Source organism: Hetaerina americana, unplaced genomic scaffold (genome assembly GCF_022747635.1).
Source record: "Hetaerina americana unplaced genomic scaffold, ioHetAmer1.1.p SCAF_7, whole genome shotgun sequence".
NCBI lineage: Eukaryota > Metazoa > Arthropoda > Insecta > Odonata > Calopterygidae > Hetaerina > Hetaerina americana.
In genome coordinates this window covers 42,965,140-43,109,318 of record NW_027287316.1, presented here as the reverse complement: position 1 = coordinate 43,109,318, position 144,179 = coordinate 42,965,140, and the positions used below count along the sequence as shown (strand labels likewise).

General features: G+C 38.7%; 1 protein-coding gene across 1 annotated transcript; it reads left to right on the top strand.

Annotated features, from left to right (window-relative positions):
• The first annotated feature begins 37,453 nt into the window (after positions 1-37,453).
• On the top strand, positions 37,454-104,647 carry LOC139696657 (zygotic gap protein knirps-like). Its single transcript, XM_071595472.1, has 5 exons — positions 37,454-37,554; positions 65,708-65,785; positions 99,641-99,994; positions 103,478-104,250; positions 104,335-104,647. The coding sequence occupies exons 2-5, from the start codon at positions 65,708-65,710 to the stop codon at positions 104,645-104,647; spliced, it is 1,518 nt and encodes a 505-aa protein (XP_071451573.1). The 5' UTR covers positions 37,454-37,554.
• Positions 104,648-144,179: the final 39,532 nt, after the last annotated feature.

Genomic DNA, 144,179 nt, shown 5'->3' with positions numbered 1-144,179 from the left:
GCAAACGCGGCGAACAAGGCCGGAGAGTGGGGCGCGCGAGGCCTGTTGAACAATCAGTGAATAAAAAATGAACATGCCCGCCGGCGCCTTGCCACAAAAACACTTCGTCATGAGGGAAAGAGGATGAGTAATAGTTGAGGGAGGGGAAGGAAGGAGCGGGCAGAAAGGGGGGGAGGGTTGAATGTGGATGGGGTTCGAGGGGAAGAAACAATAGAAGTGCGTGGCCGGCATTTGTCATGCGTCGCTCCTTCCTTTTGATTTGGTGTTCCTGGTTGCCTCCCTCCCGACACTAACACCGCCGTTCTCCCTCCCCCGGAAACCTTCCTCCCATCCTCTCTTGCTCTCTGCAATCGCTCACAACCCTGCCCCTTCTCCCATCCTCGCTTTTAGCCCGTCACCCCTCTGTCCCCCTCTCCATCCCTCTTTCAAACCTCCCACAAATCCAATTCTCCCTCCTCCCTCCAGCTGGCATCCCCGCTTCAATTACCGCTCTAATATACCTTTTCCCCGTGCCTTATAATTTGCCGAGAGGGGCGGGAGTAACTTAGCAGGATAATTAGACTGGAGGATCCTCTTCCAGCCTTATAATCGCCAAGCGTTCGAATCTCCGCGACGGCAAAATTTTTCGTCGTGTGTCCCGTTCCTCAGTCTCGGCTGGGGGCATTACCGGCGAGTTCCGGGTGGCGTGAAAAATCACGGAGTAGAGGGCAGTCTCTGCGGGCGCGAGAGTAACGAGTCCGGAAACTTGCCCTTCAAAGCTCAGAGTGACGTACTTTACGGGAGTCTGGAAAATTATGGCAATTGTTTTTTCCTAGCGTGTGAGTTATTGTGTATTTTTTCGTAGTGAACTAGGCGGGCACAGCTGGCGTAATGAAAAGAGGAACAGGCGGTGTGAAAAAGGTACCTATCGTCACATTTCTACATGGGAACGCGCAAAACCATTTTCTTCCTTCGCCAATGTCCCCACATTGATTTTCTTGCATATTAAAACTATTATACCAATGGATTTTATTAACTAATATTTACCCTCTGTAAAATGTAGATCAGGGAGGGAAATCTTAACTGGATAAAAGGCTCACGTAGTAGCGACAAATTACCGCATATACCTCGGTACGTCCCGTTTTGAATATACAATTTCTCTTCTTTATCAAAGAGTTGTCTTCGCCACTCTAAATTTTAAACCAAAGTTCTCTCATTTTCCAAATCGGGCCACTTTTTTCATACAGTTGCCACTTCTTCCTTCGGATTTGTTAACCCAGTCAGATATTGTCTTCATTTATAATTGATTTAGACATGGGTATTTTACGAATAAGAAAATCAAGTGTTATATTTTTTATTCCTCAATCACCCTACAGTAGATAAAGTCAAGGATAGTGATCTCCAAACATTACTGTTTGGAGATCACTATCCTTGGGTTGCTGCGGAATTCAGCAATTAATTTTCTAGTTCTACTTAGACGCAGTTCGGAGTTGAGTTCCACCTTCGTCAAATGAACACTATGACGGACTTAGTATAAGTTCTGGACGATGAGCCTGGGTGATGCTTGCTTAATTCATTTCCTAATTACCTAATGGTTTACCCTAGACTGTGGAAATAACCTCAGCAGTCACTCATTTCTCAAATAGTAATGCTTTCCTTTTAGTGATACTGTTCCTTGCAAAATTTCACTAGAAAAAAGAAACGTCTACGATCCAGAAATTAATGGCAAATAGAGCAGGTATTTTGGTTAAAAATGTTTCCATAATTCATGTTTCTGTAGGGGCTAAAGAAGGAAACATACGAAACAAAGAAAAGCCTATGTAATTATGGAAAATGACATTAAAGACACTTAACTGTGAACCACTGAATGCGTTATTACATTGTAAGGCGATATTTGGTAAAGAACCGTCGGGTTTAGAGACATCCGTAATTGAGAGAAGGATTGGAAAAAGAAAGGAGAGCGAAATTCGTACAGGAGACAAAGGAGATGTAGCTGAGTTGAAGGAAAAAGGGAAGTTGATTTATTAAAAGCGGAGAATTCACACTAATAAAGAGAACATTAGCAAAAAAGGTAAAATACAATGTAGAATTTCATGAAAGTGCAGGAAAAAGAGAGCGGTGTACGTAATAATGACTATATGAAGGAATGCAGGAAATATCAGAATTTGAACTGGGCGGTCGCAAAGAGAAAAAGATGTCCCTGCTGCTGTGTGAGATGTTCTTCAAATTTTGTATTCGTTTTTAAAGCACGGACAATACCTATCACTCAAGAAAAGTTAGCAATCTGAACACAGAAAGCATCTAAATTGGACGTACTTTCTTCGTAAGAGCGGCAACCCAGCAAAAATTCTTGCTGAACCCGAACATAAATTTTTGAATGGTTCAGAGATTGCAATAATTGTACAAGTCACTCATTTTTCAATATTCGTTTCTACATTTTAGTTTTCTTCTCAAATAAAAAATTGATTATTCAAGAAGTATATTCGCATTTGCACGTGATTATTTCAACTGTAATAAATCAGCCTATTTAAAGAAGGTTATCGCCTTGAGTTATTGGAAGGGCTCTGAATAAACCTCATGCCCTCAACGCTTGATCACGGCTTACCATACATGGTATAATCTTTTAACCGTATCCTTTACACTAGAAGTTCACCAACTCCTTTCTCAATCAAGAAGGAAGAAGGTCTGCTCAAATCGACTGTAAGTTCAGTTGGTGGTTTGCTATCATTATTTCCCTGCGAAAATTACAACGATAAATTGAATCTCGTTTATGAACGACCGTTACAACCAGCCGATTTCAAAATCCAAAAGGATAAAAAAATTAAAGATTACTCCGAGCGTCAACATTTGAGGTATATCCGGTGCCTTAGACCGCTTATCGGCAACATCATCGTCCATAAATGCGAGTAAACCGTGAAATCACTGCGGACCATTAATTTTTCGAGGTGGTATCCGAACCCACGACCTCGTAACTAAGGGTCATCTCGCAGACACGCCGCGCCGCCCTGACAGGCCCCCGGCCGGCGAAGAAATGAAATAAGAGCAGAACTCCCTTTTAACGAGCGACCGGAATGATAACCGAGCCCGTGTCCATTTCCGCGGAAACGCGCGGATCCCGCAAAAAAAAGCGTTTCCCCCGCCGAGAGGAGGAGGCGTGAGGGAGATGAGGAACGGCCGAAAGCAAACATACGTCTCTTTCCCCATCACTTCGGAGCACGTGGGCGCGTGGAGCGCTTCTCCGTGCGCCGTTTTCCGTGCCGCCCGACGTCCGTTGTTCCCTACCCATTGAGCAGCAAAGAAGGGACAAGCTCACATCTCTCCTCCTCCTCCCCAGCGCCACTCCACCTCCACTATCACCTCCTCCCCTGCCACACACACACACACACACACACATACTGTCTTAAAGGGACCCCATCGTCGTCGCCACTACGAAATCTCCCGACACGACCAAACCCTTCCTTCCACCTGATGCACATCCATCCATCCGTTCGCTCTCCTGAATCCTCTCCACGGGCGATTCCTGTTTTCTCACGGTCGCCAACGACACCTCCCTCTCGTGATCCTTTGAATTCCTCCGCAGCCCTCCCCCGCCGCCCATCCCCTACCCTCATCACTCTCGCAGCAGTGAGGAAGGTAGAGCGGCAGGGTGTGGGGAAGGGGGGCGAGGGGGTCGTGAGGGGGAGAGCGGGGAGGGGAGGAGCTGGAGGCGGCGGGGGCCGAAGGGTGTCGAGTCGGCAACCTCAAAGGGAGCAGTCATTAAACCTAACACTTCCTCCGCTTTAGTTTCCCCATGACCCACCGGAGGTCACGCCGGGCGTATCCTTATAAGCATCGTGAAGGGTCACACCACGAACTCATAAAGATCTCTCTCTCTCTCTCTCTCTCTCCCATCTCACTCACTTCCATTTCTTCTGCCATCTCTTCCCTCACTCCTTCCCTTCAAAAAACCACCTAGCTCACTTCTCCGTCCCTTCCCTTCGCGGCTTTATTCCTCCTTTCCATCTCTCTCACGCACACCACTCCACATTGCCACACCTCCCCCATCTCCTTACTTCCTTTTCCGTCTCTCTCGCTCCTTCGTCTCATTAATGTTGCCCGTTTTCTTGGTAAAAAAAATATAAATAAACATAATCTCATCCTCAAAACCCTCCCCTCCCCCCTCTGCCCTCCTTTTACGAGCCTATTTTCCACGCAAGGGGTTGCGGAGAGAGAGAGAGAAATCGGCAACATTTTCTCCTCTTTCTCTACGAGAACTCCCTGGGAATAAAAAAGCATTTAAATGCGAATATTGAAAAAAAAAGTGTTGTCTCGCTCCACCATGAAGCCTTCAAGGTCGCGACTTCCATTTTTGAGCGATTAAAAATGCTATTTATAAATTCAAATATCTTTTCTCGAGCCCGTATTCAACGTAGCGCCTTCCCTTCATGTTTTTCTGATCAAGAGGTTTAAACTTTTTTGGCTCGTGTCAAACTTCCTCGGGTAACCTAACATCATTTCGTGGAATTTTGGCATGATATATTTGATGTAAAATTTTACTGACGGCGCAGATTAAAGTTTCTATAGATTCTGTAGTGCAGCATTGAATAATTCTTGCGAAATGATTCCTGCATTAGAAATATTAACTGCGATAGAAACGAATGATAACTGGCCAAAAAAGATTTTTTTTAATATTCAGTAATATAAGCAGTTGATAAGAGCCCAATCGTATTTTCCCTAGTCATTAGTAAAAATATGAGCCCGGGTTATATGGCTCGGCTATTATAGCTTGGGTTTCGGCCAGGAGGTTTGCAAACATATCCAAGATTTATACCAGGAATCCTTCGTTCACAGCATGCCACTCCCGTTCGGCCATTACGTCTCAAAGGTGTATCTTACTCTAATAGTTCATATGATGCACGAAATATATACGCCAAGTCAAATTAGCTCCTCATTGGATACGTCTTCACCTTCTCGTCATGAAATACACGCTCTTTTCATTGCAGCAGATATTCTTTTTATTGCAACGGAGGCTTATTATAGAAATAGGGCTTCCGTTCGTTTGTTTTCCGCTAGCTTGTTATTTTCATTCACTATACACACCGATAAAACTTATTTTCGAGAGCCATACTAACGTAAAAGTCCTCTTGAGTCGAATACTAACATGCAGAAAATACAATCATGTCACATATGTTAGAATGACTAGAGATAGTGCGCGTAGTGTTTGTTCCTTAGTAAGATGGCTGTAAAGGCGTTTTGATCAAGGGGTCGGCCGATTTAGTGAAGTTGTAAAGATAAAAACACTATTGTGGAAGGCAATGGGAAATCAATTCCTCAACCTACTGAAACCCTAAACCATCTCAAACCCAAAGGTGTTATGATGGACACTATAATGCATTTTTTAAATTTTATTTATTTATTAATTTAATATATTTGCATAAAAATGAGTCCTTAATGAAGTGAGAGTGGAATTGGTGCTCGATGCAGAAAGGTGAAAGCACAGCCAAGAAATAAGAATTGAAACCTGAAGGAAATTGACACCTGTATCTCGGAAGTGTTTTTGAGCAAAATCGTCAAAGCAGTAGAGACTAGAAGAATTGCGTTAGGCAAAGAAGCTTTCACAAGGAGTAGGAAGTTGCCGAAAGAAAATTTGGGTAAGGATATTAAACTATGGCTCGTCAAAACTTGGTGTGGAAAAGGAGGGAAAAGGTGATGTGGACAGGGAGGAAAACTAACGAGGACGTACTAGGCATGGTTGGGGAAGAGAGAAGATTGTTGTGTAAAATCTGGCGGAGGCAGGAAAGATGGATTCAGAGCATTTTTATTGGAAACGGATTGTTTAAAACTGTGATCGAGGAGAGAACGTTATGCGAACGAGAAAGGGGAGAAATAGGATAGAGATTTGGGACCAAATAAAGAGAGGAGGGGAGTATGCTGAAAGAAAGAAGTGCTAAATGTAATGTCAGATTTTAGGTTGCGCTACGTAAGGAAAGGTAAAGATATGTATCGTTGTGTTGTCTGTGTCCATCCTAAACCTACTTTGAGTGGTATAATACCTGTAAGAATAATGCTAGAAGTAAAATGATTAATTCAGTGTTAAATTTGTGTATTCGTTGAGTTCAGGGCTGACCATGAGTTTTAAAATGAAAATTATTGACCAGATATTGAATATCCCCGGAATTATTAAAAAAACAATAGGTATATTTTCTTCTTCAATGCAAAAAAAATGCCAATTATTTTACTGGGCTGATTTTATTGAAATCGGATACATAGAAAATATATTTTTTCGCTTTGAAATGCAAAAAGGTCTATAAGCTCCATATCTTAAAAGCATCCGAAATCTGAAGCTTCAGTGCTGATATAGCGTGGCAAGGATCATTTATTCGCAATAACAGTACAATTGATAAGTAGTAGTTTCCTGTTAAAAAACCTTCATAAATCACGAAAAATCTGTATTCCAGTAAAATAGTTTTACGAAGAGAGAGTTACTATCTTACGCTTGCTTCATGTAACTAAAAATATACGAAATTTGAGGGTGCTAGTCGTCAAATTTAACATTATAAAAAATTAGGATTTAGCAACTCGTCGAAGGTCGCATTCCCAAGTTCCGCGGTTGTTACTGCTAAATTTTTAGTCCCAGGATGAAGAAAAGTTAACTTTGATGCTTTGCTAGATTAAGCTATGGCTACTTTTCCATAAAACATAGGTAGAAACTACAGGTTTCACCATGATACCTGTAAAATGTTATGTTTACCTCATGCATGTGATTATCCAATCAAAATTGTAAAACTCATAATATCAAATAGTTTTATAATAATAGATTGTTCATTCATTTTTCAATAGAAACCCGAATCAAATAATTATATATTTTAATAGATTTTACATGATATTCAACTTCACATTGAAAAGTATTAACTCTCCAAAAACCACGACTAGACAGCTTTCATTTCATTCACTCTTACGGCAAACATCTGAATAATGAATTACGCTGCAGAAACCACCATTTAAAATATGTGAAAAACATTCCAAATTGATACGAATCGAAAATAACACCCCATTAGATGAAAACTGGTTACGACAGAACTCTCCTTTCCTACCGAGACCCGAACTCAATTCCTTAAGAGGTCCCTACAAAGCCTCCGAGGATTCCCAACGAGGGTGCCACAGAACTCTCAAGTCGTACCATACAAGGGCTCTGAGTTTCACATGCTGAAGACAAAAACGATGGAGGGGCGGACGGGCGAACGCAAAGGGGAAGCGATACATCCCCATTTTTTACGAGTCGTTCCCCAAGCGTCACATTCGCGACTCGGAGCGAAAACCTGCACATCCATGTGACGAGCTGCTTGGTTCTTTATTTTTTTTTTTTTGTTTCGTAAAAACGCCGACCGCTCCAGGAACCCTGAGTACTTCGCCGCGGCGCTCATTGACGTCACGTTGATAAGACGCGGGAGGCACCGGCGAGGTCATGGACGAGTCATGTCGACCTCCCAGCCCCTCCCCCTCCCATTTCGAGAAGCTGGGTCGAAATGAAGGCGCCCAGCAGGGCGGCACACACCCACCTACATCCCCCAACTCACTTGCCACCACCCCTTCTCTTAAGAGAATCACGGAGGGGAGAAAGAGTCGGTGTAAGACCATCAAAACTCCGCCTGCGAAATAGAGGGAGAGTCGAGCTGGACGGGAAGATAGGCCATCGCAGGCATTACCTATGTAGACTGAAGAAGGAATAATGGGGCCATTTTTGTCCATGGGGAATCTCAACCAGTGGAATAAGGGTCACAGAAAATTTCAATGTTTTGCTGCCGTCCAGCAAGGTTAATTTTTGTGGTGGTGTAACGGGAAATGGGGGAAGGTCGTGTTACATGAAATGACCACCACCTGTGCTCGTCTAGACGCGTCTCGCATCCGAGGTCTGGGTAAATAAATATTTTGTAATGTGCCGAAGTTTTCCGACCGCAGCCTACAGATTGTTAACTTAGAGATTAGGTGACCTGTAGGCCGCACCTTTGAATCCTACCTGGGTGTGTGTTGTACGTCCAGGAATCAGTTACAGTTAGAAAGTACAACATAACTTAAGTACCATTGCCGGCAAAACCAAAATCCCCTCTCCTAGAGACAGATACTGAGGTTAAAAAGTGGCATTGATATTCTTGCCGAAAAGCAAAGAATGGGTTTACGGTACTCGCACGCGTATTTTAAGGTACATATTTTGATTCAATCCAACCGCTTTACCCCTAGTAAAAAAAAGTAAGAAAAAGCCAATCACATGGTGTAAAGGAAGTCATAACAAAAAACAGTACTTGGGGTGAATTCCAATTTTAAATACTTGCGCTTAGCTGTAACGTGCCCTAAAGTGCGAATTATAAAGATTCTACGAGATCGTAGAATATTTTTTAAATTATTCTGCTTGACATATGTGTAGCATTCCTTGGTCCCACAAATAAGAAGAAATACATGGATCATGAGTATTAGAAAATAATATGAAACAAAATATTTACTCTTATAGGTTTTCCAGATTGGCTAAAAACCAGGCATTATAATTTATATTGCTTCACCATTTCAATCATCTACATCTACTTAAAACTCAACAGGACAGGGGATGGTAGGTCACCAGCATTTCTACGTACATTCACTATATTTCCTCATGCACCTGGCACCCCGCAATCCACCAAAAACCGCGTGGAAAGGGGGCGACCGAATATTAATCATGCAGCATACCTACAAATATTACATGTATAAATTGGTTTGAAGCTACAGGTAGCAGCCTGTATTTTTGTGCCTACACAAAAAGGACAAGATAATACTTGAAAAGAGGGCAGGCACACATGCAATTCAGACATTTATTACCGGTTGGTATTCTACGCATTCCCGACGAACAATTCACTAATACAATATACCTTATATATATTCATCCACACTCCACCTGGCTCAAAGGCGCACGACGGAGGGCGTTAGTACGCCAGACTTGGATAGTGTTTTGTGGAAATTTAATCTTGTAAACCACTTTTTTCGACAGCGAGTACCTAATATTTTCATATTTATTACCCCTTTTATTCTTGTCACGAATATTGCGCGGGAAAAACCAATATTTGAATCAGTTCGACAAATCAACTCTAATTTTGTGGAAAGTATCAGCCCTGCCTCATTATATCTCCAGTGTCGGATGCAAAACCGCACGCTTCATACCTTTGTAATAAGTTTAATCTATCCCCAATTCTTCGCACATCCTAAGGTTCCCACCCCAATTACTCTATTAAATATGTGACGCTTTGTGTCCTTTGGTCCGAGTTTTTCACAAACCAAGCGGCCTTTCTCTGTACCCTATTCAACTCTGTAATTAATGTTTTTCGAAAAGGAAGCCAAACGCTTGCCGCATTCTCAATGTGAGGCCTAACTAAATAATTAAAGCACGTTTCCTTCACCTTTGCGTCACTGCACCTTCCGGTCATACGTTTGACGAATGCCAGCTCTTTCAGCGCCCCTCCACAAATTGTGAGTAAATGTTTTTTCCCCAAGAAAGATCCGATGCAATGGTGACCCCCAAGTATTTTACATCACCCACGACGCTCATTCGAACACCTCCGAGTGTGTAAGTTGGTAATGTTTGGTTGTGTTCCCTATTATTTTTTAAATGCATGACGGTACATATTTTCGTATTTAATTCCAGCACCCATTCTTCACTCCATTTTTGAATGTTATTTAAATCAGTTTGTAGTGATTCACGTTCTGCGTCATTCGCTATTTCCCTGTAGATTACAGTGTTATCGGAAAAGAGTTTTTGTTTTACATGCTGCATGATAAATAAAAAGGCATATGCAAATATTATCAATTACATATTTCCGTAAGTTTTGTGAATGCCATAACTTTCGAATAATCATTTTTTTCTTCAGTGGGATTGCAAATTCAGAAATATTCCTGATGGGTCTGATTTACCTAGGCTGTGCCCTACTTAATAAGGAAATTTAAAATTCCAACTCCGTTGGTATAAAGTAAATGCCCAGAATTAATAAATGTATTCTTTAACAAAGTATGGTAATTTCAATGCAACAACAGTTGCGGCATCTCCCGCAGTTTCTTTGGAATTTGTCAAAGTATGGTAATGCAAAGTTTTTACGGTAGCTTGAATGAAAGTTTGAAAATCGAATACTCTAACTCGAACTTAAAAGATAGATTTCCTACGCGTGCTTCACATTCAGGACGAAAGAACACATGGAAAAAATAAACCATTTCACGTATTTTTTTAACATTATTGTCTGTCACCATCACCACACCATTATGTCTCACGATCAATGAAGGTAAAGTATTAAGAATTACATTTATAAACCTAGGAGAACCAATTTAAGGTGCTATTGAACGAATTATATACGTACATCTCTTTAAACCAAAACCAGGGCCGGTCACTTCTTGTTAAAGAGATGAAACTTCAACACTTTATTACCCATCGTTGTTTTTCGAGAGAAAACTTAAACAATAGTTGAAACCATTACCAAATTCACCAATCAAGTTGCATACACTTTATGAAGGGAGAAGGGAGGAGTGCAGCTGTCAAAATAGCTAGTACGTATAAGCCGGTGATATTCAGAAAACTGATTGAAAAGCAAACGTGGCAAATCATTTGATTTTATGGGGGTAATCTTCCCACGCTCTGTTTGTCATCATATAAAATCACCTTCGCCGTTCATCGTCTCTATTTTCAAGAAAATCTAGCAGAAAATCTTGGATGGCAAAGATAGCATGATGAATTTGTAATCACTAAATGAATTCGAACGCTGCACCAAAGAATACGAGGGTGGTCTGAAAGGTTTCCAACCTAACAAAGATACAAGACATTTTTTCTGAAATTTTCTGAGGTTGGAAACTTTTCAGACCACCCTCGTAGAAGATAGGTTTAGATTTACGCCTCGAACAGTGTAGGTAAAAGTATACGTCACGATGCTAATTACTCGGAGAAATTTCGCTTTATATTCATGACCAAGGCACCATAATATAACTGTAATAGTCTCAAATTCCTAGTGCTATGATATATTAATTTATCAGCACAAATCAATAGTATAGATGCTCTCAATGCTTGTGCACGTTCATAACATTTACATTATAGTACACGGTATAATATATAAGGTATTGGCAATATAAAGTCTATCGTAAAAAGGTAGATTACCTTACTTTGATTGAAGTCTTTAAACTTCACGTCCTAATCTGTAGGAATGCTTGATAAAAAAGTAATAATCTAAATACTAAATTAAATAAATTTAATTCTACAGGCCGTTTACTTCAATAATCAGAAAAATAAAATGATTAATTTGTATTCCGTCTATCATATTACTTAAAAAGTATTTATAATATCCATAAACCATTGAATAGAGTTTATATGCATATCTTGCGCATTCAAAAAAATATATTAATGAAATATACACAGCGTTTTACTCATATAAAAGGATAAAAGAAGATACATTGATAGTTATACATATGAAGTGGCTGTTTCAGAAAATCCTTGGACAATGCAAATTTAAATTATTGATAATCTGTTATACATCTCTAAACCATTAAAATGAGTAATTCCATGAATAAGAAATATAACGAGATTGACTATGCAACTGGTGCTTGCTTCTCGTTGGAGTAGCAGGGAAAAATCAAAGTAAAATATTCTAGAATATGGGAGTAATATCAGAAACACTACAACTTATCTTAATTTTGTACATGTCTCCGACTACACAGGTAGGGGCATAGAATGTAGATTCATGATTTTTTGCGAAATCAGATAATTTTCTCTCCTTCAACGCCTTGGTTATGAAAAAATACGAAACTCAAGGCCGTAATATGTATCGGAAAGAAATGCATACTTTCACGTATTTGCCATTATATGATCATCCATTTCAGAAGGGTTCAATGGCTGGATGAAATAGACTCTAAAAAAACATTTCGAGGGTTTAAGGAGAAAAATTTACTCAAGGATTTAAAAAATTATGGTTCTATCCGCTCTCATACATTTAAAATAACATGGAAATAAATATGGTTAATTCATAAGTTATGTCATTATTCCTTTCATCACAGGAATGCCGGGACCGATATTCAGAATTAAAAAAAAAGAAATATAAAATTCAGATATAATACGGTTAAGAAAATCAAAGATATCCCATTTATAGAAAAATGCGCATTGAATCATTTGATATTCGACGGAGCGTATTTGACCCCTTTCAGTGGTAGGCAGTTACATTTAGGGCAAGCGGAGCGTTTCATATATGTCATTTGGAAGATCACGAAAAAGCAATAGAGAGCTAGCAATGGAGTGAATAATCTATTACAGATCATAGCAGCTCCATCTCGAGCCATTAGATCTCATTCCAATGTAAAAAAGTTTGAAAACTAATGCACTGCGGAGACTTAAATGATAGTATGGGAAGAGTCGGAGATAGAAACGGTGAACAGGGTGCTCAATTCAGTGTGACTTAGTTAAATTTAGTTGCATTATGATACGGAATGAGGGGAAGGCTATTGAAAACGTTTGAAATACCGTTGGAGAAGAAAGGAAGTTGCAGGCTGAAATTAGGAGAAGGCAGAAAATGTGGGTGGATGTGATTACGTGAGGTTTTAAAGGTCGTGACAGGAGGGAAAATGTTTGGCAAGAGGAAAAAAGTAATATAGAGACTGAATGTCAATATAATACCCAGAGGAAAGTATAAAAACCTGAAGGAGAAAATAATACGGGAACATAAGTTTGATCCTATGCCTGCTGATGTTGAACCTGGCACAATTGTTTTGAAGACGAAGTCCAAAAGTTATAGCGATCGTACACTGCCTACATTTATACGTTGGTTACATACGAAGGTCATGAAGTACCAACATAATTGAGATGTATGTCCGCTAATCCTGACGGAAATTGCTAATTAAAATATATTTCAGGCCATCACTACCATTTGGTTTATGTGTTATGTTTCCTATTCATATACTTGGTGAGAAGTAAAAAGTGGACAAACCAACTGGGAGTGCTAGGAATCTATTAAAACGAAAGCATAATTACCCATTATCTCCACAAGAATCAGGAAACAACCTTGCAAATGAAATGAGAAACAGGAGGAAAATAAAAGCCAAAATAGCCAAGGGGTTTGAAAAGAATGCAACCTACCGCCAAAAATATTCAAAGTAGCTCTAAAAGAGACAACGAATGAAGCACAGGAATAGGGCATAACAAATCAAGGGCAATAGCGAAAATATTAATATCTCCGGCTCGAAAATGACATCGCCGTAGTAGCTAACCCGTAGTAGAGAACCTGCAAACAACTCTGAATGCTATGAATCTGGAACTCCATAAATATAATATGAACATCAACAAGAAGAAAACTAAAATCCTTTCGGAGAAGAGAGAAGTCAAAGGGACACATCACCATTCGAGGAGTGAAACTAGAACGAATGGGATCCTTCATCTACCTGGGCAACAGTATAACTTGGGGTGGAAGAAGTTCGACTGACATCAGGCGAAACAAAGCTCAAGCCAAGAAGATGTTGATGAAGAAGAGGCAACAACCACCATATTCAAAGAACCTATGAATGAAAACAAGGTAGAAGTTCGCCAAGATATTTGCCAGGAGCATGGCGCTCCACAGATCCGTGACAAGAAACTTGGGAAAAGTGGACCAGCGAAGAATAAAACCCTTGAAACATGGTACTGGATGAGAATGGAGAACTATGGCAAAGAAGAACTAGATAGATTGGGCACACCTAAAGGCACGATGTTTAGCAACATAATGGAAGGTAAAACGGATCGAAATCCTATAAGGAAAACCAAGAGACAAGGATATTAAGAAGGACGTAAAACAGAAAAATTATCAGAGGGTGAGGGAATTAGCACCGAATAGAGAAGAATGAGGGTTGCAATAAACCAATCTTAGGATTGAAATACTGATGGCAAGATTGAGGTGAATGATGTATATTCGAGGAATCGCCTCTGTGAAACTATACTGAAGGTTAAAAAGAAAAGCCCATAAATCTGTCTGCCATTTACACCATCGTGACTCATAAAGTTCAGATGCAAATGAATTCACGAACTTTTTTTTTGTTCACCTTCTAACCCATTTCTGTTAGTGTTGAGCTATTGACACACGTTCGCTGATTTCGAATGCCCAAATAAATTAGTGCAAGAACGTCAAATGAAGAAAAAGAAACGTCGGATTTCCACATACTTCACTTGAATTTCGACACAATTCGTCTCCTAGCACACGGGGAAGTAAAAAAAAATAAACCCGACCAAATAATTACCAATGTTAAACAGATTCAGTGATGAAATCAATCTGGAGACGCTTCGAAAATAAAAACTCGTTGGTATGACTCGAAGACAATCGTGTGTCGCGATCGTGTCGTTGCCCTGAACTGCATTCTGAAAAATAAAGCGTATCACGAGCATCGCATTCGCTGCCGTGCGGCTATCGGTATGTCTCCATCCTCCGCTTGTGAGCTGGGCTCATGCGTAATTCATCGCGTCGCGCGCACCGCGAAGGATCTCCCATCTACACAGACTAAGGGTTAACTCTTACAACGAAGATATCGAAAAACAGAATAAACGCAGGTCCAACCGGCTAACTTTTATTTCCGTCAACGTGATAACTGCCAATGAATTTCAAGCAAAAAATATTCAAGGCAGTATACTCAACATCATGTTACCCGGCAGTTAAAACGCCGACGGAGATGTTATTGTTCAATAAAAAGGACCGTTATTTTTTAACATAAAAGACTATCAGTAGTTTTCACAGAAAATATATGCTTCAGATATTTACAGGTGATAGAACTGTGATGTACGGATAAGTTCTAATTACTTACCAGCAATTTTATTTAGGATGTATCAGTTGTGCGACTTTACTATGCAAGGAAGACAATTAATCTATTAAGCAAAATGCATCAATTACAAGTTGAACGTAATAGCCCATAAGTTCAATGATAAATTTTGTCAGTGTTAAGTTACCTACGTTAAGAAAACTATGAAAAACGCATAAAACGTCAATCTATGGAAATGGCGCAGGTTTCCATTCCACTACTACAGGGTAGACAAAACGTTTTGATGAAAGAATCATTGACAGTATGCATCTTAGAAGGCGGGATTTAATGTAGTACGCATGAACTTTTATGCATGCATTAGAATGCAATTTTTGTGTACACATGGTCTCTTTCGTAAAGCTGATCCATTTCATGCAGCCACCGGACCAACTGAAGTACTCGGTGGGCAGTATCCGCATCGCGGGTCGTCCCGACATAAAATTATGCTGAAACTTGAAATGAATCTTTCTTGTGCATTTTTCAACTTTTACTCAAAGTCTGGCGATTACATAAGAACTGGTCACATGTGAAACGGCAGATGGAACCTCGGGGTTGTCGGCAGAAATTTGTTGAGAATGATGGAGTTTTTAAAAACACTTGAATTTAGTGGCAAATTTAAACTAAGAACGGATAAAAGGGTATTTGTAGGAAAATTATGCAAAAAGCTCACACATTTTTTCCTTTTAAATCTCCCTGGTGAATGAATTTCAATTATTATACCTACAAAAAAATGAATTTGTCGACAAATCTGGGTATTTAAACCTGGAGATAACACGTAATACCCCGAATCTTTCCTGCTTAAATAGACGCATTACATAAAGTGATTAGAGACAGTTTTGGTGGATAAAATGCATTAAATGTACCACATATTTCTGGAGTCATTCCAACGAAATACAGAGAAATATCACAAACATTATAGTTAACCCTTAACAGTTACCCAACATATACCTCTGCTATTAAATTCCATTTCTTTCGTTCTATTATTTTGTTGCATTTGCAATAAATCCTTTCCCCAACTCTACTTATGGAAAATATTCTGAGTCGAGTTAAGAATTTATATTTTAAAAGTCACGCAATTCCATCTGGATTCTCCTTCATCGAAATTCCACCTTAAAAGAATCGACGGAATCTGTAATTCACTTATTTTAAGCCATAACACACGCCATAGGCTATGAATATTTTCAATTCAACAATTTAAGAGCGTAAAAACCATTCCTCTTGACCGAGATTCGAACCTGGATCTCCCGTTGAACGGCCGAGTGCTTTGTACTGTTGAGCTACCGCTTCTTACACTTCGGGATTTGAGGGAGGGATTCAGGTTCGAATCCCGGTCAAGGCAAATGATGTTTACACCCTGAAATTGTTGCATTGTGATGCAAATTTAGGGGATGATTCCGTTAAAAAATACTGCCGCGGCATCTCCCGCAGTTTCCAGGAATTTATGAATCATTTGCCTGAGCGTACGTCCTGCATATAGGAAAGATTTTTACCTACTTTCCTAATGGGCCCATCAGATGTTTAGAGTTAGGTACATCATGTATCTCTCATTACAGTGAGATGATGTCCTTTCCGCTCCTCTCCAATACGGGGTTATTATTCAATCATAAGACAGATGTTCTAAAAATGACGTCGAGATTTGAAATGGTGAGTGGTTGCCTCGGGTCAGCGAGATCCTTCTTTTCGATCCGGATGTTGGAAAATTGACTAACGTATACGGTTCAAGCCTGACGGGGAAGATAATACGAATTATAAGCTCAGAAGCGTCATTTCAATCTAATACCTCTTCTTTCGTTTCTTTCCTCGTTCTTGGCGCCTTCGAAATGGTAGTCTCTACAGCAGTAGCATAAAATTACAGATAAATCAAATCTGAATATTACCACTACTAAAAGCGTATATGTGTCTCTGGAGTATTATTTTTCTGATGAAGAGTTTAATCTCAATAAAGTAAGTTCAAAATTCTGATTTATTATAGTTTGGAACCCCTCTTTTGGAAACTTAGAAGCTTCGTTAGTTAAAATATTACCAACTGATTTCAATTACTGACTTGTTCTGAAAGGATTCGTCAACCTTAAACTTCAATGATATTATCAATAAAGACATTTTTGGTGAAATATTTCTGTCTTCATCATTTCAAGCTTGATTCCAGTCGTATTAAATGAGTTTAGATCTGGGGGCTGCATTATGGCATGAGCAGAAAAGGTATGTAGATTATGCAAACGAAATAAAAACTTGTATTCTTGAATCTTGAATAAGCTACAAGATGCGGGGGCTATTTTTCGATAGGCTTAGCCATATTTAATTCTCTTATTGATTTATTAATGAGTATTTGCTTTGCTCGCAAATATTTTTAAAATGTGTCACAATGGTAATTTTTATTTATACTGATTAAAACTTCAGGTGCGCCGCTACCTTTTGCAGATGTACTTTATCATACACACAAAGTGGAAGGTATATGTGACTGTATGCGGTTCAAATCCATAGATTGTTCTTCCCTCATACAAGTCACTGTCAATTTTTTTTAATAGAGTTCAATTCCATCGAGACACCTATCTGAAAAGAATCAATATCCCGTTCGAAATGCAGAACTTCTCAGGTGATCTAACTTAAAGTATATATTTGATACTGTAAAAATAGCTACTGCAATCCATTAATGTAAACGTAAATTAAGGCAAACAAAATAATGGACTTCAAAGTATACGTTTGTTTAATAGGTTAAGAGTTTTCTGTATCTCCTTACAGAAGCCATTTAACTTAGAAGTAGAAAAATTGAAAGACAAATTAAAAATCAATGAATATAAAACGGATAGTGTATTCCATCATACTTATCGCTACCATAATTTCAAGACAAAACAGATAAAAAGCGTTCCGATGGCCTCATGTTAACAATGGTCCTTAGAAAGAACATTCCGCACACTTGCAATGGTTGAACAAAAATTTCATGCTAATCACCAAGATGAAGCGCATGATTTCCGTCCTCTTTCCTGGCCGGCACTTCTTTTCCCGACGATTATGCGCATTTATCAATCGTCAATCAGACCTCCCTCGATCACCCTCCCCCCTCAAGTGTTCTCTGAAATATCCCCCAAGGCACTGAGAGAAACTGAACAGCTGACGTGTATACCAACAGTGAATACGTACACTGGAATGAAAAAAAAAACAAAAAGAAAGAACGCATTCCCAGACACAAAGGTCTAAAAATTCGGCGCCTTATCATCAGGGGTTCACAGGCGATACCAATACGTTATTGCGAACTCATTTTAAGCAATTTCAACACGCATCGCCACCGTAACGACGTGAATTCGAGCTTAGCCTTTAGGGTGAAATGAATACATTGCCCGGCATAAGAGTCAAAAAGAGCGTCGCATTTACAATTTCCCTCGTGGAAAAAGAACGGTGGAATGGCGAGGAGCGAGTGGATAGGCTTTCATGCTCCGAGCGCCAAAATCCTCCGGGGTTGCCCCGAAATGAGGGACGGTATGCCGCCGTGGGATGCGGCGGTGAAAGAAATATAATTGCGAGGGAAAGAGGGAGAGGAGGAAGAGAAATAGAGTCGGGAGTACAAATAAAAAAAAAGTGGGATATAATAAGCGAGTAAGTTGGTGGCCGAATGCGGAGCTCTCTGTCATTTACGAAGCCGAAGCTACAAGGCCACCGTGCTACGCGGTGAGGAAAAATTAATGGTGAGGGAGGAGAGGAAAGGAGCGGATTGAATAGAGCCAGAAAGAAAAGGCCAGAGAGGCAAGTACAGGAAGAAAGAGTTCGGATATGGCAAAGGAAGTCGGGAGGAAAAGAATATTTGACCACCGGGACAATAGCTTCCTCACTCGCGACTACTTTTTTTTCAATCCAAGAGTGAAGTCACCTGTTCTGTGCAGAGGTTCATTTCAGAACCAATTCCAGCTTATTCGAGCTAATAATAATTATTTTCGCTATGGGTTCGTTAACTTAAGCTTAAGCGGTGAATGAATTTTGTTGCATTTCAAATAAGAAAAAGCCTCTGGGGGAATACCTGAAGCCGTGTGTCTATACTTAAAACATCGCCGAGGTCTCGTCACGTTCTAGTTAGGCCAGTGGGCACATACTCACCGTCCAGCCAAAAGAACGCGAGAAAAACCTCTCCTCAATCAGGAAGGCTGATCTATTGTCCAATGTTCCGCATGTGGCGTGTGATACTAGCAAGCCTTAGACACAGAAGATAAGTAACCTCCGGCAAATTATCTGAGAAAATGGGTAATAAGTCAGTGTGTAAACTTCTCGAACCTCTTTATCTCTTCTAATGCCCAGTATAATCGGCTTCTTCGGAAGTTTGAAGGAAGAATCGGGAAGAAAAGAGTAGAAAGAAACGGGAGCAGATTTAACAGGAAGTCTAACAGGTTTAACAGGTACTCTCAAGAGTACCATCATGTAACTTTTCTACATACTGATGTAATCATATGGATAGAATTTTTTCGGATACTGTTGTGTAGTCGAATAATATTAATTGCTTTGGAAACATTACATATATTTCAAACTTTCATAACCGTGATATATCTCTGATTACTTCGATTTAATGGCCAAATTATAAAACCATTTACCATACGTTTTTGTGACGTAACGTAAGGTGAGTCAATGCGGTATAGCATGCTACAAGAATTTATATAACGCTAATGGAATTTTGCTTTAGGTTTCAAAACATTTTAAAAGTTTCCATCTGCATTCCTTGCGTAGGTATTTATTATATGACACGCAAGGGAGTCAACGGGGAATTTCAGTGAAAATAGTGAATACAAGTCCCACTTTTAACCAGGAGGGAACAGGCAAGGGAAAGAACAAGGAAAGCCGAAAAGAAGCTCATAATTTCATTATTTTAAAATTAAAAATAAAATTGCATCCTCAAGCTTGATAGTTGAATTAATGTACGCAACACTTGGTGGTTTTATAACGAGTAGGAAATCCAGTTACAGCAATCATCTGAATGATAATGATGACAATATTCTTCCTACAAATACGTATGTTTCCAATGTTCATAAATTTTTGCCAAAACTGCGATTTACCTGAATTTCACCAATTTTTCTTACTTTCTTCAGCATTAAAAATATTCAGGGATTTTAGCCATTATTCTTATTCAATCCAATTATCACACAGAGATTCATAGTGCCCTTTCTCATGCTATATCCAGTGCCCCTGGCTTTATACGACTTCATTTCAGCCTTGCACAAATTTTACAGTTGAAGACTAAACAAACCATTTAATCCAACCAATCATCAGTAGCGAGGAATCGTAGTATATTACAATGCATTTTCATGATACCCAATGCTGCATTCTAATTATTTAATATTTTCTAAACTTTGAGCAATAAAAGTTTACTGTAGTATTGAAGAGTAATTTCTTTCACATTAAACATAATTAATTATTAAAAAAGGCGGGGGTCTATTTTATCGAAATATGATTCGAATATTATATTGACTATAGATTTTTTTATAATGGATCGCTCCACTATGGTGAACATGCAACCTTTGTGGAAAAATACCTTACCGTGTGAGAGCGGATTTGGCCTTCTCTCAGAGGTGAGCTGTGAGATGCATGCTTCGAAATTCTACCAAAAGTTATGGGCGGAGATGACGCCATAGCGACGAAATGCGGGTCGCAAAATAAATCATGGTGGCAAACCTTTGTTATTTGGTTTCCTTCGCCCGCTCAAACCTTCAGTGGCAACGCCCTTTCAAGAAACTTCCATTTTCCGTGAAAACGGGGATGGAGACGATAGGGAGGATGATGCGTGTTTGCGTGCGACCGAGTGTGATGTGTCCTTCTCCCGTAAGGAGGAGGACACCTGCTATTGCCTCCTATTCGCTTCATCAAACAGTCGTAAAAACGGAGACGAAAAAGAAGTTTGTACGCATGTTTAGCAGTATCGATGGATATATGACGAAATACAAAGTCCCGAAATGAGAATATAAAAGTGGTTTGTTGGCTCGGGCTCTCAACAGTTGGGAGATCTGAGATGGGTGGTAGGGGTTTGGAGGAGATACAGGGAATTCGTCCGGAGGCATTAAACTTTCACGACCTGAGCGCATTATTTGACCAACCGTTGGTGTTATGACTTAAATATACAAGGCAAAAAGTGAAAATTTTAGCACCTCAGATAGGTGTCTCAGTAAAACCCGAGATGACATTCTGTATTAATTTACAGAATTTTGTAAACGGTGATGCAATCCTTTATGAAAAAAAACACCAAGGACGGGGAAAATTTCAATAGGAAGAACTATTCGGAGAAGCCTGACTAAAAATGTGAGTCAATACCTCCCAAGTATAAAAATAATGGAGGGTAACGTCGATGATCCTCCACGCTTAACTTATTCGGTCAACTACAAAAGACGACCGGGAAAAAAAGCAAAATTCCGACCTCTCGGGAATTTATTTGCGTAGGATCACTGAAGCATTCATCTTGTTTTTTTTTGTCATTTTAAATCTTGGAGAGCATAAATCTATCCCATTTCCCTTGTCTCATTGCCACGTGTCTAACCGCTCCCACTCCTCCTCCATCTTCTCGCTACCCCTCTTTCTTTGCCCAAGCTAATAGAGAAATAAAACACTACCTATACTAAAAGCATATCTCAGGCATCCTCCTAAGCAGTTCGTACTGATTTGGAAATTTACAGGCTTAAATGCTTACAATTAGAAAGTAAAAGGCAGAATGTTTGCAGTTAGAAAGTAAAAGGTTACGTAACCGTGGTGTTTCATGTGAAATATGGAATTCATATTCTTTATGAAAGATGAATTTCCTTGAAGTCGGTTCATCCAGCAATTAAGCGGATTCCATTAGTCCACTTTGAATATCGCGGTAGTGTTGAACAAGGTACAATACTATTGATACAATACTACTGTTTTAGTTTTAAGCCTCACCTAAAACGACACAAAGTGACGCACTACAATGCAATAAACTATTCTTCATTTACACATACTCTGTCTCCTTTAATTCCTCTCAATATGCCTTTTCTCTGCCTTTCCTCATTACCTCTATCTCGCCTGCTCAACATAATCCTCTCTTATACAGTCGTCAGTATCCCATCGCCAATAAAACTCCCATGCATCCTACTCTTTTGCCTACTTTAGAATTTCTCCCAACGACCCTCTCTTCTCCCCTACCTTGCCAAGTACTTCCTCGCTTATTTTCCTACCTGACCATTTTACTTTTTACATTCTATTTCACACACAATTCTAAAAGGAGCTCATTAAGACAAGAGAATAATCTACGTTCATTCTCTTGCTTTGACGACCAAGTTTCCGCATCGTGGAAAACAGCACTCCAAATCAGAATTTTACCATATAATTTCTCTACTTTCTTACTCAAGGTAACTGAGTTACCTCTCCTTTGCATAATATACTTTGTCTCAAGCAATTTCTCTTCTGATTGAGCCTCTACTACATAAACTATTCTCATTCAAAACCCTTCGTTCTATACTGGGCACAATTTGAAAGTAAGGAGTAGAAAAATAAAAACCAAGGAAAAATTATGCGTCCAGTAATGATATTTTCGCAATAAGAAGGAAGCCATCTTCTGCATGATATAATTCGCGTGATTACGCACGGAATAAAACTTTCACTGCCAAGCATTAGCAACATTACTACCTACCACAGAGTTTACTATTTAATCACTGGCTGTAATCAATCTAAGGTGATTTATATCCTTAATTTTCTAATCGTGCCATAATTCAAAAGCCTTTGCTTTGTATTTTAGCGTCCGGTATATCTCCATCTTTCCTCCTCTTAGTCCAGATCCTTACCTACCTCCTGCTGACTCGACATCTACCCTCTGCATTTGTGTTCTCATCAAGTGTCACATCATTTCCACCAATTGTTATCGTAGAACTCATTACGCCGACCGAGTCTCGCAGTCCTCTCGCTCCCTCTCCGAATACTCGCACAAAAAAGCAATTATATCCGAGTAAGCATCATGCATTTATCACCTGGATTTCCCGCTTCTTCATTACTGAATGCCTCTATCATCTACACGTGACTCTGGCTCGACCCCTGGAACTGGATAATCTGTAATGCTTCTCGTACAACTCTCGGAGATACAAAAAAGTGCATACCGTGTAAAACCTCCCAGTGGGATAACTTTATAAACGAATTTCAAAGAAACTTGCCACAAATGTCACTACCACCAAGTGAAATGTTCATTAATGAGAAATATCGTTTCAGAGATTATACATATCCGAATTAGGACGGGAAATAAAATAGCAAATTAATAGAAAAAATGGCGAACATGGCAGGTGGAACAGATAATTCTCGCTGAATTACTATTCCTAGGAACAAATATGTGGAATTTTTTGAGGCCCTCGATAGAATTTCAATTCGAAAAATGGTAGCCTCCATTGGACAAAAATTGCCATGGTAAGTAAGATATTATTGGAATTACTGGGTCAGTGAAATAAGAACTTCAAAAGAAAGGACAAATCGTGGAATGGACTCTTGACAAGTGAGGATGAAAATAAAACGTTATTAAAGATGATAGAACAGCATTGTGTGATATTAAAAACAGGTCTTCTAAGAAAAAGGATGACTAAAGTTTAGAGCATTGTCAATTTTGGCTATGATGAAGGATATAGGAAATGAACTTGAGCGAGAAAGAGAGGAAAACAGGGGAGAAAATTGTCGTCTATTGTAGGGGTAAGGAGGTTGTTGGAGTAAATTGGGTGAAGGCAGAAAAATCCTTCTCAGGAGATTTTATTAAACAGTGGAATGTTTAACTTTGACAGAAGGGAGAAAATTGCGAAAGAGAGGAAGATGAACAAAAAGAAAGGTATTTTGTAAGACGTGAAAAGAAGTACTTAGATATTATGAGAAGAAGAGTCAAGCTTAAGGTTTTTAAGTTTATGAAAAATGATTTAGAAGTCGACCGTCTTGTAAAACACTTGTCTAAGTCCGCCCAAAACATGCCTCTTCAACACCACACCTTCTTCAGTAGCTACAGGATTACGATAATCGAATTCAACCATTGATGTCTCCAAAGTTCGTGGCTTACGTATACATTTTTATCTTGTAATTGACCGCGTGACTCATAGGAGACGTGCCGTTACTTTCTCCAATTCAGACATCCATTGCCCACCAAACGCAAATTCCATTCGCGATATTCGATTAACTCCGAGGTCCTCTTGGGTTTTTGGTCCAAAAACATTCGTACTGTCATAGAAGTTTCGGCACATGAATGTTGGACGCCAAATATAATCTCAGATTTTAACTTTGATGTGATAACTAAGAATTTATCTCTACCGAGCAAGATTCCTCCACTGAAATGACGACTTTATGGAATGGAGACTTAATTTTTGTCTGTATTTTCGGTGTAGATTATGAGGGGACACGTAATTTACCGGGAGTCATAAATTATTACATTCGGAAACATAATTTTGGGTCACCATACAAAGAGTCTAAATTAAAACACTGAAAAGAAAATAAGCTAAGAAACACAGTTTTAATTTCGAATATTAAAAAACTAAAGCTAACCAGATATAAATACTAATAAGAAACGAGCCATTAAACCTGGAAATTATTGATTTTCTACAATTTTGTATTTCATTCGTTATTCTAACACGAATATGAGGTTATTGAGGCGTCTTTTCTTCACATACCGCAACATTAATGACAGAATAAAAATGGCTTTAACTTAATTATTAACTTTGGATGGGGCTATCTGGTCAAGTTGATTATTGAAAATCTATTTTGATTTCGGCGGGCCTTTGATAAGAGATCTCCGAACGTATACGGACGTAAAATGCGCACTTAAGTTTCGTTCCAGTGAATCGATCCAGGTGGATGACTCTGCAGATAGACGCAGTGAAAAGGCGCCCACCTTCCCACATCCCGTCTTCAGTCTTCGTCCCCCTTCCAGCACGGAGACCTTTTCTTTCTTCCTCGCTCATCTTATTTTCTTCCGCCCTCTGAAAGTCTCCCACTCGCATCGCCTTACGAGTCACAAGAGTTTACTTCTGCCACCGATGAAATCAATCAGAAAAAAACCCTACCACGTGAATGTCAATTGTAAATTTACAGCATTGAAATCTATTCTAAATGAACTGCAGTACTTAGCGGCATAAATGAGACAGTATCATTTACGATCTGAACCTGATCTAGATTATCGGATTTATTACTGACCTTTTACCGAATCCGTGGTAGGGGTTTTATTAAGATGCCTATTTAGGACGCCTCACTGTTGACTCTGTAACAATACGTCGAACGGCATGGCTACAACCCAAAAAATTAATTTGACAAGTACACTCTCCGATAAATCTAATTTGATCTGATAAAGTTAGACAAGTGTAGAAAAGTAAATTTAGCAATATGTTACTTTATGGAGGTTATAGAATTCATTTGTACAACTCTTCAAAACACTTCTAAATTTAGAGTCGTTTTTTAAATATTTTTATACAGTTACTTCCAAGGATATTGTCTGCTCATATAGGTCAAAGTATCAGTGTACCCATATACGTGTTTAGCATTATCCTCCATTGAATGGAATAGAAACTTGAGTAATTTAATGCTACAATTTCAATTTTTGGAAATTTTATAAATGTGGAAGAAACTAGACGATCAGAGGGAATTAGCTGAATCTGGTACCTCTAGTCTTTTACGTTTTATTAATTATTTTAACATATAAGTATTATCATCTAGCCAAGTATCAGAACCTAGGGATGTCAGAGAAGTGATCAGAATAGGCCGCAAGCTGAATGATATGCTGGAAGTTTAAGAAAATGATGCGAAGGAAGGAAAATAATACGCATGTTGCATAACTGGAAAGCGGTCCATAGAATCAGCATACCGAAGGAATATCATAGCGAATGAAGAGAATAAGGTCAATCAAACTTTGTCGGCCATGATATATAAGAGCAATGTTAATAAAATAAATTGCTTTTAACTAAATAAAATGTTACTGTGAAATCTTGATGGTTCTGTTTTCCCAAATTCAGTCTACTTTGTTCTTGGTAGCATAAAACTGTTTTGATAAATTATGGGAAGCAATTAGGCTATAATATGGTCCCCTGGATTTTTAAAGATGGTTTTACGTGAAGCTGGATTTCATTGGTGGGCACTGACTTCCAAGCTCACATCGGTTGATGATCTTGATTTCAGACTTAATAGTAGAACTTATTTCTTCCCGGATTGACGGACGGGTGGCGGTTTTCCTGGCTAGGCTCGAGGAGGGGAGTCTCAGGAAAGACTGGAGGCCGGTAACTGTAGGCTCCCAGCCTTTGCAGAGAGCGGATCGTTCGTTTTTAAAACCTCCATAACGTAACCTCGTTACGCTCTGTCATGAACCGGTTAATGGAACAGCGCTACGTCATCAAATGTTGCGTTGAACTGTTAAAAACAGGGAAAGAGACTCATGACATGCTCAAAGCAGTTTTTGGTGATAACGTCATGAGTAGATCGGTTGTTTTGGAGTGGTACAAATTGTTTCGGGTGAATGAGAAAATGTTAAAACCGCCGAACGTTCAGGGGACCGTTCGACCTCAAAAAGCGACAAAAATCTTGCAAGAGTGAAGGTTTTGCTAGACAAGGATCGCAGATTAAGTATTCGTATGGTTTCTGATGATCTACATCTACACCTACATAATACCCCGCAAACCGCCGCAAGGGCGTGTGGCGGGGGGTTTTAGGTCACCACCCGTAAAAGATAACAATACCACATGCAAAAACAACACTATGGAAAACTACACCCACAGCAGCGCAAATCTAAAAGTGATGTGCATCGATTTGTGACCATCATGGGCATGAGAAAGGTGCGTAGGAAGTTGGTGCCACGAGAGCTTTCGGACGAACAAAAGGAAACTCGCACGCGGATCTGCCAAGAGCTTCTCGACCCTGCCTCAGGAACCCTGCAGCCCTAACGTTGCCCCACCAGACTTCTTCCTTTTCCCCCGCCGAAAATTCGAGCTGAAAGGACGTCACCACGGCTCGGTGGAAGCGTTCCAACAAGCCGTGACGAGACAGCTTAGCAGGATTCCGGGCGCCACCTTCCATAAGGCATACGAGGTGTGGAAAATCCGCTGCCATCGGTGTGTGGACGCACAAGAGTACTACTTTGAAGAATTGTGAGTGAATATATCAATTATGGTCACAAATATTTTTAATTGACTCAGTCCAACAACGTTTGGGATAGATATTGTATTATAAGTAAAGGTTTCGTGAACATGTTTTTATTTCTCATTCCCTTCTGTTCCAAATGTCGCGTTGTCGTGGCAGCGGAGCTAGTGGTGATTATGTGGCCATTATCTGCTCACGCTTTGAGTTCAGATTCTTCACTAACATAGCTGTGGTTTTGATATTAGCTATCTATATCTTAAGTTAGTAATAAAAGCCTAAAATCTATGGCTATGTGTAATCAAGGTGCTTTAGGGGACGCATCCTACATATTAAGCCTTTAGGCATCCCTCCAGACTTTTTCTGAAACTTTCGCCTGATAGTAATATTGATGCACATGCTTTGCTTCGCAATATCGTGCACCAATATGATTAAAGAGTTGTCAATGCACAGCAACAAGTATTTGGCAGAGTGTAAAAATTGAACAGGAGTTTCAGAAATAACTTTGCAGCTTCCACATAAAATAACTTATTTATTTTCTACTAGTTTCGCTACACTGTAGCATCTTCAGGAACGTACAAAGAAAATATTCTTTTTTCACACATATATATACACTGTTGAAATATATGTTGACCATGGCATCAAATCTGCCAGCACAGCTCTACAGGCCAAGTGGTACAAGAAAGTGACAGTGAAATTCCGTGTCGCCATGGTCAACATATATTTCAACAGTGTATATATATGTGTGAAAAAAGAATATTTTCTTTGTACGTTCCTGAAGATGCTACAGTGTAGCGAAACTAGTAGAAAATAAATAAGTTATTTTATGTGGAAGCTGCAAAGTTATTTCTGAAACTCCTGTTCGCAATGGATTTCCACAAAGTCTCGGCCTCAACCATCAGTCACATGTAAAAATTGAGTTAATTCCAATCTATGTTCTAGAGTTGATAATATATCACGGATGGACCTATCACGGACATCGATGACACTGACGATTAATAACATCGAGTCCCGGGTTTCCGGTAAACTTGTCCATTTGCTGATGATGCCGAGATGTACAGGGAAATATCCAGTTATGAAGATAGAGTCACTATCGAACGACGTACATGTAATCTAAAGTGATGCGAGACATGGTAGTTAGAATATTATTGGAATAAATATGTTTCAATAAATTTTTGGTGGAAAATTATTTCCCCAGAAAACACACTGTACAGGGAACCAATATTGCACACTTCGAATCGGTAAAATAATTGGGTGTAACGGTAACTACGGATATGTCCTAGGGGAAACACAATCGCAAAATTTACGGAATAGCTAATAAAAAGTTAGAATTCATAAAAAGTATACTTGGGGATCAAGGAGGTTTGTTATTTTACAATAGTTAGTATGCTGCAAGTGTATGGGATCCTCATGAAGTAGGCTTAATTTTGGAACTAGATCGATTGTAACGGGGATCGAGATGGTGCGGGGGCTAAATTACTGGCTTCCCACCTAGAGGGCCCGGGTTCAAATCCCGGCGATGTTGAATATTTTTCAGTGGTATCTCGATTCCTACTTGAGGGGCTTTGTGGAGGGAACTTTGAGTGAGTACGCCGTCCGTCGGATGGGACGTTAAGCTGCGGACCTCTTGGCGCCTTTCGTTAATAGTAGGCTAATGCCGATGCCGGGTTTCTCTCCACCCTTCATCCTTTCCTGTCCATCCCCTATGGCGAAAATAACCTCAACTGTCGGTCGCCTCCCCTAAATACTACTACTCTAGTGTCAAGTAGAGCAGCTAGGCTTGTGAAAAGTTGTAATAAACAAGTTAGCAGTCACGACACTATTGTAAAAATTAGAACGGGAGCCACTAGTTGACCGTAGAATTAAATACAGGTTAAATTGACTGCGTAAATTTGAGGCAAGTTACTTAACTGAGTATGTTAAAGATAGTCTATATTAGGTGACATCACAAGCGTAAATGTTATAGCATGTAAGTACTTTCTTTCGTGTGATTTGAAATTTTCGAGTGCACGGTCAAACTAATATTTGTGTAAAGGTTACATGATTGCGACTCAGCATGCATGGCTGGTGACTTTACACCCCCCGCCACACGTCCTTGCGACGGCTTGCGGGGCATTGTGTACATGTATATATATGTTGATCACCCATGGAAAATATCAAAAAGAAGAAGTCAAATTATTAAATACCAAAGTCTCAAAATATGAATGATTAGCTTAAAATATAATATATAATATAATATAGCTTAGTATATGTGAAAATTTCTATGAAACGCTTTCAGTGAGAGAGGTCATTCCGTCGTCTTTGGACTGTTTCTTGTTACCGCTGAAATACAGCGAATTATGATTTTGCCATGATGCGTGTGGATTTTCTGAAATCCAACATTCACAGCGCCGATTTTCATAGAGTGAATCCCCCCTCGTCCATGCTGGCGGTTTTGACACGCACGCAAGTGCAACGATTGAATTATATATTTACACGGATTTACATAAACACTTCACACTTCCTGGAGCCCACCCTTGTAGTAGTAATCCGTAGAATATGGTACAGATGTGCATGCGCCGCGCCACCAAATCGTACCTTTCTTCCCACATCTCCATCAACACTCCCAAGCAAAAAAACTCACCTCCCACCACTCTGTCCCCGTCAACTCCCAAGTCCGCAGGCTGGCAGGGAGAGAGAGAGAGGGTATAAGCTTAGAGGAGACCCCCTATACAATGCGGGGTTCCTGGGTTTGCGGTCTTAGGTGAAGCGATAAGTGCATCGAGAGATAAAGGGGGAAGGAAAAGGGGTAACATATGGCCTACGTTTCAACCCCCCGCCCCCCTGTGCTCCGCAGGTAGGCAAATTTGCGTGCACTTGGAATGAGTTAAGTTGATGTGGTTTGCGGTGCATTAGATAAAACCATGTCCAGACGGCTCTGCGATATTTCCATGTATCGAATGCGGTATGCAATGTATACACGTCTGCGGTCTCTCATCGTGATGCCAGGTCCAAAAAACATATGATACGTCGCCTTTACACGTAGTAACTACGATGTGGATATGCAAATTTAGCATTTGTGACATTCAATTAAAAATCTCATGATGCAAAAATATTTATACTTATATTTATACTTAGCGTACAAAGAAAAAAATACGCAATATGAAATAGTTAACCTCAATTGTATCCACAAGGAGTCAATGGGGATATACAAACTAGTAAAATGCCCAAAAACTCCATAGCGATCATACAAAAGCGATCTCTGTGACAAAAATGCGGTTGAGGCTACGGGATTTGACATCATCCATTTAAATATCCATGTGACCACATCAATAATGGGTGATATTGATATTTATGTAGCTCGACGACGCGTATAATTCGAAAATTGCACAGCATCACATAAGACAAGCCCTCCGGGATGGAAGGACGGAAGAGCTACAGAGAGATGGGTTTACCTTGGTTGCCTGGGGTGTGGGGGTAGTGGAGAGAGGCATCCTTCCATCTCCCACTTCCCCCACCACCGTGCACTTCGCCCGGAGACAGATACGCATCGGAGGGACCTGTAAGCCGATGGGAGTCGTTTCCCTCACGGCGGGGGAGCTCTAATTCACGGGGCCGCCGACAGGGGCCCGGGCGCGTATCTGGGGATGAAATCGGGAAAGAGGTAGGAAGAAGATGCGGTCACCTGTTTGGTGGCTCCGCACCCACGCGAATAATTTTCCCCCTTCCCATCTCACGCCAACGTCCGCCTTCCCTTCCGATACCTTGGCGCAACGGAAGAAGGAAGTTCGGAGAGGGTTTAGAGAAAGAGGAAGAATGGGGTAGGTATTCATCTCTCGTGCTTCGCGTCCGTGAACTATTTCGCTGGTAACAGTTGGAAACATTTCAGACGAAAAATACGAGTTATGGCAATATAAAATCCCCTGTATTCAATCCGTGCACGCCTTTTCTAAATGATTTTATTTCTTAATTAAGTACCTCGAACCCGTAAACATATCTCTTGATGTATCTCGAAGGTGCAAATAGTTCTCCAAAATATCAGCAGCCCAATCTACAACATCATTAAAGACGGTTCATAATGCAAAAAGTTCTAATTAGCATTTTTGATGTACAGGCATGTTAAAATAATTGTAATATACTTACTGCTAATATAAAGCACTTTAAGAACAAACAAACCAATACTTTGAACTTCATTTTTATCTTCAAAAATGGATCCCATAATAATAATATAATGGCATTAAATGCCTCTCTAATTATCGAGTGAGCTACCTGCGTAAAGCTAAGAATTATTTAATACACAATGTTAGAGTTAAAATGTTATAGCATCAGATTGAACCATTTAATAAGCACGTAATGACACATGTCTACTAGGATAAATAAGAAGAATTTGCTCTAAAAATGTTCTATAGAAACTTTTAGTGCAATTCGATTCGTATTTTCTCAACCGAAACTTCTTATAAAAATCGCGGTTCTAAAAATATCACAATAAATTCCTATACTTGTAATAACATGAAAAAGAAATAGTCATCATTGTGAGCAAAATTCACAAATACGAATAAAATATTGGACCAACCTTCTTTAAACAATTTTAATTGAGTGGTCTACTCTGAACTTAATATTTTACGTAAATAAAATGGGCAGCTCTATGGAAAAAGCGAATTATCAAGAGCTTTCTCAATGAAATTCCATCAAGTTCTTTCTAGAAACTTTTCAAATATGGTCACAGTTCACTATCAATTCATAAACCTTCGCTGCATGGAGCATTGTGAGCCCACATCATTTATTAACTCTATCTTACCTCCTACCTCATTGAGTGAAAATAGTCGGTTTTTTGAATTCCTGATTCTCTCCCAGTATTAATCAAATTGAAACTTTAACCTTATGTTATCAGGCCTTGCAACTATTTTTAAAATGTCGAAAGACGCATATGCAGCCCTCATCTAACGAATTCAAGGCTAAGATGATATATGTTTCTGCCTGTCTGTATGCAAAAGCGCTCGCTACCTAGCTAAGTTTCACCTCGAGAAATGCGGAATTCGTAAAATATGCATTATTAATTGCTTTCCAAAGGCCCTAAGGTCTGTTTCTTGGCAACTAATTTATGAGTCTCTTTACACCTAAAAACACGAGCTTCGCAATTAAAACGCCAGGCTTTGAGTCATCGATATTTTATCGCACTCACGAAATTGACGAAGTAGCCTATTATCCTTTATGAGCATGATTTATATCAGAATCTTTTTTTCATTCAATTCTAGAAATAGGGCTGTTGTAGACGAAACTAGATAGCGCTGATTAATACCATTGTTCTTTACTTACATTATTTACTTGCCAATTACAAAAACGTTTTTCAATTTGGTGCCACTCTTGTGCAATGTATCGTAACCGTAACTAGATGTAGCAACTAGCTGCACTTGATTTATCGACCAAATACAAGTACATTGTATATTCTAGAGGTTAAGACGAAATAAATTATACATAATAATAAATAAATGCAAGTTTTCAACTAGTCTTATACTTCCATGATCTTTTATTTAGATTAATTTGATCACAGCTTTCACATCAAATTATTACTCATTAGTAGGTAGATCAATACGAAGTGCCCCGATCGGCCTAGTATCTTGCTTTACTCAGTCTTATCTGCTCTTTAATTTTCCTCGTCGTACTTTCCTAACAAATTCATCATGTCTCATGGTACGCCCAATTCCATTTGGTTTTTCATTCCTTTATTATATTACATATTCTATTTTCCATGCGGAAATTTTAAATTTTTTATCAATTCTCATATTTTTCATCTAATTGACCCAAAATAATATCTAATTATATACAAAATGAAATTAAGTCTAACAGAGTTCCAAAATGTCCATGTGTGGCTCTTTTAATATACTATTTAAGCCCAAAACCATTTAGGTCAAGGAAAGTCATCGCCGTTGTATAGAAAATGAGACAAGAGTGCTTAACGTTTTATTTTAATATTCAATTAGCTGTAATTTAAAAACCTATTTTAAAACAAAGTTGTCATTATGCGTTAAATTGAGTCTCATTTCTAGAAGAAAATCAAGAGCAGTGAAACAGAGCAGATGAAGCACTTGCCAGGTCAATGCAGAAGATTGCATTTCAGTGATTCGCAAAATGTGTACTTCATGAGAATAGCGTGATTCCGTTAGGGTAGATGGAAAAGAAAGCTCTTTCACAATAAAGTGTAACATGTTATTGTAAAATTTAATTCTTACAATCGTATTGAGAATTTAAAAATCTTAACGCGTGGGTGCTCCTCATTCAGTTGTGTTTTTGAATGTTGTAAAAATCATTTTTTTTTATTTTCTACAAACTAAGCTACAAACATGTAGCGAGTTTTCAAAAAGTATATTATTTTCACTACCGTAATTCTTAACTTATTAAGCACTTGTTTCTTACAATGGTGATTTCCAGGGAGAAGTAAGATGTTTTATGGTTAAGTGCAGGAGGGATAAAAAATATTTGGTAACCTCTGCTGAATAAAACGGAGCAATTGTCGTTGGACGCCTCGTCAAGAGTGATAGCAGGCAACGATTGACGCATTAAGTACATTATAGAGATCATAAGAAAAGCAAGCTTTCACTCAACAGCTTCATCATAAAAAATAAATTAGAGAGATGCCAATTCAGAATTGAGAAATGTGGTGTAAACAGAGATTCCTGACCAGATTATGACGTAAAAAATAGGTATTTATATATATATATATATATATATATATATACATACAATTAAGCGAAAATAACTACAATTAGCTGAGATAACTTAGTTGATCATTATACTGAAAGTAACGCTAGACTGTATGGAACAGATTGTGCTAGGTTTATAAAAATAATCTTCAGAGAAGCAAGAGAGAGCTATGATAATAGTAAGAGGACACTTCAAAAATATATTAATATCTAATATGACACAAAAAGTAAGCAATTAAATTGATAATTTGGCCACTGAGTTTCTTAGAATCAAGTTTTACCGACCTTTATAATTGACACCATATTTTGGATAGAATATTTACATCCAAATAGGATGACAGACCAATATATTAATACGAAATATAAGTGCTTAAAGAGATTGTCTTATTCCCTGGCAGTATAAGTTTTTTCGTTTACATTCTCCATCATGTGTCAGAGAATGTCATTTGATGCAAAAATCTGAATGCAGCCATTTAGAGTTTTTTTTTGAAAGTACAGGTAGCGACTTGAGGTAAATGAAAGAGGATTTTACCCAAGGTCTCAGGGATCATGACATGGCACTACCGGGTGTAACACATTTGACGACGACGGTGATGTAGAGATTCGCAACGCAATCCAAGGCTTATCTATCATCACCAAGCATCTTCTGAATTAAATCTTTCACTTAAGAAGTGGATATTTTTGTTCTTTATCGCATGCTAGTTGATGCAAATTCGCGAGACAACGACTTTTCTGTCCTCGGAGTTAAACTATAACATTGAACTTCGGTTCCAGCGCCTTTGTCAGAATGTCAATATTATCCACTTCTCGTCAAGTATGCTCATTTAAGTAATATTCTTAAGACTAAATGAGTTCACTTTAATATTTTAGTGAAATTTTAAACATTTATTGATAAACATTTGTTGTAGATAAATATCTATATTATGAATAAAGATCTATATAAATAAATAATATTTAATATCAACTAATATAAATAAAGTTCATCTACCAAATTTTTACATAAGAATGACAGTAATGATCAAATTAGAGAAAATGAAATGTCTTTACATGCCAGCTGATTTTAACACCGTTTTACGAGGGTCATCCGGAAAGTAGTACCCGTTCGTGCCGCATGAAGTGCTGACGACGCGAGTAGCCGCTGGACGAGGTCAGATAGCTTCAGTGGCTTGTCTGCCTTCTCTGAGCCAAGTTGCGTGACGCTAGCATTGCCTGTGTTGTTTCTGTGATTGTTTACAATGTTTAAAAAAATTGAGAACGCCGCCAGTTGTGAAGTGAGGGCAGTGATTAAATTCCTCAATGCAAGAAACGTTCGCCCATGTGATATTCATCGCCAATTAAAGGAGGTGTATGGAGACAATGTAATGGACGAGTCGTCTGTTCGGCGGTGGTGTCGCAACTTCAACATGGGGAGGGGGAACACACACGACGATGAGCGTTCGGGGAGACCGTCTGTCATTACAGACCAACTGGTGAGCTCAGTTGACGAATTCGTGAGGAACGATCGGCGCGTCACAATTGATGACATCTGTGAGCATTTTCCCAATGTTTCTCGAACAATTGTTCATGAAATTGTTAAACACCATCTGCATTATGCAAAAATTTGTGCAAGATGGGTCCCTCGCGTATCTCAATGAGCTGGCGGCGAAGGACTATGCAGCAGGAATACAGAAACTTGTCACACGTTATGACAAATGCCTTAATTTGCTTGGAGATTATGTTGAGAAGTAGTTTAAAGTATCCTCTTTCAAATAAAATTTTTTATGTTTGTTAATATTTACTTTTGTGTCTTTATTTCACGAACGGGTACTACTTTCCGGATGACCCTCGTACGTTGGTCAAACCAGATATGAAAAGAGAAATTCAAAAAGGTAGCTTTTCTTTGCTACTTGAATGTTCTTTTATCATCTTATTCACTTCAACAAATTTTATTTAAAAAATTTCAGGAATGTATGAAAAATCTCGTCTCCTAAATTTAGTTAACTGAAAAAAAGTGCCTTTATGAAAGATCGTGTACTTTTTCGGTTAAAACGTTAGAGTAACTATAATAGCACCATATTTCTTTTTTCCAGGGCTGGTTAGAAGAAAAAATTACGTCATTATTTATGCAATAGTAATTCTTGGCACAATTGATAAAAGGAAATAAATATCCAAATATTACCCGTAATAGATATGCGATTCAACACGAATTTTATCAGGGAAAATTTTGGAGTTAAAAGCAATCATATAAAGGAATAATATTTCATTGTAAGAAACATCTGTCCAATGAGACCTGCTTTGAACTTGACATGACAAAAATTCGCAAGTACACAGAGACACGGATGCGAGGCAAGGTGTCAGTTTCACTCTTGAATTTCAAAGTTAAATTACTTTTCTAGGCAAACAATCCATCACCCGTCAACCACTTATGAAAGCTGAGAACAATCTACATATGACGGGCATCAAGGAAATGATGGAAAACAGATTGTGCGCTTCTAAACACAACCTCACACACTCTGTAAAACCAAATGTTTTTACAATCTTATAGACTTTCAAAGACTCTCATTCAAGGAGACCGGGAAGGGAGAAAAAAAAGAGTAAAAGACGAAATCACTATGGAGCGTTTTTCCTCCCGGTGAGGAAATCGTGAGACGAGAAGTTGGCGCAATATGCGATGTGATGGCAGCAGCAGTCAAGAGCCGTAGTGTCTTCCTCCTACGGAGATGTGGGGTGGGATATCCCCTTCCCCTTTCCCCCACTCTTCCCTCCTTTTCCCCACGCCCTCCCCCCCTCTCTGCCCTTGCCCGCGCGCTATGAACGGGGCGGATGGTTCGGGAAGACCTGGCGACCCTCCACACTCCTCTCCTCCACTCCATACCAGCAGCCATCCCCCGTTGAGTCCGACGTCCCTTCCCTCTCTTTCTTCCTCCCTCTATCTCTCTCTCTCCCTCGCCGCTGCTCGTCGACTCCTCTGCATCCCGAAGGGACCTGAGAGGTGAGCTCATTCCGGCGAACGAGTGTTGCGGTGGCGCGACTACGCGTCCAGCGAATTTAGCTGCGGAGTTTACAAGGGCGCCTCCTTTGCCCCTCCCCCCCTTTAAACAACACGCGGCGGAGACTTCAACAAGCGATCCCTCGCGGCCCTTAGTGACTTCAACGGCCGCATAACCAGTCCTGAAGTGGAACGAACAGTATCCCGAAACGACCGGCGGCAGGACATTTTGGGGAGCACCATAAATCAACTCTGGGGATATGTCCCTATCAACCTATAGACACGCGTGCAACAGTGTGATTTGTCTGATGACTTAGCCCAGGAACTTCTGGATCCGAAGAAATTATGTTGGTGTGCCACTCATGACAGATGTTGTTCATGTACCATAAGTGATCAAGAGGTATTTGACGAGATATTCCCACTTTAATCCTAGAAATCATACTAATATTGAACCTAGGAAATATCTAATGATTTCCTCTCTCATCATTAATACATAGATGCTCTGCATAAGATTCACAGAAGACAACTGATTTTGTGCGGCGATACGAGTCCATAATATTTTATGCATATCAAATTATGAAAGAAACTAGGTGGCACCACTCAACTGTCAATTAGAATAACACCCGTATAATTCGAATTCACTCCATGAGTTATTACTGAACTGTACAAATAAGAACCTTTAGAAGGGAATGCAGGAAGTGTTATCCGATTATATTCCGCGTGAATGCCTGATTACATTAACGAGAGCAACAAACAATACATTCCAAGAAAATTCTCAAATGTGCCATACCAATTCTGGTAACCTTTTTAAAGACAATCAGTGCTTTTGCGACGCCTGCTCCGATCACGATTCATCGCGATGACTTGGATGGGTGCTAGCGCACTATGCGTGTTCTCCGAAGCGTCGCCTCTTCATCGTGCGAGGAAAGGATTGGCTTCAGCGGTGACAACGGCCCATAGCTAAGGAGGCTGATTCAAAAGACTCTGCGTCAAAAAAAGAGAGCTTAAGTCCTGCTTGCTGACGGCTTTGAGCTGGACGGAATAAATAACGTGAGGTCTGACCTGACGCTGGTGCCGATTGAAGTGAGTAGAAGATTTCTTTATGCAGTTATCCATTAATACTCCAACTAACTCATTTGAATGATCATTTACGCTTGAAGTTACTTACTTTCGACTATTACTTGAAATTATAAACTGACTACAACGCTTGGCATGCAAAATTCTTTTTATAATTGGACGAGTTAAAACCCGTAATGTGTGAACAACGATTATTATTCCTTAAAATGAATTTGTACGTCACGATTCATATGGATAATTATCATGAATATATTTGGAAAAATATGATGACCGTGAGAGAATATCTTCCAAAAGAGTTCCATGGCACAGTATGATATAGTATTTGATTTTAAAAATGCTCTATAATATTATTTCATAGTATTAAGTTTCAAAATATGGAATGATACTTCATGGTAATAAACTTTTACAATATTGTATGCATTGTCTAGAAAACCCAATGATATATGGAATAAAACAATTCGATTTACCATTATTTGAACAGTAGTTCCGTAAAATAAAATTACAAATGACCAAGTTAATCCAAATAATTAATTCATGAGCAACTATGATGGAATGGAATTTAGTGAACGAGACGGAATGGTACACTATTAAAGCCATCGAAGTGTTTATTGATTCTTGGTGGAATATTGTGTTTATAAAAAATAACAGGATGTTACAATTTATGTGATATAAATATTAAAGAATAACATTGCACCAGTTGAAAAGGGAAAATAGATGCTTAAAGAATAGTTTGTGCACTACAAGCAGTCCAAGCAAGGATAACCAAGGGATAGGACCATGAGCCTTAAGGTCTTTAAACTGGCTCAGTAATTCGCGTGAGAGTTTTACCAAGAAGCCACTGTTTGTACGCTACTGCAAAGGTCAACCGTCCTATCTCAATTTGGTGGAAATAATATGATCATATAAGAAATATCCTTACCTATACGCATTCATTTTGTATAATTAAAAATTATTTTTGAATGGCGGTAAGAAATTACATACTCTTAAAGCAAACTTAATAATCTATTATTCGGCATGACCATTATAAATCGTAGATGAATTGTAGACGTTATAAGTATGAATTTATGAACCAAAACCACCAACTTTTTACTGAGTTCAAATGAATGTCCAATGACAACACACAAATGTTGATCGTCTTAACCAAAAGGACGCATGTATAATGGATTTTGCACCGATAGTAATTGCCCACGCTACTTTTTTATGCGAAGAAGTTCCAAAAGGTTACAGCATCTTTACGTCTTTTTCAAGGTTAATCAGCAAAATAGACAATTTTTTTGGCAAAACTTTGAATGCGATGCAAGTTCATCAAATCTGCTCAGGCCTTGCCAACAATGCGTGAGTGGTGGGTAACTTTGTTACAACAAACTGTGTTTAATGCATAATGGGTCTGTTCCAACAAGTTCAGATATAAAATGTAAAAACCATGGCCGCATATTGTGACAGGAATTTAATTTGTTGTTTTTAAAAAATATTCACATAATGCTCATCAGATAGTACATTTTTACTGCGTCATCATCAACATTTCATGTACTTTAAGCTATCTTGCTCTAAACCTTGAACGAAAAACTTTTCAGAACAGTTAAGACCTTAATACATGGCACTCCGATTCTCAAAACCATATTATATACGTTGAAACCAGGAATTTTGAGTAACACTCTAAAGTCATCATAGAAAAAGATCGAGGACTTGAAAATTATAACTTGTAGGATAAAAGAGGTGCCAAATATAAGACGTGAACATTGCATGAAATAAGCAACAAAAGCAAAGTGTATTCGTAGCCAAAATTTCGCTTAACATTAATATCGCTTTGTGAATTACTAAAATTATTTCAAAGCCCATTACAACATATTTAAGTACATTAATTTCAGGTGTTAAATTGAATTTTAAAAATATAGCCATGTGAAAAGTAGTAAAGTAAGGCAATTTTAAACCGCCATTTTTGTTCATATTCACAGGTTTCTGCAAGTTACATTAGTTAGTGATATATCGGTCCGATATTATTGCAACAAATATAGGTCAGAAAAAGAACGAAATTATTTAAAATATCTAACAAACGTTACATATTTAAGCGGAAGTTTGTATTGTGGATATTGGCAGGGGGATCATATACATATATAAACATTTGCTGAAAATTTTCCTTCGGTACACATTTTTCACAAAAATAAATTAAGGAAAAAACGGATCTCACAAAATTAGTGAATAATTTGCAGGGATTTTTAAGAGAGGGAAAGGGAATGGACTTAGTGTCAGTCAGTTTGAGATCATCGTCTAGAGAAGAATAGATAGAGCAAATAATCCTAACAGGAAAAGACATATGAAGAATTGTTAAATGGAATGGCTTCAGGAAAAACACTTCCTGGGAAAACTCGAATTAAAGGAAAAAAATATGGTGAATAAGGCATTGAAATTTTTCACCAAAGGGAGAATATAACAGGAATTCGGCGAAGTGAAAACATTTTACGGCATGAAAAGAGCAGAGGGTATAGAAAGAATACACTAAAGGAGGGCAAAGTTCGTGTTCATTATCTAAAGATGTTTAGATATCCTGAAGCATATAATTTGCAGTAGTTTTCAGCTGTCCAAAATTTGCGTGGCAGGGTACCGTTAATAATACTGCCTCATCCTAAATAGTCAGAGGGAATGGTCATATTTTCACTGTGGTCACTCCTGAGGAAAGCAGAAGTTATTTCCTCTAATTTCACTTAGGCATCCAACGAAATTGATATAGAAGAGATAAATAAAAGCAAGATACGACCGAGGAACACCAAAATACATACACTCAATACGATTTTTTTTCAAGTCAACTTGATTTAATTCATGTATTTAGCCACAGCTTTGTGGGATTCTGGCCCCAGCAGTAAAAATATATATCGATAATTACTACACCCACACTTAAATATAATGGAATCATAGGCTTTTTTCCAGTTATTCTCATTCTAAACAAACCCATAAAACCACCATTCACGTTAAAAAGCGATTTTATAAAATATTATGCATTTAAAATGCTGCGGTGACCTTCGTTCGGCCAGTTGATGCTTATTACAAAATTTCCGTCTTAAGATTGAACTTCCTGTCCCACCTAAAGATATATACATCATGAAATTATTACAAATATAACCGATATTATTATTCACACGTAGATAATAGTTTTCTACAAGATATTATCCCATCGTAGAGATAAAATATACATTAAAACAGAACTTTAAGGCCCATTGGAAACTCCCCGTTATTATTGGTAGACGTCTATAAACTCTTTGAATACACAACATTACAACAGACCACAATGATTGACCCGAGGATTGGTTTGCTAGATGAAAAATCACCTAAAGCCAACGGTGCGTGATATTTACTTATAATTGTAGGGACACTCTGAGTTCTTTGGCTATACCACCTCTGATTTTGCAGGAAGATTTGGCACACCAAAAATCACGGTGAAGTCAAGCTAAGGTCACCTAGAGGTATGGAATCAAACCCGGACTCTTAGCTCAGTAGTCCACTGCCGTACCCACTAAACTATCTCACCCTCTCCTGCTACAGCCAAGTTTTGTAATTTTTCGGGTCCCAGATCTTCCTGGGAAACTTCAGACGACAGAGGAGAAGGAACGAATATAACACTCCTCTGAGTTTAGTACTAGGAGAGTTCTATCGTAACCTATAGAATCAATCTTCGGTTTGATAACCGTGGTGTTGGTATAAGTAAATTCCACGACGTTACATCGGCTACAATCGGCTACATCGGCTCGAATCAGAATCCTTTTCTTAAAAAAATGTTTCAATTAACTTTAACTAACAAATGGTGATTTATTATGCGAGAAATTACTGGAATTGTACGAATTAATTGATCAGAGCCTCTCAGAAGAAGAAAATCGTTCAAACAATTTCCAATAAATTCACTCATCAATTCAGGAGTAAGCGACATTTTTTTTAGGAATAAACAGTTGACATAATCACAGGCATTCTTCAACATAAAACTACATCCCATAAATAATTCTGAAAAGGTTCGAAAAGAAATTCCTGTATATTATTATCATCAGGAATTTGATACAATATATTTCCCGTAATGTATAATATTTAAATTTCAATAAAATCCTCTTTTCACTGAAATAATTTATAAATTTTTCCAACGTGTCCGTGTGTGTACACACCCTCAACAAATAGGCTAAATCATGATGGCGATAACGTGATACACCACTTCGCACCCTTAATGTGGGCCACGAATGAAATGTGTGCACCGATTTCATTAAAGCTTTCCAGACCTCACCATGTATCATATCCGTCGAACTGGGACGGAATGATTCGCTTGAACTACCTTTAGACTATTGACAATAACGAACACTAACTGATAATTGCAGCGCGAGACCACTTAAAATGTGGGTGGAAAATAATATCTTGTAAAATTATTCGCAGAGTGCCATTGGCAAACGGTTATCAGAGGTTGGCAAGTGTGAAATCGACCTAGATTCGTGGAAGTGGATGATACCCAATTCTTTAAATCCACATGCTGTAAAAAAATTTAAAATGAAGTGACCCGACGATGCACTATGAGACTTTTTCACGTCTACATTTTTACAAACGAGAACCCATTCAAACATCATTAATCTCGAGGGGTTAAATATATTTTTTTAGACATCGACATTATCGCAACATAAGATTTTCAGCGAAGACAGACTCTGTTTTATTCAAGAAAACTATTCTATAAATATCTAGGATCGGGATTTATACAAACTATTAGCACATGGGAGCACAAATTAAGCCCACATAAGGTGGTTGCAACCCGGCGTTTGATGAAATTCTAAGGCTTCAAGAAAATTCTGCAAATAAAAATCAGAACAATTAGTATGCTTAATAATAACGTATAAATACACAATAGCCTCAATTATACTGAAAAAGTATTCGTATTTAAGTTCAAGATACGGCTCTGTCCACCTTAAATTGCCGACTCTAAGGTGGCCACCGAGCGATACTAATTAGCAAATGGTGATCACTTTATTTCACTACGCATATGACATAAATTTTGTCTGATATTCCTTGCAATATTTTCATTTTTCTTTCACTTTAAGAAAGAGCTTATTACACCTTAAACAAAAACTGACGTAATGGAGAATGTAGTTTGCCTGTCACATTTTGAAACTGATATGTTTCCTAATAAAACATTTTCCATCCCAGTCAATGGTTGGGCGGCGGAATGAGGAGACAGAGAGGTACGATGTTTAGCATTGAGAAAGAGAAGATTGGGGCGAAGGGGAGGGAGTGCAAGAAATAAGGTGAAGGGTTAGAGGTTATGGTGGAGGGGAGACGGAGGAGGGAAGGAGGTTATGGAGGCGGGAGAGAGTGAGGTAGAGTAGCGGGTGATAGAAGTGATTTAGAGAAGTTTCGATGTGTTCCCAAAAAGGGACGGCAATCAGTTATTTCTCGTCTCATATTTCTTAATCAGTAACCTGGCCGAAAATGACGCATGCTGACGAAAAATCGTCGTGATATAGAGCTTAAAATAGACGATGACAAAATCCAATTCTGCGGGAAGATATTTTCGAGTATCTGCCTACCAACTGAGAATAGTTGCACATTGGCTTATCACGACAGAGTACTATACTCAAATGGATAGGATCGATTACAAGTAAGCAAGCGTTAAAGTCAAATTTCACTTGACTCCAGGATATAAAATAGAATTAAAGATAATCGAGGTGAAGTATCTGTTCAGAAAAAATTCGTTATACGACAGCAGCTGAGCTTTTATTCCTCATCATTACCTTCTCATGACGCGCTCTCTTTTTTTACTGATGAAATGCATTCTTGTTTACAGAACTTTATTTAGTTTCATTTGACAACGTTAAAAATTTGGTAATGAGCATTGATCGACATCCCAAATGCACTTGAAACTTCCCATGCTTTAGTATTGTCGATAAAATATTCTATTAATTTGAGTTAATCCGTCCCCCTCTCGTACCCACCCCCAGGATTTTGATAATGTCACACCACGCCAGCAATATATGAGCCTATGGAAAGGTTAGTTACGTTTAAACATATTATATTCATTTTATTAATCAATTTCAGATAAGTGGTGTAAAACTAAATAACATTTGGCACGTTCCTTTCACTCAATCAAATATGTGTGTGGCTGAAATTCAAGAAATCAACGTATATATTTTCCATTTCAAACAAAAGAACATAAATAATTTAAATGAAGTGTCAACATCCGGGTTTCCTAGTCAATTCGTCCGTAAAAGTCGGCAAAATATAGATCTGTTTAGACTCTTTTTGCCGACTATCTTTCTGGCGAAGAAAAATTGAGTGGGCACTTCTTTTCATTGGCAATTATTATTACCGACCAGACAGAATGTCCCATTGAGTAGGGCCAAAATCAGTAGGTGAAGAATTTTCTCCTCACGGATGAACCGACAGTCATATTTCCAAGGCATGATATTTACTGCAGGCTTTCACGGGAGTCCTTCCCTACGTCGACACATGGCGATTAAAGTGCATACATTATGGCTCATGAGCCACGACGGGGAATCCTCCCACGAGTGAAAGGTGCGTTAGGCGTGTTCCGCCTGTTATCACCCACCGAATAAGTAGACTGCGCCCGGAAGTCGAGCAAACGACGAGATCATCAATAGCCTCGCCTCAGAATATTTATCTGAGCGCGTGTCTTAACTTCAAACGTGGGTTCATTTCTCACTGCGTTAATCAAACGTGCTAAATTACACATCATTTTCTTAAGAGGATATGGAGGTGTGCTGTCTACCCTAGCTTACTTCACTCAGATTATCACAGTTTTATCACTGAAAGTTACTAAGCAAGCAAAAACTGGGTGAATAATTTGGGACCACGCGCATTAAGGAGCTAATTAATGAACTAAGCAAGATGCAGATAAAAGTTGCCCATTTTGTCAATTATCATTATTAGAGAACAGAAAGTACCGGGAGTCGTTGGTTTGGAGTATCTGGAAGCACGAAGATAATATGTATGAATTAACATACTGAATCAATACAATTTGTTTAACAATGAGTTTGACGATGACACAGAGAGAATAATTCTATCACCATATTATAATGGTAGATGAAGCATTAAGATAAGAGAGGGTAAATTTACTTCCCGATAACTAGATTCTTTTCTAGTTCAACGATCTAGCGGCCGCTGCTAGTCTTTTCCCAGGGAAAAATCGTGGTCACAGCAATTGGATTACATACAACACCTCCAGCACCTGCAAATAAAATGTTACCTAATGGGAAAAAACCATAACTACTTAAAGCTCATTCTTGTCACAAGCCCTAATGGTGTCCTCAGGATTGCCAGGAGGTAGCTGTAAAACTGGTAGCAGAAAGGATATGCCTTTCCCTTATGCCCCCCCCCAATGGGGAGCAGAATTGTCATTTAACAAAAACATTTCCTTACAACCCTGGGAAAAACACTAGTAGATACCCAAAAATGGCTGTATGAGTAAAAATTTGAAAATTACCAAAATAAAATTTAGAGGCAATTAAAGGAAGACATAAAGAATACAAATAACTAATGCACTCCTATGAAATTAAGCATAGACTTTGATTGAATATCAAAAATATTTAGTCTTAATACGTTGAAGGACCTAAATTAGTCATCTGTAAGCGCATTGCAATGAAAATCTGTAGCTGAATACGTAAAATGATGCCCCAAATATTCCTTTCAAAAGACTCAACGGAATATGAGTCATATAAAATTATCCTAAATACGAACGTATAGTAAAAAATATCCCAAAGCACGCGGACATACGATGGAGATAATATTTATCCTGTGATATTCTGAAAATAATACATTGATTGGGGTAAAATGTCGGTTGGTAATAAATTACATGACGATTCATATTTCAATTTTTTCGTTAAATTGCGCGCCATCAAAGGCGAATACAAGAAATATGTACGCACAGAAAAATGGATGTTTACTTTCTTAACAAAATAAAATTTTACTATTATTAATTATAATTGAAAAATAATATATTATTTATAGAATTTTCTTACTCTTCCCGAGTACATCTGTTGAAATAGGTACCTACTTCATGATAAATTTATAAATCATCTTCATTGGTTGACTACCGACATAATTCTTCACTTTCTTCTTGAAGAAAGTTCTTCACAGCAAGACAAAATATTCAAATATATTTTAACTAAAATGTGAATATATTAGCCTGAACGGTTTACTTTTATTCAACGTGTTGAAAAATTCTTTGATAAATCAATTGACAAAAAAATTATTAATAATTTACATCATTCGTCGTTGTTATTCTACCTAATCGTCAGTTCCGTACAGAAATTCTCTGAATTGATGCTCAACACCAAAAATGGCTTACAACTACATTCATATTTGCTAGTATGATCAGGTAAAAAAGATTACAAATGCATTTTCTTAATCGTATCATAGCCCGCACCTTTCTATTAAAATAAACGAATATTAAGACAATTACTCTATTTATTCAGAATATTATTTCACAATATGTATCTTGATTGGTCCATGGAATAAGTTCACGCGATAGAAGTTAAAGCAATATTTAATTTCATTTTCTGCCACTGTGTGAAAGACAATTGCGCAACATCACAGCTTCTTTCTCAAATGAGAAATGAAAATATATAGTTTTTAACTTATAACTTGACGTTGATGAACTGTCGGAAGTAGTAATTGTGGAAAAGTAAGTTAATTTTAAAACGATTCGATATTTTGAGTTTTTCAGATTGGCCCTGAATTAATTCACGGCGAATTTGAAGAACAATAATAGCAGGCCAATTATTTAATGGGTCCCTAGATGAATTTAAGACAAACATACTTTGTATATATTTTGGCTGACGTATTTCACTTATAATGCGTTATTGTATTAAACATCTTAGCTTTTAGGCAGCGTCTTTTCTCCTAAACATTGAGCAACGGAGAACTTGTGGCAAGCGCGTGGTCAAGTAATGATATCATCTCGTTTACTACAAAGACTACGTGACGCTGTCGAGTTTGTTTGCCATGTTTCCAATGTTTGCCATGCCGCCACGTCGTGTTTAATTAACGCATGCTTCCTGAGTGAAATACTCGTCTGCGAAAGTTTTTAAAAGAAAAATGTCTCTTGTCTTTCCTGTACGGTTTTTATTCCGAAACAAGCACTTCTCACTCCTCCGCATTATGGTTAAATCACAACTTTATTAAGTACTGTTAACTCGTCAAAATTAAGGTATCACTACAAAATGAAAGCTAATAAAATGCTAATGATACTCAAGGTTATGTTAAAGTGTAGTTTATTCCACTTTTAAAAGAGAGTGTAGAGATTTTTAATAGGGAGAATCAAGACAATTATTACAGATTTCAATTACCTACGGAGAAAAATGTCACACACACCAATATCATGAAAGAGTGAAACTGATTAAGTTCATAAATTGTTTTATTTTGTGGCCTATTGCTAGTGATAGAAAAAACAACACAATTTTAATTATAGAAAACATCTCCGACAATTAATTGCAAGTTATGAATTGCAACCTTCATGAATTAGCGGTTACGATTTTGGTGCATTTTGCTTGACAATTTACCAGCACAAAGACGCCCCAGTTTTTCTTATGCTTTAATGTCAACGGTATGTTAGATTCAAAACTTTGGAAATTGTCAAAACCTTATGGCCTAGTATCTCAAAAACCCAAATATACTCCGTTTACCCGCGGAAAAAATATATATAAGTTTTAATTTTGAGATATTTACATGATGATATGAGTAATTTTAAAATGATGAACTTTGAAGTCAAATATTTAAAGGAATCACCCAATTCTATTCTCATTTGTAAGCCCTGAATTTACAACGAACTTGATCATTACTGTAAGGAACAAAATAAACTTGAAACATTGAATATCCAATGGGATTTATGGTACAAAATCCTAAGTTAATAAGGTGCTACTTTGGCATCAGTCTGAGACTCATTACTTATGCATTCCTCAACAAGCATTTTCGTCGCGATGCAATTATCTGCCACTTGTAGACAATGGCTTAGATCGACTCCCAAGCTGGGAATGACTTTATGGAAATTACGCTCTGCGTGCGCTGGGGCTCCCGTGAAATCGTTTCCTTCTCAACTCATCCATCGAGAGCGCGTCTCTTTAAGCTCTCTCTAATTGTCGGACGGGAAATCTATGTCACACATCCATATATCTCTCCTTTCGGCCAACTTTCACACACGCACACAAATACACACCAGAGCAGGCCTCCACCCTATCCCCATCCTCCCACCCAATCCACCACCACCTCTTTCTGTCTTCCTCTTTCTACTCTTCCCCTGCTTCTTCTCAGCTTTGAAGCCCCTATAAATGTCTTCACGCTGTTTTGCCTGCTTTCAACCCCACTCCACTCATTGTCATCTTATGTCATTCTATGGTAGAACCCACCTAAAATCGTGCTATATTGCACCCATTCATCCTCAGCTTCTATTGTTTAATTTTTCAGTTGATTCCAAGATTTTTATTGGTGCAATTATCCTGCTAAGGCGTCTTTACCCCTTAAAAACCAGGTACATTTCGCTGCGTATCGCCCGCTTGAAGAGAGTGCTGATAAAAATCTTCCAAAGAGAAAAATATGCGAAATGATACAGTAAAAATGTGTGATCTCTTACCAAACCATTGAAGTGATTTCAATACTTGCTACAAAGGAAAATATTCATGCCAAGAAACTGCGGGAGATACTATGACAGTAACTTTTAATGGATTCATCCGCTAAATGTGCATTACAATTGCCAAATCATTCACCTTAACCGGGATGCGAGCCGGGTTCCCTCAATGTCCGGTCGAATGCTTTAGCCAGTTAAGCTATCGAGGCGTCCTGTTGCACTCTGAGATTTTGGGGGCTTTAAAGGAACAAGATGTTATGACAAAATACCGTACATACAATGTCACAGGCATTCGTAGTCGAGCGCGTTGCTCCACTGTCCACGAGGTTAAAGGGAACTTACAAACACTAGGGGTGTTTTACTTTTGACAGAATCCAAGAAACTGCGGGAGATACCTTGTCAGAAACTTTTAACGGAGTCATCTGCTCAATCTTTATTACAATGCATTAATGTCATTGCTAAAGCCAGTTGCTAAAATGGGAGAGCACGGATGATTTTACTGACTCGAACTAACTTACCACGACGTCACGAATGGCCGAACGACGCTCTATCCCCTTGTCACGGAGGATCACATTGAGCGAAGTTACCCTTCTAGTCTTAAGTGTGATGATATTTATGGACGGTGCATTACTCCTTCCATCAACCTTCCATTTGCTACTCCACCCGCTACCTTGTTTCTTGAGCGTCAAAATCACAATCGTAATCACAACCCCCCCCCCTTTCCCGGTCCCCATCTTCTGAACACTCCTTTACGCCCCGCCCCCAATTCGGGCATCTCCGGGAGATGCTGGTGTATAATTCCTCATAACTACCCTTTCCCCCACTCCCTTGGGAGGCGGGCAATTGCAATCGGGAGGGTTTTTAGCTCGGGAAGGAATGAGTTTTGGGGTGGAGACTTCAACGGCCGAATGGAAAAGTCAGTTTGAAAAGGCTGTCTCAAGAAGGTGAAATCTCTTCGGTGGAGAAAACAGGAAGATGGGCATACCGCACGCAGGAGAGCCGGAATTCTGGGAAGATGCATATCGCCGCGGACTCGCTTTGCGCACACTCGCTGTGGACCGGCACTTACCGCATGGAACAAAGGCTACAATTTCTCGAATAGGTTAAACGAGCCAATCAGGCTCTCTCCTCTTGTATGCCACCGATACTGCACGTAAATACAGCAGCACTCGGAGCGCCCTTAATTTGCGGTGAACACATGTAGGCTAATTGTGTCAAATGAACCCTAAATCTTTGAGCTACTTTATTTAATCGCTTTATGTCACTCCAGCATTGGGAATGCTGATTTTTCTCGTTGTCGTATGTAAAAAATTTAAAAGGCTAATCTAGTCTTACCAAGTAAGATTGTTCGATTAGAAATTGTAATTTTTTCGATGTTACAATATTTCATATCAATCGAAATTATTAAAATAAGATATCAGAAGACTTATTAAAATGTCTGTTGCACAAATTCAATATCCCTATAGTCCCTACAGAATGTGTACTTTTTAAAAAATTTATTTGGACAAGACAAGTTACTTATAACCTTCGCAAAAGGATCAAAGGATCACGGGATCAAAAATAATCTAAACCCAGAGATACACACGTTCAAAAATATTGCAAAATGTTTACATAGGTATTCATTTAAAATTACAATGATTTTCTGGAGGTGAACGAAAACCGATTGGGCACCATTCCAAGAACCTAGCACGGTAATTTAATGGTAGTACTGTCTAAAAACAACTGATTTATTAAACGGACGGGCAATTTGAGTATTTATCCTTTCTCAAGGGGTTTTTTTTCATCTACAACATGTATTCTAATGATTTCACAGAATTTTTCTTTCATTTGTGAATATTAATATACAAAACAAGCCAAGGGACTAATATACCTCTTGGTACATTTTCCGATTTTATTTCGATTATGGGTAAACACTTATGCAACCTGACGACATATGAGGATTTGTTGGAGGATCACTGGGAAAATAAGCAATTTGGTGTTCCGAAATCGCAAATAACTGGGATAATCATTCACAAAAGTCCATGATGCAGTCGGGGAAAGTAAAGTAGCAACTTTCATTTTAGGACAGATTTCAAACTATGTCGAGGTTTAGAATTTTTTGGAGTCGTGCAATTAAAAAACATTGTTTAAATAATGAGCTGATACGGCTTTCCTCGTTAGAAGCTAAGAGCTCCATGTAAGTACTGAATACAAAGGAGGTCAATGTACCGTGCTACGTGCTGGAAATTATTCAGCAGTAAAACCGTAAATACTCTCTCCATTGAGAAGTTGTCCATCCTATGAAACAATTATGTGAAAGAAAATTTTGAAAAACGAATCAACCTTTAACTTAATAATTCATTATCCTGAACTCTATTTGAAGGTGGGTTCTTGATTTTTTTCTTCTTGTATACCAAAGATAACCTTTAACGGGTTGTTTAGAACTCCGCCACTTAGTACTGCTTTTTCCCAAATTGTCACCAGCCGAATTCCTTTCATTCCTACTAAAATAAAGATCTTTTTTTTTGCCGAACACACTTGGTGTACTCACATGAAACCAGAATTTGAAATTCGTTTGCAATATTTAAAAATAACTAGATGTAGTATTTCTCCATTGGCAATTATTCCATTTATCCATAATGATATAAAACTCAATATTTTGTATAACTTCAAGTTTATTTTGCCTGCAATTTTGCTATTATTTTCTATTTCCTCGTGCACTTAGAATATTTTTACAGTTTTTATTTCTCCTAAAATATTTTTAATTTTAAAATGGGAATTCTGCTTTAAGATTCGCGCTCTTTAACGTCAGCACACTGTTATACTCATTATACAAGTATAATGTCCAGTTTGTCCTGGTGCAACAAAAGGAAAAATAGCAATGCGCTTCAGTCAGAACTATTTTTCGGTCTCATACTCTATAATATGTAATGATAATCCCGCAATTCCAACATTAAGACAGCTGAATTGTTTTTTCGAATATGTACCAGTTTTCATTGTGATAATACTCAAGCCGACTTAATATTCAAAGACAGCAGTTGCGCATTACATCATGTTTCAAGACCCTGCGGTTGGAAATAATTTCAACTTCTGTCAGGTCTTCTTACACCCGTTTCCGTATACCTTGTCTACGTTTTCTGAGGGATCCTAGTGTTACGCGGATAGATATCACTCTGGTTTTATAGAGTAAGTCACACGTGCACACGTATGAGATAAAGATTCAGTATCTTTCCTAGTATTCCCCTTTTTGGAAGTAAATTGTCATCATTCTCATTTCTAACGCTTGCCTGCTATGTGAGCCCCAGTCTTGACAAGTAAGCACAGAAGGGAAGAATTGCTAAAGATTATAACTGTATCCTTACTTTTTTTTTAAACCGAGGTACGCATCATATCAGATGAAGCTTCTCCTCTTTCGTAAATTCTTTTAATTATATAAACGCAGTATTCACCATGCAGGTCAATCTGTTTTAAGCAGTAGGCTTCTATTTCATAATTTCAAAGATACGAATAGAAGTATTTCGAGTATTGATCGTAACTCAAACGTATTTCTTTGAAAATTATCAACCCAGTGTTTCTCCTTGAAACTTCTTGGTGTATGACTTAATGGCATAATACAATAATAAACACAACCATTAAACCAATTCTCTTTCATCTAAAAGAATAATTTTCTCAATTAGTATCCTTCGTGCATATAGCCATTAGTATATACTGTACGCCACACAGATCAGTCTCTCGTACGGGCCATAAAACATTGAATAATTCAAATTATTTCGCCTCAAAGGGCAACCTTTCTACAAAAATTCATTACACATACCAAGTGGACCTTTACGGTACCAGTAGTTACCTACGCACGGTCCAGCATGATTTTTGAATATGACATTATTTTTTGCATTCCATTAAAGGCATACAACACAAACTTTTGTTTTTTAACAAATTATGTTCTTATGGTGTTTGAACGTCGTTATTTAAGACGCATGACACATCTGGTGCAGGCCATGAAGGCTCAAATATTAATAAACATAATAATGACTATTATTTTTGGTGTTCTACCATTTAAGGTAGATTTTCTAGAAAAATATTTTATACAACTGTGCAACGTTACACTTCTTTGACTCTCCTAATGAAACATAACCTGACATCCTACATAAAAATATATATTTCTTCAATTCCGTATACTTCCTTTCTCCCCTCCATTATAGTCTTAAACATCCCACTGCCAATCAAAATTCTCTAAATCCATCTTTCTTGTTACCCTTGGATTTATCCCAAAAGTCGTCTTTCCACCACCCCCCCCCACCCCACTTGTTTTGTTTTCTGCTCATTTCACCTTTGACATCCTCCTCCACACCCAAATTTCAAAAGCCTCCAATCTACGCCAATCACATTGCTTAAAAGACCTGTTTCCGTGCCGTACAAAGCCACGCTCTGATAAACATTAGAATGTTATAAAGTTAACGACAAATGATATAGTATATTTTAACACACATCGGAAAGGGGCTAATTAAAAAAGAATGGAATGCAATCCAATGCCAAAATTTTCAGCATCACTTAAATATTTACCATTAAAAGTACTTCTAACGAAGGCAATCGAAATAATACACTATTTCAGAAATTAATATTCGAAACCGAGACTAATATCATCTCAGTTTTTCTTAATTCTCTTCACATTGCTGTTGAAGTTTCCATTCACTACACAATCGTTGCTTGGGCGGCAACACAGTAAAGTTGGCACTCTCAAGGTACGTGAATATCAATGGGCTTCACCTAGTGAGTCGGCAAACGTGATATGTAAGTCACTTGCTGTAGCAGTACAAATCTTTTTCTGATCTATTATAATTAATATCGAGGATGGTTAAATTTCCCTTTTGCAGATAAAATAAAGGAAAAAGTTTATATATATATATATATATATATATATATATATATATATATATATATATATATATATATATATATATATACATATATATATATATATTAAAAAAGAAAAAATTAAATTGAGTTAAAACTGTTCCATAATTTGAAGTTTATACGTAGTAACCAATGTGTCCGTTTAATGACCCCTAAGAGGGGAGTTAGAATACCGGTGAAGACAATACATATTTCATTAATGAATTTATCAGAGCGTCATTCTTGTATAAATATTCCCAATCCATATTGATTAGTAATTTTTCACACAAGAGGAAAAGCTAGAATAGAGTAGGTCTTTTTGAGGTCTCTAAAAATAAGAAACCCAAGGATGTGTTTTTTCTGGAGCTATTTCTGTGGTAGGCAACTGTTCCTGGTACTGGAGGCATATGGCCATATTTATGGGTTTCGTATGCGAAGCGTATTCAGAGCTCCTGGGTACCTGGGAGTTTTAGATTAATAACTTCCGGATGCACTCAAAAAATACACATAAAATCTGCAATGAGGCAGTAGCAGATTGAACACTAATCTGTGAAGATCAGAGGTAAGACAGCGTTTTTAGTGGGGAGGACTTTGAAATCTTTATTCGAGAATATAGTTTCTTTACTCTAAAAAAGAAGGGTTTTATTGTGTAAATGTAGATATGTATTATATATATAGCCAGGTCCACTATCTCCATACAATCGCCAATCTCAGTGCCGAATATAATTTGTTTGAGTTTCTTGGTATTGCATTCGATACGGTCTTTATGTCAAGTCATACTTAATATCTATTTGATTATGTTGATACTCTTTGCTTAGAATCGTATAGAACTTGCATCATCACCTTGGCTCACTCAGGTAAATGCTCAAAATATGACGAAATTTCCCATATAAAATCGGAACTGTCCCATGCATTGTCCTAACGAATTACTATAAATTTCCTTAAAGTCAAAACTCCCAAGCCAAGGGTCTGGACCCTGTCTTGAAAATATTCAGGAAACACGAATTTTCTTAATCGATATTTGCAAAAAATATATCGGTCGTCAAAACTCCTGCAAGAAGAAACGAAATCCCGGTACAATTTTTGTGTTGTCTCCTCCCCCCCACCCATAATCAAATCTCGGAAATAAACCCCAAAAAGGGGCATTGTACGTATTGTGTGAAAGGGATATTTCTAAACAGCCTCAAAAGTACTCATTCTAGTGTCATCGAGCAATGGAAAACGCGCGATTCTTCCACAATCATCCACATCACCGCCCTCCACCCCTCATCCTTCCCATTTCCCTCTCCACGCAGCCTCCCCATGCACCCCCAACCGCCTCCCATCCGCATTCCAAATCAACAACAGCGGATCCTTTTCAAAATGTCGCCGGGAGATGTGGGACAAGCAGGCGGGCTCGTTTGTTTGCGGAGACTCGGCAACGGTTCTGCTCACCGCGAGGACGGATTCTGAAGGTGGATGGAGGAGGAAGAGGCGGAGGAGGGGGAGGAGAAGCGCGCCTGCCTCCACAGCCCTGGTGGCGGCCCGCTTGGTTCGATGCGTTTGACGCGGCGCGCTCTAGGAAGATCCCACCCCCACACCTATTAAGCCTCCATCCTTCTCTATCTCCTCTCTCCCACGTCCGCGAGGCTTATCTTTGCATCCCTATCTCAATTCCGTCTCTGCACTGGCCTCCTCTCTCTTTCGCCTTCACCATAACCCCTTCTTTACCCCCCCCCCCCCAAGGTACCCTCTAACCTCCTCTCCCCCTTCCCATCAATATCTAATCCACCCATCTCCATTCTCACCTATCTCGTTTGAATCTGCATATCTACGCGGAGGCTTGCAAATCCGACTTGAGAGTACTCTTTTGTCAGTTTCCGCGGTTGCTTAAGCGAAACAGTCAGCTTAACGAAGGAATAAGTGTGTGTTTTGATCGTCAAAGGCTCTCTTAAACTTGCTGGACAGAAATGACGGTTGAGTGAAGCTGAATATCACAGCAATTAGGAGTGCGGTCAGGTTTACATTGTGGATGCGAATTAAATATGAGACGATCGGCCATGCGCTGAGATGGTCAGTCCATAGATCGTGCAGTCCGTGGATTTGGGTACGTTCCTCTGGGTTAGACTCAAATACGCCCTACAACTGCGATGTATCAATTTTATTTGAGTTCTCTTCCGATTATAAATTTTCCTATTGGATCAATTGGAATGGGTTAATATATGTAAAGGTTTCCTCTCGACAAAAATATGGAATGCCGACGATGAAAAGTGGTGGCAGTCATCCTTGCATGCAAACAAGTGTATGCAATATAACGTTAGCCTTTGCAGTGTACAATATTCAGCAAAAAAGTTTATTTATAAAGTATTGAAAAAAAATAAAAATGTTCTCTTAACGCAATATTAGGCTTTAATATATTCTCTGTCCATACTTATTTACTGGCCTTAATTAGTTAGTTTTTATTGAGGATTTACGATTAGCCTGATAATCAAGCCTGAAATTTCTGATTTCCCAAAAAATATTTTCGTATCTAATTGAAATAAAAATCCGGATTTTCGGAAAACCCCAAAAGAAACAAAAATTGAGGAAGCTCCAGTTACATTCGATTTCATGTAACTGATACAATAAATAAAGGTACATGATTGTGAGATGGCATGGGGGTTAATAAGTATTATGAAAGACTAAGACATACCTTAGGATTAGCCTTCTATCGTGAATCATTTATAAACGTTTCCGTTAATTTAATTAATCAAGGAAGTAATCTCATGTTTTATTCATACTAATTGCTCCGAGTAGAAGGATCAATATTAATTACTAAGCTGCCTATTATTAGATTAATGCAATGTGTATGGGCAGGCATAGAAACAGTTATCATGCCAAATTAGTCCTAACGTCTAGCTCTGAGCTCGCTGTGAATACGAGAAACGATGATACACGATCCGTGTAGCGATTAATTCTATTGCTGGAACTTGAATGGCATCCACTACGTTTTATTTTTACACAAGTATAAACATCCGTTAGTGTGATGAGAATGAGAAAAGCATGCACGTACAAACATAAGGTTCTTACTACTTGATTCGAATTCAGATGTCCTGCTGACTTTTAAATAACATTCACGCCTCCAAAAACACTGCACTTCCTTCAAGATGTTTAGCCTACTATTTAATTAATTATGTGTTTAGACAGGATCTCTAAAATAATAAATACTAGGCGATCTAAGAGAAGCATTCCATTACTATGTGAAATTTCGAAACAATACTGCTTAATATTAACACTCTATTCTTCATAATTTCACATTCCAAAGTAAATCTGTCTCGATCATTTCTCATGCTGTCCAAAATGTCTTCCTTATTTCAATCTCCGCTCTTATTATTTATTATTATTCCTTCCAGAACAGTATTCAACATCCAGCTGCCAGTCAATTTTTCCTTCTTCAGTTTTTTCCTCCAACATTCTCTCATTCCTAACCCCATGTATCGTTGCATCAGCTGTCTCCTACGTTGATTACTTATCACGATCTTCTCAATACCCACTTCCAGAATAGTAAGGACTTCTCTAATCCTCAACTTTATTTATTTTTTTCGTCATATTATCGTGCTTCTCCTACTTTCTTGCCACGAATCATGACCTAGAGTCTCTTTTTGTCACCTCAATGATCATCCTAATGACTATGGACACATTTTGGCCCGAAAGTGATGAAAAGTGGTTGATTGATGTTAATGCGCAGACTAGAAAAGTTTCTTTTCATACTTAGGAGCTTCCCAGCTATAGTTTTTGCTATAGAGACGAGTATTTATGCACGTACTAATGATTTTAAATGTTATTTCACATAGTTGAGTGGCAAAGGAACAATTTATTATGCATTCATCAAAAGTTTTTACATACAAAATACGTATAAAAAATTGGGTTTTGATAAATAAATTACTCTTCGTGTTTACTTGGCATACCAATTTTTTTGGTTCAAAAGGGAATCAAGAATATGACCAAATCGATCAAAGTCGACGAGTAACTCATTTGAAGAATATATTTTACGAAGGTTTCATTAATTCAATGACTCATTGGACCGATTGTTCTATTATTCAATGAAGTCAATTGAATTATAGGAATATTATACTTAATGGATTGGTGTATTATTCTAATTATAGAAGTTGCTTACTTAAAATGAATAATAAACAATAGTTACGCCATAGATGAACTGTTCCGTGCATTTTTAAAAGCATGTAACATAGGCCATTCACCATTAAGGTTAACCGAGATGAACGAAAAAGTAATTCTTGCATGAAGATTTTAACCCTACCCACTTGTTTTCCAAAAGCTTAAGTAATAGTAAATTAAATGAAATTTTAGAAAAATGAAAAGGAATCCTTCTTTTCCACATTATAATTAAGATGAAAAGGTTTCAGATATGATACACCCAGTAGAAGAATATTACACTTTTGTCAGATGGCTTTCCATCGGCTCTTAAAGATTCAGAATTACGGAGAGGCATGGCTAGGCGTTATGAAACTCGTGAATCGTATAGTTGCGGTATCTCTCCCGAGCTGGCACTTTTTCAAGAAGTTGATCACGAAATATTCAAAAAGAATATACGTACTTTAACTATACCCAGTGTACATAACAAAGTATAAAAATGACCATCCCCCATTATAAATAAATGAAAATTATCTCACCTAGGATATAGAAGATACATTCCATACGCAGAAGACATCCTCCCTATTTTATAAAAAAACAATTAACACAGTAATTAATTCGAAGGTCGGTTTTGTAGGGGATGGTAGAGTACACCCCGTAATAAGCCCGACGGCGTGTGAAATGCACACATCAGGGTATGGGGGGCAGTTCCTTTCCCTGTGCCGGTTACGGTTTCCTGTAAACATGTAGAAATACTATTTACTGATTTATTACTTTCCAGATTTCCATTTTATCGTAATTGACTAAGTCTTACCTATTTCATAGTCTACATTTAGCTCCATAAGAAATTTTATTCTTATGCAGTATTCGTTTAGGACTCAGGACCACCTTTTATATTGAGAATGAATAGGAGGTGTGTCTTCACTGTTTTGTTTAATGTTGCCAATCAAAAGCTTCTCTTTCATTTTGGGCTCACTTAGTAGAATATTTTATATTTTTATACTTTAGAAATATCTTTCTTTAACCCCTCTCGTCCTTTTTATTTAAGTTGTATTCATTATAAAATCATTTCCTCCTTTTTAAGCATTTATAATCTTTGCTTATGAATAATATCGACTGAGAGCAAATATTTGGTTCATAGATAGCCCGTTTGTGGAATTTTATGTAGGAAATTCCAGGCCAAAACATGTCAAAAAGATTTTCTGGAATGAGTCTCAAACGAGGGAAATAGCGTTCCGTTGAAGACAAAAATGACATTTGCTCTTTTAACAGGTTACATAATTGGCTAACATTGCTACGGCCAATGCGAAACTTTAAGCGTCCTCTGGTAATTTCCCTTAATTTTCCCCTAACGGAGCTAATATCTGTTTTATTTAATATAATTCCACGTTCTCCCTAAACTTTAGACTTGAAATATAGTATTCGTTATTACAGCCATCCCTTCACTTCATGAGTTTCACATCACTGAGCAAGTAGAACGATAATTTAAAAAATGGTATCTAAAGCACGTGTTTATCGAAAATAGCGTTGAGATGTTTCGAAGCAACTGAAAGTCATCGCTTCCTTTACGTAGTGTTAGACTTCGCTACAGAGTAACTGAGGCTCATTCCTGAATGGCGTTACCGAAACGAATAAGCCGCTCTCCTTTCCACTTAGCCTTAAAAAAAAGAAACGTCTTTCGGCGCGCTATTTTGAAGAATAAGGCCGATCTCTATGCCCCTCACGATGCTAATAGCTACCGTAAATGTTTCTCCGCGTTCTCTTCCCCCCCCCCCCATCCCCCCACCATTCATTTCTCGCTGGCCCAGTTTGACTGAAAGCCGAAGTTACTCTGGCACACGATTGGAATGCGGGCTATGACTAAATGAGTTACTCCGCTTTTTGGACTTTTTACAGGTGATGAAACGTTTTGAAGGTATATAGATCTTGGTTACTAAGAGCGATTCAACAATATCCCATTTTATGGAGACTCAAAAGCACATATACATGCAATAATGCATAGTTAAAGAATGATGAATACTTATTCAAAAACTCAAAAGAATGTCTTTAATTCTCGTTTTTCATTTTAGGACTATTTGACTTTTAAATAAATCACAGTAAATCATTCTTTAGTTCCAGTCCTCATACCGGCTATGACAATGACCTGATGGAATAGACGAGGTTACGTCATTTCCGACTCGCGGTTCAAAATCAATCACAGGCCTACTATAACTAGGTACATTTGGAAAGGGACCAAATTGAGCAAATGGGAAAAATGACGCGTAATATAAAAAGTGAAAGGATTGTTAGGAGCTATAAAATAGAAAAACTATAAGAAGTACCTCTGGAATTATGTTAATGGAAACGAAGAGACTGAGCAAAGGATCAAAGAATACTTGGACGAAGTCAGGAGCCCAGTTTCTTTGCTAAATAAAGAAATATTAAGCACGGATGGTGACATTTTGGTTGGTTCAGGAACACCACATAGGGTAAAAGAAAAAGTTCCATGGATAATGAAGTCAGACAAGGTGGTTGAAATGAATATTCCCCGGATTGAATTCCCGGTTGAATATTATCCCTGCATGTAAAACACCCTAGCGCTTTTGGCAACTACTAGTGAGCAGTTAATCAGATAACATTTTCTATCTATTTTAATGCCATTACGACACTATTTCAAAGAGCGTACTGTAATAACTTTACTTTTAACACTAAAATAACTCTTACATGCAGTTACAATCAATTAATGAGTATTTCGTATTTAAACAAAGTTTGATGCTTAAAATATTTTTATTTGTAAATATTAGCGTTTATTTTTATCCATAGCTTACATGAATTACCATTTTTTATTTAAAAGTATCATGGAAATATATCCCCAGTTTAATCCTTCATTAAATGGTCGATTCCTGATCTCAATAAACTAGTAAAGAATAAGGTCTAAATTTGTAGATGTTGTCGCTTAATCTTACTGTAATTTTCGACCGGTATCGTGAGTGCTTCCGTGGCAGAGGTCACAAACTAAGACTTCCCCAAATAATATGAATTCTGGTACATCTCTGTTTCTAAAGTATTAAGGTTTTAATGAGAATTGACAATGTCAAGGTTTCCAAGTAGCATGTATCCCAATGAAATGATAGCGGATGAGAGAGTAATTTTACGTTTAACAACTATTGCATTCCATTCATTCTTAAAACTCCTCAACTTTGGTTTCCTTCAGGCAGAAAAATTCTTGCAAGTTGTGCAATTGGAAAGAACTATTTTTATTTTTGGTAGTTAAACTGTTGGTATTGATGGCTTGGACGGAGCAGATGACAAAATTGGCATAGGGAGAGTAATCTCACAAAGTTGATGGCCTTTATTTCTTTCACTTCACAATATAATCATTTATGCCGAGCGCGTTTATTACATGCTTTTCCATTAAAACTGAATACGAAACATTTAATTTCAATTGGTCTGCGGTGAAAGACGAAATTTCTTGGGAATTGAATTGCGATTGGTAACGTCTATGATTTCCCACATCAACTAAGTATAAGAAGAAAGTCTAATGATTTTTGGTGTGCGCTGAATTATACCAACTAAGTAACTACTCCCATATTTAGCACTTCCTAATGCACTTAGTCCAAGCGGAGGGATATACTTATTACAGCTGTTATTGCTTTTAATTGTAATTTAAATTGTAATTTGCATTCATAATGACCCTCCTTTTCAACGGTGGGTTCTGCATTCATCTGAAAATGCTTACCTCCAAGTTAAATGGAGTGCAGACAAAATGGTAAACATTGCATCGTCATTTGACCCTCGAATCAACACTTTTCATATAAAATTGTAATTAAATACAGCAAATTATTAATATTAATACGAAAAAGTTCACCTTTTTTGACAACCTTTTTCAAAGAGTTTTCTCTTTGGCAATGTATAACCGAATCAAAAATAGATGGAGATAAACAATTGGATACCTCGATTAGAAAAGTTGCAAATCAAAAAGATATAACAGGTACACTTTCAATACGGAAAAATAAGGGATGCATTATTTTAAATGCCAATGCTGCAAAAACCGTTATTTCACCTTTGTTACGCATTTAGAAGGATAATTGTTGGCTCTAAACAGGAAAACTAAATATGAAATACATGCATATTATAATTAATAAAAATATAACAAATGTAAATTTTACGTGACAATATGTAACTGCAATCTTTTGGCATGCAAAAGATAGGAAACTAAAGGTTTTGTCGTTAAGTGTAATGCATGGTGTTTTGAAATGAGCATTCAAATAGTTAACGGAAGCCATTCAATTTTGATTAAATTTCGTGACACATTAACTCAAAATTTTTGGGAAATGTAATTAATTATCCGATTCTCATAATTAAAAAATCACGTTAGCCCTGATTGTAATGTATTTTTATCCTAATTATGTTTTGTTGATTTGTCTTCAGGATGCACAATTTACGGCCCGGATTTTTCAAAACTAAAACTTGTGCCTTTAAAAAAGCTCGAGGGTATAAAACGTTTCTGCGTTATTTCCTAAACTTCCGAATTAAATCTATTAACCAAGATATGCCTGGTAAATGATGACACCATTTTTATTTTCAACGGATTTATAATTTTTACTTATCTGCGAAAATGGGTGCTCGGGCGCTGGAATGAATCTCGGCGGGGGCCCTGTCGCCCGGGGGGGTTTGGAGGAAAGGATCAGGGTGGTAGGGGGCTCAAAGAGCATCGCTGGAGGGTTTCTTCGGGAGGAAAATGGGGGGGGGTCTGAGAGTAGCACCGCTGATATGATGGATTAAGTGGCGGAGCGTAATTAGAGTCGAAAGAGGAGGGAAGAGACTGAAAATAGCGAGGGAGGGAGGGAGGTAGTTAGATGTGGGGAAGAAGGTGAAAAACACGAAGAGAGAGAGAGAGAGGGCAGGAGAGGAGAAGAGTCCGTGGGGAGTGAGGGCAGGAGGAGGAGTTGGAGTGAGCTTGGAGGCCAGGCGATTGGGGAGAGAGGAGGGCGGACACCCGGTTGAAGAGTGATGAGTGGGATATGGCTACGCTTGGAAAGATTTACAAACGGTGGCCCGCGGGGGCCACACGCGGGCCGCAGACGTTTATGTGCTCTAGTACCATTGATACGTGCATTACAACGGCTTTGTACCTTTCTGCTCCTCAGAACAACGGTGCCCAAATTAGGCCCATGAGACTACCCAAGTCCTTCAATCCGGCCCGCTATGTGTCTTCGGAGAAAACGAGGTTTGTTCAAAGAGGAACGGAAATTTTGTAATTTCGCATAGTGCACGGCATAATGCACCATAAGTTTTTGCCACAAGATAAAACGATCAATAAATATACTAATTGCCAAGTTTAACGCTGTTTACGTGAATCAATACGAAAAAAACCCCCGTATACTATATGTGGCGAAACAATTCATGGCTTTTGCACCATCACGATAATGCACCTGCTCACTCGTTATTTGTGAATTTTTGGCCAAAAACTGCTCTATGATGATGGCTCAGCCTCCATATTCGCCAGACGTAACCCCGAAAGCGCTTATTTCCTCTTCTCAAATATAAAGAGAACCTTAAAGGACCGTCGTCGTTTTACAAGCATTGATGATATTAAAAACACATCGTTGAAAGAACTTAAAGGTATGACAAAGATCAATCCCAGAAGTGATTCGAAGATTGGGAAAAACATTGGCATATGTGTATAATATCTTGTGGGGACTATAGCGGAGGGGATAACATGGAAATAGACGAGTAAATAATTGTTTTCCAAGTAACTTAAACTCCCGTTATTTATTGAACACCCCTCGCATTTCAGGAAGATTTACGAATATATTATTCCATGAGCTTGAATTGTGCATAAAATTTGGGGCAACAATAAGTAAACTTCTTTAAAAAAGATGTTAGAGCTATTGGTTCGCAAATATTCAGAGTGGTGTAGTCTTAGGCATAATATCATCTCGGGGTAATAAAAACCCTTCTGTCACTTATTTCGGTTGTCCAAGAAGAACATTAACCGGGAGAACTATCGCTTGGCCAAGTGAAAAACTCTTTAATAATCCACTGCCTACTGTCAAGTAATTATCATCCCTGAAACTCTTGCCGGTTGGTATCGCCTTGATAATCCTCGTATCTGATGACGGTAATGTCGATACCAAAGTTTTCCTTTCCCTTATATTACATTGACTCTGAAATTGCATTTTATTTTGATAATTTGGCAGAAAGAAAAAGTTCTTCTTCGGCTAAGAGCTCCAACAAGGCCGTAGCTCCAAATAGATCCCGTATGGAAAAACTATGGGTAGCAACGACAGAGTAGAAATAAAAAGACCACATGTCCCATTCTGTAAGTGTATCAGGTTATTTTTTGCTAACATGATTTTTTTCAATTAAAACTTTTACTTGTTGGAGTTTTCAAATGACAACTAACATCCCGAAAGCCTCGTTTTCTTAAATACTCTCTCATAGGGTGATCAAATTATCCTCGCAGACATTATTGGTAAACACTCAATTTGTCAATAAATTGATGGGCTGTAACTAATCTGTTCTTATGCGTGCAAAATAAGTCGCTGAAAAATTGGCTCACTGCCACCATCAGTTGCAAGTTGGCATCATTCTAAAGTAGAAAAAGGAATATAGTTCTCCTCTAGTGCGTCCTAGTGTTAACTAAGGTAGTTAGCGTCCAAGCGTCACGCTTCTATCTTAATTCAACCTAACTCAAGTATGTGGAGCTCAAGACATGTTAAATCGTTTAAATACAGTCGTGTAATGGTACGTTAAGGTAAATAAAACAAAATTGTAACACCTCTTTGAGACTTCACTTTCGAAAATTACTCGAAAAAGCACCCTTCACGGAAACTTCGAATGATTAAACGTACAAGAAGATCCGTTTTAACAATTGGAAGAAAATCAAATAGGACAATTTGACCTCTTTAATCTTAAAATATTGCCAAAACTGAATGAAGAGGGGCATTTCAAAATTAATATTTCCTTAGGTGAATCCTTTTTCAATAGTTTTTTTTCATATTCTAAAATTAATTTCTGACATTAAATGCCATCAATGCAGCTGGAGATGACAATCTCTGCAACTTGTAGTAAAAAGAGTTGAGGAGAAAATGATAAGTTTTTATTGACTGTTGATTCCCCTACCGGTTATTCGATTTGGGATTCAACTCAATTTTATTGAACGTACCTGATGCTGGACCGTTTATAGCTTTATTGCAATGACCATTCAAAATTCTTAGTAATGTGTAAACCCATCGATAATCTAATTAATAAAAGTGAAACACATAAAAATGTATGTGTTGAATGTTCAAGAGTGGGAATTGGCTACGGCGCTTCAACAAATATTGAAGGTACAACTCCTATCTATTGTTTTCGGCTGTACGCAGTGAAAATCTAGTTTAATGCCTGAAAATAACGCCTTAATTTCACAATTTTATTCTTATAAAACAGATATCAACGCAATGGCGGTGCATTGAAGTACATTTTGGTATAGCTCGTGTTACATTCTATTCAACATGAAAACTATTAAGCAGCAGATAAACTGGTAAATATTCAGTAAGGTCCAGCACCGTTGGAGTTATATGTTCTCACCATTATACCTTCACAACCATATACATCACATATGTTTTCCGTACACAGTTTTACCCCGCTAATTCTCCTCCAAAATTAAAATAGACAACTGATTACACAATGTTCGGGTATTAACTGAACAATCGTAGTTACTTATGCCCTCTTCTTGGCTCACAATGACATTTAATGTCTCGAAAAGAGTCCTCGTTCCAAAAGACTATAAGTAATCTATATGAACGAATTTTGAACAGAATGAGATGATCAAGACCATAATGAACTTTCTTGAGTAGCAATTCCTTTCCATCCCGAATCGCCAAAAGAGATTTATTCGCACCAATAAGATAACTAAATCAACAATTCATCCATTCACCTTCAAAACGGCCTAATTAAATTGGTTTGGAAAGGAGGAAACGATAATAAAAAATTTCCCTTTTAACCAGTAGACTTCCTATTTCCTTCCAAGTTTTGAGAAATAGAGATCAAAACTTTATTTATCCCAAAAATTTTGTTTAAACATTTCTGCATGAGGAATTTTAATAGATCCGTCCGTGAAAGTGCAAAACACAGATTAATGGAAGGGCGGTGATGTTATGAATACGCTCTTCATAATAGTAGTAGATAGACTTACGGTCTATTTTACCGTTTTAGTCTAATCACTAGTCTGTCACCCCATGATAATCCGTTGCTGTCGCTGTTGGAGGATACATCCGTCCTCAAGTTACAGAATTACACACTCTCTTGGTGGTGCAGTCCCAATTAGTCCTTCGGGTAACACGCTCGTCTGATTTCGTGAAGGTCACGGATTTGATTCTCACCCCGACCCTGGAGGTTTTACTGTCATTAAAATGAGAATTTACGGTACCGTAAGGACTTTGGAGTCAGAGAAACTAACCCCCCCCCCCAAATTTATGCACCCTTAACATCTATGAGGGATTTTCTGGAAATTATGATTTTCGGGCATCTCGTGCCTAAGCAAACCATTTCTAACCACTATGATGTTATCGAATCTTGAGAATAAGTATGTAACGTTGCCTTTGTTATCCTTTCCAGATGAACCAGCAGTGCAAGGTCTGCGGGGAGCCCGCTGCCGGATTTCACTTCGGGGCGTTCACGTGCGAAGGTTGTAAGGTAAGTAAAGATTATTAGATTCGAAAAATGTTACAAGATGATGTATTCGTTGAATCTCAGGTTTTAGACTTGTTCTCTGCCTGATAGTATTCATTTACGGTAAAGAAATAGTATAGTAAGTGAAGTAATTGGTTATAAATAGTCTTGGTGAAATATAAACCAGCTTTGAGGAAAATATATAAACATCCGCCATCTCTGATGGACGTAGTGTCGTTTTCAGGTTGAATTCCCAAGGTGTGCAAGAGAATGAACATACTTTAAAACTAAAATCTTTTGGAGAGAACATTATATTAGAAAATGTCGATGTTATGGGACGCCGCTAACATTAAATCGCACCGTCCCAGCCTAAGAAAGACAAACAAGATATTCTTGATAAGTTGCTTTGAAATAGCATTGGAAATAATGTTCTCTCTAAATTCCCTAACGATATATTCACTTCTAACATGTACACTCTTCAATTTGCAAGGCAACTGATTCACCATCCAAAATCTAGGGATAAAATCGACATATTTTTAATAGTTTTATATCTTCTCAAGTTCATAGAAAGCAGAAATCTAAGGGTCCATCCACTTTAAAAATTTGCTATATTATGAAAACGAGAAAGTTCGAACTTTGTAAAAGTGGTCATTTTTTATAATTGGGAACAATTGCCATACACTGTCGTATATAAATGGCTGATTTCCAAGAAATGAGCCATTAATTCTATGTCAGATAACTTTTACTGATATCCCCGAGCTGATAAATTTACATTGCAGTTCTTTCACCGCACTCTACAGAAATGATTTAATTAATATATCCGGAATAAAAAGCAAAAGTTCAAAAACATTTTATAATGATAAAATTTCGTAAAATGCAGGGTTGTTTGATTGACACTTACAGGTGCACCACCTATAATACTTCATAAGATATTAACAACATGTGGGCGCAGTTTTACGTAACATATTACGCAGTTTGGCTATTTCAAAGTTTTTAGTTTCAAATTCACTTTCTTTTACTCTGTGTTGGACGTGAAATTGTGCTGTGGACCTCTTGGAGCGTTTTATAGCATCTAATAAACGGGAACCGTTATTTCAAAGCTGGAAAATATACATATTAGCTCACGATTTTTGAAAATGAGTTAATGTAATATGCTCCGATTCCAGGGCTGATATTGATCGAAACCACCCACAAACTTCGAGTAAAGAATATTACTCGTAAATTACTCGAATTTTGAGTGAGGTGCAAACCACTAACACGATGGTGAAAAGTTTGCACGCGCACTTACCGAGAGCGAAACTGAATTTCGGAGGGATTTTATCCGTTCAAACGAAAAACTCCTGAACGTTTTCCATATTTTCAAGTGCAGTTAGAAATTTCTATCTCCAGTTTTCAATAACGCTGGAAACCCCATAAAAACAGGAATGGGTCGTAAATATATAGTTATCTTCTAAAAAAAACTTCAATGGCCTATGATTCAGGTTCGGTTCTATTTAGATCTCTACCTTCTGTCCAGCTCACCGTTCCTCCCATAGAATGCATTACTGTTATCAGCTCCATGCATTGCCACTTTTGTGCCAGCAGGTCGTGCAAGGAATATTGAATCTATCATTTCTAATTTAAATGTGTGCAACGTTGGCGCTTAATGGCACCCGCCCTTGCATTTCATATCTTCGCAGACGAGTAAATCAGTTCTAATTAACGTTTTCGTACGTGGGATTAAGAGGACAGAACATTACATTAGATATCAAATACATTTCGAAATAAATAAAATTATTCCACGCAGCAGAGCCACGAAAAGATATTTTCTCATCTGCCAAGGTTACATCCTATTATTCTCGCTTACGTTTTTTCGTAACAGATAGTATTTTTTTTAATTTAATGAAAGAAATAGAATACTTTAAATAGAAAAGGAAAGTACTATGAGCGCCTTGCTGTGCTTAAATAGTTAGCACTATCATGAGAATCGTAATTGGATGAAGGGTTTTTTTTCTAGACATCAAAAAGAAATAAAATATATTAATCAAAAAGCAGAGATATTACAGATTTTTTTATCTATTCCTATGGAAATTTATGTCTCTTCATCATTTCTAATGCCAGTTACTAGGATCGTCGGTGCAATTATCGTAAATCTATCGCAAGCGAGTAAAGAAACCACTCTGTTCAAATAAACCTTTATATGATAAAAATTACTCCTTAAACTTCCAGCCAATATGGTGACGATATGAATTTTTGGACTGCTATAATAGCAAGCAAGAAGGTTGCTTTAGGATATATTTGCATTCTTTTTTTTCCTCCCATACTTCAATAGAACAAACTGGGTTTATGTATGGTAAAAACTACTATATCATTTGTCCTTGAGTATCGATTTAAACTGTCATTTCTACACAGTAAGATAAACATTCATAATGAAACATAGCTACCTTGATATACGTTAAGAATCGTAATTGATGTCACATGGAGTTTAAACATCCGTCTCTCAATTATTTCCTGGTTGCTCTTGCCAACAGGGGAACACTGACTAAACACATACATAGTAGGTTTTGGTTTCATTTTTCAGGTTCTCAACGGAAATACATAGGATATTCTTTCCTCAACCAATAATATACAAACACTGCTATGCATTCAGTGGTGGTGGTAATAACTCTAATCATATATAATTAACACACTGAATGTACTCATATTTCACGTAACTAGCTCAATTTGCGTAAGGATCGAAAGCGGACCGTCTCGATGAACATGGACATTTATGTATGTAAATTATTTTGCTCCAAGAACGTGATGACTGTTCATCAACGTAAACGTTCACTTCGTCAACAGGAAAATCAATGAGAAAACAACTATACGTTCATATGACTGTGTTCATTAATGCGTGCAGACTGAAAAAAACGTGCCTCGGATTTCATTTACTCTATATTCACATCCCGCGGTGACTGGGATGAAAATTGTCCGTTTAATTTTACTCAATGACCCATGTACCTTTTGCCCGATGAAAGAGTGATGGGCCGTATGACTTTCCTTCTTCCTTTCGAATAATGCCCGGGATAAAACATGTCGACACGGCGGGGACGTTGATGTAATCGAGGCCGGTTGAAAAGAGTTAAGAGTTCTGCCTAGCACGGATCACTAAGTGAGCGATTTCATTGGAGATGGCAGAAGGGGGGAAGGGGTTGGGGTCGGCAGGAGCGGTGTGGGAAGGAGGGTAGAGAAGGCTGGGTGCCTTGGAACGGCTGCCCTCGATCCCATAGGGCATGGGTGCACGCTCAGAGTTCACAATGACTGCCAAGGGAAAAAGACAAGGGAGACGATGTTATTTTAAAGCGTTGCCAAGTTTAGGTGCATCCGACGGAATGAAGTCATTAGTGCAGCGTCACCAGTAATATGGAAGACAGTGCTTCGCAAAGGAGCCCGATTGCACGGCAAACAAAGCAAGCTCGGCGGTGGTAGCTAGGTTAGGCTTCTCGAGGTCGTGCTTTTGAGGGCTTCCCACCCCTCTTCCCCTTCCAGTCGACCTCTCCATCCCACCCCCCCCATACTCCAAGACATTTTATTAAGATTCTCTCGGTTGCAAAAGTGAAAATCTATACGGTACTCTGTGTACAGGAGAGAACTATTATATTAATTACACAATTTCCAATGCATATATTAAACTCCTGCGTAAAATGGATAAAACAGCATGAATGACAAGTGTTATTTCGACATTATTTCATGCATGACATTCGAATTCGAAATTTTTTAAAGATTTATTATTTATGGAATAGTACTGCATGGTAATTCACACAATGCAATTGGCCCAGATTTACTGGAATAATGGGAGAAATTACTCAAATCCCATTGCCTAAGAGATTAGCTTGGAGAATCCTTTCCAGCCATATCCTACCCTGAATCATTGTTTCCTTCCACCTTTATGACTCATAATGGGTATTGTCATTTCTGCGCAGGTGTAAGTAATACATTTTTATTTTTGATTGCACAAATGGGCGAGTGAATTCAATTACTGCTGCGTTCATAATGTCTAGTTATTGAATCTAATATGGAGAATTGGCTGAATTTCAAGTAGGTACTGAAAATAATGTAAGCTTCAAATTAGATATGATGGAATCAAATGAATCACATAGTTTACTCAGACAATTGGAACCTCGTCAAACAGTTGCATACAAGCAGGCCATTGCTCGCCGATCGCTTAATTGTATTCTTATTAATTTCAACAAACATGAAATTCGCACGATGATATAATCCTTGAACTGAAAATCTGCCCACCGAGAGAGAGAATTTTCCCTTCAAAGATTATGAAAAAAAAGGGGTTCATGTTAAAGGTATATGAAGATTCTTCATATAGTACTGAAAAACGAAAAAGTCCCCCCACCCATATCAAAAATTTAAGTACAAATAAACAGAGGACACCGTCGAACGAAATTACAACGAATAGATGAAACTGATTCTCCCAGACACTTCATTGCATTTCTAACACTCGGACATTTAGGTGGGAACTAGCTACTAAAGTCATTAAAACAAATTCGCGATCCTAGACAAAACTGGTTTTTAATGTGGATTCAGTTGGTTGTGATTTTGGTCAGTGTAGATGAGATTTTTGGATGCCTAACAGATTGTTGTCCTATCAATTAGTACGAAGAGTATTAATTCTAACTACGCAGCAATAAGTCTGACTTCCTAAGGGTATTTAAAGAATTCTTCAGGGCAATCGGTTGTTGATTGAACGTATTAGACAGCGATTTTAATGCTATTTTTAAGTTCAAAATGCATAAATTGCATGGTGAACCAAAGCAAGATAAATTAAGGATAACTATTAAAAAATTAGATCGTAGAAGTACGCAAAACCAATCTCAACATTACCTCGGAAGATAAAAAAAACTCCGTTAATTCGCTACATATCCGATCCATTCAGGAGGAATATAAAATTGTCTAGTCAGCTTTTAAGCGGAGTTTTAGAAGACTGCGAGCACAAGTGAACTGATTTTAAACATGGCACGTGACCAAACACGCCATCAACTTGTCCTGAAATATAAATACAATACTAAAGGAGGAAGCACGGAGGCGCCAACATCTCATTTCTTCAACTTCATTTAGCAAATACAAGGAACGAGACGTGGGGTAAGTATAACTCAGGCATCGCTTCGAATCCAACGTCGCCGCCGAGGAGGAAGGCCATCGGTTTCGGCAGATTCTTTCGAAAGAGGGCAGGCGCAAGGAATCGCGAATGATCGCGGCTTCACGTATTGTCCGATGAGGGAAGTCGTTTCTTAACCAGCAGTTGAGTAAGAAGTGCTTCTTCATATGAATATGGAGTGGAGTGAAAGTGGTCAATCTAAGTGAGAAGAGGTGCGTTGGTGCTGGAGGGGGAGGGTGGGTAGAGAGCACCGCCGCCATCTAGGATGGTGCGTGAAGGCGGAACGTGAGGAAGCGATGGAAGGCCAAAGTCGGCGGGAGATGTAAGAGGTTAGAAAAATCGAATGAAAATGAGCACGGATTGCGTTTCCTCGCGTCCGATTTGGATGAAATGCGCACCTCATCAATGATTTACCTTTAGAACACTTAATGTCAAAGAGGGTTTTGAATCTTTTTAAGTAGACGGCTAAGGTCATTTTAAGCATAATATCAAAGGTTTCTGGCCTTACTTGTTGAACGCGTGATACTCTAACAAAAACCGCTGTATTTTTCCACGGGATCCATTTATCATCGTCAGGGTATTCGAACGTATGAACGTAAAATCTTAATGCATATTTCCCTATGAGAATGACGTTCAAACAGCGGTCAGTGATTAAAAAGATATGCCTGAACTTAATTTACGAGGGTAGGCTGAAAACTAATGCACACATGCTTGTAGAGCGCGAACAAAATGACCTTCAGAAGCATGCATGGATGCATATGGAAGTAACATTTCCCCTAAATTCCATGTGCTGTTTTAAGACCGTTGCATTCATCCAGTGTATTTTGAGAAGCAGTAGTATGGAGACTTGTTCCAGTGCTATGTAAACGCGAGTTAACCAGCGTGCTTATATCGAATTTTCAACTGCTGAAAAAATGATTCCTACTGAGATTCATCGTCACTTAGAGGCTGTTTATGGTGATGATGCTGTTGATAGGTCTTCTGTAAATCGATAGGTAGTAAAATTTCGTGGTTGCGAGCCTGGAAAATCATAATTGTAGATGAAACTTCTTGTGACTGTGTTTTGGGATGCTTACCGAGTTTATTTGACCGATTTTCTGGAACGAGGGGCAACGGTAAATACTTCGCAGTATATACAGATTCTACAACACCTCCGACGTCGAGTTTGTCGTGTAAAAGGCAGCCTAGCGCCAATAATCTTGCAGCATGACCACACACCTCGCGGGCAACTGGAGATGCTCTGCAAAACCTGAAATTTGAACCGATTCCACACCCTCCTTTTTCCCCCGATCTTGCGCCTTGCGATTTTTATTTTTTTTCCTCAACTCAAGAGACACCTCAAGGGTAATTATCACCCCTTTGACGATGAGGTGAAGGTAGCTGTCAAGTCCTGGATTCGAGAAAGGTCGGAAGAGTTTTTCAGTGACGGAATGATAAAACTTGCTACACGTTGGGGGAATTGTGTTAGCCATAACGGTGACTATGTTGAAAACCAAGTATATGATTTTGAAACTTAATAATTGTACTCTAATGTACATTTCGCCCGATCTTGCTATTTGTTTTTGTTCGCGCTCTGCAAGCATGTGTGCATTACTTTTCAGCCTACCCTCGCAATAAGAAGAAAGCAGCAAATCTACAGAATGAGATCAATTCTATGAACCCGCAGTTTCTTTTATTAATCTTATGATAGAATTACTCTCAGTAAAATCAGAAACTGTACCCTTTATAATATATCTACATATAATGACATTTATCTCAGTTTGCAAAATTTGCTCAACATCTGTGCAATGTTTTAATTATAGCCATTTAGGCAAGTCTGATTTTGAGCTCAATTTAAGCTTCTTTATTAGCGCGGAATACTAAAGACCCACACCAAGTGTAACACATGTACATCAGCATATCGAAATGATGGTTATTATTATCGGTAATCCTTTGGTTAAGGTAGGTTCTTGATCGGCGCAAGCTACCAAACGGTAATGCGGCAGTTCCCTTGTCTCTCTTAACAAAACAAGCCCGACGTTGAAACCTTACAATAGGCCCCTCTTCAATTTTGTATACTTACTAGTATTTCCTCCATTCATTCCATCCAACAATACTGTCCTACTCCTGCCCCGTCTTCGTTTGCCTAACATTCCCCCCTCTACTACAATCTTCAACATCACATTGCCAATCAAAACCCTCTGCATCCTATCTGCTTCCATGTCTCTTTTTGATTTCTTCCAAAAATCCTCTCCCCCCCCCCCCACCATACCTAGCACTTCCTCTTTTGTTTTCTTTCAGACTACTTCACCTTTCCCGGCCTTATCCACAAAAAGATACATCGTGGTTTTTATTTTTCACTAAAATTAGGATCTCACCATTGTTTCAGAGGGATATGGAATCCTGTCAAAGTCTTTTTTGTGTGTGAAATCAACGTAAACAATTCAAATATTGTGTTTTAGGGCATGAGATGCTCGACATCATCTCATGGCAAACAAGTACAGTCTGGGTAATGAGCAGGGGGCAATATGCTTGAGATCTCGATTCCTGATCGACGATAGAAAATCCATGATCAAACTATCACGATAACTCAAACGTGTACGTCACTTAAAAGTATGCATAGCTGATGGGTAGAGATATTTATTGTTTAACTTATGAACTCAATTCTGAATATTAAGAGCGCCAAACCCAAATCCATGATATGCACCCGGATCGATGATTTGATTGAACCCGGGAGTTATCAAGCGATTTGGAAATGAAAAATGTGGCTACGCGTCGGTGAATAATGTTTCAGATTCGTTCAAAGCCATACATATTAGATCCAGACAATTTTTCACTTACTATTCATTACTTCTTGGATGATGAACGCTTCACTCAGTCCCCATTATTTTGGTTGGCAGGTAAACGTTCGATAAACAAAATATTTTCAACTTTCCGGCAAACGTAACAATTTACACTCCGAGCTTCATCTTCGGATAAGTTGACTCAGGAGATTCATAATTTTTCGATGTTAAAGACCATGATCTTCTTTCAGCACAGTTCATAAATCTCAAAGAAATTGGCGCACCAGGGATATTTGTTCGCAGATGTTTTAAAGGAGGGGTTGCAAATTCGTGACTTAGAGAGGAATGTCGCTCATTCAAGACAGTCTTCCCATTTTTAGAAAGCAATGGAATGTTCTAAAATGTGATGACATAGGCGTATAGGTATTAATTATGTGCATTTCAATATCTAAGAAGGAAATGAAGATGAATTTTCCAAAAATTTGGCTCCATAACTGGAATTTGTTAAGCTTTAAAAAAAAAGAACGAAACATTTTGAGTTTCACATCCATTATTTTAGATTTTTAACTCAAGCTCGTGCCAGATGATTCACATCTGGTGGGAAAACCTTATCTTTACATCAACTTAGCTTCAAAAAGGCAAAACTAAGTATACTTTGTGAGTTTCATTTAGGTAAACCAGTGAAAGATAGTGATACAAACACGTTATCATTAAAGAACTGAAAGAATAATCAATTCTCTCATGATGTCTTCGTCAAAGATTGAGGCAAATGACGTACAGCCCATGTATCACACAATCCGGGATATGCACACGACCTTAGTTTTCCTATTAACTCGAATAGTTCGTGAGGAATATGAGTACACTAATCTATTAATGGAGCCCGGAATATGAGCCTTTGTCTCTTATCTTTTTGGGTGATCTAACTAAAAATGTACGTCGTGGCATTGAGAATTCCCTAGGAGTCATAAATTAATGCAAGTGTCATGTACTCTTATAAAATTCGGACTGTAATACGCCCCTCATTTGGCTAGAGAAATTTTCTAATTACTCCAATGAAGGTAAGCCTCTTACTTTCTTCTATATAACAGACGTATGCAAAGAATTTTCTCTATTTAAATTGATAATTAAAACATTTTCCGACGGTTTCCTAATATTTTCCGTGGAATGAAATGAAATCAATGCTTCTGGGTATTCATTTTTATTTCATTTACCCACCACGTGTTCGATGGGAGATTCCTTGTATCACACCTGCATACGCACAGAAGTATCGATAAAAAATGTAAATAGTACTTTCATAATATTCTAGTGGAGTTTCGCACTGCCCATCATTCACGCCATTAAGAGCAATAGTGCAGTCCATTTGCGCCGCAATTCGGGCGATTCGCAAAATGGGTATCGCTCAATAGAAATATTGAACCGAGTAATACGAAACACTTAAATGAATTCTTTTATTCCTTTTTATTTATTCGTACGCAGATCTATATCGACCAAGAATGTATCAACCACCCCACACAACATTATATACTACGTGCTCTCGAATCTCAGATACCTCGTCAATTCATTCTCGTTAAACAAGAGAAACCAGTTCAACCAATCAGACCGCTAGCATTAAATCGCCCAGCAGCCTATGCATAGTGACAATGCGTGAAAGTGCAATAGGGGCAATTGCAGGGTGGAGTCGAAGGGACCGAAGGGAAATGGAGAAAGGGGTGTTTCAGGGATGAGCGCGCGTTTGTACGTGTGTTTGGCGCGTGATGGGATGTGGTTATGCAACCCGAATGCTATGGTAATAGAGACGGGTTGGGAAACGCGTTTCATAAGGACGAGCGTAGAAAGCAAATAAGTCACCGTTCTACTCCCTTTGGTGCGCGATAAAGGGAACGCGGGCAGGGAATCAACGCCATTGACAAACGGGATGAGGCACCAAGAGACTAACGACTTGAATCGAGGGAGGTTGATGAGGGAAGCACAGGCGCATACATAGAAGGTCGCACTATCGAAGAGGTGATCTTAGCCGTCATTAGAGGGATAACAAGCTATGCAGTCCACGGGTCACGTTGAAGAAGACGTGGTCCACATAGTGGCGTGGTAGGCTTCCTGGCGCCTGGGACCAAAGGGTAATTTTTTTTCCTCCCAACCTTAGTACTTGCTAATTTGGTATTTTTGCGCCCTCCTCCTACGGCACACGGACAAAACTATCCACTTTAACTCCTTCACAATGAGCTTTCATTCGACTTAGATGATTTCAATAATAAATTGGCATGCACAAATAATATTCAAAATCACTCCCCGGAAAATGAGTTTTAAAGAGTTTTTTTATTTCGCTAATTCAATGTGGAAAGATAATATTATTTCGCAACATAATATGTATCCAAAAAGGAAAGTTCTTTCTATCAAAACATTTTGGACTGTTTTCCCGAATGATTATCACAATTATAAACTACCCGAACAACTCAGATTACATCCTACATTACATATTTCATTTATGAAACTTAGAATGTATAGCGTAACGCTGTGCTCAAAAGACTAAGTAAAACTAAACTAATGGCTAATTACCTGCTTTTGATTCAAGGAATTAGCATATTCATTGAATCCTTTCGGTTACCCAACAAGACTGTACATACCTTCGTTTCCAGGTAAGTTGTACGTACCTTTCTGTTTTCATATTTAACACAAATGGACGAAATTTTCCTGAATTATGATAGTAACCAGATGTTACAAGATTTAAAATGCATGAATAAGTCAGTTTATTAATTAATATATAAAAATAATAGTAGCTATGAGAGTTGTGAACAGAATCCTAGCATCCGCCCATTTACCGTGCGATGATACGTTAAGGAAGTAAGAGGGACCTAATCGATATGGGGAAGAAATAAATTAGACTTAATTATTCAAGTCCTCATTATAATACGAAATTTATGATGACTTCATCCACTAATAATCACTATATATTAAATTGTGTCATTAATATTGCATTCCTAATCTTCAGAAAACTGTGAATAATGCCTTAAAAAATGTGTCCGGAAAGTGAAGGTCTGACTGAAAGGAATACATATTAAAAAATTGCGTACAGAGAAATACTACAGCAGTCCTATTCTTGCACTATGAAGTGTTTCAAATAAATGTTATGAACAATTAGTGACAACAAGAGAGATCAGTTATCCGTGATGAAAATAACAACCGATAAAATCTAGGATTGGTAGTATACATCAGAAGCAAATGCTTCTTCAAGATGAATCTTTTTCGAGTGGATTTCTTACACTGCTGAGTGAGTGACCGCGTAATACGCGACTTAAAATATAAATCCTATTTTATTAATATTCGCGCTTTTATAATATATATATATATATATATATATATATATATATATATATATATATATGTATATATATATATGTATATATATATATGTATATATATATATATATATATAATATATGTGCGCGACTTAAAATATAAAAGGAAATTTAACTATATCTACCTTCTCCCTGGGCTCAATATTTTAAGAAACCCGGATACCCACGGAGCCTGATTGATACCAGCTCCCAATACCTTAGTTTTCCTCAAACAAGCTGACGTAATAACAGTTATCGTTGGGATCGACATAAAGGATAAGACGATCAACTATCGCATAAACAAAGTCAGAAGTCAAAATATGTTTTAATAGATCAACGGGAACTTACTGGGTTTCAAATTGCTGAACCCTTGAAGGTAATAATTTGGTCGTCAACCATTGAAACTTACGCTCCTATTTCATCCAAGACTACACACATTTAAATGTCTGTCGTCTAGGTTTCAGTTTTAAAACGCTATTACCAATCTAAGGCATCTGGTGACGCCAGTCAATGGAAAAACGATGCTTTTTAGAGTGAACGACAACCGAAGAGTAGGGATAGAATAAAACACTGATAAAATTATCATAATTACTCTGCAGCTAAAAAAATTTACTTAAATCCAACGCTATTCCCAAGACACAGTTTTCTCCTCCTGCCGATTTGTTTTATTTAATCTCTTCAAGTCGTTTTTTTAGGAATATCACAACCTCCCCAAGCCAAAAACGAATGGAAATTCGTTGCAGAATTCACGGCTTCATTCTTAGGTTTCCCACAGGAACGGTGTCAGATCGACATTGTTTTTTTCACTTCCCCTTTTACCACATTCGTGATGCTACGAGCTCGGAATCAGACATTCAGTTGCACGATTCGCCACAAATGGCCAATAAACTCTTCTCCCCAACTAGCACTCCCCGCCGCGCACCCTTTCCTCTTATTGCTAACCTTTCCTCCTTCGCACAGATGCTCCTGCCCTCTTTCAATCCCCTCCCCCAAGTCTTCAATTGGGTAATTTATTTTGCGACCCCTCGGTAAGTGGACCACATAGACCTATCACCCCTTTACACCCGCATTACTGACCACTATTTAATTTCATGTAAGAGCCAGAAGATTCATTTCCTTGAAAATAATCCCTTGCCCAAGTCTTAATATTTGCACGCCCCACTGCTTCTCTCCGCTTCCCTTTTAACATTGCCCGATTTGAAGTAATTATGAATGCAATCATTCTTGAGTGTCACATGACTTAGTCTTGTTATTTTTTCCTATACTCTTTTGCTCTGCCACATTTGACAGCTATTCAAAAGAATATACTCCAATACTTGTATTTACATTTGCAGAAATGAATTTTTGCCAATAGTCCGCTTGAAAAATGGCAATAATTCAGATTTCAAAATGTTTGAGACTTGAGATATGGCATGTTATAGTTTCCATTCCTACGTGCGCGATTTCAAATTTTGATCTGCAAGGGAAAATAGGGAAAAGATAGTAAGTCCAATCTGGATTTCGACCAAGGAAGTATATCACTTTCTTGGTCAAGATACAAGTGGTGTGCAAGTTATTTAACTCCAGTTTCACCGCGTAAAAATCATATAACACTTATTTATTTCGTTTTTTAAATAATTCGGATGAAAATACATGAATTCATAAAGAAAAATGCTCCATTCACGTGAATATCCTTTGGACGCGTACCTAAACTTATCGCAGTTCACTTAATTTCACCGAGTCCGAATGTTACGTAAATATACATGTACAGGGTCACACCCAAAAGTGGTAGGACTGATTTTTTTACAATAATTTTATAGACGATATACTTACATCGACTTAATAATCTTCAAAGTATGCTCCTTGAGCTGCTACACACTTAGTATATAGTTGCTCTCATTCCCCGTACGCCCGCTGGAAATTTTCTTTGGGGATGCCGTTGATGACCCTCGTCGAAGCCTCTTGAACGGCCTTTATCGAGTCAAAACGTCGTCCCTTGAGCTGTCTTATCATCAGGGGGAAGAAAAAGAAGTCCGGTGGTGCCAGTACGGGAGAATAGGGCGGGTGCGGCAACGTGGCAACGCCGTATTTGGCCAGGAGCTGTCTGACGACGAGCGCGCCATGGCAGAATTTTCGGCACCATCTTGGCGCACACCTTGCGCATGGCCAAATCCTGTGAAATAATGCGTTGGACGTTGGATGCAGACAGACCCAATTGGTCTGCAATTTCTTCACTGGTTAAGCGTCGGTCTGTGTTCAGCAGTGTCCTCACTCTGTCCACATTCGTGTCGGTTCTTGCCGTCGACGGCCGTCCGGAGCAATGGTCGTCTTCAACGAGCTCCCTACCCTCTTTAAACAACTTGTGCCACTCAAATACTGTAGAACGGCTTAAGGCAGTGTCCCCATAAGCCTGCTTGATCATATTGAGGGTCTCAGTTGCCGTCTTCCCGAGTTTCGCACAAAACTTCACGGAATAACGTTGCTCTAAATTCAGATTCATTTTGTTTTTCGACGCGGACAAAAAACGTGCTTCACTAAAAACGGTTTCCTCACTCAACGACAGCCCGCAGGCGACTAAGGTTTCTGTTGGTCTGTTGCTAAGAGCCCCCTCCACCTTACCTTGCCAAGCAGACCCCCCTCAACCGCTCCGTTCGCGCCAGAGAAAATCAGTCCTACCACTTTTGGGTGCCACCCTGTAGCGCTGCACTCGATTATGAGAGAATGTCGCACCACTGAGTTCATATTTCTTGAAATAATCCGTTGCCTATTGTATTCTGATTTGAATTCAGAAGTAACTTTAAAATTTTAAATTACTGAACTTCGATGCGTGGACGTTTGGCTAATTGTTAGTGGTGACGTGCTGCTGATTGGGGCGGCATTCGTAACCGTAGTATCGGAGAATCCCCTGCGGCCTACTCTAGGCTTCAAACCATACTCTGAATCTGGATATAATCTATAAAAAAATAGGTTTCAAATACAGAATAGATCAAAATAGTTTTTTTAACTATGTAAATATAAGCTTCGATCATAAACTTGGGTAGAACGGTAAAATATTTTGGGTTCACGTGATTAGTCATTGATTTACACGCACAATCAAGGTATGGACAAAGTAATACCTTCAAATTCAAGGTAATGTGAATGGCTCTAAAACTCTTCTCTGGCTATCATATCATTTTCTCGCTAAGTTAAGGTAATTTTATCGCCACTGTTTTAACCCACGATACATTGTGATTGCCTTCAAATGAGTTTAAGAGGACGCCTCGATAGCTTAACTGGCTAAAGCACTCGACCGGATATTGAGGGATCTGGGTTCGAATCCCAGTCAAGGCGAGTGATGATCACTCTGAAATTGCTGCATTGAAATGCACATTAGCGGATAACTCCGTTAAAAGTTACTGTTGCGGCATCTCCCGCAGTTTCTTTGGAATTTGTCAGGTTATATAATTGAACTCTAACTATCCCTCGGGTAGCATAAGTCAAGTCATTATCAATAAAAGTGGTTACCGAGATGTTTTTTATATTTTATCATTGAGGAAAAAATTCGATGCAACAATTTCATAAAGTGAAATCATTCACCTGGACCGGGATCCGAATCCGGATCCCTCAATGTCTACAGGAGATTAAAGCCAACTTTTAAACCCTTGGAGTGTTTTATCTCAGACAAATTCCGAGAAATTGCGGCAGATGCCGTGACAATAGATTTTCATCTCCCATATCCCGCAGTTTCTTGGAATTTGTCAAAGATAAAACACCCCTAGTGTTTGTAAGTTCCCTTTAACCTCGCGGGGAGTGGCGCAACGCGCCCGACTACGAATGTACGTGACATTTTATGCATGGTATTTTGTCACAACATCTTGTTCCTTTAAAGCTCCCAAAAAATCTCCGATTGTAAGAGGACGCCTCAGTAGCTTCACCCGCTAAAGCACTCGACCGGATATTGAAGAATCCGGGTCCGAATCCCGGTCAAAGGGAACGATTTTCACACTCTGAAATCGTTGCATTGTGGAGTACACTTAGTAGATGACTTGGTTATAGTTACTATCGCTGCGTCTACCGCAGTTCCTTGGAATTTAAGAAAACATAGCTGATATTTCAAAAGTATCTATACGAGCTGTTCCTGTAATTGCATGCATAGATGCGGTTGGGAGAGAAGGGAACATTTGATAGATCTGGGTTGGAACTATGAAATATTCTACTTTCTATTTAATAAAAACCAGTTGATTGGCACTTTATCAAGAGATTTCCATTTTGCAATCAGCAGGTAATATAGGCAAACGCTTTAATATTCACATTATTCCATGGTTATGAGAATTTCATCATAAAAATGATACAATCATTACAAAGACCTATTATTTAAAAAGGTAGGTCCATCGATGGCATTGCTATATTAAAATATAAATACCATTGTTACCATTATCCGATTATTGATTTCTTTGCAGAAGAATCAAGTAGGCATTTCAATAGGACATATATTACTGGATGACAAACACTTCTCCGATCGACGCAGTATATTTTACTGTCACAAAAATAGAGAATTGAAGCGAGGGTAGATGTACAGTTGCTATCGCAAATGAAACCTTTAGTGAGAGGAAAAATTGATTACAACAAATCTTAAAGGAAATATGTGAAGAAAGGAATAACAATATTTTCATACGGACTACGGCGTTTTTTACTCTCTGAGAAAACAAGACGAGCATAGATAGGAAACCGTTGAAAATGTTGGAAGGAGAAAACGGGTAGAAAATAATACGGAAAGGGACGAAGGCATTTGAACACTAGTTTTAAATACGGTAAGGGAAGAGAGGGAATGGCTGATGTATATTCAGTGAAGGCAGAACAAGTGGATGGATGAGATATTTATACACATGATGTGCGATGCTGAAGGTTAAAACAGAAGGAAAGAATGTCACTAAATTAGAATTGAAGGCAAAGAAAGAAGTTCAGCTTGTGAAGCCGTGTAGAGGCTCACGAAGATACGTGAGTTTTCAGGAACCGTCTATAACCTACACAAAGGTAGTTGTTTACCCATCATAAAACATAAGATATCTACAAGTTCTAGTTTGATATTCCCAGGATCTAATCATGTTTAACAGTAATTTCTAAAAGAAGCGTCCAAAATTTAAAAAATCTTTTAAAATTAAATTTAATTGAAAATTGATTTTAACAATTAATTGTTTTTCAGCTCAGTTAAACCTAGCAAAAAAGAGCTTACCGAAAAGAGAATAAACATATAGAAATATTTCGATTGAAATCCACATAAATATCGAATGAATTTAGAAAGTCCAAACGGAGTGACGGACAGAAGACTGGTTGAATTATTATATAAGTGTTCTGGCAAGATAATGTTGGAAACCTCGGGAAAAGTCTCGCGCACGCGAATGAAGGAAAGTGTGTCCCGTCTTGAAGAAAGTCATGAGTACTGTCGACGATGAGCCGCAAGTCGGTGGGCACAGGAAAATAAGGAGACAACGAGGATCGCAAGTGAGTTGTCGCACGTAGCACGGAGATGATTACTGGCGTTTTGTGATCGCAGGCACATACTGCACAAGCCCAGCAAGCATGATCCGCACGCGTGAGGGGTACGATACCCATCGTCTTCCGTGCGTAGACGTGTGACGAAAATCCGCCTACCGCAAGGAGAGAGAACTAGGCTTCGTAGCTTGGCGAGTGAACGTCCCCTCCGCCTGGAACGCCAAATTACCTCTAGTCCACGTTCGATCACAATACGGGTGCACCCAGACCAGATGCGATGGCGTCACGATGGCACCGAGGCAATTTTTCATAACGGTATTTCTTACCAGTGACAGCGTTGATCGAAAAAGTGAACGAATGATGTACCCAAGTTATTGAATTTATAGCATTTATAAGCACAGCATTCTTCTCCCTTTCTCTCTTTACTTGGGAGTTTACGCATGTTAACTTTTTTACGGAAAATAATTAAACCCCGTAAGTATAAATCGTGATATATTTCACTACACACGGTGTTTAGTTCTATCCTACCTAAAACAAATAAATCACTGTAGCCTCAGAAATCCGTGGTTTGTTTTTTTGCAGAAACCATTCGTTCTAATTCTCTAACATTCGTTAGCGAAAACTTTTATGAGGAGCGTAGCGATGCACAGCTCGAAGACTTGGTCGTTGTGGCAGAAAAGCAAGCGTATATAAGAGGATTTTGAGACATGAGTGTGAAGCAAAATGGGAAAAATGAAATTGACGGAAAGGACAACAAACGAGGAAATTCTGGGCATTGCGTATGAAAACAGATGGTTTTTGGAAACAATTCAAAGGGAACAGAGCATATGGCATGGAATGTTTAAGACCGTGGTAGAAAGAATGTTGGCTAAATGAGGAAGAGGGAGGAATACAATAGGAATGCTGGACGGAATAAGAGAAAGTAGGAAGTGCTTAGACTTGAAGAATAATTTTTTTAATCCAGATTTTAGAGAATTTATTTAAGCGTCTTGTTAGATGAGACTTAAACATATACTTATGTCTAGGTAGTGGATTTATCAAAGAATTACCTATACTAATATATCCGTATTAATAATAATAAATGCCATTAAAATACTCTCGTTTCGCTTCATCACGGTAAAAGGTTGTTAGTTCAAAATTCACGGAAATGTTAAATGCATAAAATCTCTCCGGTTCAATCCTTTTTTATTTTTATCAAGAAATTAATATCAGTACATTTTCAAATCATAATTATTAACTACTACCATGATTAACTCAGCACCCTAAAGCATCTAGCCCATTGCAATATCTCTAAGTCATCGATTTTTCGAGAATATTAGCGTTCAAAACAATTCTGTGTAAACGAGTTAAGTATTGACAGTTCCTAATTAAGTATTTTCAAGAGTGGACACCTCGCGCTGAGGGTAGAATACCTTAAATCAAAATACAGGTATTTCTTTCCACCTTTTGCAAGAAATCGACCAAGGGTCGTGACCGGATTTAGCTTTCGCCATGTGCCAAGCGTGACTCAGAATACTTACTCTTTTTATGATAAATATCCTACGGTAACAATTAAGTTCAGATAAATCCCTTTTCTCCAGCTTATTCGTAAAAAAGAATGATTGAATTCCGCTTACTTACTAAGCTATCACTTACGTCGTGCGAAAAATTTTACGATCAGGATACTTGTGAAGTAGGCATGACGCAAACGCGCAAGGAGATATCCTTGATCTCTGCCGCACCACTCACAGTAAAATCGTAGGTTTAACCGAACTTAGAAATTGAAGTGTTGGGGCAGTTTGAAGATTAAAACTTTTTGAACACATTTTACCACCAGTCCATGTCTCTGGTGAGCCTAAATGATCAGATTTTTAAATTATTTGACGCGTTTTGGTATTTGGGAAGACACCCGAGTTCGAAACCATGATTTTGGATTAATGGAAAGCACTTAAAATAAAATAATACTGCATTTAAGTATTTCTTATAGAAACTGATCCGACTGCATAATCTAGATAAGAGAATCTCCAATGCGAAAACTGAGCCAAATTTGGCTAAGGATAATGAGTAGAAAGAGTAATTATCTGTGCACATTATTCAATGCCATAATCGTGCCTACAAAGACGTGTGAATAAAACTACGAAAATAGTTTTTATAAGGGTTCAATGAGAGAAACTCGCAAGGAGAGCCAATAATTCAGATAATTAGCATTACTGTGAAATCGAAGATGTTAAGCTAATAGCTGTGTGAGGTTTAAACAATTTTCTGAGTCAATATAATGGTGAAGGAGTTTGGATCATTGTAGAATCCTAACTATTTCATCTTCATCATTACATTATCTCGGGGAATTAATCACATTAACTTTACTGGTACAATTAATACAAAATGAATTTAGGTTAGAGTAGCCATGAATTTTTAACTATAAAAGGTAAAACCATGCATTTGTTTGAATGTTTAAATAAGGCAGGGAAGTTACTGATTTAATGTTTGTAAACAGAGCAGAAATAAAGACTATTAGAAAAATATCCTGAAAATATTTCGAGAATATAGCGACATCATTGTGAGGAGGAGCACAGAACCAATTGCATATATACATGATCAAGGAGTAGGGGCATGATCAAAAGAGTTGAATAAAAAGTTCAATGGAAACCCTTAAGTATATATGTGAGAATATAAAAAGGAAATTGGATCCCTAAGCCTTCGAGTGGCAAATCTTCTCTCAGCCGACGTCGGGAAAGTTCCCCAGAGAGAGAGAGAGACTGAAAATTTTGTTGGAGGAGGGAAAATTCTTAACAACGCGGTGGGGGAATAAATGAAGGAAGACTGTTATCAAGGAAGGTGGAGGGACGCTGCCGAGGAATGAGCGATGCGGAGAAAACGGCCTCAACTTGCGACAACGGGGCAGTGCGCGGACGGAATTCCAATGGAGGAGGCGACGATTTATAATATATGTGACTCCCGCTGACGCGATATACGGAGCGGAATATTACGCGATGAACCGATTGGGGTGGGAGTGAGGAGGGAGAGCGGAGCTGCCAACGCGAGGGCTTATGATATTCCCTGGAACTGTCTGGCAGGCGGAGCAAGGGACGACTTTTAGATAGATGGGACGTGATGCCCAACAACGTTTCTAAATCAAGTGGAGCTGAAATAACATGCGGTGGATACACTGCATTTGCAAAATACTAAGAAATATGTCATTAAGGCGATTATATCTACGGTTTACGAGAGACGGGTTTGAGATGAAAATCAGAAAAACTTTATGCAGGTATTTCGATTTGATTTCACGTGTTTCAAGCATCAATATTTATGAATTAAACATCACATTAAATGTTCGATGAAGTTATATTTACATAATAATACTTATTAAAATATGCGAACGTCGGAAACAATTGTATATGCCCTCTCATTTGCCAACATTTCATTGGCTACGTGGTAACGCCCTGACCTGTGTATCCAGAGGTTGCGAATTTGAACCTGAAGTAAGTTTTTCCAACCCCAAGGACAGATTTTTGTGATCGTTATAGTTGCCTGATTGACTGTATTGTCCTCTCTTCAACATGAAACCTCCGGCATTTGAAAATCAACAGATTTTACACAAATCAGTTCTTTAAACTATCTTAATGAAGACATCTACGCATAATAAAAATTTTGTTGTATTTATTCTAATACACACAATTCTTCTCTCAATAACATGATCCAATTGGGGGCAGCCGAAATATTCACGCTCATATTGGTAAATTGAAGGACGAAAAATGAATCTTCAAATGATGCCATCCTGTTCGTCGAAATAATGTTCCCCGTGAAGAATAATCGGGAAGCGGATAATCATCGTTACATCGTCCTTTTGTACCACGTGTTGCGACGAAAATGGTGATGTGGAAACCCTAAATCGAATCACGTCCCCCGCCACTCTTTCCAAGCTCTGAGATGTGGCGTTTATTTAAAATTCAGGCCTACGGGAGGCCTTCCAAATTTCCAGCCACCCACATTGCCTGTCCTTGAAATGCCTTGCCAAACTAGAAACTAGGATTTTACGATAGTTCTTTATCTGATTTAATTAATTCAATTTTCGACTTCTCGACGGTAACCATTCCCCTATTTTTTATTACAATAGCACTCTTTTAACATAAAATGCGATCGGGCTCAACTACTCCATGAATAAATCAACAAGTTTTCGACAAAATGTCAGAATTTCCTAACTGATTGAAACATCAGGTCTCCTTCGTCTACAAATAATTTCGGTGCACACATTAAATATAAGCCACGAATACGCGATAAATCAACACTAATTTTTGCACATTAACAACATAGTAATCAAACAGAAGACAAGGTGGTTTTGATGTTGATCTGAGGCTTGCCAAACCGTGATATAACATCCTACTGTAGTTCACTCAACCGCAAGCCTTGTTTCTGAAAACTAAAAGTATTTAAAAAGGCATATAAATCGCTGTTGAATTTCAATTCAAAACTTCATGAATCAATTATTTAAAAAAAATAAAAGAGTTGATAAATGTTTTTTTAAAACATTTGCACTCATGATAATATTTATTTGTGCAATATAAACAAGGCAAAAGGAGACTTGGTCTGAGGATCCATATAAAGAACTAAACTGAATGGAAAAAAAACAAATTTAAAGCATAATAATGTTCCTTCTGTTATTGAACCAACTGGCAGATCCCAGATGAAATGGACTTTTGGGAGTACCACTTTCGCTGATGGCTGACGGACGCAGGCGGGACTGAGGTAATGTGTTGGCCGGTTGACAGGCAGCGAATGGGACGGCGATGAGACCCCGAACCTTTATACCTCGATTACTATTGACCAAAAACTTATTCCAACAAACTATTACCGAACCGGAATAGCAAATTATTAACACTTATATCAGAAAAAACTTGAGAAATACAGATTGTGTCGATTGCGATGGTACGTCGCTTTGTGTCAAGATAAAACAGCCGAAATATCGCCATTAAGAAATTCCAAGAAAATTATAAATTTCAAGAAACTGCGAGAGTTGCGGTGATAGAAACTTTTAACGGAGTCAGCCGCTAAATGTGCATTACAATGCAACAATTTCAGAGTGCAAAAAATCATTCACCTTGACCGGGATTATAAATACAGGTAACTGAAAATTATAAATAACTGAAACGAAATAAACCCCACTTATAAGTATAACGTACTTGATATTGATATAAAAATGGAAATTCGAATACGATATACCTACTCTATTAACAATGGAGTTTACCTATGAGGAAAAATACCAACAAATGTTAAAATTAATGTTAGAGAAACGATTATTCCCTACTATTTGTATTCACAATATGAAAAATATCTCAACTTCCTCATCAATGAATGTACTCTGATCATGGCTCAAATAAAACCATTGCGTCAATTGGTTTCAGAGTAAACAGGACTCAAGCGAGATTTACGCACTTAGATACACTTCTAACACTACTGGAAGTGTATCTAAGTGCGTAAATCTATCATACTGGCCAATTTTGACAATATCTAACGACCACTTGGACCGTTCGCATGGTAACATCCGCTTTTAATCTCTCACATACTCGAAATATGATCATGTTAACCGGGCTTTAATGGGCACACCGCAATCCAATCGCACGTGTGGGTAGTTACACAGGCCTGCGCAAAACCGCGCGCGCGGGAAGGCGTTGCCTACGCCTCGCACTCTCGGCTGACGACCGCGTGGTGGTCGACCTCCCTTTCCCACACTTCCTCCCTTCTCCCTCCCTCCCTCCCTCCTCCCCGTCCCTCCCCAATCCCTCACTCGTCGCGTGCTAGAAAGAAACGAAAATGAGCGAGCGGCCTCCTCTTCAGGACGTTGTCCTGTGCATTCGAACAATCCGAGTGATATTATTAGCCAATCGCCTACTAGTCACTCAAAAATCGGTGGATGTGGCGCAAGGCGTATGATGTAGCGCTGTGATCGGGGGCACTGAGCGGAATGAGAGGTCTCCTCCATGACGAAAGAAGACCGTTGGGAAGACGGACTAAGATATCGCGGATCCCTCATTCATATTTCGGGTACGAGAGTGCCAATTCGAAGGATCTCAAGTCATGTAAAGTTGAGGTACCTAAAAAGGTGGAAGAATCAAAACAAAATACATGGTTCATCATTATTAAAATGTACCCTTTATTTATAATGTAAAATTCGCTTCATACGTTTAATAAGTCCGGTGGATCATCCACTCAAATGAAATGTGTATATTTATGCACAAATTAGTAAAGATCTAAATTCATATCAACGTCATTATTCCTATCAAACTGAAATAATCGCCAGAATCATTTTGGAGTTATTTCTTTAAATTAATACTTTCAAAACTACTGTTCTATAAAATATCGTTCAAATAAAACAATTGGCAACTAAATTGCTCCTAATTGATCTACCAATTGCTCAGGCTATTGGAGTGAAATGAATTCATCGAAAAATATGATCTCCTCAGTAATGACTTCATAAAAAATGTTCGAGTCATTTACTCTTTTAATACTATAATTTTGAATAACTTCACAATTGCTTCTTTATACGAACTGTCTACCATTTGTAATAATATTTTTAATATAAAATCTTTTTGTGCAAATATTCGCAAATGGAATTGTTTTCAGAGTGTAATAGATACAATAATGATAAATACCTAGTTACATGGTGCCGGAGAAAAATAATTGCTGATACCTACGTTTATCACCGAGAATAGCCTAAATAGAAGACCTCTTGTGGTTTCACCTACAACTACCAATGCCTCTTTATCAAATTTTTTTCATACGATTTATTTGAGTTCAGTACGTTCATGTATCGTCGATCATATTCATTCTGCGACGTAAACTAAACCATCAACTTAGTTCATCGAGAATATAATGAATGCAATCAAAAATGTCCTCGTAGAACATCAATAGGACTAGAATCGAGTTGGATCTTACGATATCAAAGACGACTGTGCAGAGGATTTAAGAAAACACTTACTTTATAACTAGTCCAAAACCGCCGGCAGATCAAAATTCTTGAGTTTCACTCGCGGTCCGTTCGTGGTACTACATTTTTCATTAAGAATCATACCTTCTGGAAGTTAAATCCATATCCTGGTCTTTGAAAAAAATAGTAACCACCAGAATGAGTTTAAGATCATAAAAAAAATCTCTATGTTCACAATAGTTATTTCATATTGAGTCTTATGCTTTTCGCAAGTAGAAATATTTAAAGTTCAAATCAACCCTACGGAAAAGTTACGTTTTCGTGATACATATTTTTGAGCTGGCTTTAAATTGTTTTCAAAGTATAGACGACTTAAATGATATTCATACGTCAAGGTAAACCCATTCTCTGGCTGATTTTAAACAGCCACAACAACCGGATGACGGGATAGTAAGCCATTCATAGCATTATGCTCATTTTCATTATTTCTTACATCCGTTTGCGTAGCTAATCGATCGAAATTCTTCCCTAGTACCAGTGACCGAGCTAGGCCAAAGACTGAAACCAATGAGAATCCCGTCTCGTTACACCTCATTCCGAAATCTGGTCATAAACTATATGTCTACAACTTTATAGCTTCCCAGGCATAGGCAAATACATGTTCATGATGCATGAATTATATGAATTTTCAAACCCGTTTCCCGTCAGTTGGAATGGTTTGCCGCTTAACGGCATATTCTTCAAGATAAGCATTATAATAGTTCCAATGTACTAATGCCTAAGTACTAACTTAAAATAAGAATCACTTGAAAATACTTTATTATTAAAAAGAGCTCTTCGTGATGAGGTGGCATTTCCAATTGATCAATCTTAATGAAGATGTTGCTCTTTCCTCATTCAACCATAAAGTCTGTCATCATTTCTTCAAAGAAAATAAAGGAAACTGCAGCTGTCTAATCTTCGGTACAGCTGTCTTCAGACGTTGTCTCGCTCTCTCAAATTTGTCTATTTTCCAGATCATTCACTCCTTTTTTTTGCCGACTTACTGTGTGTACTGAAGAAATAACAGATAACGTCGTTTCTTCTATGCCACTGTGTCAAAACTAACTCAAATGTGAGAACGCCTCGCAGTCACAACAAATTGCTAATTAGCGACAGCAAACGGTGTGGTTGAGTTGAGATGTCCCGCTTCCATTCTCCACAGGCAAAAACTCATAGCAAATCGTTTTCCTTTGAGAAGAAATAAGCAACACATGCTCTCTTAATGAATGTAATTAAAAAGAATTTCCTTCGAGTTCACCATCTCATTACCTAGCGTCGCAGTTTGAAATCCGTGTCCTCTTTTCTTGTCCCGAGCAAATTATGTTGGCACCCATATTTCGGAGCCCAATGCAACTGTAAGTGTGCAAGTCACCGAGGCAGCTGAAACATTTAAATAATCGAGGAAGGGTCAATGATAAATAGGAATATTTTCAGGGAGAGGAACGTGGAACACTGTGCGGGAGAAGGGAAGGGGAGAGAAGTAGTTGTGGAGAAGTGGAGTTGGGTCCTGAAGATCGCAGGTGGGCGTGGGCGGGTTATAAAAATGGTTGCCTCGCTACCCTTTTCCTTACCATCGCCATCTATTGAAGCTCCGCCAACAATCCTTCAGAGGAACGTTCCGGTATTCCGCCGACCCGTAACTCTCCCCACACCCGCCCGCCTTTCCTTCCCACTCGCCATCCCTCCCATAACCACCCCCCCCCTCTTCCGCCCCGTGCTCTACACGACCTGTGGTGACTTTTCTCATTTCTCTGTACTTCGGTGGTTCGCACTCCGGATCCCACGTCAACCGGCGCCTCCTTCGTGCCCACCGGTTGATTTCCTCATATTCCTCTGGTCTACTACCTAGAGTTAGTTTTCGGACGGTCCGTGATTAACGCAACATAGTCCTAATGGCTTACTCAAGGACTCGTGCTCGTACCAAAATGTCTAAGTGGTGACGTCACGACCACGAAGAATGCCGAGTTTTGCATACCAACATTTACGACTTTGTTTATATATAAAATCCGTGACTCCGACGTAACACGTAACTTCGGCAATGTTGAGGTTTGGTCATTTCCAGTTCCTCATGAAATGCTCCCTGTATCTTATGACATATCATATGCACCTTTTTCCCTACATGACCACTTCAGCTCTTCACTGCTTCATTTTTACTCACAATATCTAAAATTCCAACTCTTTTATCTCCTCCTATACCCCTTACTCTAGATTCTCCCTTTTATCACAGACGTCAGCATTCCAAGCTCTTCCATCAATATACATATTTTAGGATAATACCCGTCTTAGTTAGAAATGTCCCGCATCAACGACTTAACAAAGATATTTCTAGATCTTGATACAAACGAGCTCAGGTCGTATGCATGCTTTGTTTTTCATTGATTCTCCTTTTCAAGAAACATTTCCGAGAAGAAATATTGACTTTAAAAACCTTTATTTCGACCATAATATCATCACTTATCATTTACTGTTAGACTAAATTGGGACACACACAAATAGTTATTAACTGTAATAACAACGCACTATTATGCAATTAATTTGTGAAAATCCTCTTCAATTCCCCTCTTTAATTGTTCATGGGAGTATATGCTTCGCCCTATTACGTCAAGGAAAATATTAAATTCAAATACATCATTTACATGCATATTCAATTGCATCTATTTTTTACACTGTTTACGAAATGTTCGAAATTCTCCAAGACGATACATTTTAATTCTGAAAAATTCCGAAATCAATTGAGTCAAGAGAAAGAGCCTATGAATATAATTTTTTTTAAATGCCTCTTTCACATGATCACTCGTGTAGTTTTTTTTAGAGACGACGCGTAGGTTCGCTCACCCCACATAAACCCCATCCACACCCCCTCCCATCTTCTTCATTCTCTCGATGGTACAGATTCCTTCCGACTTTTATGTAATGCCCTCGAACACACACGCGCGCGCGCAAGCCTTGTGTTCTTTTCCTCCCTCTCTCTCAAGGCCCGGCGCCAAGTTTTTGCGACAGTTCATTTTAATGGGAACAATGGCTTCCAATCGGTCGCTACTCGACGTATCAGCTCGGGGAAAAGGGACGCTTTGCCCGGGCGGGGAGGTGGGTTGGGGGAGAGGGTGGGGGTGGGGTGGAGGAAATGGAAGTGGGGACGCGAGGCAGTGGTGTGGTGGGATGGGGCAGGGGAGTGAACGTTACAGCTGACGGGGGGGAAGAAGGGCGTTCTCCCTCCTTCGAAGAGGAACGCTAGCCGTTCTCATTTGGAATTACTTTCGTGCTTGTTCAATGAGTCTGATCCAAGATGGTGTGCAGACTCAATTTAAGGCGTTGCCGGAGCGATTGCATTCCTCATGAACGTACAATTTTATTAACGGAAAAATAGATATACTTTGAAATTTCCTTCCGAACAGACTAAATGACTAGGTTTCGCAGACGACTTGTACTGCTCTGATCATTATTAATTTTCCACCATCTATCCACAGAGATCAAAACGAAAGTTCTTTCGGATATCGGAGGGAGAGAGCTCACCCCGAAGTAAGTTGCGTGTGAAATTCATACTTGACAATGAAGGGGTGGGAGAGAGAGTTCTGTCCATTAGGTCCATTTTATGTTTTTTCCGACACTTGGCTTCGAGAAACTAAAAAATAACACTAACTGGATACCTAATGCAAACGATGCCCAATTGTTTCTTCCCTGGATACGAACCCAGGACCCTCCATCCACTACTGCCCAGTACCCCTCCAGTGATAGGCGTGTTAAAACATAAAACACCCTTCAAAAATAAAAACACTCGCGAAAGAATGAATTTAAAAGATTGAGACCTTTTCGATACTCACGTTTACAACTCCACTCTGATTCAAAACATTTAAAAGAGACTACAAATGACAATTGGAAAACGCTGTAATAGCTCAACATTATGGGGAACTAAGTCAGAGCACTAGACATTAGTCTGTTTCTGACTCATTAAAAAATAAGATGCAGCAATTACTGCTGGGATTTTTGGTCACTCAAAAATCAACTTCAAGGTTTCCATAGGTTCCTTTGTTTTCTTATCTGACATTACCTTTCGTTTCTGATTACCAGTTTCTAAGAAACTATAAGACGAACCTCTAAAATGAAACTTTGACCTTTTGATAATTTAAAAATAATTGATAAATGAAACAAAGGTGCAGGAACAATTAAAAGTGTTTTATCCAAGGATTTAATTATGTGATGACTGTACATTATATTATGAAAATAAAACCTGGAAAGGATTTTCAGAAACGGAATCTTCACTCATTCAATTGAAAAGTGTTGATTGTGACTTCATACCCGAAGAAAAAACAAAAAATTAATCAAATGAAAATAAACACTTGTTCGAAATTTTGGGCATTTAATATAATGTAGACTTAATTTTTTACAGCAATTGAACTAAACTCTCTGTTCTATGTTATCTTCGGCTTGACATCCTGTGTCATCAAAACCATTTGTCCCTCCATATTGATGAAACACTCTGATTGTATCCTCCTTTGGAAAATTCCATTCCCTGACTAAGGACATAAGCCCAAGTAAGGATCTCAATGCAACAATTTCAGAGCGTAAAAATCATTCGCCTTGACTGGGACTCGAACCCAGATCCCTCAATATCCGGTCGAGTGCTTTAGCCACTTAAGCTACCGAGGCGTCCTCTTAAACTCTGAAATTTTGGGGCTTTTAAAGGAACTAGATGTTATGACGAAATACCGTACATACAATGTCACATGCATTCGTAGTCGTGCGCGAGGCGCCACTGTCCACGAGGTTAAAGCCAACTTTAAACACGTATGGTGTTTTCCCTTTGACAAATTCCAAAGAAACTGCGGGAGATGCCGCAACAGTAACTTTTAACGGAGTCATCCGCTAATGTGCATTTCAATGCAACAATTTCAGAGCGTAAAAATCATTCGCCTTGACTGGGACTCGAACCCAGATCCCTCAATATCCGGTCGAGTGCTTTAGCCACTTAAGCTACCGAGGCGTCCTCTTAAACTCTGAAATTTTGGGGCTTTTAAAGGAACTAGATGTTATGACGAAATACCGTACATACAATGTCACATGCATTCGTAGTCGTGCGCGAGGCGCCACTGTCCACGAGGTTAAAGCCAACTTTAAACACGTATGGTGTTTTCCCTTTGACAAATTCCAAAGAAACTGCGGGAGATGCCGCAACAGTAACTTTTAACGGAGTCATCCGCTAATGTGCATTTCAATGCAACAATTTCAGAGCGTAAAAATCATTCGCCTTGACTGGGACTCGAACCCAGATCCCTCAATATCCGGTCGAGTGCTTTAGCCACTTAAGCTACCGAGGCGTCCTCTTAAACTCTGAAATTTTGGGGCTTTTAAAGGAACTAGATGTTATGACGAAATACCGTACATACAATGTCACATGCATTCGTAGTCGTGCGCGAGGCGCCACTGTCCACGAGGTTAAAGCCAACTTTAAACACGTATGGTGTTTTCCCTTTGACAAATTCCAAAGAAACTGCGGGAGATGCCGCAACAGTAACTTTTAACGGAGTCATCCGCTAATGTGCATTTCAATGCAACAATTTCAGAGCGTAAAAATCATTCGCCTTGACTGGGACTCGAACCCAGATCCCTCAATATCCCTGGGTTCGAGTCCCAGTCAAGGCGAATGATTTTTACGCTCTGAAATTGTTGCATTGAAATGCACATTAGCGGATGACTCCGTTAAAAGTTACTGTTGCGGCATCTCCCGCAGTTTCTTTGGAATTTGTCAAAGGGAAAACACCATACGTGTTTAAAGTTGGCTTTAACCTCGTGGACAGTGGCGCCTCGCGCACGACTACGAATGCATGTGACATTGTATGTACGGTATTTCGTCATAACATCTAGTTCCTTTAAAAGCCCCAAAATTTCAGAGTTTAAGAGGACGCCTCGGTAGCTTAAGTGGCTAAAGCACTCGACCGGATATTGAGGGATCTGGGTTCGAGTCCCAGTCAAGGCGAATGATTTTTACGCTCTGAAATTGTTGCATTGAAATGCACATTAGCGGATGACTCCGTTAAAAGTTACTGTTGCGGCATCTCCCGCAGTTTCTTTGGAATTTGTCAAAGGGAAAACACCATACGTGTTTAAAGTTGGCTTTAACCTCGTGGACAGTGGCGCCTCGCGCACGACTACGAATGCATGTGACATTGTATGTACGGTATTTCGTCATAACATCTAGTTCCTTTAAAAGCCCCAAAATTTCAGAGTTTAAGAGGACGCCTCGGTAGCTTAAGTGGCTAAAGCACTCGACCGGATATTGAGGGATCTGGGTTCGAGTCCCAGTCAAGGCGAATGATTTTTACGCTCTGAAATTGTTGCATTGAAATGCACATTAGCGGATGACTCCGTTAAAAGTTACTGTTGCGGCATCTCCCGCAGTTTCTTTGGAATTTGTCAAAGGGAAAACACCATACGTGTTTAAAGTTGGCTTTAACCTCGTGGACAGTGGCGCCTCGCGCACGACTACGAATGCATGTGACATTGTATGTACGGTATTTCGTCATAACATCTAGTTCCTTTAAAAGCCCCAAAATTTCAGAGTTTAAGAGGACGCCTCGGTAGCTTAAGTGGCTAAAGCACTCGACCGGATATTGAGGGATCTGGGTTCGAGTCCCAGTCAAGGCGAATGATTTTTACGCTCTGAAATTGTTGCATTGAAATGCACATTAGCGGATGACTCCGTTAAAAGTTACTGTTGCGGCATCTCCCGCAGTTTCTTTGGAATTTGTCAAAGGGAAAACACCATACGTGTTTAAAGTTGGCTTTAACCTCGTGGACAGTGGCGCCTCGCGCACGACTACGAATGCATGTGACATTGTATGTACGGTATTTCGTCATAACATCTAGTTCCTTTAAAAGCCCCAAAATTTCAGAGTTTAAGAGGACGCCTCGGTAGCTTAAGTGGCTAAAGCACTCGACCGGATATTGAGGGATCTGGGTTCGAGTCCCAGTCAAGGCGAATGATTTTTACGCTCTGAAATTGTTGCATTGAAATGCACATTAGCGGATGACTCCGTTAAAAGTTACTGTTGCGGCATCTCCCGCAGTTTCTTTGGAATTTGCCAAGTAAGGATGATTTTCAATTAGAAACGAAATATCAAGAGCTTGATTCTTGGAAAGCAATCGGGTTGCGTTAAAACTTTCCGAAGGCGCATCAGCCCCAAGCCGTTCAAAACGGTCTGAGATTAGCTAATGGCTGAATTCAGAACTGGAACCCAATTGGCTGACATCGCGTGCCGAGATTAGAGTGATGGGCTAAGTTCGAAATTCCGAGAGTGGATCGGGCCAACACACGGAGCACCCCTTGCCTTGACTCCGCTTGCATCAGAAGGGGGGGATACGTGATCAACTCCGTCTTGTTAATGAGACCGTTTTTCTTCCCCAATCTTTTCTTCGTTATCCTTTCCTCGTTCACGTCAAGGACCAAGTTGACGGTGCATGAATACAGCGTGAAGCAAGCTGGACTACATTTTTGCCAGCTGGCTGTAAACCTTGGGAAAAAGCCAAAGAATTCTTGGATTCCACCCTCGACCAATTATAAGGATATGGCAAAAGCAAAAATGGGACACGAAAATGTAAACTGCAATACTTAAATATCCATCCCATGAAAGCTTATAGCTATTCTTTGCAGACAAAATTAAACAAGAATTTCCGTGCAACGTACATAACAAGGCCTCAATTCCGTAACTTTTCGACCGACTGGAATTGAACTAATGAAGTTTATTTTTTGTCATATTTCTGCGGATTTCAACATCAGGGCGATATTTTAACATCTCGATACAACCCCGACGAGATAACTGAACTTCCCACTTGAAAAAGACATGAAATATTTGGAATGGGAAAAAAATTCTACATCTGAGGATATCTTTCATGTTTCTCTGAGGAATATGTGATGCAAGCATTAGTCGCATATACATATATATATATATATATATATATATATATATATATATATATATATATACTTATGTAAAGTCTCACGGATTATATATATATACTTACGTAAAGTCTCACGGATTATATATATATATATATAATTATATATATATATATAAACTTATGTAAAGTCTCACTTGAAAAACACAGTATCTGGCTTATCATCAGCAACGCACAAAATCTGGGATAGAAGCTGCCGAAGAGTCGAAGAATAAATAACGTACTAAGTTCAATGTTATATATAATCCTGTGGTTTGAATGCAACATTTATTTTTACATGAGCTTCAAACCCCATCGGTAGTTCAGACAATAGTGAATAAATCAGAGGTGTTGACTGCCGAAGAGGGTTGATTCAAGGGTTGATATTTTTTCCTCGCACAATCCGCGACCGCAGAACGCACATTAAATCATTCACCCCATATACAGACTTCTTCCTGTGCTTCTTCATGGCTACCACATGCCTATTATACGCTCCTGCGGTAACTTGGCAGGAAGATGCTGTGCAGACGTAAATGCAAATTAAAATATGTCGTACTTTTCTAGAGCTCAATTTTCCCCGCACTGAATATCTTTTTGCGACAGATTTTTTTTCCATGCAAAAATCGACAACGAATATTTTTATTGATGAAACGTGATGAGTATAACATACTAAACGTGAGAGTGATTGAAAACCTTGTCAGTGCTCGAGTACCAGCTGGTACTTCCTTACCAGGTGACCCACAATTACAAGCTGGAATAGTATCCACGTAGTCGTGGGGTCTTGAGATCTTACGCATGCAATAGGGTGTTTTTTGAGCGAAAAAATCATTATATTGAAAAATCACTAATAAAATTCCTATGTGGTCAGAAACGAAGATTATTGAAAACCTGTCTTTATCTAATAAACAAAGCATTCTAAATCAATTGCATCTACGCGACACAATAAAACATATTAATGGTATCACATTTCCTTTCCGGGAGCTAATACTAACCCGTATGCTGCATGCTCTCATGAGGATTGGCTATTTTATTCGAGTTCAGGTTACACAAAAGCCGAATCATAAATGTTACCCGTATTCCACTCTTGAGGCAGGTCTCAAATCCATGATCTCAGGATTAGAAGGATGGCGCATGTCTCCACTAAACTCCTTCGAACAGCGTTTAGATATAATTTTCCACTTTCCTTATTTGAATTAATGGCAAATGTGAATCGAAGGAGATATTTGTTGGGTTTACTGGCGAATGTATAGAATTCAGTTTTTTTGCAATCGACTATATAAGAGTAAATCATCATTGAGGGACATTGAGATCTAACAAAGGCGTTTATATTATGATACATAGAGAAAAATAGTCCTTTCAGCAACTTTCTAAGTCGTCCTCTTACCTGCCAATTCTTAAACCGCATATTTCTTGCACTACGATAGAGAACCTTCTTCGTCATTTTTTTTCTTCTGATTGTATTCTATTTGCCTCTTCCATGGTTTCCCATAGCCTGAACAGAAAAATGATTTCATTTTTTCCAGAGTGTCGATCCCCATCCTAATTATAAGATCATCTTACTTAGTTCGACTAAGGACATTAACATGATTTTATTCCAATCTTAAGTTTTTACTTGATCATCCCATTTTTCATTCAGACTAGTTCCTTCGTCAGGTTTTATTTCTTCTATATGAATACTGTCATGTTCCCGCAAAATGCAGCACGCTTACTTTTTATCGTATTCTTAAAGCTTATTCGTACGCTAACTTTTATTTTTTCACCGATCCCATTATCTGCCTTCTAATTCAGGCATTGAAAATAAAAGGCTATAATTACGAATATATATATATTAAAAGGACTGACCTGAGGAAGGCCACAGAGATGGCCGAAAGCTCAAACAATCTAAAATGTGTCCTTTTACGTGTTATCTATTTTATTTTGTGTTCTATTGTGCCATCGAAATATTAAATTGCTCTCTTCAGTGCTTCTACATCATATATATACGAATATAAATATAAATAAATAAATAAATAAATATATATATATATGTATATATATATATATATAGATATAGATATAACTATACGTTATAGTGAAATGTTATGGAGTAAGTTAAAACATGTTTAAATCTTAGCACTTAGGAGAGCTTCTTCAAATTAAATTGCTCTCTTCAGTGCTTCTACATCATATATATACGAATATAAATATAAATAAATATATATATCTAACTATACGTTATAGTGAAATGTTATGGAGTAAGTTAAAACATGTTTAAATCTTAGCACTTAGGAGAGCTTCTTCAACGAAGGTGAAATAATTAATTTAAAAAATCTTCCATTGCTATTTCAGTCTTTCTTCGGTCGGTCTTACAACAACTTGGGCTCCATCTCGGAGTGCAAGAATGGAGGGGGCTGCATTATTAACAAGAAGAACCGCACCTCGTGCAAGGCTTGCCGTCTTCGGAAATGTCTCATGGTGGGCATGTCCAAGAGCGGTTCCCGATACGGGAGGAGGTCCAACTGGTTCAAGATACACTGCCTCCTGCAGGAGCAAGCCAACAACATAGAGAACCAGCAGATTCACAACCACGTTAATGGACACCGAGGAAGCATCACTTCCCACCACGATCATCACTCCCTTCACCACCACCATCCCCTTAGTTCAGCCCTTGCGGCCTTCCCCTATCACCACCATCACCACCAGGTACGTAATTCAAGGAACTCTAATACGATATCTAGTTATGAATTGGTAGACAATATGGGAGCTAGAGATCAACTAGAACACGGGAGCCACGAATTATGAGGCTAGTCCGCCGAAGGAGCTGTCGGTGGGACAAGTGGGATAACTTCCATGTATCATAAGTAGTCAAAAATTCTACGTCAGCGTTGTGGAACGGAAACATACTTTCAATGTACAAGTACTAGAATCTTGTTTGACTGAACATAACCGGATGAGGAGAATAGCGAAAGCGACGGAGTACTAGGACAGGGAGAATCGGTGGCAGAAAATCGAGAATAAGGAGAAGAGATAGATTGGGACGATCGATTTTCTTGGTTTGACCTGAGCGTATCAAATCCAAGGATTCCTTTTATTTAAATCGTATGATAGATGGAGGATTTTAGCGTATATTGAATGGAAATGAGAAAGCCGGCTCAAAAAGGCTGCGTACGCCTACGTCACGTATACAAGGAAATTCTTTGCGAGCTGCGGCCAACTCGCGATCTCTCATCAGAGAGACGAATCAGCAAACCATGTAATTAGACACTGTTAAAGGAAGCATGCAGAAGGTGACCGTTACTGAAGTGCCTGGATGAAGCCGAAAGATACATATCACCAGCACTACGTAAACCTCTTCTTTAGATTTACAGAGGAAACAAGGAAACATACACATAGTTTGTTTGCTTTCCACAACATGACATGCTGATCACGATCGACCAAAATCAACGGATATGAAGTTTAAGCACACGTGATCTAAAATTTCCATCAAAAATCAAATGTAGAGAGTCCTTAACGTACTGACGAAAGGAATTAGACTTGAGGAATAAATCAAGAGTGGATAGAGGGATAGGATAGTATTTCTACGAGTTATATTGTTACCTGATCAGTGAGCCAGCACTGTCAGCACTGACAGAACAAAGTGAAAGCACTATGTAACCACAATTCATTTAATATGACATTGGGGATCGAGATGGTGCGGTGGTTATCGTAATGGCTTCCCAACCAGAGAGCCCGGGTTCAAATCCCGGCAGTGTTGAATATTTTTCAGTGGTATCTCGATCCCTACTTGAGCTGCTTTGTGGAGGGCACTTTGAGTGAGTGCACCGTCCGTTGGATGGGACGTTAAGCTGCGGACCCCTTGGCGCCTTTCGTTAAGAGTTGGCTAATGCCAACGCCGGGTTCCTCTCCACCCTTCTTCCTTTCCAATCCATCCCCTATGGAGCAAATGACCTTAGCTGTCGGTCGCCTCCCCTAAATACTACTAATACTCCAATTTAAGCAAGAGCTTCGATCTGTAATTTAACCCTCGCTCCGTGAGTGATTCTCTGCCTAGCTGCTCTAATATTTTGGATAAGCTTTCAGATATTTGCACTCCTACAGATCGTTTAAACCGTTCAAAATTGAAAGTCTTGGTAAGAGTATCGTTCACTTATAACACAATCGCAATTGGTGAATCCTCACTTGGCCCGTTGAGTCTGAAATAATATTAAACGATGTCAGAAATTTTTAATCTCGTTTTTCACCCAAGGGAGATCACGAAGATAGAGTCGCCGAGTTAGATTTAAGGGAGAGGAGTCTCATAATATCTATCTGGCTGCAACATTAAATGAACGGACGGATACTTTTGAATTCTAAAATACTCATAGCCAATCCAGGTGAACATAGCTAGTTTGATTGTATATAATTCATTATAAGGGTGTTTATGACACATTACATAATAAATGATTTTTAATTTTATTATTAGTAGTAATAGGCTATCGGTAGATTTTTCATGGACCCAGAGACTGCTATTTGTAAAATCGGATATTGGCCAAATTAATTCGAAATTATTTCCTTGTGTAAATATTTTTGGTCATCAGATAATGGGATATGAAAATGTGATAAAACTCAGCAACTAAATCCTGATGCAACGCAATAGCAAGCATAAAGTTATCACCTATGCCTGAATTTCAGAGTCACATTATTATGCGGAATATCATCATCATAAGTGGATAACGATCTGATTCGGTCGCCTTCCCTAAATACTACTGCTATTATGACATCAGCTCTGATTAAGGATTCTTCGTGAAAATTCACGAATAAAGCTAAATGTACAGGCATATCTTTAAGGTAAATTGTAGACTTATATGAAATTTAAATACGTAGAATATATATAAAATTTTTACTAGTTTTCGTTTTTATATGCTTCCCTTTCAGTAGCAATTGAATTCTGTTCATGAGTAAATAGTCTCAACCGTTTCAAAATAATGAATGATTGAGCATCCCTCATTCTAACTTTAAACTGCCTAAGGAAATGAATTTCGAAAACACGAGTGGCAGAAGCATTTGATTCATAACAGTAATTTGTGGGGTGGCAAACAAAGAAAAATAATGAAAGTTCCTTATTTGAGCTCTTCGAGATATTACCGAGTATGATTGATGCTTCTAAAACAATTCAACTAAGATCCCGAGAACTATTGGAAAAATAGATATGGATTTAATTTCAATCCGACATTGAAGGAAAAGTCTAGATTACGTTTACAAATAACCGGGAAAATATTGAGGCAAAAGCCAATACAAAGAACAATTTTTATGGTGATACCAATTTGTTAAATATTTAGAAATGTACAAAATGAATGAAAACGTAACGTTCCTTGCTTAAGAAAACATATAATTATTCAATCCTAATAATACGTGTATTATTTCATTTACTTTCTATGTGTCAGTTCTCTTGTCTTACACACAAAAGACCATAGAGATAGGTAAAATATCCAGATACAAAAAATAATCCACTACCACTGCTAACAAGTAGTCGACTCATATTTACATTCCATTTATTGAATTTAAAAAATTAATTTAAAAAAAAAACTAAAATGTCCCCAAAAATTCCCTATTTTAAGTCGTACAAAGAACAACAAAGGTTTGAATAATCCTAATATTCACTTTGGAACATTTGCCCTGAAAATCTTGTTTACTTGAAATAAAAGCCTCATTAATATACTCCCAAAATAATCATGTATGCCGCCTACATATGCTTTATAACTCCCTCTTCCATTCCTTTACCTTAACAGGCAATTGTTAAGTGTCCTTTGTCAGCTGCGAAATCATTATGCTTTACTTCTTTGATTAAATGAAATGAACAGTAGGAATGGAAAATGTGTCTTCCACTTGTGTTGCAGCAATAATGTCATATAATACATATGCATAACCAATAATGCAGAATACTTTGAATAAATGCGTGATTGCCAAAGAAAATTAGTGTCGGTTAAATAATACGAATACGCAGGAGACCGCGGCGTTGAAGTGTTGGTTCAAATATCAGCAGTAGGAATGAAAAAGGGAAGTTTATAGAGTATTATTTTTGAGAAAATGGTTCAAAGTTTTATCCAGGATGCCTAAAGCATTTTCTAAAAACTTCGTACCGATGAACGAGAGGAAGGAGACATGTGATCGTGTGTTTGTAATAATTTCTCCCGATTATATTTCCAGGCCAAGCAGCTACCATCCCCGGTGGGACCGTTCCAGCATCACCGACCAGCTGATCATGAATCACAAACAGACCTACGACAGCGGACCAACGGCGATTCTATAGGGACGCATCACCAATTGCTTCACCCGCACCTGCATCCACATCTCCTACACCTCCACCGGCAGCGCGCGGAGGAACACCAACAACTCATGATGCTGATGATGGAAGAGTGCCACAAGAGTGGGAACGGCAGTGGCGCCGACTCCGGTTTTGGAGGCGCCGAGCCTCGCTCGCCCTCCGCCCCTTTGGCAACACCCCACTCCAGAGACGGAGACAGGTCTCCAGCGACCGAAAAGAGCTCTGCCCCTAGGGTGGCCGGGCACCGCTCAACCGAAAGGAGTGATGGTCTGGCCCTTCCGGAGGCACCACAGTCGGCCCCGGCGACCCCTAACGGTGGCGCCGATCTGTTCCTCCGGCTACCCTTCCTACAAGCAGGAGCATTCCTGCCCACATCGCATTTCAGTGCGGCGGCAGCCGCCGTTGCCGCGGCCGCCGCCGCCGCGGCCTCGGCTGGAGGTACCTCGACCCCGCGGATCAAGTCCCTCTTCCCAACCGATCAACACGGCCCACCCGCCCACCGCCAGCACCACATCCGCTCCGGGGCGCTGGCGGCGGAGAACCACCTTCACGAAATGGACGTTTACCACAAGAGGTTCTACCTCGACAGCGTGTTGAGGTCACAGAGGTCACCGAGCGGAGGGAGTGGAGGAGACGAAGTGAGCACCAATTCCTCGTGCCTCTCCTCGCCCGAAGGGAGTGGTGTCGGTCGGGCGCCGCCGGTTTGTGTGAGGAGCAGCAGTGGCAACGGGAGCAGTAGATGTTCTTCTCCGGAGGACCAGGAGGACCCCATGGACCTCTCGGTCAAGGGTGGGAGGAGTGAGAGGGGTGGGGCAGAGGATGGGGTGGAGGGTAGCAGGAGAGATGAGGTGGGGGTTGGAGGAGGAGATGGGAGCAAAGATGGAGTTGGAGGAAGGAGGAAAGGAGGGAGAGAGGATGAGAACGTCGAGGATGGCAACTGGGAAACTGGTAGTAGGAGAGGAGAAGAAGAAGACGAAGAGGAGGAAGATAGGAGGGAGAATGTTGGTGAAGGGGAGGGGAACCCTCTGGATCTCAGCACGAAAGAAGCTTGAGAGTGGTAAGGGGACAATGCAACGGATTTCGCAGACGCTCATGAGCTGTCAGAGGGCCACGCGCGCCAAGTGGCCCGACGGTCGTTGAAATCACCAGGTGTTTGAACTTAGTTGCTTTTCGTGTGGGATCCCATGTGGACGCGTGAAGGTTATATAAACAAAAGCTTCCGTGAGTTGGAAGGTAGAGAAAAAGTAGGAACTTTCGTGTGAAGAAGGGGAAAGTATCGTTTATGTGGTCCCAGTCATCGGCCGCTGAAGAGGGGGAGAAAGCCGCTCTGACTATGACTTTTGAGATCACAGCGAGGCTTTCCAATGGCCGCATTCGTCACCTATTGTTTTTTCCTATTTATTATAGATGTATGTCATTAGACTATCATTATCATATTTTTATTTTTCACGGAGCTATTAAAAAAAGTGTTTACTTTCCTAAGATACATGTTGGAAGACTAAGTGCAGTTGGGTGGTTGCTATCTAAATTTGAATATTTTTATGCCTCTGGCCTTTTATATGCCGCAAGGCGGGATACACCTCTTTTGTATGATTTCAGAAGATCTCCTATTCACCTCTGTATAAATTGTGGTACTTACGAACAATAGACTATTTATTTTTAATGGGAATGCAAGTTAACTTGATCATCCCTCCAATGCGAAGTGTGGTTATTCAAATGAAACTTCTTCAAAAGACTACCACTACGAATGACATAGAAATCGTACATCTATGCAATGTTGCCTAAAATTAATGTATACGCTCTGAATGTAAATCTCAAAGAAATAATAAGCGTCTATTTCAGCGTAATTAATGAAAAATTTCTTCACTCGTCTATAATTTCTTGACAAGTCTCCATAAAGATTTCGAACTCACACATTACAATTACGTAAATTAGGGCACAAAACCAAAGCACTATTTTGTAAAAAAAAGCAATTCCATACTGATGAGATGACATTAAATAATGTGTTCATAAACACTAGTGCATCTAATTGCTCTCAATTGAAACGGAGCTTCCATTTCCTTTGAAAAGATAAATGACGGCTGGGTTCGATTACCTTACCCGAACGTTAAGTATGACTTTGAAACCCGGTTAGTAGGGCAATTATAAGTAAGTGTATCGTAAAAATTATTCAACTTCTCGTTTAATAATTTAAAATGTGATACTACGAACGGCACAGCCATCAAAGTTCAACTATGTTCTTTTTTCCAGTGAATGTTATTCATATGCATTATACTCACTGTAATAGCTTAAGCAACCTGTCCATATCAATGAATTTTTTTTCAAATATTTTGCAAAAGAAATCGGATGCATTCAACCGCTTCCACCTTGACTTTGGTGAGAACACCCAGTTTATGGACCCGTCGTATTCCAAAAGGTAAAAGGGGTTAAATAATGTGCAATTCTTCTGAACGAACTAAGGATATTTTACGCAATCACGTAAATCTAACTCAAACCAGTTTCCTAGGGAGATGAATGTATCCATATTTTTCTAATAAATATTTTCTTCATATGTCCTTTCATTATCATATTTTGTGAAATAAAGTATTACTCATTTCCTTAAGCGACCTTATCCTGGAGCATTTCACGCTGGTGACTAATGGTAAGTGCATAAACACCTCATTCGAATTGTCGATTAAAAAAATCAAAACTATTAATCAACGACTGAAAATTAAAAACCGTGACTTATGTATAATATAGAACTGTAGCAACAATTAGAAAACAGACCGAAATAACTTAAATTCATATTTTCCCGCGTCTTTCCTTCTTAATCAAAAAGAGAGCATGGGTTTCAAGGGGATTTTCTAGCAAGTAAAAAAAGGAATAATTTATTCTCCAGGGAAACAAGGGTTGGGGGTGAAATAACATGCAAGTGGCTTGTTATAAAAGTGTATGATATGCATACACAGTCGCGATTGGGTTGGCTCATTACATACTATAATTGGCTACATATTATATGAGACCATAGTTAATATATTAATGCCAGACGCGAGAATTTTAAGTCTTGTTTACTAAGATAAATACTTATTACTAATCGAAAAAAAATTTAAAATAAAAATTATGCGGCTACCCCGTAAGATGGCTTGTTCTTCCAAATAACTTGAGCACCTTTTCCTCTCCTTCAACAAGTGAAAACAAAGAAGGTTTCTTCGGGAGTGAGATTGTACCAACATCGAAAGACCTACTATTTGTAGCATTGAATGACTATAGTTGAAAGGATGCTGACCATCATTGTGACACAGAACATCACAATCAAACAATAAGACTTGACGCATTGGCAGGGAACAATGACAAATAAAATGCCATCTTGTTACGGATCACCATAAACAAAAGACATTCCCTAAACACTGTAAAAATAATATCAGAATCAACACACAAAACAGAGTCCCAACCTACAATCTATTAAAAAAAATAGTATCAATAATTAAGTTAAAATTGCACGTACATTTACTCAAAAGGAAAAAACAACAAAAATACAGTCCCTCACGCATAAAAAAAGAAATATGAACATTTCAAAGTGAGGCTTGGTAAAGAAACCTGCATATTACATTGATTCCGCCATAGGGATGCATCACGTGTGAAATAAGGACCATGCTTGTTCTTTGTATTGCAGCTAGAGGACTATTGATTATTTAGCAAAAGGTATGAAATCAACTGGCATGAAATTCAGTTCCCTTTGGAATTAAGTAATCTCCAATGACCAAATGTAACTAACTAAAAATACAATTTACTCGGCCTGAGACACTGCAGTAATTATCATTCTTACGCTATCAGCTGGAAATATTGTCGCAAGGATAAAATATCCCCGGCATGGTGGGAATTTCCACCGACGACCTTAACTGAAAAGAATAGCACGTGTACTGTGACATAATTTAATGCGAGGTGACAGTATTTATATGAACGAAACGTTTTGCAAATTTGATCGACAGTACATTGAAGATTACATCAAGGAACACGTACAGCATTCATAGGTCAATTATTCTCTGATTACGAACCAAATAATAATAAGAAAATAAGGAAGGCTCTTTGAACCGACATACATCTAAATATTTAAAAAATACCAAATTCAACGATTACCGATTAAACTATGTTTCAAAAAGTCATAATAATAAATTAACGATGGAAAACTAGCCCTAATGCATGGGGGGACTTCCTTTCATCCTTTTAATTTTTAAATGCGTTCATCTCTTAACAATCTTAAAATTCTTTGAAAAGAAAATCGGCAATATAATAGGCCCCTCTTCAATTTTACATACTTCATTCTCTATTCATTCCATCCAACATTCTTATCCTCTTTCTGCCCCTTCCTCGTTTGATTAACATTTTCCCTTCTATCACAGTCTTCGACATCCGATTGCCAATCAAACAGTCCTGCATCCATCTTTCCTGCCTCCTTTTGATTTCTCCGAACAACCCCTCTCTTCCCCCACTATGTCTAGCACTTCTTTTGTTTACCTACCTGCTCATTTCACCTTTTCCATTATGCTCCGCTCACACATTTAAAAAGCCTCCAATCTAATTATTGTTCTTTAGGTCTCAAATTTTACAGTCTTTACTAATTGTTGTCTAACTACACAACACCGGAACCACTAAAAGGTCTAGGAAAATGTGGGAGGAAGAGTCTACATGGGCTAATTCGTAGTATCTATGAGGAAGGAATCTGGTTGGAAGACTTTGTGAGATCGGGGTTAGTTCCTATTCCGAAAAAGGTAAAGGATACATCATGAGAGGACAGCAGAACTAAGTTTGATTTCCCAAGCACCTAAAGTTGTTCTTAGGATCATAAACAAAAGGATAGAGAGTAGGGCAAATGATTACTTAGGGGATGATCAGTTTGGGTTTAGGAAGGGGAGAGGTACGCGTGATGCCATTGCAGTAATGAGATTATTAATCGAGAGGAATATAGAACACAACCAGGAGGTATTTGCCTGTTTCGTACATTTCGAAAAAGCGTTTGATAGAGTTAATTGGGAAAAATTAATGAGTACATTACAGAAAATAGGAATAGATTGGAGGGAAAGGAGGCTAATCCGCAACCTGTACATGTCTCAGACTGCTCAAGTGCGGGTGGGAAACGGGGAGTCAGGATGGGCAGTGTTAGGAAGGGGTGTGAGGCAGGGTTGCCCATTATCACCGTTGCTGTTCAACCTGTATGCAGAGGAAATGATCAAAGAGGCATTGGAAGAACTCGAGGTAGGAATGAAAGTGGGCGGGGAATTCGTAAAATCAGTTAGGTTTGCTGATGGAGCGTAGTTATGTACGGCGCGGGAACGGGGTCAATGAAGCAGGATGATAGAAGTAGATTGGAGGCTTTTGAAATGTGGGTGTGGAAAAGGATGGAGAAGGTGAAATGGACCGAAAGGAAAACAAATGAGAAAGGGTACGGTAAGTTGGACGAGGAGAAGGGTTTGCAGGAAGACATCCTATGGAGGCAAGAAAAATGGATAAAGGGCATATTGATCGGCAGTCGGATGCTAAAAACTGCAACAGAGGGGAGAATGTTAGGCAAACGAGGAAAGGGAAGGAACAGGATAGGGATGTTGGACGGGATGAAGAGAGGTAGGAAGTACACAGAGACGAGGATGGACTTGATGCAGTGTAGATTGCTGGATTGTGTTTTGTTGGGAGTCACAAAATATTTATTTGGTAGTTGTGTCCGTCCGAAATCTACTTTAACCGTCAGATGACTAAATAATAATAATTATATACTCACACACTTATACATATGTGTTATCCAAAAACCGCGTGTATAAAATTTCATTCAGAAAGAGACATTGATTCCTTTCTTCCCGGGAATATTTCATGGAATAGCACAAGGACCGCAAATACCCATTGTATCCTTCGGTACCTTTTTGCAATCCTGTTCCCTTTTCTTAAGTGACTTCAATCTTTGCCATATGCCTTTCGATGGGCATCAGGGTATGCATGCATTCGTAGTATGTATCCCTATTTAACTCCAGCATAAGAGATCGCTTCATCACATTTTCTACGTTTTGTAGGTAGAAATTGAACAAGAGGTCTGCGATTCCACGCTCGTTGAAGCGACTGAGAAAAGTCGCCGTGGTCAAGAGTGCCTCGTGCAAAGCGAGAGGGCGCAGACGTCCGCGCCATCCTGCGACAAGTTTAGAAAATCATAGCGCATCTGCTGCGAGCTCCGTTTCGCCGGCATTTCAAATCATTCGTTGAAATGGGATTCGAATATGACTTTGCTCGAAGTAGAATTTTTCCTCGCTTGTGTCCAATGTTTATATTTCGAAAAATAATTTGCATTTCGCACATAAATAGCACAACTTCAGTGGATACGAAGAAACAAGTCGACCCCGAAACATATGAGGCTCCGACCATTAATTTAAATGAAAATTTGTTGGTTAACATGAAAATTTATAATCCAAAATATGACGGAGTTTGATAATAAATTCCTTGAAATCGGAAAAACACTCAGAAATATTATTCATTACTCTATGAAGGGCAATTTTAGAGAATTGAGTTATAAATATAATATATGTGAAGTATTTATATTTACATATAAATATACATATGCACATTTATATACACACGTATATGTTATACACATAAATACGAGGGTGGTCTGAAAAGTATCCGACCTCAAAAATTTCAAAAATAATATCTTGTACCTTTGTTTAGGCCGTAAACTTTTCAGACCACCCATGTACATATGCACATACACGCATATATATATATATATATATATATATATATATATATATATATATATATATATATATATATATATAACCATAAACACAGTAATCAACCCGAAGGGCGGTTTGGTAGGTGATTGTAGAGTTCACCCAGTACTAAGCCCGACGGCGTGTGAAATTCACACATAGGGTAGGGGGGCCAGTTCCTTTCCCTGTGCCGGTTATGGTTTCCCAGAAAAAAAAAAAATATATATATATATATATATATATATATATATATATATATATACATTGATGCTCATACGATAAAAATAGGGGGATCGGAATGGTGCGGTGGTAAATGTACTGGCTTCCCACCCAGAGGGCTACAAATTCCGGAGGCGGCAGATATTTTTCAATGGTATCCCGATCCCTACTTGAGGTACTTAATAGGTGGGCACTTTTGAGTGCATTCTTTGTTGGACATTTTGAGATATTTTACACTGTTGTGGATAGTTACCTCGGTACTTCGGCGAGAGGTCGCAAAAATCCGTTCCGCATTCTATTCCGCTACTCTAGTCCTTTGGAAAATTTCTGTTGACTTTTTGAATGCAACATAAAGACACAAATTGTATGTCCCTCAAGTAAGGTGGGAATCAGGATGGTGTGGTGGCTAACTTGTCTCCCACCCAGAGGACCTGGGTTCTAATACCAAAGGTGGCAGATATTTTTCAGTGGAATTCCGATCACTACTTGAGGTGCAATTGTGGACGGCACTTTGAGTGAGTACACCGTCCGTCGGATAAGACGTCAAGCAGCGGACCCCTTGGTGCCTTTCGCTAAAAGTAGGCTTATGCCAACGCCAGGTTTCTCTCCACCCTTCATCCTTTCCTGTCAATCCCTAATGGCGCAAATGACCGGTCTGTCAACCCGCCTAAGCCCGATTCTCGACCCATTGCCAACATCCATTCACGTTATGAATGTTTCCAAAAAAGTGAAACCAAAATGTTTATATTATGTGCAATGTAATGAACGCTGAATCAATTCTTTCGCTAGAAAATTCATCTAATTCCCTATTCCACTGCATGCATCTTGACAAAATAATGTGCAAATATACGAGTACGTATAAAGGAAAGGAAGATGACGCTTGGTATCAAATTACTGGATTTGATATGGAATTGAATACTCCTTTATTACGATCGCTTTACAATCATGGTTGAGATCAAGTGAATAAGTGTTTTTTATTTTTTTTTATTTTATGTTTGCCAATCCAGTCCATAGATAATAGATGATAATTCTAATAGCCTCTGCATTGTATTTCATTCAATTTATACCCCATAAGTTATATTTCTGCCGCCATTCTTACGGTTGTTACTTTAGCAAAAGGTCAGGGCCTTTTATGCATATTCTTTCATTTAAAGTAAAAGAGGAGACAGTTAACGTTTAATCGAATGCACAATTGGGCATATCAAACAAAACATGAGTGTTTTCAATTGCTTAAGGTGTGAAATTCCTATGGTACTGCAAATACCCTTTAATAGTGGTACATAAATACTGCGGTAAAGTGGTGTATACTGAATATCAGATAAGGTTATTCCGTTATGGATTCAGTTATACAATGTGCAACCGAAAGTCTCACCTAGCCATCTCTACTTTTCGGTTTAATTTAATTAAATCACGCCGCCGTTTGTCCCCAATAAGCGCTAATGAATTGTAACGAGTATGCTCGTATGTATTTACTTAGGTAATCAGTTTTCCTGCGACCTTTAGTAGAATTTCCTTGCTCTGCTGAAAGGATAGTCCATCCTGCAATCTTAGAACATTTCAAACCGAAATGAAACATCTTACGTCTTAAAAAAGAAAAAAAAATTGGCATTCACTGTCAGTTGTGATTACTTCCTGCAGTAAATTCTATTCGTAAAAATAGACGTTACGATGAAAAAATAAATTTAATCGATATCCAAATAAGAAAGGTCGTTTCTAAAATATACAAATCTGGAATAACAGACACTACTTCAAATATTTGCTTAACAATAGGAGTTCCAATAAAGAGTGAAGTAGTCTTGCTGAAAATATTACGTGGAATCCCAAGAAAATATATTAACCATAAAAGGACAACAAGAAACACTGCTATCCGAGGACACCCGTTGCGCAAAAAAGGCATCAAAACGCATAAAATTTTATATAATTTGAGGGCAAAAGCCATCAATTGAAAAACTTAAATTTTCTCTTCCTCAAATGCCCATACACCTGTGAGTATGCCAATGATAGAGAATAGAGAACTTAATCACACTCACCTCTAACAGCCGCCGGTACTTAAATCAAATCCGACTAAATGTGTTATGATCACCACAAAATAAAACTCTAACCGTAAAATTTGCGATTTAAGCCTCACAATTAACCATCGTTCATAAAAGTAAGATTTACGTGACAGAATATTTTTTGCTGAAATCCCAAAATCCATAGAAAAAGTGTCATTTATTTTTCTTTATAAATTCTCATTCTCAAAACATAGAAAACTTCAATTCATTTTATTCTAAGAAAAAACAAGATTTTAAATTTTCCACTAAATAGCCAGTGGGAAAAGCATCTCGCAAAGGGCCATGACCCACCCTTCTCCTCCGACCTTCCTTCTGACTCACGAGAAACTTCTCTCCTCACCAAAAACAAATGATTAAAATGCTTCATGCGGAGCGAAAGGCGATATTCTTTCCTCTAACGAGCTATAAACAAAATAAGTTTGATTACTAACCGCGCTAAATGTAAAGCGAGTCTGGGAGACTTGAAATTCCTCTTTAAGCACAAGGCTTTGTTCAAATGCGCTTCACTCTGTACCCCTCAAAGCCATAGATATAATTATCATTAGGGGGTGCCTAATATTGAATATATCATTAGCGGCTAATGTTATAGCCAGAACTATATTTGATTCAAAGACAACATATTTATTCATTTTATATTCATCCCTCAACATTTAAGTAGTTTATATTTTAATGTATGATCACTAATTCTTTACATTCTCATCCCTGTAAACATCAATGGAATTTGTTAAATTAATTCATTTGCTTTCTCTAAATATTAATCATTTCGAAAGCCTTTGGTTTACTGCCCTTATGTTGCCTAGAGACAAAGTATAGTCAGCATTGCGATAACCACGCTCGAAACCTCCAGGTGGTTACCGTTTCAACTGTCTAATTTGAATGTTTATCGATAGCAGCGTCAGGTTTACCTCTTAATTGGTTGATAATCCTTATTCATTGAATGGACATTCTTTAACTGAAGCCGAAAATAATGAACCAAAATTATATAAATACACACACAGATATATACAGGGTTCGTCCGGAAAATAAGTGTACTGACTCCTGGGCTGGGCGCGCCTGGAGCGGCGCGCCCAGCACCGCTCTGACGGGCTGAGATTGGAGGGGGATATGTTGGCAAGCGACGCTGAAAAAGGCAGTCGGCTCTGAGCTGTGGTGTAGTGAGGAGCTCTGTTAACGCGAACCTCCACGCTCGACCCACGTCACGGAACGCGATGCCGAAGTTTTTGGAGCAGCGTTATTCCATCAAATTTGCGGTAAAGCTTGGGAAATCGTCTACCGAAACTGTCTGTATGATTAACCAGGCTTACGGGGAGTCAGCCATGTCCAGAAACATGATCTTTCGGTGGCACAAGATGTTCGTGGAGGGCAGAGAAGAGGTCGACGACGAGTCTTCGAGAGGTTCCCGATGATGCCTTCGCGGGAGCGTTCCAGGAATGGGAACGCCGCTGGAACAAGTGTATCGACTCACAAGGGTCCTATTTTGAGGAATATTAGCTTAAGATATGTAAAAGTGTAATAAATTATTTTTTCCTGAGCTCAGTACACTTATTTTCCGGACGACCCTATATATATGTATATATATATATATATATATATATATATATATATATATATATATATATATATATATATACCATTAACACAGTGCAGTACAGTTATATATATATAAATAGAAACATTTATAAGGAAAAGGGACAGGAACACAAAAAGGACGAACACAGGACAGGCGGGAAAGGCGGAATCAAGCAGACCACGAATGTAAAAATATTTCCTATCTTTGTAAATGAGTGTTTGTTCGCAGTTTGGCGGGATTTCGTGTTTGAATGTATATATTATTATTAGGTAATCTACCGGTTGAGGAAGGTTTTTGGATGGGCATAGCTACTAAATAAAACATTTTGTGACTCCTAACAAAACACAAAATCCAGCAAAATCCTACTCTATATCAGGTCCCTCTTCATCTCTGAGTACTTTCTTCCTCCCTTCATCCCGTACAACATCCCTATCCTGTTCCTTCCATTTCCTCGTTTTCCTACCATTCTCCCCTCTATTACAATCTTCAACATCCCACTGCCGGTCAATACTCCCTTCATCCACTTTTCCTGCCTCCAGAGGATTTCTCCCAACAAACCCCTCTCTTCGCCCACCATACCAAGTACTTCCTCATTTGTTTTCTTCTCGGTCCATTTCACCATCTCCATTCTTCTCCACACCCACATTTCAAAAGCCTCCAGTCTACGTCTATCCTCATGCTTCAATGACCACGTTTCTGCGACGCACAGAACTACGTTCCATATCAACGTTTTTACGAGTCTTTTCTTAATATCCTTACTCAACGTCCCTGTCATCAACTACCTCCTCCTTGTGAAAGCCTCTTTGCCTAGCTCAATTCTTCTCCTTACGTCTCTACTACTTTGACCGTGTTGATCCAAAACACTACCGAGATACGTAAACTGTTCTACCTGCTCTAGTTTTTGCCCTCCTATTTTAATGTTAAGCTTAGCCTTTTTCTTTCTAGACAATCGCATCACCTTTGTTTTATTGATATTGATTCTCATCCCATACCTGTCGCACTGAATTTCCAATTCACTCAGCAATGCTTGCAACCCCTTGGCTGACTGAGAAACTAGACCTTGGTCATCAGCAAACTTAACTGATTTTAAAAATTCCCCTCCGATGTTCATTCCTACTTACAGTTCTTCCCATGCCTCTTCAATTATTACCTCCACATATACGCTGAACAGCACCGGTGACAATGTACAACCCTTCCCTACACCTCTTCCTAACACTCCCCATCCAGACTCCCCGTTTCCCACCCGCACCTGAGCAGTCTGAGACATGTAAAGGTTGCGGATTAGCCTCCTTTCCCTCCAATCTATTCCTATTTTCTGCAGAATACTCATTAGTTTTCCCCAATTCACTCTATCAAACGCTTTTTCGAAATCTACGAAACAGGCAAATACCTCCTGGTTGTATTCTATATTCCTCTCGATTGATAATCTCATTACTGTAATGCATCACGCGTAACTCTCCCCTTCCTAAATCCAAACTGGTCATCCCCTAAGTAATCATTTGCCCTAATCTCTATCTTTTTGTCTATGATCCTGAGAACAACTTTAGCTGCGTGGGATATCAAACTTATTGTCCTGTAGTCCTCACATGATGTAGCCTTTACCTTTTTCGAAATAGGAGCTAAAACTGATCTCTCAAAGTCTTCCGGCCAGATTCCATCTGCATAGAGAATATATATATATATATATATATATATATATATATATATATGTGTGTTTCAGACAAGGTATTGTCCGCATAACCACGTCTCATGATTTAACTGACTTCGGCTAATTCACATAGTGATAACGTTACATAGCTATGCATGAAAAACCAAATGACATATTACTGACCGGCATTATATGAAATATTCCTATTGGAGCTGCATAAATTAATTCATAAAAACGTACCAAAGTAAACCAAATTAGTCAAATTTAAGGCTAGTTTCAATGATACGGGTAGATAAGAATAGGTAGGTTCACCTTGTCCTGAGACCTGTGAGATGTAAATTCACACATCAAAGTTGGCGATTCGGTTGGTTCCAATGTACCGCTCTCGATTCACAATCGTGATTGGGACTCGTGAAATCACAACGTTTGGAAGTTGGAAAGGAGTGCTCCGAGTCATCCGGATTTTAACCAGGGCCCTCCCGATCAGTACCCGAACGTTCTACTTACAGGGAAACCACGCCTCCTCAAAGTTATCAAAACAAGAATAATCAAAAAAACACTTTCACCCTGTAGTAAACGTCCACTTTCGATTTCACAAGAGGTTCGTAATGTCTGGAAATAGAGAGCATTCATAGAATAAAATATAAATTCCAAGACGGAGCGTTATTGAAATATGTGTAGAAAATATGCTACAATAGAGCTTCAATTTATAAAGTTATTTCTGCATTATAATTATATCCGAAAATTCTCATAGAAGGCGTACCGAAAATATATTTTTTTCATGCTCAAATGATTGTCACCATTCCCGTTTGAGAACAGAGAATGCACTCCATCAGTGCATTTCTCAAAAGCACGGTTTAAAACAACATTCAATATGATGAGCTTTGTGACTTTTACTATTGTTGTTTCCTAATATAACTGCCGAAAGTAATAACATTTGCATCAGATTACACAGAGACCTTGAACTAGCAATTATTTTTTTAAGGGGCGCACTTGATCTCGTAACCCTAAGTTTTTTCAGGGTGAAAACAAACAGTGATTTTAATATGAAATTCGCACTTTGAGAATAGATATAAATTTAATACGGTATTACATTTAACGTAAGGAGTAAGATTAATGGGAATTTTGACTTTAAATGCCTTTTATCTTAACGGTTAACAGAACATTAACAGTGTTGAACTCGGCCGAGTACGTCTTGTGTTTTACTTGATACACCGGAAAGCAATTGGACAGTGGACTTGCCATCGAGAAAGTGGGAAGCTAATATCGATGTGGTTACGATAAGAAATCAGATCAATAAGACGTGAGAATGGAGAAAATTTGACCTCAATTTACCTTGATAGATAAATATAATTATTAACTACATAAAACAACCTAATTAAGTTTTTAAGTTTTATAGATTTGGTACGCTTAGTTTTCACTGAAAACTTTATAAGCAAATTAACAGTATGCACTTTTCTTAAATGGGTCCATTATCCAATTTATTCATTATCAATTTTACTTGACCCTTTTGCCTACCTTCTAAAACCTGTCACTACTCAAGCACTGTCCCCAACTACGAAACTGAATTTTATCAAGAATTACGTGGAATATTTCTAACGATGCGCAGCTACGTGGTATTCGAGAATTCCCTTCTGTCGTAATGATATCTTTCAAAATAATATATACAAGTAGATATCGCTCAAACAGGATACGATTCAGATGGAGAAAAATTATGACGAACACGCTCCTCGTAAATACTAAACTGCTGCCGATTTCTATGTGCAATGATTTATATTTATCAAGCATAATAACGCAGTTGATTAGGACTAGGAAATGAAATAAACCACTATTGATTCATATATATTAAAATCGATATTGACGCGACAAAGTTTTCGTGAGTACACGTATTAGGCATAAGGGCATTGTCAATATTGGCAATGGCAAGCAGCAGCGTGCATTTTTTTACATCTCGCTGGGCTTCGATTTGTGTGAGTACTCCACAAAAGGCGTTGGCCTTCCATAGTTTTGGGCACCCATAAAGAAAGTAGATCACCAATTGCAGATCACGAGAAGGGAGACCTCAGAATGTCAATAACCTCTTATGCCCCTAGACCCTGTGCATGTCACGCTTTTGCTTTTACGCGTTCTCCTTTATAACCCTAACATTCCTTTTAATCTTCTTCCATCTCATTCCCTGCCTCTTCTCATGACTTTCTAATTATCCTTCATTCTTAAAACAACTTCTCACAGTCCGTCCAGGGGGGTGGGAAGGAACAACTCTATGGTTTTCGCATGTACTCTACACGTCCAACCCTTTGGTTCCGTGAGCGGCTCGACTGCGGAATCTTGAGTGATCCTCCTCAACAGCTTGTTCCGGATACGTTTTTATTGCATGCAGAGTTTGTAGCCCCTTTACGCATTAGGAACACGAAGCTCACTTCGCAGCAATGTTTAGCAATTACCCAGAGTTTTGAGTATAGTTATCTGTTACTTATTGGACTAGGACGAAATTTAAGTGCATATAAATGATCGGGATGAGGGTGTAATAAATAATAATATTAACCGAATTTACCGAATAGTCCATTAAATGTGGAGGTTTTGACGCACAGTACCTTAGTTTATAGGGAGCCAACCTTCGATCGCCAGGAATGGTCCTGGGAATTTTGATACCGGCAGTCTTAGTCAAATACATGCATGGTCATCGCTTCAATTAGATTCCCTGTATTTATTAGATCCCCACCATTACAATGGGATGAAAATTTCTTTAGGGGTGGAAAAAAAGGAGGATGTAAAATAGAAGCTGAGTAGCCGATGTCAAACGAGTAATGTTAGGTAACTAATCAAGATGTCACAACTTTAAATGTTCCATTCGACCAGGACGGGAGGAGGTAACTGATCTAAAACGACCTCAAAACTCATGGAGAGTTGTCAAATATGAGAGACCAACGAACTCTAAACAGCGAGTGTTAATTCTTGCACTAAGAAGTCAGCGCAAAAAACGAACTTATTACCTATAAACATTTTTGGGTTTCTTCGATACATTGTAATCTGGAAAGGATGGTTTTAGGCTTTAACCAAGGGAGGAAGATTAACTGATCGATTGAAGAATAAAATAATTCACTCTTCCTCGCGAAATATCAATCAGAATAGAAAAACTCGATACTTGTGACTAAAAAACGTGCTTCCTTCTGAAATGTTTCGGCAGTAGTGGGTAATAAAAAAAAATCTATTTAAAAAAGGTACAATTTGGCATGTATGTTGCAGTTAAAGAATTCAATTACCTCCTAACCGTATATCTCAGATGGATTAATTGAATTCACAGTAATTTATAGTTAGAAAAAATATATTAAAGAAATCATATGAAATTTCAGTTAAAGGATTTGTAACTGACATATATGTTTTCTTGAAGCTATAAAATTCTCGTACGCGGTAACTTGACTCTTTGAAGGTAAGCATCCCATCGAAAGCCGTCCACCCTGAATTCACTCATGTGCCTCGGGCAGGAGGATCATCCCTTGGACTCAGAGGAGTTCCTTGAATCGACACGTGAAGCCTCCAGCTTCCAATTATTTCGAGTTTTGATTATGACATTTAACTTTCGAAGAGAATCAGAGCACGAAAATCGTGCATTTTATTGCCTTATCGCCTGTGGTACAAGCCTACGAATGGCCATAATAAGCCCAAATAAAAGATCCAACACCACGACTTCTAAGTTGGCGCTAAACCTATCAAGCTCACCCAACCTGCGTGAATGTTGGTCTTCCCCAACCACCCCCCCCCCGCTAAGAAACATCAAATGCACCTTCACGTCTTCTCGCCGGACGAATGTGGATTGCTGGCGCTCCTCTCAATTCTCTCCGAGTTTGCTTTTCTCGCGACTTGGAAGTATATGCGTGTTAAAGCGGGATTCACCAAACTCGTTATCTCATTCCAAAGATGTTCATCTATCAGCCTAGCCACGCATTCACCTAAACACCCCCCCCCTCTTCCCGCCAAAATATCCCCTTCCAACTCTCCCTCTTCCCTGCGTTTCTTCTCTCCATTCTCTTACTCTCTCGTATTGTCCCCACTTCTCGCTTCCTTCCGCTCATCCGATTTCCTCAATTCTCCTTTAAAATCCAGGGGCATCCATCCTGAGAACGGATGAGATCATAAAATAATAGATACGTAAACCTCAATTTCGGCATTCTCGTTATGTCGTAGTTATTTCTTCAACATTCCTTAAGTTTGTACTGTCAGTCTGTCATTGCGACACCCCTTTTAGAACGTTTATTGTAAACGCCACAGTGGATTAAAATAACTTTTAAATAAATTTTTCTCAACTGCGAGTATATTTTCGACATAGTTGAAAAAACCACAATCAGAGCATTGAATATCCTAAACGTACGAGCAAAACGTGCGCATTATGCAGTGCTTTCAGACGTTTTCAGTTATATTAGAGTGGATTTGAGATTAGTTAGACGGTGTTCTATCGATAAAGGTAGGTTGCCGATGGGCCCTAGGTGTAACCACTGATATACGTACTTCTGAGCCCCCCTTGCATAACACCAAAAACCCTACAGCAGCAAATAATAAAAACTCTTTTTCATTTTCCAAAATTCGTATAATTCGGATGAGGTTAAATAATGATAATGGAATCATACTGCGCCCTATATTATATTAATAAAGTTGCTGAAATGCATAATTTTGGAAGAGCCTTTCAGAGTAACATTTTGGGAACTATTTCAAGAAGCTCACGCGTAACATTTATACGCTATACGATCTTGTCGCGCTACAAATTTCAGGCGCGAGTGGAAAAACAGCCTCTGGTCGTCCTGGACGTCGTGCTCACACGAAAAATTAGGATATAAAAAAGGTAATTTTATCATAAACACAATTTGGATAATTCAGTTGATTTTCAATGATATTAAGTAGCTATTGTTTATTTGGTGGCTCAAGGAACATGAAAACATCGGATCACTACCGTCACCTTTATGAGAAAAACTAATTTGCAAATTTGTTTTTATCGCAATGACGAACTTTCACTACATCTCGCCTGAATCTGTTGAATGTAACTGTCACTCTTTTTTAAAAACTGTCGCCTAAAGATGAAAACATTGATGGGGTAACTTAATATTCTGAGAACCTACGCTGGGAATTTTTCCCCTAGAACTTATTTTTCATTTATTTTACTTCTTGCTTCATTCTCTTACATTCCGTTTTTAGCAAAATTGTATTTATGAATGCGTGCATGAATACATTTCAATCGAGCAATACCCATTTTCATTGCAATCATTCTAAGAGTAACTTCAACTTTCCGCACCATGCACATTACTAAGCCCCACCATAAGAGGGTTATATTGATTGGAGATATGGCGTAATGGCTCACAATGCGAGGAATCGGTATAAGTTTTTGCTTGAATCCCAGACTCTCGTTTATATTTTTGCTTAAATGCGCATTTATTTTGTTGACTTGGAATGCGATCCGTGCCAGGTTAAATTACAGATCTATCAGATTGCCTTAATTGAATGTGGATCGATGCTGACATGAGGTTTCTCTTCACCTCATTCCTAATCCTCAACTTGAACTTACTTGTATATATCTTCTTCTATCCACACTTATATCCCAAAATACATGCAGTGGTGTATATTAAATTATTTCCAGCAGTAATGGAAAGAAGGAAGAAAGGAAAAGGGACCAATTAGAAGAGGGAAGTTCTTCTGATTATGCTTTTTCTGAAGGGGAAGCACTTCCCAATCATATTAGTCCTCGTGTTTATTTCTTGACATTGTCCGTACGAGTATCCTGAAGGAGAATAATTTACTGAGGACGGCTTCGGAAGGATCCATCAAAGGGCAGAACTGAAGAGGGAGGCTTAGGAAGAATCAAGGAGAAAAAAGCGATGGAAGACGTTAGCAAAAGCAACAACAAAATAATAAAGATATTACTAAGGAATAGGATAGCTTGTTAGTACCCTACCAGCTAATTTTATGATTCATAACCTGTTGTGATAATTACTATATATTTCATTAATTTTGTTTCAGTCTGATCATACAAATTTAACCGGGAAACAACTAACCGATTGAACTCCATAGAACAACCCACCAATTCTTAATTCTCTTAACGATTCCCATTTATAATTAAATCTAAGTCTCATTTCTCATGATTCCAACCTCAAGTATGACAGAATTGTGGTGAAGATTTTTATTCGATCATTAAAATTTTTCACGATTCAAGCCTCTTTTAAATAGTTTATTTCTGCCCCAGGTCGCGACGATATTTTTGACTCCGCAGCCGAGGGATCGGGGAGCTCGTTTTTCTTTTTGCCTGATGCTTGCTTCGATTTGACGTGTGGCCATGCATTTCCCGCACACCCTTCTCTGTTCTTACCTGCTTCTCATCGCTCACTCCCAGCAAACTCCCACTCTCACCCCCCCACCCCTCCCCAAACCCCTTCTCCTTCCTGCCATACTTCCCCCCATGCGACTACTTCCCACCGCCAAACCTCCTTAATCCTCCCCCGACCCTCATCACCCAACATCCCCCCTGTCCCGCCGCTTCGTCTTTACTCCACTCGCCTCATCCACTTTCCGCGAATCAAGAACGCGCGCCCAGAACAAATCTCGGCAATAAAAGCATCACGATCCCCTGGCGGGACGCGTTGTTTCGCAAAAGGCAATTCGCGTCTTCCCTGCCCTCTCTCTCTCTTTTTTTTATTATTTCTGAAAGGGACGGGGAAGAGATGTGGAGAATGGCGAGCGGGGGAAAGTAGAAGGATGCGAGTTGAGGGAAAGGGAGAGAGAGAGAGAGATACAGAAGGAGATTTGATGAGGAAGAGGAGGAAAGAGTAGAGGGAAAGAGAGAGAGATTGAGGATGAGGAAAGTTAAGGCTTTGGGTGGGGGGGGGTGCGGAGTAGGGAAGGATGGATGGGGAGAGGTGGAAAGACGGGAGGGAGACGAGGGAAAATAGAAGGAAGGGTGAAGAAACAAAGATGAGGGGAAGAACGAGAGAGAGAGAAAGAGAGAGAAATAACGCCCTATTATCCGTGACCCCCAGCAAAAGGGAGGGGAGGTGGAGAGGTGGAAGGGTGAGAAAGGAAAAAAAATGAAAGGGAAGTAAAATAAAAACAGTTGAAGGAGCGAGGCCGTGGGGCACATAATGGGTTGAAAGGGAGCGAGGGAGGGAGAGAGAGAGAGAGAGAGAAAGAGAGAGAGAGATGAGAGCAAGAGGACGTGTTCGGGAGAGGGGAAGGGGTTGAGGATTCACGAGGTGTCGTGTGACCCAGCGAAGCACACAGAAATGTCCTTGAGAAAGCGAGTAAGTCTTCTTCATCGAAGACGTTTAATAAAATCGCGGACGTGATGCTCATGCAAGGCCACGGGGAGGGTGGGGGGGGTTGGAGAGGATGGGGGCGGGTAAGAGGAGGATTTCAGAGGGTGGGAAGGAAACAGACCGCTATTAAGGCGCCATCTAGTTTTCGAAATGAGAAGGAGGAGATGGATGTTGTGCGCTTCCTTGTGTCCCTCGATAAGCAGTCGTTCAAACGCCGAGCAGTATGGGCTTGTGTCGTGGTGATTTAAAGGAAGAGGAAGCATGTATGCCGATGGTGAGAGACGAAACTTAATGACAAGGTGGGTGTGCTAAAACTGGCATGAGAACTGATCGAAGTCGATCATAAGTCAATATCACGATTTTAATGCTCGTACTTGAAAAAAGATCGTTTATTAAAACTACAGGTGAATACAGCAGAGAATAACACAGAAGTAGCTGCTGACTTTTTTCTGCGAGAGGCATGAAAATATCTCTTTATGATTAGAAATTAAAACATTACCAAGTCAAGAAAGGAATTTAAATTAATAATCAACAAAATCTAAAAATTAATCATCAAAAATAAAATCCAGCAATTAATTATCAATAAAAAATTACATATTAGATTCAGCGATTGGTTTCATGAAGTACTTCATTCGCGATGTCCTCTAGAAGAGAAATGGAATCAATTTTAACATGCAAGTCCAAAATAATCTCTACTAGGAAACATTGAAATAAAAGATAACCTCGAAGTCAGAATTATTTCAGCTATCAAAAGAACAATATCAACAAATCGGTAGAGAACAAATTGAGAGTCCTGCAAATGGTTATTTTGCTAAGGCAGTATGAAAAGTTAGACATGATTTTCAAGGATAGTAATCATCCAGCTGCGGGTATGCTATTCACATTTGTAATTGTCATGTTTCCCCCGACGCCTCAAGTATCAAGAAGATTGAGTCGCTGTAGCTATTAGTTTCCAGCGTTTAACTTTAAGTTATGCCTTCAAAAATGTCGTCAATTACAATTTCATTTTATTTAAATATTACTTCCATAGAATTCCATAGACCTACAGAAGAAAATCTTCATGGCTCACTGAAGACAGATATTTACAAACAACTATTTACCTACATCGACGTGATCGGAGGTATACAAAGTATTTGAAAGTAGACTATCGTAATTCCATGAAAGTATTGAATTTCTAATAGAAGAGCAATTGGTCTCATAGGTTCATTATACTCTACGTCACCATTCACAGTATAAAATAGTAATTACCACTAGCCCATATTCCTGGATGACTTTTTAAGTCATCTAGGAATTGCAGAAAAATACATATATCTTGTTATTCATTGCTGACTAATGTCTCGTTTTAGTTTTACCATTTCATGGATTGGTTGTCGAGGCCTCCATTTATGTCCATTAATAGAACTTCTCGTGGTAAAGCACGCCATCTTCCAGCTCGAAGTAATTTTCGGATTAACCAACCAATGTGAATTCCTACCCCGATTCTTGTATTAATTCTTGCATCACACCTATGTCTCATCCAACTTCCCACTGATTTATGACCTGGTATACTGGCATGAGGTTGTTCCATTGGTGTTGATAGCCCTCGAACTCTGGACAATAATAGCCAAACATTTTAGTTCGTTATACACGTAGGGATGTCACTCGTCCGGCTTCAGTGGATTTGGGGTATCCCTGTCCAAGTGTCTTGGTTAAGTAAATCCGGAAGTTATATGTTTTTTAAATTTATTTTTTATTTATTAATGTACCCTGCAATCCACCACGAGGGTGTGTGGCAGGGGGTGAGCACACACCAGAATAATTTTAACCGAACATTAGTCTACCCCGGTCGGACAATTTTATTATGATCTCCTATCGTTCGTGGAAAACATTACATCTTAAATCTATTTGTTCTACACTTAATCCCTGTAATTTTACTTCCATGATTTCTCCTACCGCAGGAGGATGGGGGTAGAATATTTATTTTCAAAATGTCATTCTACAAGAACTGCTATATATAGAGCGATCATAAATTCTTTTATTCGCATATTTCATTGTGCAAACATTTAATTTGATGTCATTTGCTTGCTTAATGTACGATATCGTATATATATGGGCTAAGTGGCCCTGATTTGATACCAGTATTTCCTCAGCCGCAGCCGTTGCGAGTTGAAGCATGTTTAGTTCAGCTATGCCTGCTACTGAAAACGAAAAACGCTTCATAGTTTACATTTGGAATCTTAGCGATTAACAGAATTTTCTAATGCACACATCAGGAACAATCTCCCCGATGGCTTTGTGTAACCGCTAGAAACTATTTAGGACAAAAATGTAATGTATTGAGAACTAGGTTGGAAATTGAAACAAGATATTGTATAAAGATGGGACCCGTGGTCTCAGGTTAATTGTTAATTAGTTTCAATATTGACCGACATGTATATCTTTTGGGTGACTCAAGGCTCAGGTGAATGCTGTATGTCGATTGACTAACGGCTAACTTCCCAATCTACTCGTTTGTTATAACCATGAATTTTACTTTCCCGGTTGAAAATTTTAGAAAAATGAAATTCAAAGACATAAAAATAAGTAATTTTTAAGTCCAAGAGGTAACCTCACCTAATTAGTGTAAATATTTCGGACACTAACATTTGTCAACACGCACAAACAATTTTCATTGTTTTAAATCACACCCTTGGGAGTTCCATGGATCGACTTGTATTCATTCAATTGATCGCATTGAAGGCTTCTACATCTAAATAGGACCCCACAAGCCGCCGCAAGGGCGTGTGGCAGGGGTGTTATCTAACCACCCGTAATTAAGAATAAAGCCGCATGCAAAACCCACAAATTCATGCCAATCCACACATATAAAATCGTAAACTTTCATACAAAATCCTTTATGCAGGATACAATCCTCTAACTGACACATATGCAAATACATATGTTATTAACAAGCATACACGTGCATCTACGAATATACCTTATGCCTACGCAACGTTTAATATTCTCCTGACTTGTAAAATAATGTTTTTAATATTTCTATAGTGATTTTGGCTTATTACTATTATGAATCCTAATATTCCAGGAAAAGAATGAGTATTTGTATCTATCTGTGCTGGATTTGTATCTGTCTCCCTTATCTAATCTTTATGGTCAGGTCCAGCCAAGTAGAGTGGGGTCATTATAATTCCTTCAGTGTCATTGTTAACATTCACCATCCGACGATACGTGGAAGCAACACTTTCAGACCCCTTCTAATACTAAATTTCAAACCCAAAAGGGCACCTCAAAACGTCGGCCACAGACAGCCTCATTACCGCATCACACCCCCGAAGAAGTGCTTTATTTAGAGGTGACGCTGGTTTCCTCCAGAAATTAGCCCTTACCCCATCCCATCCAATCCAATCCTCCTCCCCGCACACTCTCCCCCAATCCTCTACTCCTCCCTTCACCTACCACCCGCCCTGCCTCGTTCACCGCTCTCTTATTGACCAAAATATCCCCATCCCCACCACCGAATCCCCTTGACCGTTTCTTACTTATGCCCTCCCGCTCCCTCCCCTCCTTTCTCCACTCCCGAAAGTCATCCCGCACTCCAATTATTTCTAAGTTAGTGGCGAATGAACGGAAAACCTTTGAATATATTTCTCTGTCTCTGAGATCTGTATCGCGGCGATTCCTTAGTAATTTATCCTGACCAAGAATTCTTGAAAATAGAAATAATGAGGCTAGATTAAGGATAATTAATATTTATCGGTCTTTTCTCGGAATGATTTTCTTAAATATAACCCCATTATCATTGATGGTCCTGAGAATGGGTTTGCTTCAATTTCCCCACTCAATTCTCTTCTCGGCCAAACACTTCATTTTATATTTTCTCTCTACCTTACTACTAGAAGTATAATGTGTGCATCCAGTTGTCACTCTTTTCTTAAAGAACACTGTACCTGCTCTACTCATTCCAATATCTCTAATGCCAATGTGATCTCCGTTCCTGTTTCATATCCGTGGAGAAATCTGCATGGTGCGTTTTATAATTCCTTGGGAGAGTTTGAAGGTCGGATGTTTTGTAATTTCGAGGCTTATCTATTTTGCTAGTGGAGTTTTCACAAAGTAGAACGCCACTGCGGCTTGCTTAATTCTGTTATTTTTTGAATAGTGGTATTCTTAGTCTCCACAAAGGACAAAGTTGTGGCTTTTCAACTTTATATATATATATATATATACTCATTTATATAGAAACAGATATAAGGAAAAGGGATAGGAACACACATAAAGGACGAACACAATAAAGGTGGGGAAGGCGGAATCGAATGGATCACAAGAGTAAAAATATTTCCTGGACCGGGACTCGAACTATATATATATATATATATATATATATATATATATATATATATATACATATATATACATATATATATATACACATATATATATACATATATATATATGTAATATATATTATCTAGACGGCACAATGGAACACAAATAAAATAGTAACACTTAAAAGGACCTTACTTGAAGAAGGCCAAAATATTAGAGCAGCTAGGCTGAGCATCACTCACAAAGCGAAATTTAAATTACAGATCGAAGCTCTTTCATAAATTGGAAGGAGGTCTCTTAAGCAGTGATATTGAAAATGTATTATTACCCCCATCGTACCACGGTATGAGAGATCATGTCAGTAAAATTAGAGAGATGAAGTGTAGAAAAGATAGAGCTAAGATGCCATTTCTTCCGCGAACGATAGGGGAGCATAACATCATTGTTCGACCGCGGTAGGGTCATGCACGGGTAAAATTATTCTGTGTGTGTATTCACCCCCTGCCACACACCCTAGCGGTGGATTGCAGGGTATATATAAATAAATAAAAATTAAAAGAAATAAAAAGCGGTGGCTTTTTATCTCTCCTCTCTTCTAACTCGTGGGAAAGCTGAAAGAAAGAGTGATCACTTTGAGCCGCTCGCAGTCAGACAATCTCTGGCCTACGTAGTGCTGCGCTACTTTCACTCCGTCCTCCCTCTTCCTCATACGGAGCAAGTTCATGGCTAGACATCAATAGTAGCACTCACCACCAACATCTCTCATGCTTCATATCCGTAAATGATATACACATTCATAACAGCCACGACCAGCTTGTTTCTCACTTCCTTCTTTGTGATACTTTCCCATGTTAAAAATATCAAACGAGCATTAAAAGTATGCGCCTAACAAGATGCGTGGAATGGATGCTATGACAATTTATCCATCATTCATTTATCGAAGTTAAATGAGGTTTGTAGAAGGATGATAACTCGGCGAATATAGGACCTTTTCTCACTTCAAATGTCGTAAAAAAACTATTTTAATTTGTATAGGAAGGAGAAATTGAGCTTCTTACAACTTTTTCAAGATTCATTTTGTCAAATAATTTTTCCTTTAGCCATAAAGGGTTTTTTTACACCACTTTAAGAGGAAAAAATGAGGGAAATATTCAGATTCCCTAATATTTTACTTTATAGTAGTTTTTAGGGGAGGCGACCGACAGCTAAGGTCATTTTCGCCATAGGGGATGGACAGGAAAGATTGAAGGGTGGAGAGAAACCCGGCGTCGGCATTAGCCTACTCTTTACGAAAGGCGCCAAGGGATCCGCAGGTTAACGTCCCATCCGACGCACGGTGCACTCACTCAAAGTGCCCTCCACAAAGCACCTCAAGTAGGGATCGAGATACCTCTGAAAAATATTCAACACCGCCGGGATTTGAACCCGCGCCCTCAGGGTTTTAGTTTATTAAAACACCATCAGGCCATGTGTGTGACAGAGATTGTTTATTATTCTTCCGAAGTAGGTCCCTGGTGTCTAGATTTATTCCCTCGCAAACATATACGGTCTCTCCCTAGTCAACACGTAAGTGGTTAAGGTAGCCCAGAGCTGGTCCCTGGCAATAGGATTAATTTCCTTGTGAACCAATGCGGGAAATCCCTAGGTAAATGTGAGACTCTTTTAATTTTGAATGTTTCTGATCACTGGCGAGGGATTAACCTTCCCCGTAAATCACCACATTAATCTTAATATTCATCTATTTCTTTCCTTTTGTGGTGGTGTAAAAAGCCCTTTACGGTTTAAGGAAAAATTATTTAATTTTTCCAGTCTTTAATTAGCATGTTATTTTTTTATTTTTAAAATTGATACCGAAGGATTTTGTGACAGAAAAAATATTAATATTTTTCTAAGCATTAATTCATATTTTTCTTTGCTTCAAGAACCTTATCCATTTACGTCAATAGCTTTGTTTTACAAGTAAAAGGCGTATATCAAAAGTAAACTTCATAGAAGTTATGAGCGTATGATACTAGAAAAAGCACTCTGCGACCCAACGTACGGCCAGCCAAGTCAATGTCTTACTCTGTTTATATTTAGTTGGACTTCAAAAGATAATCCGATGGTGAAAACCAAATATATTCAAATTTCTTGAAAAAGTCCACCCATTATTTTCGTTCTACGCATACTATTATTGGCTCAATTTTACCGTACGCAATCAGTTAATTATAATCCATGTATTTTATCTCATTTGAAGATTTTTAACTTTGAATAAATCGATTTTCCAAGCCCAGCAATGCAAATTTCATATTCTACGCATATATTATGAATTGCATTTTCTATTTCACTATCAATGTTCTCTTATTTTCAAATATAACGAAAAAAGATAAAATAACATTAGCTAATAAATTGAAAAAGATAAAATGGTTTCATGAAAAGGATAAAATAATATTGTACTTTTCGCGTGTTACTTTTTTCAACTATCTTCGTCTGATATTATTTCTTTAGCACATAAGGTAGTATTAGAAAAATGATGGTATAATATTATTTTGGGTCAATACTGCACCCTGTCCCAAGAATTTCAGGTTTATTCTCGGGGAATACTACGGAACGCACATGAAGTCAGAATATAGCATCATATCTTGGAGGTGGTGAAAAATTAAATCAGCATATGCGAGAAAGAATGCGATAATAGTGTTCCCACATGTTTTTCTTGCAAACTTCATGAGCATGGTGGAAAGGAGCCTGGAGACTGGAATGTTTGTACAAATGAAGCCTGGGGTCAAGTTAATATTCCATTAAGGAATGTTTCGGATAAATAAAACAGCTTTGAAAACATAATTTAAAAATTAATTTTCCCTTGAAACTTTTACTAGTTACGATTTTACACTCAAAATGGCGCTGCTTTCAACCAGAATTAGAGGTTATAGCCCATAAAAATAGAATTGAAGAATGGAGCGATGTGGGGGGGGGGGGAGGATGATAGGTTGTCTTGGGTTTAAACTACTAAGAGAAACTTGAATTAAAATCTCCCAGCAGAAGTCAAGTGCTAATCTAGCGATGGTAGAAAATTTGTCGTGTCAGAAATTTTGAATAAATCGAAGTCCTCTAATCCAGCTTTATACCTTATGGTGATTACGTCAAAACCGCGTGGTCTTCGTCAATAATAATTCCTGATCCTGCCACAGCGAAATACAAGAGTGATCATTTATCCGAAAATCAATTTTCTCGGTGCGTATTTGTGCTTCGGTGCAATTCCCAAAAGGCTTTCACCTTTCCCCCAACTTTTAATTCGGCTTCTTATCCGCACGGCTCGGAGGTTGGTCACGTACCCGCGAGTATGCAGATCCGACGATTCGGATACGGATATACCAAAATAAGCATCCGAGCCGACCCTAACCACCCCCTCTCTCCCCACTGACTCACCGCCTTCCTATCACCGCCCTACACTTTCTCCCCATCCACTCCTAACCAGAGGGCGCTGACCACCCCTCCGCTCACCCTTCTCCCGGCCTCCCCACTCCCACTCCCGCTCTTATTCCTTCACCCACCCCATTTACCCTCACGCCTCCAACTCTCCTCTTCTTCGTCCTCCACACACTCCCACCATCCTTCCCTCTCCTTCGTGCTTCGAAGGAAGGAACACGGCGAAAAACATGAGCAGAGCACTCACAAGCCCCGTCTTGCATTCGGCCCACGTAATTAACCGCCCTCCCTCCAAACCCCCACCCCCATCCCCTCCTCAAACTCACGTCCTCCATCCCCAAACCCTCTATCCACAACCCCCCCCCGCGCGCCCGGCACTCCACCCCGTCCTTTTTTTTTAAAGAGACTGATTTACGGCCTTCCCTTTCAACGCGTCCGAATTCGAGAAATTAAGAGGAGGAATTTAAGGGGCTTTGGCTGGCTCCAACACGAGAAACGTAAAGGATTGAGTGAGAGAGTGAAGGGAAGAGGGGAGTTCGGGAGAGAGAAGAAAGAGAGAAAGAGATAGGAAGTAGGCTCTGTGTGTGTGTGCATGGGGGAGAGAGAGAGGGAGGGAGAGGGGAGTAGGAAGAATCTAAGAGAAGGGCATTATTCATCGCGGCTCTGTTCCCGTCTTTCGGTGATAATGATCGCAGCCAATGCAGGTAATCTCGTCTCGCGCTCCGTGAAAGATGGCCGTAGCACACACACACACACACACACACGAGAGTCAGCAGAAATACATACACACACACATACTCGATATATAATTATATATATATATATAATTATATATATATATACACATATCTAAGTACATATACACACAAACTATACAAAACATACTTACGTACAGTATGTATGCATAGGAGAGGCGATTGAAAGATGTGTGCGGAGAATGAGAACATGAGGAAGAGTTGACGGAGGAAATCGAATTGATTCTTCAAAAACATCGCGACGGGCGCACTTAAATTATACACGCTTCTTACGGATGCACTTTGCATTGCCCCGGAATAATGGAGTATTATCTAATAGGAGGATAGCGTTTCCACGTCATTCGAGAGCGTGAGCAGAGTTGCATGAAACAAATTGATCCTGGATCCTTTGATTTGGCAAATTTTCCCCCAGGATATCTCAGAAGAGGTTGCATCCTCTCGGAAAAGTATGGTGAATAGTTTCTTGCCATTTATTTTTGTTACCAGCAGACTCATTATAATGAAATCTCTAAGCCAGAACAATAATTTGAAGCATTAACAATATCGTATAATATTCCTAGTGATTTTTCTCATTTTTGGGAGTTTTTCTACAACAAAATACGGATTCACATACATTCGCTAGGTATCTACGTATTTTTGATTTTCCTTAATTTACACACATATATATATATATATATATATATATATATATATATATATATATATATAAATTTGTGTGTATATATATGGCTCCTCCTCAATTCGATTGAAAAACATTAAATTCCTTTATTCATCTACGATAATGATACATTTTATCTCCTAGATTTCCACCTAATAGTAAAATCGTTTCAATTCTTTAATTGACAATTTTTATGAGCCCGCTGTTTAGGTTTATTACCCGGAACTAATCTTTTAAAATAAAATTTCCTCCCCAAGGACTGTCTACAAGTTCCAAAAAAAAGCCTGTACTCACATTCAGAATCGACAATTAAGAACTAACAAGCTGGTTAGATCAACAAAGCTACATTTATGTTCTGACTTGGACTTAAGAGCGGGGTACATTTACAAGAGCCATCAAGTTACCAAAATTCTTAAACGAATGGTTCTCACCATAACCCCATAAAATTCCCACTGAAGAAAGTTGACTTCTGACCCGGTTAGTCCGGTGGTCGACCACCGAATGACCCGGAAGTTACACGCTCGAATCCACTTCACGTATATGTTCTCCATTCCCGTTGGACGTCAGTGTTCTTTGGGCTGAGTTAAAAATGAGAAATTCTTCCGACAGTCCGAGGACTTTAAGTATATCTGTTAACACACTAGATTACTCTATACAGTTACATCAATAATAACATGAGTGGAAATAGAAGAATTTCTTATCAAAACCTGGAGATATGGTTTCCAATTAAGGAAAATCATGTTTATTTTTAGTATCACATCGTTCCCAATTTAGGTATTTAAAGAAAATGGATCGTTATTTTTCGATAAACTTAAGGATCTCAATCTGTTAAGCTTTCATTAAATCTTCTTCCGCATCAAGTTGACATATAGTGTCCAGATTTTATCCATAATGGGGCATTTGCCTTTAGGTAGGATTTTATTGATGCAACAGAAATGGAGGGTCATAAATTTTTCTTATCCTGGATTATTAGGTACGCATCTGAAGGACTGAATGATATCCTTCCTTAGTGTTCACCCAAGACATGTAATAAACTGCAAAAAATCATAAAAATGTGATTGCCTCAACGGAAACAGAAGCTCAAATAAAGCTAGCGCTGAGGCTTGTTTAAATGAACTCACATCGCAATTATTCATTATTTATTAATTGTTATATGCTATGTAAATACTACGAGCTAAAGTAATTAGTTTCCCTTCTTTTTGCTATTGTGGCAGAACGTATTCTTTATACAACAGCTCTCCTTTTGTTCCATCTTACTCTAATTTTAATTGCATGTTGAAAAAATTAACAGAGCTAAAGTAGATAGAAAAATGTAAGAAAGAATGGGAATCTTGTTCTGATCACATCGATTAATTCCATGAATTATTTAAATAAAGAATGAACAAAGATCAGTCAGCCATGAAGTTTCATGAAGTTGAGCCTACCATTAGATTGGGAATATTATTCACAAACATTCGAATCTAATTATTTTGGATATATCTAAATTAATAACAATAGAAACATAACGCGTGATATTTTCTTCAAATTTCATAAAGTATAGAGTAATTCAATCATAAAATTACGACGTTTATCCATATATTTTTAAGAGTAAATTGATGATCAATCGAGCTCTCGTTCTTGATTGTACTCATCTCTGCACTCAATGTACAATTCCAGGCAGCAACTGCTTTTAAAAACGTTTGTCTCGTCCTTAAGAGGCAGACAGGTAACACGATGAGTTTCGTGCTCGCTGGCCCACTCGTTTTTCATGAAATCTTGACTTATAATATGCCTCCTATGCAGCGATACGAGTACTTCAACGGTACGTGAAGATACTAGAAACGTTCTAAATGAATATTCATTCATTGGAGCATGAATAAGTTGGATATATCAAAGATATGTCTTGAATTTAAAGAGCTGCAGAGATGCCGCAACAGTTACTTAATGGAATTGTCCGTTGATTTACATCAAAATAGACAAATTTCACCGTGTGAAAATCATTTGTCTTGACCGGGAGATGAACCCGGATCTCTCGTTTTCCAACGCGGCCGGAAATCGATGGATGAAGTGAATAGTTCCAGGCGAATGATTTTCGCACAGTGAATTTTCTGTATTTCAAATATCTCTTGTTCAATGGTTTTCACCAACAGGCCTCAGAAAACTGGGAATATTAACGGTTAACCGAGCTTTTCAGAAAAAAGAGGAGAGACGAACCATACTGTTGCAAACGGGTCGATACCCAAATGTGCCTAAAATAAATGATTCTTTGGACCCAAGAGCCCTCAATCTGTTCGTAATATTTATTGAAGTAAACTACGTAAATCCCATGAGCGAAATTTTTGGAAAGGAAAGATCCACTTTATTTTATGGAAAAGGCGTGAAATCTTATATAATCCAAGACAGTCCGTGTTTTAGTTCAAAGGGACCCTCTCATGACGACTCAAGTTTTAAAAACATCGAAAATACTTGAAAGATGTTCTTATATAATTTTACAATACGAAATATAAAAGTGAATACCATACAGAAAAAATCGCGGTGGAAATAAAAACTAAATTGTACACATGAGAAGTTGCTACAGAATTGGGGTGGCAAATATTATAATATTACACAATTAAAAATTAATTTAAAGGTAATAAGGTTATTCTAATACTCAGAAAATATCCTGCATTCTTGAAATAACGCACAAAAAGTAAAATGGATCAGAGACGGAATAAAAGACGTAGCCTTTCCTCGATGATATTTGATATGTAGCTAGATGATTTTGTTATAAATTGGATACACTCGCTTATTTGCGGAATCATAATGACACCAAAAGGAAGAACCAAAGACGAAACAAGGACTCTGATATTTTCTGATGGCGAAGTCATCATTAAAATCAATAGTGGGGCGGCAATTTTGTCTTCGTAATTCGTAAAATGTGAGGTATTATAATCTCATTATCGATGATAAACGTAAAAATGGTATTTTTAGGCTTTGATCCAGTGAGAACCACATTGTAATAGATGAACAGAACCTAGACCAAATATCAAATGTCCAGCGAATGAAATGACTCAACATATGTTAAATAAAAAATACCTAGATAATAAGTTACAATCGTTATCGATCGTCATGCAGAAAAATGAAAAGAACAACAGAAAGAAAGAATGCACACATTCGCAAAAGGTGTACAAAGAGATGACTCCTTTACGGAGGTGACCCAAATACTAGCACAAAATCAGGTTGAATGGAAAATGAAAGAAGCATAAAGGCAACCGAGATCAGTTAAAGGATTAAAGAGATAAGACAAACTAATAAATTCTAAACATCAAGACCTATTAACGGAATGTACCAAATCAGAGATTGTCTATAATAAGATAGCATACGGACCCTTGAAGCGCGGGTATGAAGCATGAGACTTGTATGAGGACTTTAGACATTAGGAAAGAGTATAAAATACAGGGAATAGTTGAAAACATAACCAAAATAGCAGAAAAGTAAAGTCCAGGCACATCGTATGGAAGATTAGTAAAATTCATCCTACGCAAGTATAATGGTGAAGTGATACGACGACCAAGGAAAAGATCGAAGCCCCAACCATGTGATTCTGCAACAGGCTTATAGCCTCATCTGTGAACGAAGCAGATTGTGATGAGAATGCCTAGCAAGGGCTGAAAAGTTTACGCGAAAATTTTATACAATAAATACAAGTGCTGTGAGAATATTTAGAGGAGAACCAAACATAATTCTGAATGACTTAAATATTTACTTTCGATTCTGGCGACTTAATTATTTTGTATTTCCCCAATATTCATAAAAATATTTCCTTCAATAAGAACTTTTTAAGCCGTTATCCTTTGACTTCTCTTGCGAATTTTACTTTCATTGCCAAGACTATGAATTTACGATCGCTGATCCCATCACTGATTCCTATGAACAAGAATTCTTCTGAAATGTTAGTAGAAAATGTCCATCTGCTGGATGTTATGATTTTACTATCCCTATAACATTAAAACCTAGCAAAAATTAACTGAATTCTCGAAAGTAGCGTTAAATCTACCTGTCAATTTATGTTTGACCAAACTACGGTATTTTCAAACCTTTATCAGATCCCAGGAATGAAAGCAGGCAGAAATTTATCGTAATAACACTAATAAACGAAAACGCTCTCGTGAATATTTTTCCGTAAATAGTTTCCCACGCAACAAATCGCATATTTTTTCATCAAGTATCAGCACTAATAATATTGGAATACTCCGAAATTAATTTTCGAAATTTTACGGCAAAAAGACGGCGAAAGAGTCTAATAACAAGGTAAATTCCTCTTGCAAGTACGATGTGGACTCTCGCACACCATGCTTCATATTTCAGGTTATAATAAAGATGTAGACCTATAAAATATACATATTTAAGCTCAAAAGAGTATTTTATTACTATGATCCATAAGAGGAAAAACATTGGGCACCGAATGACTTTCAGCCGAAAAAAATGAAACGGGAATCACCTAAAACACCTCCAAGGTAAAGAAATGTATTAAAATATCGTCCTCAAAGGGATGAAACAGCGAGAGAACTTTTAAAATAAAAAGTGTGCAACTTTTCGATTAATCTGTGGAATTCATGGCGACAAATTTGAAATCCCTACTTTTTAAATGAAAATTGCCTATTACTTATAAGCTACACTTTAGTAAGCCAACCAGATACCTAAAGAAACGCGTGTAACAGAAATTTCGTGGCCCTTCTTGTGTATTTTTAACTGTAAAGGTGCATCTCACCAGCCAAATTTCGATATTCAGCATTTAGGTGTCAATGTCTTCGAAATTATTATGTCTAAGGAAGTATTACTACCTCGTAATATACTACCTTGATCAAAAAGTTCCCGGAATAACCACCGTGTGGCGCTCCCATCGTTCCGATTTGAGTTCTGTTTTTTTTGTTAAATTGGTACATCTGTTGTTGATATTCCCTTTAAATCTTAGTGTCATAACTTGACATTTGCAAAAGTTACGTAGCCAAGAGTACATCTATCTCTGTGTGTGTTGGCGATTTTTTACAATTTCAGAAATAGATTTAAATTTGCAACAACGAACTTGTATTAAATTTTGCGTAAAAAACGGATTTAGTGGCGCACGGACGTTGGAAATGTTGGAAAAGTGTTTCGGCAACGATTCTCTAAAAAAAACGGTCGTTTACCAGTGACACGAGCGGTTCAGAAGTGGTCGTGAGTCAATCGAAGATGATGAACGCAGTGGCAGACCATCGACATCGAAAGTCGGTGAAAAAATTGATAAAGTAAAAGAAATGTTGGTCAATAACCGCAAATTAACCATCAGAGAAATAGCGGAGGACTTGAACATTGCCTATGGATCCGCCCAAGACATTGTGGTTAATGATTTGGGTTTCCGTCGTGTAGCATGCCAAAAGACCTCAATTTCATGCAAAAAAGAGACCGTGTTGACGTCGCAAAAGACATGATTTGCGAGGCTGAATCCGATCCCACATTCATCAAAAGGATCATTACTGGAGACGAGACGTGGGTTTATGAGTACGACACGCAATCCAGACATCAGGCAAGTGAATGGCGTTCACCAAATGAGCCGAGACCAAAAAAACCACGTCGTTTTCAGTCAAAAAAGAAGGCAATGCTGACGGTTTTCATGGATTACAACGGTGTAGTGCATCATGAATTTTTGCCAGAAGGCCAGACAGTAAACAAAGAGTATTATTTGGGCGTTATGAGACGTTTGCGTGAAGCAATTCGCCGAAAGAGACCAGAAATGTGGGCAGAAAACTCGTGGATTTTGCACCATGATAACGCACCGTCGCATAGTGCTATCATTATTCGTAATTTTTTGACGAAAAATGCAACAAATACCATCCAACAGCCACCGAATTCACCTGATTTGGCTCCCTGTGACTTCTTTCTGTTCAATCGAGTTAAAAAACCATTACGGGGAACGCGTTTTAGCAGCCGAGAGGAAGTAATGGAAAAATCGCAGGAAGCACTGATGGACATACCGAAAACCGAATATAAAAAATGTTTCGAGGATTGGATCAAGCGCTGGCATAAGTGTGTTGCAGTCGATGGGGATTACTTTGAAGGGGACAATATAGATTTAGATGAATAAACTTGTATTTTTAATTTTCTGAATAAATTCCGGGAAATTTTTGATCAAGGTAGTATATACCATTTATTCTATTTCAATAGAAATTGTAGGGGAGTTTTCAATCAAAAAATAAATGTTTCTAACGATATATTATATCCTCATATTGTCTGAGTGTTAACCATCTCACTCTGAGGTCCTGCGCTTTGGAACCCTTTCCATGAAGAAATATTTCGACGTAATTCTTTGTAGAGAAAAAATTTGAATTAGTACAGTTTCTTCATCTACACAATACCTATCAAGCCGCCTCAAGGGACCGTAGCGGGTGGTTGGTGGAGCACCAGCAATTTATCCAGAACTATTAACTCATGCATGAATTTGAATAAATATTAGCTCATGAACTAATCATTGGTGCACACATATAAATAAGATGTCCACATACATCCTGGAATAATTCACGAAAATATTAAATTTTTGTCTTTAGGTCCCCTAATATTCGGGTGCTTGGGTTCCATTTTGATATGATTGCGATTCATATGAGGAAAGAGGTACTTGAAATTCTCTGTGTTAATTTTCATCTTATTTTATCTAGGCAGCTGAATCTATCAATACAAGTGTATCACAATCAATCTGTAATCTGTTTATGCAGAAAGACATCTCAAGTGTTCTGTACCCCAGTAAATTTCCAAGTCTCACCGACTCAAACATAACGTAATTATATATATTTATATATGTGTGCAAATATATATAATATATATATCAAATAAAGTAATCTGCCGCTTAAGGTAAGTTTTGGATGGACAAAACAACCAATTAAATATCTCCTAGCAAAACACAATCCAGCAACCTATTCCACATCAAGTCCCTCTTCATCTCAGTGCACTTCCTTCCTCCTTTCATCCCGTCCAACATCCCTACCCTGTTCCTGCCCTTCCCTCGTTTGCCTAACATTCTCCCATCTATTACAGTCTTCACACATATAACATTCCACTGCCGATCAATACGCCCTTCATCCATTTTTCCTGCCTCCTTAGGATGTCTTCCAACAAACCCCTCTCCACGCCCTCTATACCTCATTTGCTTTCCTTTTGGTCCATTTCACCATCTCCATTCTTCCCAAAACCCACATTTCAAAGCCTGCAATCTACTTCTATCATTCTACTTCAGTGACCACGTTTCCGCGCCGTACATAGCTATGCTCCTTTTCAAAGTTTTTACGAATCTTTTCTTAACATCCTTACTCAAAGTCCCTGTCATCAACTCGTATAGGGGAGTAATAAGGGGAGATCTCTACAGATCTTATTACTTCCCGATAGTGATTTAATCTTGCTGTATGGCGCACCAATTTCACCCTTCCTCTGAAAAATTTCCATTCCCTCAAACTGGTTCTTCCACAATGCTTCTTTTGCTTTGTTTGTTGCCCGCCTCAATTTATTTTTTAATTCTTTGTACTTCATTTTGCCTAATTCTGTATTTACATTCTTCCATTTTCGTCGCTCATCCATCTTTGTAATCATCTCATCCGTGATCCATGGTTTCCTAGTCCTTTTCGCGTTAACGGTTCCAATAGTGTCTGCGGCTTTCAATAACCCTGTCTTGATACTTTCCCATTTTTCTTCGATAGTACTAAGCTCTTTACCATCCTCCATGATTTCCTCTACCGCCTGTTTGTATTCCTTCCTTTTCAAACCATTTAATGCTTCTACATTCCATTTTCTAACTCGCCGCCCCTGCCTTATCTTCTTGAAACGGACGCTAAATTTCATAACAACTAAATTGCGGTCAGAGTCCGCATCCGCTCCCGGGAAGCTGTGCGAATTTATCACACTGTACCTAAACCTGGGTCTAACCAGGATATAATCTAGCTGATACCTTTCTGAGTCACCTGGCATTTTCCATGTATACCTGCGTCTTTTGTGGTGCCTAAACCAAGTGTTAGTGATGACTAACCCCTGTCTCCTGCAGAACTCAACTGCTTTCTCCCCGCGGTCATTCCTCGTGCCTAAACCGTAGTCCCCGACTTCATCACCATCTCTTCCTTCGCCTAACGTCGCATTCCAATACCCCATCACTATCAAATGTTTCCCCGCGGGAGCACACGCGATTATGTCCTCTAACTGATCGTATATCCTATCGACCTCTTCTTCCTTATTGTTGCTCGGTGGCATGTATACCTGAAGAATAACCAAGTTCGTCGGTTCTGCTTTTATATCTACTAAAATAATCTATCCGCTACCTGCTCTATGTTGACTACGCTTCTTCCTACCTCTTCATTTAATACTATGACAACCCCTCGTTGGCTCTCGTCCCCACCGCTGTATATTATTCTATAATTATCACTCCAGTAATCCCCGCTATCTTTCAATCTCACCTCGCATATAACTAAATTGTTTATTTTTCCCCTTTCCATCTCTCGCTTAACATTCTCCAATTTCCCTGTCCTCATCATCGTCCTAACATTCCACGTTCCTTTTCTAACTAATGTGGTCTTCTTCTCCTGCGTCTTCTGTCCTGCTGCTGCTGGTTTTCCCTTGCAAGGGTTTCGTGGGATGACGACCGCGGAAGCCTTGCCTCCCCCGTTGCCGGGCACGACATACGGCCGATTGGGCCGAGCCCCGTAGTTGCCAGGACTCAAAATCTCTGTATTGTCCATCATGTAAATCTTGGAAATTATAATTGAGGTGGTTTCCCGTTGCCTTCCTCAATAGTGTTTTTAACGTGATACCATCACTTAATGGCCGCCCCACTGGGGTCAGACGCCATTGCAGCCGCCTCACTGAGGAACAGACGCTGCGTGGACTACCTTTCGTCTGGCTCCTAACCTTCGACCTATCTGGCATGGGTGACCCTACCAAGAGCAATAATTATTACTCCCGCCAGCACAGCTCTAGGGGTAATCAGAACGCACAAGCCCTTCCACCACGTCAAGGTTGTAGGCAGGGGAAGGGCACACATATATATAATATTTATTATATATATAATTTTTATTATATATATATATATATATATATATATATATATATAAGTGTGGGTCGCGGTTGACGTATTCGTAGAGCGTTGGGCTACTCACCGGAGGGGCCCGGGTTAGATTCCCGGGGAAGGCACTCTGGGCACCTGCAGCTCCACCCAAGCTATGTGATTTTTCGGGTAACGGGCTAGGAAACTATGTATGTGTGTGTATATGTATATATATATATATATATATATATATATATATATATATATATACATATATATATATATATATATATATATATATATATATATATATATATATATATATATATATTTACACACATTTAAACTCGAAAACCCGCCGCGAAAAAAATTAATCATTTACATCGGTATAGAATAAGGGAAAGTGATAGGAACACAAAAAGACAAAAAAATCACAGGAGAGATGGGGCTTGACCGGGACTTGAGCCACGGATTTTTCGACTTGCCGGGCCAATTCTTTGACCACTTGCTATTGAGGAAACATAATATAAAGTGAAATCTGCGGTGGTTTATGCAATCAAGTGCCCCGAGTCTTTGGCCAGGAGAATGCTTTAAGTAGCTGTTACGCCTACTAAAGAGAAAATGAATGAACAAAGACATAGTGCATCTATATAGATACATAAATAGTATATATACATACTACATATATATACAGGGTTCGTCCGGAAAATAAGTGTACTGAGCTCAGGAAAAAAAATTTATTACACTTTTACATATCTTAAGCTAATATTCCTCAAAATAGGACCCTTGTGAGTCGATACACTTGTTCCAGCGGCGTTCCCATTCCTGGAACGCTCCCGCGAAGGCATCATCGGGAACCTCTCGAAGACACGTCGTCACGGCCTCTTTGACGGCGTCCAAAGTCCCGTATCGCGTTCCTTTCAAACTCCTCTTTATCTTCGGGAACAGAAAGAAGTCCGGTGGTGCCAAGTCCGGGCTGTAGGGCGGGTGCGGCAGCGTTGCCACGCCGTGCTTGGCCAAGAAGTCCGACACAACAAGCGCGGTGTGAGACGGCGCATTGTCGTGATGCAGCCGCCAGATGTTTTTGATCGCTCGCCAGATGTTTTTAATCTCGTGCACTATTGTTTTTGGCACATTACACTGCTCTGCTATCATCCGAACACTAAGACGATGATCAGAGTTCAGTACATCGCGAACTTTTCGCACATTTTCGTCGGTGAGTGTCGTTGATGGGCGTCCAGGCCGTGGTTCGTCGTCGACCTCTTCTCTGCCCTCCACGAACATCTTGTGCCACCGAAAGATCATGTTTCTGGACATGTCTGACTCCCCGTAAGCCTGGTTAATCATACCGACAGTTTCGGTAGACGATTTCCCAAGCTTTACCACAAATTTGATGAAATAACGCTGCTTCGGCATCGCGTTCCGTGACGTGGGTCGAGCGTGGAGGTTCGCGTTAACAGAGCTCCTCACTACACCACAGCTCAGAGCCGACTGCCTTTTTAGCGTCGCTTGCCAACATACCCCCCTCCAATCGCAGCCCGTCAGAGCGGTGCTGAGCGCGCCTGGAGCGGCGGGAAAAAATCAGTACACTTATTTTCCGGACTAACCCTGTATAAATACTATATATAAGTATATATTAGACCCACGGATCTCAGGGTAAATTACGTTTCCTCGATAGCTCAAGTGGTTAAGAGTATCCGCCCGGTAAATGGAAAGATCCGGTGTTCGAGTTCCGGTCAAGGAAATATTTTTACTCTTGTGATCCGTTCGATTCCGCCTTCCCCACCTCTATTGTGTTCGCCCTTAAATGTGTTCCTATCCGTTTTCCTTATATCTATTTCCATGGGAATTTATATATATATATATATATATATATATATATATATATATATATATATATATATATATGTATATATATATATATATATCAATTATTATTGAACGTAACTCGTACAAGGGGACTTCTTAGCTGTTCTCTTCGAGAATCAAGGGCCTCTGATTCTAATTCTTCCAACAAACTCGTCACGCTTACTCTCATCTCAAAACAATTTTTAACAAATCTGACGAATTTTATCTGAGTCTTTTACAATTTCTGAATAAACGTTTGCTGCCATGGATCCCAGATAATTTTCTCTCATACACAAGTTGGCTTTAAGTAAATTGTCTCTGCACTTCCGGGTTCTCCATCCGCGTTAGTTGTCTTTGAGTGACGACAGTTTCGCTGGCCACTCTGCCTGCGTCTTCAGGTCGAAGGTGCTTTTGGAAATCATCGCCGAGCATGCTTGGAGTGAGCCGCGGCACGTCATCGATTTCGAGGGGGTGAAAGTAATAGCGAAGGACAAGCACTATTTCCCCCGGGAAATCGGCGAGGCACTTGAAATCCTAAAAAGACCACGAAACGTAAACAGTACGACGCGATATCCATTTACCAGCGCGTGGAAAAGGACAATCAAATCAGAGAGCGGTACTTGACTTTATAAGGTGGACAAGAGAGCTTCCAAAAAAACCTTCGACCTGGAGACTCGAGAGAATGGCCAGCGAAACTGTCGTCACCCGAAGACTAACGCGGATGTAGAACCCGGAAGTGCAGAGACAAGCAATTCAGAGCCGCGGACTTCACCCGCGGAAACCGTATTAAAGCGAAATAACACCTCTCTCATACCTTTTCATTACTCTTCCCCACAACCGATTCGATACATTAAAGAGCATTTTTTTACACGCCAAACATTATGAATATAATATATGTCATCATATTTTCAAATTCGCAGGAATATTACTCCATTTCAAATTATAAATATTACGAAAGACATTTGTAAATACTAAATTTTGAATTAGAAGTTGCGAGTAGTGTTTAGGATTAGCATTGGAGAGAGATCAAATTAGGGAAACTCGGTTTGCATTATTTTAGCATTCTACATCATACTAAGAGGCCCT

Excerpts from the sequence above, each read along its gene's own strand:
- LOC139696657 (XM_071595472.1), top strand. The coding sequence starts at position 65,708 with ATGAACCAGCAGTGCAAGGTCTGCGGGGAGCCCGCTGCCGGATTTCAC. Across the intron at positions 65,786-99,640 it reads TCACGTGCGAAGGTTGTAAG|TCTTTCTTCGGTCGGTCTTA; the intron begins GTAAGTAAAGAT and ends TTGCTATTTCAG. Across the intron at positions 99,995-103,477 it reads ATCACCACCATCACCACCAG|GCCAAGCAGCTACCATCCCC; the intron begins GTACGTAATTCA and ends TTATATTTCCAG.